Consider the following 123,583-nt stretch of genomic DNA (forward strand, 5'->3'; position numbering starts at 1 on the left):
AAACTGTGAAGTCTTCAACTGAAAAGAGACCCTGCTCTCATTACAATTAATGACCATCCACACAAAACTCAGGTCAGTTTGAAGCAGAGGTTGATGTTTTGGAGTGTGTAGGGAAATCACAGACCAAAGGTGCAAGGGGTCACAATGACTTCAGATCGGTTTTTTGTACTCTCCGCTCTGTATCTCATCAAAGAGAGAGGATATACTTATATGGGCATTTCAGGCAAGTCCCAACTGCTTTTCCATCCTTCGGTTAGGAAGGCCAGACAATCAGAAGGCTTAAAGCAAGAGAAGTCTTAAAGGATGATAAATGAATCAACAGTGCTTCAACAGTGCCCAGTATAAGATAAATAAGGATTATTTTGACCTGTGAGTTGTGCAAAGCTACTACTTTGCCCAAGAACAAAAAATATGAGCATAGTAGGTCCTCTTTCAGTCATTCTTATCCTAAGCTTTTGCCTCATGCAGTTGCATAAGCATCTAATTTCATATTTGTGGTTTCAGGATTCTGTTATATAAACATATTGCCATGTGTCATATTTCAAGAAGATAATATCCAGCTCTTTGTATGTGTGTGGGTGTGTAACACTCATCCATATACTGCATTATCTGAACATTAATAAGGATTTTTGATTGATTGTTTTAAGGATTTTTTAATGGCAGAACTCTGTATTTTATTCTAGCAGAAATTATGCTAGTTCCCAGTAAGTGTGTATCATTATCTGCTTTATGTATTTATTCATGAGATTTTGGCAGAAAATGTGAAGCTGATAAGTTTTTTCTTTGTTTGTTTGTTTTTTAAAAGACTGTTAGTAGAAGACATGTTTATAAGAGGGAGAAGGATTTGCACTGAAAGATAAAGTAAGTACAAAGGTTTTATGATCAACCTTTTTTGGATTTTTTTTTTGACTACTGTAGTAGCAGCAATCACCCCTCGACTTCCCCCAGTTGCTGCTGCAGAGCTGATTTGGTGGCCAGGTGTCTTTGTTAAATGTGAAAGTCTGCTGCCACTGCATGATTTACTTGTTCTAATGTGAAAGATGTACATAATGTAGTCCTCATTGACGTATGGATTTATCGGTTGCTATTTTCATGATATTTAACAGCATAATTTGTAAAGTTTTACTTTGCTGTAAAAATGTAAAATGATTGGAGCTTGTTCCTCTTTGTATAGTGATCTTCCAGAACAATATTTGTTGGAACATTTTCCATGATGTTTTTTTTTCCTCTAAGGCCTCAGCTACTTTCAACAACCTTTTTTTGCTGTGAACCTTCACTTCAAATTTAAGCCACACATGATTGAGCTGAACAGTCTGGGGTCACTGTCTGTTCCTGACCTCATAAAGGTAGCTTACACTTGCAGTCTTCATGGCAATATAGAGACTCAGTCATTAACTTTTCACACTAACATCAGAGTGCCTCATCATTCACTAAATTGTCTATTAAAGGATGTTCATGTTTGCAAAGTGGCTGAGGTTCTACTGCAAAAATGTGTTGTTGAACATGCCTCATGCTTTAGCAGATATACTGAGCATGCTTTATTGTATTGGATTTCTCCACCAGTTGAATTGTTTCTTGGGTTTATTGAATGCTATTTTAAGACCAGACTATTAAATATTTGATCTAAAAAACAAAGTGTTCTTGGAATGTTTTTTTCTACCATTACAGTTGAAGTGTTGTGAGAAGATGCACTGTTCAGGCACTGTGTGAGAGGAGGTAATTGCTGTTGTCAGCCTCGTCAAATCAAGCCCACTGAATCGTGCCTGTTCACAAAACTTTGCTGTTGCTGTAATCGCGTGCACAGCCGGGATAACGTGAGCTTTCGGGCACCGTACTGAAGGTGTGGGGGAGGAAAGTGGAGGAGCTGAGGGGCAGTCTGTCACAGGAGATTAGTGTGACTACGATGACCTTTCTGCTTCCTAAATAACAAAACATGTAGTAAACTGAATCAAGCCGTACATGAACTGTTAATTAAACACAACATATATTATGAAAATATTTGTAATTATGTTTTTCCTTAATATATGCAACATATTTGTCAGTAGAACTTTCCTCTTGTATGTTTTCATTTGCCCTGATTTCATTTCCTTTGTTCTTTATTCTTTTGTCAGTTTCACATGTGCAACTTTATTTAATTTTGTAACCTCTGATATAACCAAGATCCCAGTGACTAAACAACAAAACACCTGAAATATATAATTTTATTACCATGGAAACATTTTTATTTGTATTTACTTAAATGCCACAGTTATTTTATTTTATTTTTTTGCTCCCATGCATCAAAATTAGCCATCAAAAAGCAAACACTCACGCTGAGCATACAGCTAACCTACACAGAACCCTAATCAAACCATGATTCCAAATGGATGTCTCACATGAGCTATCATTTAACAACCTCATAAGATGATTTTCTGACAGATGTTTTCAGAATGAGTCTGCTGCCCTCTAGTGAGCAAGAACAATAACGCAGGTCAAATGATGATAAATGATAAAATGATCAAATTTAAACTCAGACCAGAATTCAAATCTTTTTTTTGTTGCTGTTTGTGTCTTTATATTTGTTGTTGCACTGAATTTTGTGAGATCTGTAATAAGACATTTATCACCAAATTTATCAGTTAACCAAATTTACAACTTTTGAAATGCCGAACACAAATATTTACAATAGTCCTTTAATTGGAGCAACAGGTGTATCCTAAAATCATCCTTAAAGTATTTAGGTTGAAATACTCAATATGCAGAATGGAACATTTGTGAACTGTATTTTATTATTGGATCATAATTGCTGAATTTTTTTAATCTCACAGTTCGATATGATTTTCTTATTTAGCTTAATTAAGCTTTGTCAGTAGTGATACAGTATAATATATGTCCATTTTATTGTGTACATCTTGCTAGTACTCTGTTGGACTCCATTTTTGCCTTAAGAACTGCCTGAATGTCGTAGATTAAAAAAGGGTTCTGGGAGCATACCTCAGATATTTTTAGTTCATGTTAACAGGATAGCATGACATACTTGCTGGAGATTTGTCAGCTGCACATTCATGATGAGACACTCCTGCTCTACCACATCCCAGACGTGCTCTATCATTGAAATCTGGTGACTGTGGAGGCCATCTGGCACAGTTAACTCATTGTCACATTCAAGAAAACAGTTTAAGATGATTTCAGCTTTGTGATATGACACATTTCCCTGTAGGAAGCAGCCATCAGAAGATGGGTACTCATAAAAAGTCATAAAAAGATGGACATGGTCAGCAACAGTAGTCAAGTCAGCTGCGAAGCTTACATGATGCTCAATTGATACTAAGGTGTCCAAAGAGTGCCAAGAAAATATCCCCACACCATGACACTACCGCCAGCCTGAACAATGTTGTTTATACCACACTGTGACTATCTCAATGTTGCATCAGAATCAATTTTACAATCTTGTCTTTTCCAGTTTTGATAAGCAGTAACTAGTATCCTCAGTTTGTATTCTTAGCTGACAAACATAGCACACCGTGTGATCTTCTGCTGATTCTTCTGCTTCAAGGTCCAACATGTTGTGCACTGAGTGGTGCTGTTCTACATAACTCGGTTGTGTTTATTTGGGTTACTGTTGCCTTCAGCTCCAAGCAGTCTGGCTATTCTGCGCTGGCATGAACAAGACCTTTTCATGCAGAGCTCGCTGGATATTTTCTCTTTTTGGACCACTCTCTATAAACCTGAGGTATTTGTGAAGGAAAATCCCAGTAGATCATCGGTCTCTAAACTAACACTATTCTGATTTTTACTTTGAAGGTCATCAGCAGGTTGTCGTCACAGTTTTTACATATACCACCAAGGTGCTGCCATTTGACTGGATAATTAGATATTTGAATTGATGAGCAGTTTTCCGATGAAGTGGCAGTATAAGAAGGTTTATGTTTTAAATTCCACAAAATAAAGAGTGAGTAAAGTTTTAAAATAAAACAGTATAGTACAAGCAGGGGCGATTTTAGCACATTTTTGAATCAAAGCACCCCCAAAGATTTCTTACTTTTTTTGACAATATTTGCTGTTTGTGTGACACACTACTAAAAATATAAAAAGCATACTGTACTTGGTTGAGACGTAACATTTCAACAACAAAAGTGTAGATATCCCCCCCCTCCAAAATGGTTTGTTCCAGCTCCCCTCTCCCCTACTCTGGCTCCAGCACCCTTGCTGCCAGAGCGATGGTGGCTGAGACGCAGCGGAGCGGAGGTGTCAGTGTTGAAAACTTGTTTTCCAATGATGTTTGCTACCCTACAATTCGTCCTGCTCTGTAGTAAAATCAGCGACATTTGACCGTCCTGTTGTTCCCATTGAAATGTATACAGCCTATTTAAAATCTAAAACTTAAAACTGTCCGTAGCCTGCTGTTGTTACCACTGTCCTGTTTGTAATGGATACTAACTAGCTAACTGACTGAATGCCCATTAACCTTATAACTCCTGTTGTATGTGTGTACAGAGAGACAGTTCATAATGGATATAAGGAAATTTTTTCAAAAAAAGGAGGTAAAAGTGTAAAATCAAATGATCCGTCAATAAAGGATTATGTTGGATCAGTGTTTCAATATTTATATCTTTTATTAGATGTTCATGTTGTTTGGTTATTTGCCTTTTGGTTGAAAGTACACTGAGAGAGGACTTTTTGTTAGTGATCTTAATAGTATTTTTTTTCATATTAATGTAATTTTTTCATCTAATTGAATACAATCTATTTGTGTATGATTGTCAGTCCAAAGAGGGAGAGAGGAAAGAGGGAACATGAGGAGAAAGATCAGGAAGAACCAGGTAAGAAAACAGACAGGGAACAGTGACAGGCAAAACAGAAACTGTTAAACTGACAAAGAGAAAAAACCTGATTTTACTCACACAATCTGGAAGTTGTGTCCTCCCTATATTAAAGCTGCTATACAGAATCTGCAAAACAAACTGGGTTGAAACATTTTTGACCCTCTTTAACAACATTCCAACATAACATTATCATTGCTTGGGGAGATTAAAATTAATGATATATTTTTATGTGGTTCAGCCACAACTCTACTAAAACCTCAGCCAGTAATAGGTAGGCCAACTCTTGGACCGTCCAGTTGTCTGTATGACTGCAATACGTGCACCACATTTGCACACTGAATCAGAAAGTGCCAAACGGTGCCCTGGTGGAGTGAGGAGCTGTAACAAGAAGCAGAGTGCTCTGTTTATATTCTAAAAATGTTTTAAGCTGGCTTGTTTCAAAGATTCTGTACTGCAGCTTTAAATGTTTTCCAAAAGCACACATACACTTATCAGTGTTTCTCAAACTTTTTACAGTGTGTACCACCTGAGAAAATGTCAAGCTCTCCCAAGTACCACTATGAATGTATGAAACTCATAAATCTTACAACACAAAATTAGTATTATTAAATTAGTAAAATTAGTATCTGCAGTAAAGATTTTTTCATACATGGTATACATTCTACCACAGGCAAAGGTGCCTCCATTTCTATATTTTTTTTTTTTTTTAAATATTTTGTAATAATTTATTTGTAATAACGTATTCTGTTTTGGGAGTATTTTTTTATGTATCTGTATTATATTATACATACTCATTAAAAGTGAATCTCTGTCCAAAAAATGCGCTCAGTTTACTTTTTACTCACTATGAGCATCATTCATTATTCTCCCCCAGTAATTAAGGTTAGGATATGTATTTTTTTTATTCCAATCCATTCTTCTTTTGCAGCATTTAAATAACCTTTATCAGATTTGATGGTTTTGTTACAGCCTTTTAAAAAAGTGTTTTGTTTTTCTTTCACAAATGTGGGGATTAAATTGTGTTAAAATGTACAAAACAGTGATGTCATGTTTTGTGACGAGGACCCAGGCACAGAGAGACTTGATGAATTTAAGAATCTTATGATTTAATAAAGAAATTTACAGACTTGCACAGAGATGGTAAAATTATGATGACTGATAACAGAGACAAAGACAACAGACGACGAGGACAGGGAGGAACAGGGGTTTAAATGCACCAAGGAGACAGTCATAGAGAACTCGGGACAACTGGAGACATTTAAGGATGCAGGGACTGACTGAGACAGGGAAGAAGTCTCATCGTGACGTGTAAAGTTTATTTTGCCTGGCTGGGCAGCTTTCTGGGTGCTCAGCACCCCCAAAGCTCTGATCCTAGAATCGCCCCTGAGTACAAGGTACAATGCTGGCATAAAGAAATAAGAGGTTAGAGGTAGATAAACACCTTCAGGAATTACTTGATTAACTCTAATAATTAAATTCCTCAACAGGTGCTATCCATGCTCATCAAAGGTGTTGGGCACTATTCGATTACTAAAGGTCAACCCACACTTCTCCTAACTTTTTAGTTTTTAGTTTTAAGTTTTGTTTCAACCTTGTACGAGTTAGTTGCACTTCCGCTTCCTTGCAGCAGATGGTGCCATTGACTCGCAACTAACGCTTCACTTTCGACGTCGAAGAAGAGCTGCCGCCTCTCAGCAACCAGCAGAGACATCTCTCTCCTCTCTCCTCTCCTCTGCTCAGCTCTCCTCCTCTCCATCCACTGCGGAACATCGGCCTGTTTTCCTCCCGTCCCTCCTCCAGCGGCAGACACCCAGCTCGTCATGGACAACTCCGGGAAAGAGAAGGAGGCCATGCAGCTGATGGCTGAAGCTGACAAGAAGGTCAAAGCGTCCGGATCCTTCCTCGGAGGGATGTTCGGGTAAAGGATGCTCTCATTTTCTGCCTCTGTTTACCAGCTCGTCGTGGTGGTGGTGGTGGTGGGGAGGGGGCTCTCTGCACACAGGGCCCATCTTCTCCACGGACAGACCGCTTTATTATGTCTATATTAGGCCTGTGATATACAAATAACGCGCCTGACGCCCAGGAGCGAGCGGCACATGAGCCTGCATTGCACGCTTTTGTATTTTATCATCACCCTTTAATTTATTCCTTATAAATCCCACCAGGTGCGCCTAACTTTCACTATGACATTGTGTTCTTTTTTAGCGTTTATACATGAATCATGGAGTCGGCTTCATGCCAGAAACACTGGCTAGCACCGCAGATTGTGCATCTTGGCAAATGTAAATGTGGCACATCTCTGGATGGTGCTGATGCTGATGATGCTGGAAGTGAGCGACTTTGGATGGAGCGTGAGGCCGAGGCAAAGATGCAGGGAGGCGGGGAGAGCAGCGCAGGCAGGCCGGTGGTGCTGCGGTGTTTGCGGGGGATGGTTTTCTTTTTGGTTTTTTATTTGCTTCGTGCGTGCGTGTGTGTGTGTGTGTGTGTGTGTGTGTGTGAGTTAGCTTTTTTCATGCGTGTGGGAGGGGCGGATGTTTAGCCATCATTTTTGATATGATGTAACCATTGATAACAAACAGCCTGTTTGCTTGAAGCAACTTATTAACTGAGGGCTCTTTGTGTAATAAAGACAAAAAGAAAAACATGTATTCTGTGCAAAGCAGGTCTCTCCAAATTCAAACTGACCCAATAGCCTCTAAGAGTAGTCTCTCTAAATCTGACTGTTTACTATCTGAATCTGATAAATTTGGGTCAGATGATTGCAGCCAGCGTCAACTCAAACAGACATGTAAAATGTTAGTATAAGGAAACACTGTGAACATTTGCATTTACCCTAATTATCTTTAAGGTTTAGATGCTAAAATCAACTAATCTGCATGTCCTAAGTGTCTGTTAGAGTCATGTTTTATAAAGTTATGCATAAAGTGTATTATAAAGTGATTTTTAGGAATATGTTGTTATTTAAGAAATAAGAAAAGAAAAATAAATGCAGGCTAATATAACTAACACAAACTGGTAACTTAAAAGAGAAATCATCTGAGTTGTTTTGAACAGGGTCCCTGAAAAACCTTTCTTACTACACAAAAGACAGATAATAATTTTTTTTTCAATTAATGGACTACTCTTAATAACATGGGTCTTTAGGAATTTATTATTTATGATCAGCCATTTTTTTAAGGAACATCTAATTAACTAAAACCAAACATAAGATTAAGCAAGGAATATAAACCTAGAAGCTATTAAAATAGTTCACACAGAACAATAAGTGAGCTGGCCAACAAAGCAGAACTGGTTATTATTAAATAACCATGAAAGAATAAGGAGGAGGAGCCACGATCAGACACTAAATCCCATATGGTCTTTTATGGTAAATTTTTATGGTTAATCCCAGAGTACCAAGTCTAGCATACAGTATCAGAAAATACAGTTATATTATAGGTCCTAGAGATAGATAGATAGATAGATAGATAGATAGATAGATAGATAGATAGATAGATAGATAGATAGATAGATAGATAGATAGATAGATAGGGATTGTGACACAGTTTTAATAATTTTCCTCTACAACAATTGTGTCCACACCTCTTTCGACTATTAACTGAGCCAAATCATCCTGATAATGCATAAAGGCAAATATTTTGAAGCATTATCCAAATTAACTTTAACTTTATTGACCACTACGACAATAAAACTGCATGTCAGAGATCAAATTTTTCTAACCTCTCCCAAAATAAGGTTTTAAAATGTGTGTTTTTTCTGGCACCATCTTTACTGTTAAAAAAGTTTCCCATAGTTTCTGCTTCAGGATACTTTGAGTGTCAGGTACCTTTCTCAATCAGTGTCTCTGATTGAGTTTGATTTGTCATGTTGTAACAGTTAAACCCATCAGTCCTTTTTGAACCTAATAGTTTTTGAGCCTTTACAATGAAGAAACCATATAAAAATATGAGCAATTTCTAGATAGTTAATGCACTAACACTTCAGACACATCCAGATTGCTTCATTTCAAATTCATTTTGGTAATGTACAGTGACAAAATGTCAAAAATTACATTGCTGACAAAAAACTGAGGACTTGCTAAGCTAAACTAACACAGAGCTACTTATTTGGTGTCCTAAAATTGAGAACTAGGTCACTTAATAAGCTATACCATGATTATTTGATGAGTTTCTGGCCTGCGTTGAAAGATGAGACGAGTTAAGCTGTGGCTGTTTTGTGACCGGAGGTAGGTTGTAGATTTGTGATGCCATATCATATCATACATCTAATTAGTGTTGATGTATAATTTAAAAGCTGCATTCATTTTCCTACAGAAAGGTGCAGATGTTGTTGCTGAACAAAACACCTGCATTCTTTCATGAATTAGAGCTACGTGCCTTTTATTTGAAATCTTTTATGAAAGATTTTCTTGTAGACTCTTGTATAAATATTGAGGGAAGTAGCAAAGCCATGAAATGTCAAATGCTGAACAAATCCACAGTTTTTATCTATCATTGAGCTTGAGAAGGATCCTTGTTGGGTTTTAGCTTTGTCTGTTTGTTGTGGTTTGCACGCCAAGAACACCGTGCAATATCGCTTTCATTTTTGCTCCCTAACACTGTTTTACACATTTGTTTTTGCATTTTTTTTACAGAAAATAAATCATTGAGTTGTTTTTTTAAGATAAAAATTTTGCAAAATATACGTCTTTTATCCATTTCTAATCAGCAAATCAGCAGCCTACCTCTCTCGTTTTTATGGCTGCTTGGTTTATTGTCCTCCTTTTTTTTCTAGATGCAAACCAGTTCTCTGTCCTGTGGAGTGTGACGTAAACACTTTGTGATCTAGTTCAGGCTTCATGTAGTAAACCAGAAAGAAATATGATGCACAGATGAGCATGGTTATCAAACAGGAAAGAAAAATATAATTTGAGTTGTGCAGCAAGTATCTGTGTGCACAGCAATAAAATATACAAGAGAAAATTGATTTGATTTGCGACTTGAGAGCGTGTCAGCTGGGGGGGTTTCTGTCCTCTCAACAGTTATGTCCTTAAACTGGAAGAGCTGAAGTAATAACTTGTAGTGTTGAAATAAATTTACATTAAAAAATAACATTTATTTCAGGTTCAAAAATGAGGTTGATGAAATTAGACAAAAAAAGAAAAAGAAATGATGAATTTTGTTTGGCTTTCTTTTTATGTACATCCTTGCTGTGTGTTTTAGGGGGAACCATAAGGTGGAGGACGCCTGCGAAATGTACGCCAGAGCAGCCAACATGTTTAAGATGGCAAAGAACTGGAGTGGTGGGTGACACACACACACTATCTACACACACACAAACACACTATCTACACACAAGTATATGCGTCATATTCATTAGACAGTAAGAAAAAATGCTTTACACAAAAAAACATAAACTCCCACACAAACACCCACATGCAGACACGCTCATGTCTCTGAATGCTTTTACCCTCTGCATTTTAGTAGCATATGAATGATTCAACAGCCTGTAGAAAACATCATGTTACCACATACAGCAATGGGATCTTTAAACATGGACTGATCAGTGAGATTTTTATGTCTGCAGGAGCCACCCTGTGCTCTTGATATGCCAGATGTGCCAATAATAGCTCACGTTGTGCAGAATTTAGCTGTTTGGATGTGTGTTTTGATGCAGCCTGATGTGTGTCCGTCCACACAGTCAGTTGTGAGCGTGGTCGTGCAATGCAGCAGGAGTAAAAAAAATGAAACCTGAGGAGCTTCGGGGTGACCGAACACTCACAGCATTCTTGTTGGTTGAAGTTTTTCTCACTCAAGATGTGACTGTGTTTGTGTGTGTGTGTGTGTGTGTGTAGCTGCTGGGAATGCGTTCTGTCAGGCCGCTCGGCTCCACATGCAGCTTCAGAACAAACTGGATTCTGCCACCAGCTTCGTCGATGCAGGAAACGCCTACAAGAAGGCCGACCCACAGGGTGAGCGCTGCTGTCACACAGACACACACATCTGGCTGAGTGACCACTACAAACTTACATTTAGGCCATGCATGATGTCTCTTTTGCACCACAGTGTAATGATTTACACATTTGCCTAATAACAGGAAGACGGTTGGTTGCTGAGACACAGGTCTGTTTGGGGCTGTGTGGGGAAGGTCCTCCGGTGTAAAAATCTGCTTAATCAAAACATGCATCTAAAGCTGTCTTGTATTAAAATAGTTTTAAAGAACATCCCATGTTGTTCTTCCTTTCGCTGACATAAAACATGACTTTTGTTATGTAAGAACAACATCGTGGTGCACCGATGTTTGGCTAGAAGCTACTTGGTTGATACGCAGATAATTGCCTTGATTTTAATCAGACCAAACTCACTCCTGTGAGATGAGTCGAGTGAGATCCAGTTTTAATAGGTGCTGTTGTTGTTCAGGAGATAAAACCATCCATTTATGTCAGCCTGGAGATAAAGTCAGTGTGTTGTTGTTTTTTTGTTCAAGGACTCTTATCATTTGCCTCCTGATGCTTACTCTGTTATCTGGCTTTATTCAGATTTCTGTACTTTAAACCTGTCGCTTTAACAAGTGGAGAAGGGAGGAGCAACAGAAAAGGCACTAGAATTAAACTGACCATCTAAACTGTCCCACTCTAGCCACAATTCTACCCAAATTTGCCAATTTTCTTGGATTTCGTCACCCTTTATTCACAAAGTGCAACGTAAAGTAAAATGTTTAATGAGAAGTATCCAAATGTGCCTCAAGGTGCTTTATGTTTGTGAGGTAAAGACCCTACAGTAATACAGAGAAAACCCTAACAATCAGATGAGCAAATGAGCAAACACTTGGTGACAGTGGGGAGGAAAAACTCACTTTTAGAGGGAAGAAAGTTCCAGTAGAACCAGGCTTAGGCAGAGGGGACTGAATACGGGTGTGTCAGAACTTTAATCTTCGTTCTTTATGCTGGTTTTCTTAAGCTGGTTGTAGGATATGTGGTAATCAGTCTTCATAGCATTTGTGCTGGAAACCAACATTTGATTAGATTATCAAAGCATTATATAAATGCTGGTGCTCTGTCGTTGTGGCCTGTGCAGAAGAAAACTTTCCACATCCCGTGGGTGAGTTTGGAGTTTTAAAGAGGGTTGTGCATCACTGTAATGGAAAGTAATTACAGTGACATTACAACAAGACATGCTTGTTTTTATAATCAGTGGAATCCATAATGGTAATTAGATTAAAACTGGATTAGCTGCATTGCCCTACCTGTTTACTGTCCTTCTTTATCCATTTTTTTCTTACTTGCTCTTGTTTGTGGGTTTACAAGTTTAAAGCTTGTCTAAATATTGGGTTTTTGTCCAAATTCTGCTGTTTAAACATAGCACAGGGTCCGTTCAAAACAGCCTGGTTCCATAAAGACAATCATTCAACACTTTTTAAAGTAGTAAAAAAAGATTTTAAAGAGTTTAAAGAAACAGGAAAAACAGGAGCTTCTGAACACTGTAGCAGACTGGGCTCAGCAATGGAACACAATGAGGCAGTATAATGTAATTTACCAACAGTGGATAAAATTTCTAGACAATTTAACCAAAAGAATAGTGTTTGCTGTGTTTAGGTAAAGAAAAATACATGTAAAAACTGGTTAAACAGTTATTATTTGACAGTGCTGTTTCATTTCTTTGCCTCTACGTAAGATCTTCAAAGCAGGAAAATCCTGTTCCTGGTGGTTGCTGCTTTCCATTCCCCCCAAAATACAGTAACAGTTTTAGCAAATTGCAACAGTTTTAACTGAGACATTAAAGACGTTAAAGCTGACCCCACACATGTGCTAAATGAATGTGCTGTGTTTACACTTCCTCGGTTTCCTCATAACAATTACAAAAAAGTGTAAAGCTACACGGTGAAAGGGGAAGCCTCTGCATCACTGCATTTCACCGACAGGTTCGGGCCCTGGGGTGGGATTGCTGGAAGATTAAAATGGGTCCCTGGTTTGCTCTAGGAAAATTAATATCTGGGTTGTGTTGTGACAGACTTCCTGCTTCCTGGTGATGAGCTTAATAAAATACAGCGGGTTATCAGGTTAGCAGTCACATAGGGAGGAAACTGAAATTGGAGATTATTAATTTGACTTCAGGGCTTCAGCACACTTTCCATTTTCTTTGTATTTATAAAAACCCTCCTTACCCTCTCGTCTGTCTCTTTCCAGAGGCTATCAACTGTTTAAATCAGGCCATTGACATCTACACTGACATGGTAAGACCTCTGCCAGCCATTAAATCTCACTCTCTGACAATGATCTCAGTCTTTCCTTTGATTAATGTCCTGTACTGCCTGTCTATCTATGTGTGTGTGTGTGTGTGTGTGTGTGTGTTGACTACAGGGTCGGTTTACCATTGCAGCCAAACATCACATCACTATAGCAGAGATTTATGAGTCAGAGCTGGTGGACATTGAGAAGGTAAAGTGGGGAGTAAAAGGACTTCCTTCCTTTCTTTGGGATGAAAAGATTTTGGATCTATGTGCGACGCTCTGAATGTCCTCGTCTGTGTGTGTGTTTTCAGGCCATTGCCCACTACGAGCAGGCAGCAGACTACTACAAGGGAGAAGAATCTAACAGGTAAATGAGCTGTTTGAAAATTATCAGTAAAGCTTAAAAGCTAAATAACTATATAGTACATACATAATGCTAAAACCGACATTTATTTATAGAGTCAGGTTTGTTTATTATTTTTGCAATCAAGCAGTGGGGCAATTTAAAAAACAGATATAAGAGCAAAACATTTACGATTATTGGATGTTGCTGAGCTGTGACTCTGATTGAAAATGGCCACTAGAGATTTGTCTCACATCTTTCAATCTTAGACACATTTTTCCTGAACTCAAGTCAATTTTAAACATATTTGAGAAACTAAACAATGCACAAAATATTTTTTTATTTTAAGTAAAATAAATTTGTGATTTAAAGCTGATGTGATCTACGGGATCACAGTAAATGATCGAGGGAGTACAGAGAAACAGCAGAAAGTCTCTGTGTGGGTATGATTACACAAACCTTCTGACTTGGTAGATCACAGTTACTGGAATTTTTGACATTATAATGGGTTAAAAACAACATATTACCATTTGCAGGTTGATAAATTAGAATATTAATAAAACCACCAGTTCTAATAAACAGTTATTTCTATTACTAAAAGTAGAAAGACCACTTTTTTCAGGTTACTCAAACGGACTCAGGCGCAGACCAGGAATCCTTTGCAAAGTAGTGATTTTATTTACAGTGAAACACCAACTGCAAATATGTACAACATGCAGGGGTTGGGAGGCAGGGGACCAGGGCTCCAGGGTCCGTGGGAAAGGGAAAGATCCACACACACGCCACACTCTTCGGAATTCCACTCCACTCTCTTCTGTAGGCACTCACGCTTCCAAGCACTTTGCCACTCAAACGCTCTCAGGTCCCTTGGGTTTACAGGGACGGGTCCAGGAAGATCTGTTCACACAGAGGACTCGGTTAGAGACTGACCAAGATAAATTCACAGATTCAGATCAGAAATTGCCGGGCAGACTAACGAAGATTACTCAACAATCCAGTGACAAGTAGCATAGAACCGCCATCTTAAATAGTGCTCAGGATTGCAGGAGATGAGCAGCAGGTGTTGTGATTGGAGACAGGTGCGTGGGCCAGAGGCAGGAGCCTGTGATGAGCTCTGCCCAGACAGAGGAGAGAGAGCAAAAGACAGAGATCATAAAACAACAAAAAAACATGTTGCCTAACACAGAGCAGGCCAGGGAGACACGGGGACCATGACAGTTTCTGTCTTCTCTACCCCTCTTTGTTGTCTCCTGGAGGTGCTCTCTCTTAAACTAACTGTGGATGTTAATGCTATCTTTATACATTTTTTTTTGCAAACCTATTGTGTTCAACTACTAAATTTACCCCATATTCATCAGCATACTTATGAAACTAGTATATCATTTTGTGAAAACTTGGAAGGAACCAACCAGACTATGATTACAGACAACTGAACAAAGGACAAAGGAAAACATAAGAGTTTACACAGAGGGTCAATCCGGAAGTGGGGTTGCTGATTTTATTGCTTATTTGGTATTTTTGTGTTATGGACTCTTATTTCTTTTGATTTGGGGAAAGTTGTGTTTCTTGGAGTTTGATGGATCACTCTTTAGTCTGATTAGTGAGAAAAAACTGAGAACCTGATCTGTAATTAAAATATAAGCAGTGGTTATAGCCCTTGTAGGGGAAAATGTATAACTATACATGTATAAATGTGACTGTGATATTGTTGACACTGGTGGAGTGTTTCATGCTAAAGGTGCCTCTCGTACAATATGATGAAGTGGTCATTGAGTGATGCTCACTCAGCCAAGCCTGATGGTCTTTACAGCTGGATAATATGCTTTGTATACAGCCTGTGGGTAAAAAACTGTCAGTCATCTGTAGGAAGATTCAGTATGAAAGAAACAGCAGATGTTAAAGTAAAATTTCTTGTTTGTGTCTTTTCAGCTCAGCTAACAAATGTCTTCTGAAGGTCGGACACTACAGCGCTCAGCTGGAACAGTACCAGAAAGCGATTGAAATCTATGAGCAGGTAACAACTGATTGTTTTACCCATTTTGCTTTTATAAATGCAATAATGTTCAGTTATTATTGTATTTGAAAAGAACCCTTTTTTATAATATTTCATCCCATTTCAAAATGTATTACTAATAGAAACAAAAGAGAGCATAAGTGACCAAAAATGTATCAAGTTAAAGAGAGTGTTTTTAAAAACTGGTCGTTTATGGCATTTGCCCACTTTGGTTAATGTTTGTGCCTCCATGTGTGTTTTAGGTTGCAATGAGCACCATGGACAATCCCCTACTCAAGTACAACGCAAAAGAGTATTTCTTTAAGGCATCGCTCTGTCATTTCATTGTGGATGAGCTCAATGCCAAGGTAACACAACAAACAACAACTATAGCCAGCCACTGAGTCCGCACAGACACATGCACACTGAATCTGATGTATTTGTGGGTCGGGTTTCATGCTTAATTGTTTATTTTAGCAGAAATCAGTTTACACGTACCCTTAACACTAACGCCTGTGTGTTTCAGTTGGCCATCGAGAAGTATGAAGAGATGTTTCCAGCCTTCTCAGACTCCAGAGAGCTCAAACTGTTAAAGGTAAATTACCTTTTCTTGTTTTTTTCAACGTAACTTTCTAAGTTTGCATAAATATTGTATTTATGCATTTATGCAAGGTTTTAATGGTTTATAAAATCTGTTACACTGAAACAATAATTTTATGAAAAATAAAGTAAAACTGTCTTTACAACAAGCAGACAATGATTTATGAAGGAAATTCCTGGAAAATGTAAATGTAATTTTTGTTTTTAACCTCTGCAAAGGTTTGGACTAAACTTTTCACCACCAGGGGGAGCTGTTTACTAGTGGATGCATTGAAATGTTTTCAAACGTTTGTTGATATTTAAGTTTGTATATTTTTGTAGCTCTCCATCTTTGACTTACGTGATTAAATAAAAATTGCACTGACTTAGTGCACCATCTTGTCGTTCAAACTGGCATTACACAAAGGTACAGCCCAGCCTTACCCCAACTTCAGTTGATATGTCTTCAGATATCGCACCTTTAGTTAAGTTTAGACACTGAAATCAAGCATGTAGATTTCTTACAATAGTATTTAATGTAAATAGTCATAATAACATTATGATGGGAAGCAAAGTCCACAGAATATGATCATTAAAAACACTGCTGCTACTAATCAGAGCTTAATTGTGCCATTTGTGTGTTTTTTCCCATGAACATTCGCCTATTCGCCACTCCTCTGTGCAACAGAAACTGCTAGAAGCCCACGAGGAGCAGAATAGCGAGGCGTTCACGGAGGCCGTGAAGGAGTTTGATTCTGTGTCTCGCCTGGACCAGTGGCTGACCACGATGTTGCTACGCATCAAGAAAACCATCCAGGGGGACGCTGGAGACCTGAAATAGACACAATTAGAAGAGGGGAGAGAGCAAAGGGGGGGAATAGGGGAAGGGGCCATTGAAGAGAGAAGGAAGATGAGAGTGGAGGGGATTAAATGATGGGACAAGAGACAGGCATGTATCTTAATGGATGTGTAAAAGTAGAATAAAGTAAAGGCAGAAAGATGAAAGAGGGTGGGAGGTGAAGGAGTTTACAGTTGTACATATCAGTCTGCATGTGACCTGCCCCCCCAATGAGCTAAGCATCACCTTTAAATCACCTTAAGATCACCCTGTGTCTCCCGGTCCTGCAGTATTGCTCTCGTAACACTGGACAGAATTGTACTTAAAAAGTAAGAGTGGAAAGAAAACGTGTGTGTGTGTGTGTGTGTGTGTGTGTGTGTGTGTGTGTGTGTGTGTGTGTGTGTGTGTGTGTGTGTGTGTGAAAGAGAAAGAGTGTGTGTCCACACCAGAAAGGTAAATGAAACTGTCTGATGGGAAAGTTTGCAGCTTAAATGAGATTTAAGGAAATATGTTATTAAAAAAAACAATATTGAGAAATATTATTTATGAGATTACTGATATTTATTGTCAATACTGAACATATGTATTGTTTATTATGGTGCTCAGTGTTATGATTTGTCTTACTATTTTAGGTATTAGCCCCTCAGCTCTCTCTCCTTCTCCTTTCTCCTTTACTTCTTCTCCTCCTCTGTCTCACTGTCCTCTCCGCATCCCCACACCCTGTCAAATCAGTGAAATCACCCATTGTGATTGGTTGGCTCTTTGTGTTCAGGCCAGTGGTGGTTCGGCACAGTAAGCCACCAGTGCTGACTCCTGTCACTGCCTTGTTTTGTGCATGTCTACTGTCATGTTGTTGTAAGTGTTCTCCGTGTTGTGCTAATGTGTGAAGAACATACATGTAGCCTCGTATCATTTGTGTGAAATCAGTAAATATGTACTTCAGAGACCGAGTTGAATAAAAACATCAGCGCTCCAAGTATCTGGGTGTTTATTTAGAATATGGAAACAGACCACAGGCCAGAAGACGAGAACACTGAGAAAGAAGAATATCTCATGAAAATAAATATAAATAAAGGAAAATAAATACACTACATTCACTTTAATAACATAACATAGGCACATTCCTAAATAGAACTTGTGTCTCCGTGGTAGGTATTGGTGCAGTTACAGATTTTGGAAGCTAGGATCTGAAATGGATTTTAGTCATAGGTGAGAGTGAGTCAATCAGGTTTCTCCCAAAGGTAGGTGGATACACCAAGATGAATTCTGCAACACAACACAGCTCAACAAGGAATGATGAGGAGATTCATATTTAGCTTTTGTGTTCAGAGAATATTTGTTTCATGTATATATGCAGAACAGGAAAAGGAACCGCCATAGAAGACCAAGCTTTTACACGTGATGTGCTGTTGACTGATAGAGGAAATGGCTGAAGCCAAGACATCCTACCAGTGGCTTGAAAAGGCCTGCTTAAAGGACAGCACAGAAATTCTGATCATGGCAGCAGAAGAAGAGGCCATAAGTACTGCATCCAAAGAGGCAGGAGTCTACCATACATGACAGGACCCAAGTTGCAGACTGTGCAAAGATGTCCTGCAGACTATCAAACACATATTGCCAGACTGTAAGATGCAAACTGAGACCGCATACACTGAGAGGCACAACCAAGTGGTGAGGAACATCTGTGCCACATACGGACTAAAAGTCCCCAAGTCCCTATGGGAGACACCACAAAGGTGACTGACAACAGCAGAGGTAAGGTCCTGTGGGACTTTGAGTTCCAGACAGCAAGCAGCTCTGTATTTATTCATCCACTCACCTAGTCAGCAGGACACTGCATCAGACCTTGTGTCTCAGCTGTACTCTGCTGACCATCCTGCACATTTCTTTTGATTGCCTGGTAACCTTTAATGACATAATGTCTCGACATATGCCTGTCTTGTCAGAATGACAGATGCCACCTGGTGTTGGTGTTTTAAAGTTAAAATGGTTAAATCCCTTCCTTAATAGTAGATCGTTATTTTTGGTTTAACATACCTGTCAAGTGTTCTCTGTCTGTGAGGTGCCCACACTTGAAAAAGACCAGACTTTGAATTTCACTCAATTTATTTTTTGACCAGTTTCTTAGGTAGCTGTTTTGCTGGATAGATAGGTAGGTAGGTAGGTAGGTAGGTGAAAAACCTTTAAACACAAAAATAAAGACCATTCCATTAATCATTCAGATAAATTAAATACATTGCAGAATGCATTTAAGTTTAAAAAATTATATTGATATTAAAATGAATGTTTAAGTTTGAATAAATTGTTGTTTGAGCAGCTTGTTTGTTTTTTTATTTCAAAATTTAGGAGGAATAGACTTTTTATTATGATTTGAATTCAGGAACTTACATATCAACGGTTCCTATGAGGGTCATGTTTTTTGACTTTTCCAGTGCTTTCAACACCATCAGGCCGACCCTCCTGAGTGATAAGTTAACAGCGATGCAGGTGGATGCTTCTCTGGTGTCCTGGATTGTTTATTACCTGACAGGAAGACCACAATATGTACGTCTCCCACAGTGTGTGTCTGACAAGGTAATCAGCAACACAGGGGCACCACAAAGGACTGTCCTCTCCCCCTTCCTCTTCACCCTCTACACCACAGACTTCAGCCACTGCACAGAGACCTGCCATCTTCAGAAGTTTTCTGATGACTCTGCGGTGGTTGGATGCATCAGCAGGGATGATGAGACAGAGTACCGGGCTGTGGTCGACTCCTTTGTCACGTGGTGTGAGCAGAATCATCTGCAGCTCAACGTGGCAAAGACCAAGGAATTGATAGTGGACTTCAGGAAGACCAGGAAACACTTGACCCCTGTTTCAATCCAGGTGGTCAATGTGGACATTGTGGAGGACTATAAAAACCTTGGAGTATACATTGACAATAAACTGGACTGGGCTACAAACACCACAGCACTTTACAGAAAGGCCCAGAGTCGTCTCTATTTTTTGAGGTGACTGAAGATTGTTGGGATTTAGAGATTCTTTTATTGCTGCCATATAATCTGCCTTATGATAAATGCATTAATAACATGTTCTACAGTATTATTTTATCAGTAATATTGTTTACAGGGTTCATATTGCATTGAATATGTTTGTCATCACATTCATTCTATTCACAGGTTGAGTTCATTCTATACACAATGCATAACTGTGCTTGTTTAGAGTTGATGTTCTATCCAAGAGGGTTTTAAGCTTCACTGGTGAGAGTGTCCAGGTGATACATGTTGAGGGAAGATGAGAACATAGCAGGTTAATTGCATGCATGCTTACAATACACATAAATCTAGTAGCAGGCCTGAGCGAAGGCCCAAGTGTCTTCTGCTTCTTATTTGAGACCTGCGCCAATTCTGTCTACTTAGTGATTGAGGACGAGGGTCCATTATTAGCCCTTAGAGGCCCTGAAGCTTGAAGTTATTACCTTAAAAGGAAGGTGTTATCAAAGAGAGAAGTTATATGTCTGTTTATAGTTATTAGAGATGTACAAGATGTACCCTTGTCTGTAAACAATGACTGGACATAATGTATTTTTGACCTGTATTGACGTGTATGTGGGGGTGTGATCCTCTATGCTATAAAACCAGAACTCAGTGTATTTTTGTCAGAGCAAATAAGCCATATGCTGATGGTTGTTCTCCGTTGTCAATAAACTCATCGTTTGATTGCACTTGTCTGGTGCCTCCGTCGTTTGTTGTCTGGTCTGCAGTTGAATGATCTCGCTTCAAGATCTTCAACATCTGCCAGAAAATGCTCAGGATTTTCTATGAGTCTATTGTGGCCAGTGTGATCCTCTATGCTGTTGCATGCTGGGGGAGCAGGCTGAGGGCCGCAGATGCCAACAGACTCGATAAACTGATCCGTAAGATAAAGACAATGTTGGATAACACCTCCCACCCACTCCATGACATGCTGGTCAGTCACAGGAGACTGACACTGGTCAGACTGAGATTACCGAAAAGCACCACTGAACGACACAGGAAATCATTCCTGCCTGTGGCCATCTCCCTGTACAACTCATCCACTTAACACACTGTTTACTGCAACAGCTACACCCTTCTTGCACATGTTCTTTTTCAGCTATTTATTAATAAGTGACTTTATGTATATATATGCTTGTATATATGGTGCTATTCTTAGTTGTGTATTGTCTGTCTTTTTTACTGTTTGTTTATAATGGAGCACTGTAACGAAAAATAATTTCCCCTAGGGATCAATAAAGTATTCTGATTATGATTATATCTATTCGAAACTGGTTGAGAAACATATTTTCACGCTACATGTAACACCAGTATGGAATAATAGATATGCTGTCATTAAATGAAAATGTGTATACACAGAGGATATGTTTTCCAACTTTTTTTATACAAGTTATTTATGTTTAAATGTTCAGATGTATATATGCATTTTTGTTACGATTTTTAATAAATTTTTTAATTAGTAAACTTATTTAATTATTTTTTTAACATGTATTGATGCTGTGGTGTGTGCTTTTCATAGACTTTTTTTTTTGTTTTTTTTTACTGTTCCAATTTGTTTTTTTTGTTTTTTTTGTTAAACTTTATTTAACAAACAATGAGTATACAACATATGAACAGATGAAGTATACAAAACAACAGAACATGAACACACAAAGCCAGGGGTAAAAAGTTACAAGAATACACGCAAAAATTCACAGATATATATTGTTTTGAGAGCCTTTTTGTTGGTAGAGTCTGATATTGATTGTATATACATTTCCACAGCCTTAAAAAAAATGACAGAAATATGGTGTTTTGTTAGTAAACTTACATTTATGGATAAAAAATTTAGCTAAAAGTATTAACAAATTTATCATAAAAAAAAACATTTATCATTCCTCTTGGGGAACTTAAAGAAACAGAATAAAACATTTTCCCATCGTAAAGAAAATTCACTTAAAATATGGACAATAACAAAACTGCTAAATTCCTTCCAGAATCTCTGTGTAAAAGAACAGTGCCAAAAAAGATGTGTCACAGTTTCTGGATGATCCCCACAGAAAGTACAGTTAGTATTTATGTCTCTTTTAAATTTTACCATGTAGTGACTGACTGGATAACATTTATGTAGAATTTTAAATGAGACTTCCTTCACCTTATTTACAATCAAATATTTATGGGGGATCATCCAGACTGTCTTCCACTTGATATCTGGAACATATCGGTTCCAGTAAGATATTACATATGGGAGAGAGACGACATCTTCTTGGAATAAACTACGTATTCTCTTATTGCTGTTACCAAGTTCCTGTGAAAAGCAGATTTTTCCTATTGGTGACTCAGCTGGATCAGGGAGAGTGACTGAGGTAGATATTGAGCTGTCAGTGTTTTTATATAACATTAGAGTCCCTGAGGGTATGGCACCAAGCACCATTGAGAATTCCTGAACACTGATTGGAAAATTATATAGTGCAATGAAGTCGTTGTAAGTAAGTACTTGTCCCTCTTTATTAACCAGCTGAGCCACCAATAGGATCCCATTTTGGACCCAAGTTTTCAGGAAAAGTGATTTATTTTTAAATAAAATGTCTCTGTTGTTCCAGATAAGGTATTTGTGAGGTGAGAAGTTGTGTTTATAAATGAGGGTCCACGCTAAGAGGACTTGCTTATGGAAGGATGAAAGTTTTACAGGGAGTTTCTCAACATTGTAATTACAATTTAAAATAAAATTAAAGCCACCAAAACGAGAGAAAACATGATATGGTATAAAGTTCCAGATAGAGGTAGGGTTTTTAAGAAAATGTTTAGCCCAATTAATTTTGAAAGTGTTATTTAAAGTAGAAAAGTCTAAAACGTTAGTTAAGCCCACCTGACTCGTTAAAGAGCATACGGTCAATATCTTTACTAATTTTCTTATCCAGATGTAAGGAGAGAGCAGCATATGTTAATCGGGATATCTCTTCAGCTTTAGTAATTAACACTCTACCTTTCAACGACAAGTCCCTTTGCAGCCACTGGTTGAACTTTTTTAGGGTTTTCTGTATAATTGGAGTGAAGTTTGAGGAGCATCTTGATTTTTGGTCTTTGGATATCAACAGTCCCAAGTATGTGACTTCTTGTTTAACAGAAATATTACAGATAGTATTTGCAGGGCAGTCTTTAATTGCTAGTAACTCACACTTTCTTAGATTTAGGCATAAACCAGAGGCCTCAGAGAAATCATTAATCACACTAAGGGCTGGAGGGATTTGGTTTGCATTCTTCAAGAAGAGTGTGGTGTCATCGGCTAACTGGCTGATGACGAGCTCCTTATCAGCTATGGTGATTGCTTTTCATGGACTTTGTCTGTTTAATCAAGTTCCTTCTACAGTCGATGGGTAGGAGGGGTAAAGGAAACTGTCATCAATTTTCGTCATTACTCGTCGACCAAATTACCCACAATTCATTTGGTGGACCCGTTGTGAGTTTCCGGTATGGTGCATGTCGCCTTTTCCCTCGCAGCGCTTGGTTTGTAGTTGGATTTTTGTTTTGTTTTAATCTAAAGCTACAAAACACCACAATTGGATAAGAATCACTTATAGCATTTCACTGAAGGAGGAGATACAACGAAGCCGCCAAGATGCCGCGAATTATGATTAAAGGAGGCGTCTGGCGCAACACTGAGGTACGTGTTTACATGGCTAGCTTGGTTAGCATGATGCTAACCTCCGAAAGCAAACCTATGGTCTCGAGTTAGCATGAAGCTAGCTACTCACTTAACGAATTTATCCCGTGTTGCATTTTAAGTTTATTTAAATTATCGCCAGCTGTGTTTAAGACTTTATTTCGTGCTTGTGTTGAGTTGCGTGCACGCAGCTAACATACATGTTTACATCTTGATGCATTCTCAATCATCCAGGAAGGTAAATCTCCAAAAGTTGAATCTGTTCATCTGGACGTAGCGTTTTGTGGGAGAAACGTTTCGTCACTCATCCAAGTGACTTCTTCAGTGTCAGCTGACTGCAGGTTTCCCCAAACCTTATAAACAGGACATTTGCATAATGACTGAAACCAGCCCACTGAAGGAACAATGGGCTGTGAGGTCAGTTCCTTAATCATAATTATGCAAATTCCCATGACCATTGATCAACAATCACTGACCAAAACCCACTGATCAAAGAACACTGATCAATGGTGTGGATGACACCTGGGTGAAAATCAAATCTCAGGACGTACTACATTTCACGCATCACATTAACTCGGTGGACCAACACATCAAATTCACCAGGGAGGATATGAAAAGTGGCAGGTTAGCCTTCTTAGACTGTGAGATTTCCATCAGTAATGGGGGACATCTAAAAGCTGACGTGTACCGTAAACCTACACATACGGACCAGTATCTAAGGTTTGACTCTCATCATCCACTGGAGCACAAACTGGGTGTCATCAGGACGCTACAACACAGAGCGAACACCATCCCCACAGACACAGCGGCCAGGGAGGCAGAAGAACAGCACATCAAGAAGGCCCTGAGTAAATGTGGTTATCCCAGCTGGACTTTTGTCAAAGCTGGAAGGCACCTAAAAGAAAGCTCCAGCCGATCCAGGAGAGAAGGACAACCACTGCCCAGGCGAAAACCTGTAGTGATCCCATATGTGTCAGGAGTATCGGAGCAGTTGAGACGCATTTTTTCTCAAACACCGGGTCTCTGTGGCTTTTAAACCCCAAAATACGCTGCGCCAAAAACTGGTCCACCCAAGGATCGGGTCCCCGACACAAACAGAGTAACATAGTGTACGCTGTTAAGTGCCAGGAGGATTGCCAGGATTTATACATTGGGAAAACCAAACAACCTCTGGCGGCGGATGGCACAACACAGAAGAGCTACCTCGTCAGGCCAGGACTCTGCAGTTTATTTACACCTACAGGCCAGTGGACACTCTTTCAACGATGAGGATGTACACATCCTGGACAGGGAAGAACGCTGGTTTGAGCGCGGAGTCAAGGAGGCCATTTACGTGAAAAGTGAAAGACCATCTCTGAATCGAGGAGGGGGCCTAAGGGTACATCTTTCGCCATCTTCTCTGTGAATGGTACTCATGGCCATTGATCAGTGTTCTTTGATCAGTGGGTTTTGGTCAGTGATTGTTGATCAATGGTCATGGGAATTTGCATAATTATGATTAAGGAACTGACCTCACAGCCCATTGTTCCTTCAGTGGGCTGGTTTCAGTCATTATGCAAATGTACTGTTTGTAAGGTTTGGGGAAACCTGCAGTCAGCTGAGACTGAAGAAGTCACTTGGATGAGTGACGAAACATTTCTCCCACAAAACGCTACGTCCAGATGAACAGATTCAACTTTTGGAGATACATGTTTACAGTTAGCGAATATTTGGCAATCTAGATGGCCAAAATAACAAACCACAAGACTTCATAAATGTTTATAAGTGAGCAAAAGATAGGGGATAATATAATTGTATTTCAGCACTGGGATGAAAATGAATCAGCCCACTGCGGATTGAGGATAAAAGATTTTGACATGTTTAGTCTTATTAAATCATTTGTTATTCAGCACATCCATTTAATTTATGGACATCTGTTCCTTTTTAAAAAAAAAAATTTATTCAGGATGAGATCCTCAAGGCAGCTGTAATGAAATATGGGAAAAACCAGTGGTCCCGTATCGCCTCCCTGCTGCACCGAAAGTCTGCAAAACAGTGTAAAGCCCGATGGTGAGTTTTGAGTCAGAGATGTGTGATGTGTCAAAAACATGAGATTAATTAAACTTCTACATACATTGTTTGTTTCTTCTGTCTGTGATTTTCTTTTTTAGCTTTCAAATCTCTCTTTAAAAAGAGCGAAATAAAGACCTTCTCCTCTCGCTTTGTTTCTGTCTGTAGGTACGAGTGGTTGGACCCCAGTATCAAGAAAACAGAATGGTCCAGAGAAGAGGAGGAGAAGCTGCTTCACTTGGCCAAGCTGATGCCCACCCAGTGGAGGACCATTGCTCCTATCATAGGAAGGACTGCTGCTCAGTGTCTGGAACACTACGAATACCTGCTGTATGTTTATCTCTAAAGACACATTTATTCACTATGTTTTGTAATTCTGTGGCTTTTCACCTTGTATGTCCAGGAGCATTCATTGTTGCTAATCATTGCTGATTTGTAATTGAGATGCATTTTGTGTTTTATTCAGGGACAAAGCAGCTCAAAGAGACAATGAGGAGGAAGTGGGAGATGACCCCAGAAAGTTGAAACCAGGAGAAATTGATCCCAATCCTGAAACAAAACCTGCCAGACCTGACCCTGTGGATATGGACGAAGGTACAAAAACACACTGTCAGATGCTGTCAGATTTATCGAGCCAACAAGAGAATGTATCCTGATGTTAAGAATGGATTTGCTTCCTAGTTATCTTGTACATTTTTATATTTAATTATTTTTAAAAAATTTCCTTTCTACAGTGTTGTACTTTCAGTCGAGTCATGTCAGCGTTTAAAAATAAGATTAATCATAACAGTCATATGTGGTATCTAACCAATCTGTTTTGTGTGTCTGTCTGTCTGTCTTCATCGGTCTGTAGATGAGTTGGAGATGCTTTCAGAGGCCAGGGCTCGTTTGGCCAACACCCAGGGCAAGAAAGCGAAGAGGAAGGCCAGAGAGAAACAGCTGGAGGAAGCCAGGTTCAGCTAATTTAATGTTTTTACAATTGCTCTAAGACAAGCTGTCTTAGAGGTCCATAACTGGACCTCTTACAGAGCAGTTGACATGTAATAATAAAATGATCATATTTGACTCTTTTTTTTTTTCCTGATGTCATACTGTAGGCGGCTGGCTGCTCTGCAGAAACGCAGAGAGCTGAGAGCAGCAGGAATCGATGTTCAGAAGAAGAGAACGAAGAAGAGAGGAGTAGACTATAATGCTGAAATCCCTTTTGAAAAGAAACCTGCACCGGTAACCACAGCTTTATGTGTTGTATCCTTAAAAATAACCCACAACATCAGCAGTGAGATTAACTTAATCTTACAGTAGTAATTGTTGTCTTTTGTTTACTTTAAGGGTTTCTATGACACCAGCATGGAGCAGTATGATGCTCAGGAGCCTAATTTCAAGAGGCTCAGACAGCAGCACTTGGATGGAGAATTACGCAAGTTAGTATCACTTTAAACTACTGGTGCTTTTCTGTATGCTAACAAGGTTCCTTGTTTATGTCACTTAAATATTTTCCTTGGTTCTTGGCTTCTCCCAGCGAAGGCATGAGATTGTCACGCTAATGTTATATAATATAAATAATAAGGATCAAAATGTGTTCCAAATTTTTTTGTCTTCATCCATTCATAAGCCCTGTTGTGTTTTTTTTATAGTGAGACTGAAAAGAGGGAGAGGAAGAAAGATAAACAGAAGATAAAGAAGAAGAAGGAGAGTGACTTGCCGTCTGCCATCCTGCAGACCAGCGGAGTGGCTGAGTTTACCAAAAAACGTTCCAAACTAGTGTTACCCGCACCACAGGTAACCACTTCTTTTTTTATATATATATATATATGTATGCCTCACAATGGCATAACAACCTTACATGGGATCTATATAAAGTGTGCTTAACAAAAGATCGTCATCAATACGACCGTGGAATAAAGGATGCCGCAAAGTTGGGGGATTAAGGGGCTTTTGGCTGCACAAATACACCCTGTAAAACATCCTTTTTAATTTGTAAATTATTATTAAGTATCTGGTGCATAAATGTTTGTTTTGTATGATGGATGTTGTCAGAGAAGTCACTAGCGTCACTGCAGGTATGATCCCAAACCAGTGGTTTTCATTTTAAATGAAACAGAGATTCAGTATAATTCTAGAGATCAAAACAGTTGTTAATAGTCCTGAATCAAAGCAAGAGTGTCTGGGTTAAATAGGTCTAAAGTTTGGACGCCAGGTACAACTAAAGTAGCCAGTAATTGTTGTGATTTATTGTACATTTATTTGCTTGATCATATTTTTAGAAGGACTTATGATGAATAATGAATAAATGCTCTGACAATAACAAACATTTTGCTGTATGAATCCCTTGATTGTACTAATTTTGAGTCAGACTTTAAGCAAATGTTTAGGAGAAAGTCTTCATGCAGATGTAGAGTATCTACTCTGTCAATTTTCTTAATATACATAATAACTGATGTTATTGCCAATTGCAAAATGTAAGGCTCTAAACACACAAGACAAAGGTGACCCTTTTCAGCTCATGGAAAACTTCACGTTACTAAAGGAAACATCCAAAACATTCCATTGTGTCCTTTGTTGTATTTGCATTAATACTTATTACTCATGATTGTGCTTCAGAGCTGTCCGGCTACAGTGGAGCCTCCCAGCGGAGCGATCCAGCCCTGTCACATCCGAGAGGCTATTAGAAGATACAACTACAGACACACAGTATGTACACAAAGAGAAACTCTTTTCCACAGCTGATTTTCTTCTTTTTTTTAAAAAAATAAAAAAATTCATAGGTTAAAAGTCGTATAACTACTGCATACTATACTCTTAATTTAAAGGGTTGGTTTAGATGTTTTACTTTTTCTGTACATGTCTTAACCTGTAAGATTAAAGTTATTGATTGCTGAATCAGTAACTTTAATTTGATCGGAGTCAAAACAAGCATCCTTGCTTTTTGTAAAACAGGATTCAAAGTTCAGTTGAATGCAAATGTGACATTTAAAAAAGTTAATTGTTTGAAATGTCAGCATACTTTGGTTTGCTCGTGAATTTGTTGTCAAAACAAAGGTGGGATTTTCCCACAGCCATCTTTTTTTTTTCTTTTTTTTTGTGCTCAAATGTGAGTTGTGGGAGGTATTTTTATATTATTTTAAACAAACCTTTGGGTCTTTTTTTGGTACTAACTAGTCATGTTTGTGATTTTGGTTGTCACAAGAAAGAGTCTGTGAACCGCTGAAAAGAACACTCTGCTAAACAAACCAGTTATTACCAGACCCCCCAAAAAAAAAAAAAAAAATCAAGTTATTTGAAGCAAATCTCTGTACCTTGTGTCAGAAATACACTCTGGACAGGAATTTAAATGTGTTTTTTCCTACTGAACAACATGCCGTCCATCTTCTCTCTCTGGCAGAGTGCCTATGCCAGGAGTGGGATGACCTACCTCACCTGCTGAGGACGTATCAATTATTTTAGGCATATTCTTGGATTTTATTCTATACTTTTTTTTTTTTTTCAATTTCTATTGTAATAAAAACTTTTCAGTAAGCCGGTGTCAGATTCATGGTTTATTGATTTTTACAGACCCAAGGTAGTTTTCTTATAATACATTAAACTTTCCTGTTTGTTGCACTTGACAAAAATCTACCCCAGGCAGCCTGTGCCTCAATTTTATTCTGCAACCTAGACATCCACATTACTCACACTCTCACATAACACACAGATATAGGGCCTTGGGGGTGGGCACATTTTACAGCATCCAGAGGATGGTCGGTGTATTCCAACCCACCTCTGGCGCTGGTGCCCTACCCTCAATTTTAAATGCATATAGACACTAAGGGTTTTCGGGAGGAGCCGTGCTGCTCTCTGGCAGGAAGCACGAACATGCCCTCCTGTGTTTTAAATGCACTTTAGAACAGCACACAGCAACACTACACATGCGCGGGCGTAGGGAGGTTTGGGGTCTTCACTCACCCCAGTTCTGTTAGCCACCAGGGCTGGGGGGCTGGGAGGAGGTGCTGGCCGTCAGATTGGGGTCTGGGATGCGGAGCCTCCCTGCTACTGCAGATAAGGAGGTGGTCCGCTTGCCTCCACCCCAGAGAGAAGGGTTACATCTCCTGGGTTTAGGTGCGGCTTGTCCCTCTCGGGGCGGGGGTACCTGGACCTGGGATATAGAGTATGTTTGGGGAGTGTGACTGTCTGTGCAGTGTCTATTTGTGTCTGTCTACACGTTGGGTGAGTGCCGAGTATTTGGTTGTGTATATGGGGTGGGAATGCACGTTTGTGTCTGCGGGCGCTTGTTCGTCCGTGTCTATATGTCAGGTTGAGTCTTAGACTCAATCTCTCTGGGAACATCTCAGGTCCTCCAAAGTACGGAGGCCTATCTCCCCCCACCACACTCCCTGCCAGTGGCTGATGCCCTCAGACGTTGGTGTGTTGGTGGTCCTTGTCAACTGGGGCTGGGCGCTCATGTATGTACCAGCTCACTCCTGGTGGCCGATGGGCGGGGCCTGGCGCCTGTGGCCCGGCTGGGCCCCTTCCAGGGGATGGAGTGCCCTCAGGCCTCTGGGCCTGAAGCTCTGTCCTCTCCGGCACAGCTGGCTGCCGGCAGAGCCCGCGGGCACGCCACTGCAACCCCCTTTGGCCTCTGCTCCGTAGCTGCTGGGTAACCTCCCGTTTGGGGCTCTACTCAGCTCTTCCCAGGAGGGTGGCACGGTTCCCCCCCTTTTGGTGGTCCTCCTCGGGTCCTCGTACCCTGGGTTCTCTGGATATCTGGGGCCTGGACCTCCTCCATACCTGCTTCATGCCCTGGGGGACGGGGCTATGGCTCCCCATACTCCCTAGCAGATTGTTACATGGAGAAACCTTTGGAATACAAGCATGCTGATCCACACAGGTATGCACACGGGTGTTCACAGACGCGGACTACACCTTTCTTGGCTGCTGCCTCAAAACACATTGGGCGTTTCTCAATATGCGTACTTGTGCATACTTGCGTTCTCGTGTACTCGTGATACGTCATCAGTCGGAGACCAAGTACTAGCGGTCATGGCCAATTAGGGGCTCTGTTGGCTCTTAGGTGACGGTTTCCTCGTGGCTGCGTGCAGCAGGGCTAGGGGAGGGTCTGTGCTGACGGACGTGGGTTACTGACCTGGTAGCCTGGCTGCCCCTGGGTGGGTCTGGGATGGGCATGAGGTTCTGGGGGCACTCCGTCTCTGGGCTGGGGCCCTGGCCAAGCCTCAGGGGCTTGGGTCCTGGTTGGTGTGTTGCCGGGGTTGTGGGCGGGTGGGTGTATGGGGGCCCAGTCCTGGCGCAGGGTGCCGCCTGTGCATCGAACCACCTGGGGGGCTCTTCAACTGGTGGGGGAGGTTGTCACATCCTGCAGGAGCCTTCCTCTCTTCAGGAACTCTCTCTGCAGGAGGGGGAGATACAGGAGAGGTGGAGGAAGATCTCAGCCTGGGCGTCTATTGTCTTGTGTAGTCTGGAAGATGAGTGGATGATGGGGTGGGTGCAGTTTTCTCTGTGGTGGGGTCAGGTGGACTGTCCCGGGCTCTGTGGGGCCGGGAGGCGCTGCTCCACTGGGCCCCGGTCTGGATGGGCCTGGGCCCCCCTTTCCCTGGCGGGTTGCAGAGTATGGGGGTGCCTACTGGGGTCAGCGGGGGAGCTGACCCCAGGGAGGGGTCACTTGCCCCTCCCTTCCTTCCCTCCCCATCTCCAGCTGCCTCCCTCTTCCCGCTCCACCACAATCACCCACACATGCAGGGCCTTGGGGTAGGGGTGTGTCACCAGGGGTGCAGAGGAGACATCCCCCTCTGTCCCCTTCTGGCTGCCTCTGCCTCAATTTTATCCCACAACTTAGACATTCACATTACTCACACTCTCATTACACATACATATAGGATCTTGGGGGTGGGCACGCTACACGGATTCCAATCACCATCAGGGTGTACACCTCACCCCTGGCGTCGCTGCCCACCTCTCAATTTTAAATACACGTAGACATTGAGGGCTAGCAGGAGGGCTATACGCTTACCTGCTGCTCTGGCAGTTAGCTCCATGCCCTCCTGGGTTTTAAATGCACCTTAGAACACACATACATCAACACTACATATGAGCGGGTGGAGGAGGTTTGAGTCTTCCTACACCCCGTTCTCTGCGGCCTGCTGGAGCGGGGGGCTAGGAGGAGGAGTTGGCCGTCCGACTGGGGTCTGGAATGTGGGGCCTCCTGCAGCTGCGGAGTCTGGGCGGTCTGCTTCTCCACCGCAGGGAAAAGGGTAACACCACCTGGGTCTGGGCGCAGTTTCCCCCTCCAGGGGCAAGGGTACCTAGACCCGGGGCTTAGAGTACGCTTGGGGAGTGTGATTGTGTGTACAGTGTCTCTCTATGTCTGTCTCCACGTTGGGTGAGTGTTGAGAGCATGAGGGTGGGAATAGATGTTTGTATCTGTGTGTGCCAGTTTGTCTGTGTCTATATGTCAGGTTGGGTGTCAGACCCCACCTCTCTGGGGACATCTCAGGCCCTCCAAGGTTTGAGGCCCATCTCCCCCACCTTCCCCTGCCGGTGGCAGACGCCCCTCAGACATCGGTGCATTGGTGGTTCTTTGTGTCCGGGTGGCGCCCAGGTACCCACCGGCTCACTCCTTGGTGGCTGCTTATCGGGCACGGAGCCTGGGGCTCGCTCGGGCCACTGGGATGGGGTGCCCTCGGCCTCTCGGCCCGGGCTCGGTCACTCAGGCACAGCTGGCTGCCGGCGGAGCTCACGGGCACGTCACTGCAACCCCCTGGCTTCTGCTCCGCGGCTGCTGAGTGACCCCTCATCTGGGACTCTCCTCAGCTCTTTCTGGGATAGTGGCTGCTGCCCCTCTGTTGGTCTTCCTTGGTCTCTTGTGTTCTGGGGGCCTCTGGATGTCTGGAGTTTTGATCTCCTCCATACCTGCTTCATGCCCTGGAGGTCGGGGCAGTGGCCCCCCACACCCTCTAGCAGATCATTACATGAAGGAACCTTTTAAAAACAAGCGCGTTCATGCTCACAGGTGTACACACGGGTGATCACACACACAAACTACACCCTTTTGGGCTCCTACCTCAAAGCACACTGTGCGCTGTCGATCTCACGTGCTGCACCATAATGTTTAATATTTAGTATTTACTGTCATATTCCCATATATCATTGTGATCTTGTTTATTACTCTTGTCTTCTTCTGCTTGCTTTCTTTTTTCTTTCTCAACAGGTGATCCAGGTGATCGATATGTATTTTTTTTTGTCTGCTTATTCTGTTGGTTTTTGTTTTTTGCCCTTTTTCCCCGTCCCTCTTCTCAGGTTTTTTTTTTTCTTTCCCTCTTTCTTTCTTTCTTTCTCCCCTTTCTTTCCACCAGTCAAGTCTGTCCCGTATTCAGCAAGTGAAAATAAAATAAACAATAAAAGGTGAATCAGATGGACCATTACGGCAAGGCTGGGATGGTCCATTTGGTAAAGTAAATCCGTTGGGCATCTTTCTTCGCCTTTAGACAATAATTCTGATGGCAAAAGAACCAAACGGGACAGGTTTAAAAAAAAAAAAAAAAAAGGAGACCAAGTACTGTTCCAATTCGAAGTACGCATCAAGCCGAGAACGCGAAAAAGTCCCTGATGTGTTCTCGCTCCGCCCGTTTTATCGAGCATGCATCGGTGTGGACTTGGTACAGCTAAATATCCCAGAATGCATTTCGTCCAAAACTCAACAGCGGACTCCCGGCACATCATTTTCAACCCCCCCCCCCGCCTCGCGGTCTTCTCACTACTCAGTACTCAGGTTAAAGAAACCCCAGCAGCTGTCTATAGTATTGAGTGTCCACTAAAATAGAAATAAAAGCGTTCTAACATCTCACCTGCTTGTTTTTATTAAGGTATGTACACGTATGTACATGTACACTATTTTTATTAATAGAGGTTTCACTACTGAGGTTAGAAATGATATATAAGTCACTTAGATCACTTCTAAATGTTAATGTTTGGTTTATTTCAGTGTTTTATTTGTTCCTGAGTAAACCGGTTTGGCTGTGATTAAAGTTAAGCTTCATAACATGTTACTCAGTTAAATTAAGAGGGGACGGCAGTAAAAACTCCGGTATGCAGGTGTTCCAATTGTACATATCGCGAGTCCGTGCTCGCGTTCTCGGCGGGTACGTACTCACCGAGAACGCGAGTACGTACTCGCGTACTTGAGAATTGAGAAACGGCCAGCGTGCGCTGTCCATCTTGCGTGCTGCACAATATCGTTTAATAATTAGTATCTACTGTTATCTACTGCTATCTAGTTTATTGTGATGGTGCTGTTTTTATTATGTTGCTCTTTTTTTTTTTTTTTTTTTGCTTTCTCTTCTGTTTTTTTTCTCCATACAGGTGATCCAGAAGTTTTGTTTTTCTTTCTTTCCCCCGCTGGTTCTCTTTCTCTCCCTCTTTCTTTTATTCTTTCTCCCTGTCCTATCCCCCAGTCATGTCTGTCCCGAAAATAAAATACATAATTATAATAAAGGTCAATCAAATGGAACAATATGGCAAGGCCATGATGATCCACTTGGTAAAATAAATCCGCTTGGCATCTTTCTTGGCCTTAAGACATCAATTCTGATGGCTAAAGATCCAAACGGGACAAAAAAAAAAAAAAAAAAAAACCTACCCCAGGCAAATACCCAGTGATACTGTTATGTTAAAAAGAAACTTTATTGGTCACTAATACAGAAACACAAAGGACCACTGAGCATGCTGAAAACTCAGCCTGTGACATCTTCACAACATGAGCACATGGAGGAGGGCTTATCTGTAGGATTTGCTGCGGAAAATTAAAAGGTTCAACACTCGCGGCGGCGGTCAGTTCAATATCGATGTCTGTGTTGAGTTTGCTCAGTATTTCTGAGCACTGTTGAGCAGCGACTCCCTCTCCAGCAGCAGCTCTCCATATCTCTGCTGAAGTTCTTTCTCTCTCTCCATCTGCCTCTCCACATCCTCCCGCAGAGCCTGAAACACAAGTTGAACACTTGTAAACACCAGCGAGATGTGTTAACTAGCTTTTTTTAATAACCTCAGTTACACTGCTGCTTTTAAACTGGATAATTTTAACCCCACTTTTTATTTGGGTGGTCGTGTAGTGCTGCAAGTGGTCTGTTATTTAATTTCTAACCTTCAAAGACTTAAAGTTACTAATTTTGTGTGACCAATAGAACAAAAGCAGAGGAGACACCTTGCACTGTGATACACAGGTTTGTGTGTGTGTAATGTCTTACCTCTTGGCGCCTGGGAATGGCTGTATCTTCTTGTTTCTTCAGTTGAGTGAAGGTCTGGAGCTCTGTGGCTGCCTGCTCCACCTGGTGGACACATTATGAATAACATGATTGTTATAGAAACTATGACACTGACTTGCACACCTTTTCAGGCGCCATAATAATTTACAGCCTGTGACAAAACAACCTGTCAGTCCAATGAAAATGTGTTCAGTACCTGTTCCCAGAGTTCGCTGTGCTGCTTCAGGAGCCCCAGTGCTCTGGACTGAAATCCTCCAAGCAGGATTTTCAGTTTCTTCTCCAGTTTAGCTGCTCTCCTGGCCTCCGCTGTCATGTGACCACGGTTCACCTATAGGGTCCACAGATACAGAGATGTCAGTGTTTAGACCAGAGCTCAAAAAGATGAAAGAGTCAAGTTTGAGAGCTTTTTCTGTGTGCATTCTCACATCTAGCGTTTTCTCCAGGCTTTCAATACGGTCTTTCTTGGATGCCAGGTTTGCTCTGGTGTACCTTTTCCGAGCAGGCAGATACAGCACCTGTGCAGATGCAGATAATATTAACAGTTTCAACAACAGGCAAAAAAAAATTTAATTGGTACCAATTTTGTGAGATCACAAGTACAACAGTTTCCCCACATGCCATAAAGAAGTGTTTGTAATGCATATTGTTAAAGGTGGCACACAGCAAGCCTACTCTGCTTTAGATGCATCCTCACTGCTGTATATTCTTCCTTTGGTTTAGGTTGTTACTTCAGTAGAGCTTGGACTGCTCAAGTATAGCATGAGAAAATTGGTATTACCCCAATTTGCTGAAACGCATATTATTCCAGTGGGGAGGTGGGGGGTGAAAAACAGAAGATACAGAATCACACAAGGCCCAGACTGTGTTTTAGATCACAGTGGACTTGCACACCTCAGGAAACTCACTTCAAAACACTTAAGCTTCGGGGAGAATGATCGAGAGTCAACACCTCAGCTGTGTGCCATCAAAGGCAGACTGGGTGCGTAATAACTAGTTGGGTTAGACTGCACTACACTCTACTCCATCCATGTGTATTTCTACACACTAGAAGCTTCTAATTTAGAAATATGACAAATATACTGACCAAAAGGTGGTAACAAATCTCTACACCTGTTTATGCTTCTCTGACTTCTCAGTTTTTGGTCCATGGGTGCTCACCTGTCCGTAGCATTCCTCCCACACCTGTGTTACGGCCGGTCTAGGAAACCCGATCGCAACACAGAAGAGTGATCCATCCCCTGCTCCACCCGAAGCAGCACATCACACCATAACTTAAGCATAAAACAGTTTTATTTACAAACACACCAAAGAAAAGAGATCATAGGAGTCACTCAGGCTTCGGGGTGGACCTAGGCCAAAATAACAAACAAAAAGGGAAACTAACTCACGGGAGCGTGTACTTACCTAGCCCCAAAATAACATAACAAAACAACAGTCACTTACCTCCCTAACTAACTAAACATGAGAAAACTGTGCCCAACAGAAAAGGCGGTCCACCCCTACTTCCTCCTGGACCAGCAAAACCACATAGGGCATGTCGCAGCCCCCGCCGGTTGGGGTAAAACCGAGGATGGATGGCTTCCGTCTTCAATCGTGCCACCTCGCCTCCAGGGCAGCATCCAATCCTGGCGGACCGTCCTCAGGATCCACCACTCCCGAAGGCGCACCTGCACAGTCACATTTGCATAGCATAATCTCAACCCACGGCGACAGCCGTAACACCCCCACACCCCAAGAATTAACATCCCACCACATGTTCAATTCAACGGGAAAACTCCAGGGCTCTAGACAAAGCATCGGCCAGCACATTATCCTGACCTTTCTTGTAGTGGAGCTGTAGGTTAAAGTCTTGCAGCAGCAGCGACCAGCGCATCAATTGGAATTACGCATCTGAGACAGAAACACCAGCGGATTATGATCCGTGAACACCTGTACTGGTAACACTGTCGATCCAACATACACCTCAAAGTGCTGTAAAGCCAATAACAGGGCAAGAGCCGCCTCCTCGATAGTGCTGTAATGGCGCTGATGTTTATGAAACTTCTTAGAGAAGTAGCAAACAGGATGATCGACCCCCTGCTCGCTCTCTTGCAGCAAGACAGCCCCCGCACCAGACGCGCTAGCGTCCACTTCCAACTTGAATGGGCGAGCGAAGTCAGGCGCTGCAAGTACCGGCGCACTACACAACAACGCCTTAACCGACCTGAACGCGGCTTGGCATGCAGCAGACCACACAAAGGGCTTTGAGGGGCTGACTAGATCAGTTAGAGGACTCACCACATCCGAAAAGTTTTTACAAAACCCCCGATAGAACCCGGCCATGCCTAGAAACCGACGCAACGCGCGCCGAGTTTGTGGTACCGGAAAGTCCACCACGGCCTGCACCTTTGCGGTCACAGGTCGCACCTGCTCTTGTCCCACTTGCTTGCCCAAATAGGTAATAGTAGCCTTCCCAAACTCACATTTAGAGAGGTTGAGCGTGAGGGAGGCGTCGTTGAATCGCCGAAACACCTCTGAAAGTGTCGCCAGATGTTCAGGCCACAAAGAAGAATAAACGAGAACATCATCCAAATATGCTTCGCACCGAGACACTCCACACAGCACCTGCTGCATAAGGCGTTGGAACGTTGCAGGCGCATTACGCAATCCGAAAGGCATCACTGTGTACTGGAGGAAGTGATCGGGCGTTACGAACGCAGAGATCTCTGAAGCTCTGGGTGTCAATGGAACCTGCCAGTACCCCTTCAACAGGTCCAACTTTGTAACAAACTGCGCAGAGCCAACACGATCGAGGCAATCCTCCATCCGCGGGAGCGGAAACGAATCCGGCTTCGTAACCGCATTCACTTTTCGAAAGTCTGTGCAAAAGCGGGGCGTGTTGTCTGCTTTCGGTACCAGAATACAAGGCGAACTCCATGCGCTATGACTGGGAATGGCAAGACCATGCTCAATAAGGTATTCAACCTCGCGCTGCATCAAGCCTCGCTTTGTGGGGTTTACACGATAAGCGTGCTGTTTTATCAGCCTGTCAGTTTCCACCGTGATGTCATGACACAGCACAGATGTTTGCCTAGGGTGGTCAGAAAACAGAGGTTGGTAAGCTGTCACCAACGCTAGGACATCCGTGCGAGCAGGGAGTGGCAAATGAGAGAGAGAGGACTCCAAAGCTGCCAACATTTCGGAATTCCTCAACTGAGCCCCTGGCATACAGCCACTCTTCTCCATCAAACCATCCTCTTGTGGGTGGTACTCAGCTGGCCCCACACACACCGAAAGGGGCGCCACAGAGCAGATTACAACACCAGTGGCAGGCTCTTCAGACACATAGCGCTTGAGCATATTAACATGACACACACGCAACTTTCGCTTCCGATTTGGCGTTTTAATGACGTACTTAGTGTCGCTGAGTTTCCGATCCACCTCATAAGGACCAGAAAATCAAGCTCGAAGGCTAGACCCAGTCACGGGGAGCAGAACCAGCACCGTCTTGAATCGTGCCGCCTTATACTTCGCCTCCAGGGCAGCATCCAATCCTGGTGGACCGTCCTCAGGATCCACCACTCCCGGAGGCGCACCTGCACAGTCACATTTGCATAGCATAATCTCAACCCACGGCGACAGCCGTAACACCTGGCTGTAAGCCTCCATGCTGAGGTCACCGTGGCCCATACCTCCCTTCACCACCTCCATTTCTGCTGCCAGGACTAACTTGCCTGTTTGTTGACACAGGTAAACAGAATTACTGAGAGTAAACGGTGTAAGGGACTTCTTTTTTTTATAGCAGAGACATCAGTGCTGCCGGGTTACCTGTTCCATCTCCTCTGTGCCAATTGGCTTGTAGGAGGTTTTTTCCAGGTAAGCAATATGTGACGCGTTGTTAGACGTAGACGTGGGGCCTCGGGTTTTGCCGCGCTGCAGCTGATTGGCAGCATTGGCTGAAGGGTGATGCAAGCAGTCAAAATGCAGCATGGTGATCATTTCCTGTTTGATGAGCTCTTGAGCCTGCTGGAGGTCAGAGAGTGGCTCCATGGAGGTGGGACGGAGAACAGACTCGTTTACCTGCAGACACGGAGGATCATAAGCACAACTGGATCCGTTTAATTCCAGCTAAAGTAGACGAAATTAGTTTTTTCTTTGCTCGATTTGATTTCTAAAAGATTTGGTGATTACATTCAAATACACATTTTCCTTCATTTTATATAAAATTATTTTATTGTAGTGATTTTACCTCAGTAGGTCTGGGGAGACTCCTCTGAACAGCAGTGTGCCGCAATTTCAGCTCCTTCTCTCTTTCAGCTCCTTCTCTCTTTCAGCTTCTCGTTGAGCCTGGAAAATGGCATAAAGTGAACCTGTTTGATATATCTTATTCAAACTACGTACGTGTGTGTGTGTGTGTGTGTGTGTGTGTGTGTGTGTGTGTGTGTGTGTGTGTGTGTGTGTGTGTGTGTGTGTATGGTTGTGGACGCACTTGCTTGCATGCTTCTACATCTGCAGAGTCTTCTATGAATCCCATCTCAGTTTCTTCGAGTTCTTTCTCAGCGTTTTCGGGAAGAACGATCTCAAAGTCATTTTTAGGGACAGGAAGTGACATCAGACCCTGTCTCAGGTGCTGCAAGCTTTCCCTTTGCTGTGAACGGAAGAACAGCAGGTAACTCATTCTGTGGTGTGTTGTTTTTTTCTTAACACACAAAATGTGCATCTGCTGCCAAAACTTTAAAGCTGTGATTTTTTTCATTGTAGTTAATTTCTATTCAAGACACAAGAACAGAAAACTTGGAACTTTTCTGCAACATTCAGGATTTGTGGCACATTACACAGATTCTGAACCGATCATTACAAATCTGTTTGTTGTGCATTCACATATATGTATTAGTGTGTTTTTATTTTACCATGTGTTTAGCATATGCAGGGTCAGCCAGTTGTTCCTCTGTGTTAATATTCAGTTTGTCTCTCAGTGGTGTACGGCCGGGAGTTAAACCTGGAGTCCCTCCCACACGTGGAGTCATCGCACCTCCGACTTGAGGTGTCATGCCATCTGACCCCTGACCTGGACCAGGAGTTCTGTTGTAGTTGAAATACACAAAATTATTGAAATCAGGAAACTGTATAGGAACAAGTATAGAAAATCCTTTCTCTTTGGTGAAAATGGTTGCGACATGGAATAGTGCACCACACATTCAACAAATGTAGCTCAACAAATCTGACACAACATTTGAGGCTGTTTACAAAATGTAAAAGGATAATAGCATCTGGTTTTTTGTTAGAGCCTTTACAAAGGACACTTGTGTTTATTACATCTTGATGCAGAGTAAATTTTTAAAAAATGAATTCAGTACTCTATTTACATGACAGAGTGTAAACCTTATTAAAGGTTTCTTACCTGAATGGTGTACTGAGAACAGTGTTGGGCGTCACTCCACTGAAGTCGCTCTCATGCAGCGGGGTGTTGAGGCCTCCCTTCAGAGGGGTGTCGATGTTAGTGATCCGTACAGCAGAACGCTGCTGCAGGATTGCTCTCCCCCCACTTCAGGACACCTACATCAGGAGATGCCGGACTAGAGCAACGCAGATACTGAAGGACCCGTCCCATCCTGGCAACAAACTGTTCCAACTTCTACAATCTGGTAGAAGGTTCCGCATCATCCGGGCAAGGACAGAAAGACTCAAGAAGAGCTTCTATCCTCAAGCCATCCGGACCCTAAACCAACACCCCCCCCACACACACACACACCGCCATCTCACATCATCTATAATTGACTGAGACTCTCCTCCAGACACTCAATTCCTTTAACTTCCTTTAACTTTAAATATGTTTATAGTGTCCATTCTGTAAAATAGTCAGATGTCTATTCATATTAATGTACAGAATTCACCTGCTGCTGCTTCTACTGCACATTCACCCAATGTATATACTATATATACATATATATATATTTATAATGTTATTCCTCTACTTGTATAACTATGCATGTGACAAATAAAGAACCTTGAACCTTGATGGCCCGCGTGAAGCTGACGCTCCGGAGCGTATGTCGAAAAAAACAACACACTGGTTCAAAAGCACTGTGTCGACGCTTGCTTCGTTTGGCAAAAGTCACGTGACCAGTGACGTCCGAAGCTTCATTACGCACGTAACTGATTCGGTACCTGATTCAAATGGAAGGAAGTGAATCATTCACGGGATTTGTGGAGTGTTTTGATGGTGACAGATAGCGATCCACTGATCATTCTACTGAGAGATTTGGTTTTGTTGTGTAGGAGTATTTTGAGTTGATTTTGGTCGGTGGGTTTTCCAGCTTTGTGTTCTGGGTGTTTGCTTTTGTTTTGTGCGTGTTTATTTTATCTGAAAACGGGAAAAACTTAAAATGTCAAAAATCTGCTTTTCATAATATAAATATCATTAAATAACTTTAGAAAAACTTCCATTTGACTCGTAACATTTAATGTTATAAAAAGATACATTATTTAAAAAAATAATCTTAAAATGTTAGTCTACAAAATGTGCAGCAATTTAATTTATTTATTCTCTTTAGCTGATAGTTTGTGGAGCCCAGGTAGACTGTATAACTGCATCTCTACCAGTTTTTCTGTACTCCAGCCTCTTCTGTGCCATGTGAAGGGATTTTCCTTAAGGCAGGACAAATTATCTCCACGAAAAGGAAGAGGTTCAGCCATCGCACAGTGGAACTAATTCTCTTCTTGAATAAAAATGAAAAAGGGTTACCTTAAATGTATCATGTTTTGAATTTGCAAGTTCATAAGCATTTTCCCTTTCCATTTCACAATCAATTCTACTCCCAGGTCAAAAATATGTATAGAAAAAAATCCCTAATATAATTTTATTTATAAATATACATCTAGCGATTAATTGCATAAGTACATGGAGGCAGGACCTCACAGCAGAAACATACAGCATAATGTGCATTATTATATGTATGTTATATGTAACGTGGTATTTTTCAATTATTGTATTTACCAACATCAAGAAGTCACAAGCAAAGAAAGACCACACCATGGTGCATGTTCAAACCAGGAAAGTTTACTGGTCAAAATTATTTAATAAACAAATAAACTACATTTTTTTAAACACCAAAAAATATGTGTTCAAAGCAACACAACAGCAGCCCAATATCAGACAGGATTCCACTCTGTAGAGTGAGCAATCATTATGAAGCAGTTGGTTTTATTTTGTGGATTCAAGCTGCTCTTCATATTTTTGAACACAAGATGTCACCAGAGAGGACTGTGTTGAAAAGCTTCGAGTAATGAACCGTTTTTCAATACAAGCTTCAGTGCTTCAGAAAGCTTCATTTGGCCATCACTATTAGTCAGAGCCATCAGGTTCTGAGCTTCCTGACAGACACACACACAGATGGTACAAATTAATTTACAGATAAATACTAAAAACACAAAGTAGCACCGAACCGCCATCTTAAATAGTGCTCAGGATTGCAGGAGATGAGCAGCAGGTGTTGTGATTGGAGACAGGTGCGTGGGCCAGAGGCAGGAGCCTGTGATGAGCTCACCGCAGACAGAGGAGAGAGAGCGAAAGACAGAGAGCATAAAACAACAAAAAAACATGTTGCCTAACACAGAGCAGGCCAGGGAGACACGGGGACCATGGCAGTTTCTGTCTTCTCTACCCCTCTTTGTTGTCTCCTGGAGGTGCTCTCTCTTAAACTAACTGTGGATGTTAATGCTATCTTTATACATTTTTTTGCAGACCTATTGTGTTCAACTACTAAATTTACCCCATATTCATCAGCATACTTATGAAACTAGTATATCATTTTGTGAAAACTTGGAAGGAACCAACCAGACTATGATTACAGACAACTGAACAAAGGACAAGGGAAAACATAAGAGTTTACACAGAGGGTTAATCTGGAAGTGGGGTTGCTGATTTTATTGCTTATTTGGTATTTTTGTGTTATGGACTCTTATTTCTTTTGATTTGGGGAAAGTTGTGTTTCTTGGAGTTTGATGGATCACTCTTTAGTCTGATTAGTGAGAAAAAACTGAGAACCTGATCTGTAATTAAAATATAAGCAGTGGTTATAGCCCTTGTAGGGGAAAATGTATAACTGTACATGTATAAATGTGACTGTGATATTGTTGACACTGATGAAGTGGTCATTGAGTGATGCTCACTCAGCCAAGCCTGATGGTCTTTACAGCTGGATAATATGCTTTGTATACAGCCTGTGGGTAAAAAACTGTCAGTCATCTGTAGGAAGATTCAGTATGAAAGAAACAGCAGATGTTAAAGTAAAATTTCTTGTTTGTGTCTTTTCAGCTCAGCTAACAAATGTCTTCTGAAGGTCGGACACTACAGCGCTCAGCTGGAACAGTACCAGAAAGCGATTGAAATCTATGAGCAGGTAACAACTGATTGTTTTACCCATTTTGCTTTTATAAATGCAATAATGTTAAGTTATTATTGTATTTGAAAAGAACCCTTTTTTATAATATTTCATCCCATTTCAAAATTTATTACTAATAGTAACAAAAGAGAGCATGAGTGACCAAAAATGTAAAAATGTATCAAGTTAAAGAGAAGGTTTTAAAAACTGGTCGTTTATGGCATTTGCCTACTTTGGTTAATGTTTGTGCCTCCATGTGTGTTTTAGGTTGCAATGAGCACCATGGACAATCCCCTACTCAAGTACAACGCAAAAGAGTATTTCTTTAAGGCATCGCTCTGTCATTTCATTGTAGATGAGCTCAATGCCAAGGTAACACAACAAACAACAACTATAGCCAGCCACTGAGTCCGCACAGACACATGCAGACTGAATCTGATGTATTTGTGGGTCGGGTTTCATGCTTAATTGTTCATTGCAGAAATCAGTTTACACGTACCCTTAACACTAACGCCTGTGTGTTTCAGTTGGCCATCGAGAAGTATGAAGAGATGTTTCCAGCCTTCTCAGACTCCAGAGAGCTCAAACTGTTAAAGGTAAATTACCTTTTCTTGTTTTTTTCAACGTAACTTTCTAAGTTTGCATAAATATTTTAGTAAATGTTTTAACGGTTTATAAAATCTGTTACACTGAAACAATAATTTTATGAAAAATAATATAAACACTCTTTACAACAAGCAGACAGTGATTTATGAAAGAAATTCCTGGAAAATTTAAATGTGATTTGTGTTTTTAACCTCTGCAAAGGTTTAGACTAAACTTTTCACCGAAAGTGAGGAGCTGTTTATTAGTGGATGCATTGAAATGTTTTCAAATGTTTGTTGATATTTAAGTTTGTATATTTTTGTAGCTCTCCATCTTTGACTTACGTGATTAAATAACAATTGCATTGACTTAGTGCACCATCTTGTGGTTCAAACTGGCATTACACAAAGGTACAGCCCAGCCTTACCCCAACTTCAGTTGATATGTCTTCAGATATCGCACCTTTAGTTAAGTTTAGACACTGAAATCAAACATGTAGATTTCTTTCAATAGTATTTAATGTAAATAGTCATAAGAACATTATGATGTGAAGCAAAGCCCACAGAATATGATCATTAAAACACTGCTGCTACTAATCAGAGCTTAATTTGCCATTTGTGTGTTTTTGCCCATGAACATTCGCCTATTCGCCACTCCTCTGTGCAACAGAAACTGCTAGAAGCCCACGAGGAGCAGAACAGCGAGGCGTTCACGGAGGCCGTGAAGGAGTTTGATTTTGTGTCTCGCCTGGACCAGTGGCTGACCACGATGTTACTACGCATCAAGAAAACCATCCAGGGGGACGCTGGAGACCTGAAATAGACACAATTAGAAGGGGGAGAGAACAAAGGGGGGGGAATAGGGGAAGGGGCCATTGAAGAGAGAAGGAAGATGAGAGTGGAGGGGATTAAATGATGGATCAAGAGACAGGCATGTATCTTAATGGATGTGTAAAAGTAGAATAAAGTAAAGGCAGAAAGATGAAAGAGGGTGGGAGGTGAAGGAGTTTACAGTTGTACATATCAGTCTGCATGTGACCTGCCCCCCCAATGAGCTAAGCATCACCTTTAAATCACCTTAAGATCACCCTGTGTCTCCCGGTCCTGCAGTATTGCTCTCATAACACTGGACAGAATTGTACTTAAAAGTAAGAGTGGAAAGAAAACGTGTGTGTGTGCGTGTGCGTGTGCGTGTGTGCGTGTGTGTGTGTGTGTGTGTGAAAGAGAAAGAGTGTGTGTCCACACCAGAAAGGTAAATGAAACTATCTGATGGGAAGGTTTGCAGCTTACATGAGATTTAAGAAAATATGTTATTAAAAAACAATATTGAGAAATATTATTTATGAGATTACTGATATTTATTGTCAATACTGAACATATTTATTGTTTATTATGGTGCTCAGTGTTATGATTTGTCTTACTATTTTAGGTATTAGCCCCTCAGCTCTCTCTCCTTCTCCTTTCTCCTTTACTTCTTCTCCTCCTCCTCCTCTGTCTCACTGTCCTCTCCGCATCCCCACACCCTGTCAAATCAGTGAAATCACCCATTGTGATTGGTTGGCTCTTTGTGTTCAGGCCAGTGGTGGTTCGGCACAGTAAGCCACCAGTGCTGACTCCTGTCACTGCCTTGTTTTGTGCATGTCTACTGTCATGTTGTTGTAAGTGTTCTCCGTGTTGTGCTAATGTGTGAAGAACATACATGTAGCCTCGTATCATTTGTGTGAAATCAGTAAATATGTACTTCAGAGACCGAGTTGAATAAAAACATCAGCGCTCCAAGTATCTGGGTGTTTATTTAGAATATGGAAACAGACCACAGGCCAGAAGACGAGAACACTGAAAAAGTAGAATATCTCATGAAAATAAATATAAATAAAGGAAAATAAATACACTACATTCACTTTAATAACATAACATAGGCACATTCCTAAATAGAACTTGTGTCTCCGTGGTAGGTATTGGTGCAGTTACAGATTTTGGAAGCTAGGATCTGAAATGGATTTTAGTCATAGGTGAGAGTGAGTCAATCAGGTTTCTCCCAAAGGTAGGTGGATACACCAAGATGAATTCTGCAACACAACACAGCTCAACAAGGAATGATGAGGAGATTCATATTTAGCTTTTGTGTTCAGAGAATATTTGTTTCATGTATATATGCAGAACAGGAAAAGGAACCGCAATAGAAGACCAAGCTTTTACACGTGATGTGCTGTTGACTGATAGAGGAAATGGCTGAAGCCAAGACATCCTACCAGTGGCTTGAAAAGGCCTGCTTAAAGGACAGCACAGAAATTCTGATCATGGCAGCAGAAGAAGAGGCCATAAGTACTGCATCCAAAGAGGCAGGAGTCTACCACACATGACAGGACCCAAGTTGCAGACTGTGCAAAGGTGCCCTGCAGACTATCAAACACATCTTGCCAGACTGTAAGATGCAAACTGAGACCGCATACACTGAGAGGCACAACCAAGTGGTGAGGAACATCTGTGCCACATACGGACTAAAAGTCCCCAAGTCCCTATGGGAGACACCACAAAGGTGACTGACAACAACAGAGGTAAGGTCCTGTGGGACTTTGAGTTCCAGACAGCAAGCAGCTGTGTATTTACTCATCCACTCAAATGGTCAGCAGGACACTGCATCAGACCTTGTGTCTCAGCTGTACTCTGCTGACCATCCTGCACATTTCTTTTGATTGCCTGATAACCTTTAATGACATAATGTCTCGACATATGCAAGTCTTGTCAGAATGACAGATGCCACCTGGTGTTGGTTGTTTTAAAGTTAAAATGGTTAAAACCTTTTCTTAATAGTAGATCGTTATTTTTGGTTTAACATACCTTATTTGCTTTTTTATTTCAAAATTTAGGAGGAATAGACTTTTTATTATGCTTTGAATCCAGGAACTTACATATCAACGGTTCCTATCTATTCGAAACTGGTTGAGAAACATATTTTCATGCTACATGTAACACCAATATGGAATAATAGATATGCTCTCATTAAATGAAAATGTGTATACACAGAGGATATGTTTTCCAAAGGTCTCCAAAAGTTGAATCTGTTCATCTGGACGTAGCGTTTTGTGGGAGAAACGTTTCGTCACTCATCCAAGTGACTTCTTCAGTCTCAGCTGACTGCAGGTTTCCCCAAACCTTATAAACAGGACATTTGCATAATGACTGAAACCAGCCCACTGAAGGAACAATGGGCTGTGAGGTCAGTTCCTTAATCATAATTATGCAAATTCCCATGACCATTGATCAACAATCACTGACCAAAACCCACTGATCAAAGAACACTGATCAATGGCCATGAGTCCCATTCACAGAGAGTTGGGGAATGGCTGCAATCACAGCATTGTAAGATGGCGAAAGATGTACCCTTAGGCCCCTCCTCGATTCAGAGATGGTCTTTCCCTTTTCACGTAAATGGCCTCCTTGACTCCAGCGCTCAAACCAGCGTTCTTCCCTGTCCAGGATGTGTACATCCTCATCCTTGAAAGAGTGTCCACTGGCCTGTAGGTGTAAATAGACTGCTGAGTCCTGGCCTGACGAGGTAGCTCTTCTGTGTTGTGCCATCCGCCGCCAGAGGTTGTTTGGTTTCCCGATGTATAAATCCTGGCAATCCTCCTGGCACTTAACAGCGTACACTATGTTACTCTGTTTGTGTCGGGGACCCGATCCTTGGGGTGGACCAGTTTTTTTGGCGCAGCGTGTTTTGGGGTTTAAAAGCCACAGAGACCCGGTGTTTCAAAAATGCGCTCAACTGCTCCGATACTCCTGACACATATGGGATCACCACAGGTTTTCGCCTGGGCAGCGGTTGTCCTTCTCTCCTGGATCGGCTGGAGCTTTCTTTGGGTGTCTTTCCAGCTTTGACAAAAGTCCAGCTGGGATAGCCACATTTACTCAGGGCCTTCTTGATGTGCTGTTCTTCTGCCTCCCTGGCCGCTGTGTCTGTGGGGATGGTGTTCGCTCTGTGTTGTAGCGTCCTGATGACACCCAGTTTGTGCTCCAGTGGATGATGAGAGTCAAACCTTAGATACTGATCCGTATGTGTAGGTTTACGGTACACGTCAGGTTTTAGATGTCCCCCATTACTGATGGAAATCTCACAGTCTAAGAAGGCTAACCTGCCACTTTTCATATCCTCCCTGGTGAATTTGATGTGTCGGTCCACCGAGTTAATGTGATCCATGAAGTGTAGTACGTCCTGAGATTTGATTTTCACCCAGGTGTCATCCACATATCTGAACCAATGGCTTGGTGGTGTTCCAGGGTAGGCTAGCAAAGCCCTCTTTTCCACTTCTTCCATGTACAAATTGGCCACGATGGGTGAAACTGGGGAGCCCATGGCACACCCATGATTCTGCCTGTAGAACTGACCCTTGTATGTGAAGTAGGTGGAATGAAGACACAGTTCCAAAAGCAAACACACTTGGTCGATGCTGAGAGTGGTCCTGTTGCTGAGGTTGGTGTCATCCTGTAATCTCTTCGGACTACCTCCAACGCTTCCGTGACTGGGATGCAAGTGAAGAGAGATGTAACATCGTTGCGAGACCATGGTTTCATCTGCCTCCATAATGACATCTCTCACCTTCTCAACAAAATCCAGGGTGTTCTGGATGTGGTGTTCAGAGCTGCCCACCAGCGGGTTGAGGATTGAAGCCAGAAACTTGGAGATGTTATAGGTGACCGAGTTGATCATGCAGACAATTGGTCTTAAAGGTGCACCCTGCTTATGTATTTTCGGTAAACCATACAGACTTGGTGTAGACTCCCCTGGGTACAGCCTGTGGTATGAGGTCCGGTCAAAAGCCTTGTCTTGTTCTAACTGCTTCAGACAGTCTATGACCCTCTTCCTGTAACCACTTCCTGGGTCTCGTTTCAGGGGCTCATAAGTATTTTCATCACTGAGTAGTGACAAAATCTTCTCATGATAGTCTTTCTGGTTAAGCAATACTGTGCACCTACCCTTGTCTGCCGGAAGGATGATAATGTTGCTGTCATCACTAAGTGATGTGAGTGCCTTCCTCTCCTCCATGGAGATGTTGGATGCTGGGGGCTTTGCATTGCTGAGACAGGCCGAAACTTTCGTCCGTAGTTGCTCTGCTTCCACTTCTGAAATATTGTTGTTACAAATTGCTGATTCTGTGGCTGTGATCAGCTCCACTAGCGGGATTTTTCTCGGTGTGACAGCAAAATTCAACCCTTTAGCAAGGATGTTTTTCTCTGTTTGGGTGAGCTGTCTGTCAGACAAATTCTTCACCCACTTGTCCACATCCTCCATGTCGCATCCTTGTCTCTTCTGACCACTGAGGACACTCTCCGTATTTTGCGGTGGTTTCCGACGTACAACAAGTAAGTCGAACTTCCTTTGTTGCCTGGTCTTAGACTTCTTGTGCTGTGCTAGACGAGCCTTCTCAGTGAAGTCAAAGACCTTTTGAAGAGTATTCTCATCTAAAAGCATAGTCAGTCTCCGTCGGATCCGCTCCTCTTGAGATTTTAGCATGTCGATGGTAAAATTTGTCTGCCTCACCCGTTCATTAAGCAACTGATGCTGTGCCTTCTGGAGGATTTTTGTTGCCCGGAAGCCTTTAACTGAAGAGCTCATTTGCAGACTTTTAGGAGTAATCCTGTTTTGTCGGCATCTGAGGCTGAATCTCAGGTGGTTCCTGTAGTCCGCCATCTTACGTGCTGTTTGCTCATACTGAAGTACAAGCTTTAGGCAGTCCTTGCCAAAGTGGGTTAAAAACGTCTTGATGCATTCTCAATCATCCAGGAAAGTAAATCTCAAAGTTGAATCTGTTCATCTGGACGTAGCGTTTTGTGGGAGAAAGCGTTTGCGTCACTCATCAAGTGACTTCTTCAGTCTCAGCTGACTGCAGGTTTCCCCAAACCTTATAAACAGTACATTTGCATGGGAATTTGCATAATTATGATTAAGGAACTGACCGCACAGCCCATTGTTCCTTCAGTGGGCTGGTTTCAGTCATTATGCAAATGTCCTGTTTATAAGGTTTGGGGAAACCTGCAGTCAGCTGAGACTGAAGAAGTCACTTGATGAGTGACAAACGCTTCTCCCACAAAACGCCACGTCCAGATGAACAGATTCAACTTTGAGATTTACTTTCCTGGATGATTGAGAATGCATCAAGACGTTTTTTTCCAAAGGTGTTTTTAAAAATTAATTCATTTTTTATTTTCTTATACGAGTTATTTATGTTTAAATGTTCAGATTTATATATACATTTTTATTACAATTTTTAATAATTTTATAAGTTAGTAAATGTATTTATTTATTTTTTAACATGTATTAATTCTATGGTGAGTGCTTTTCATAGATATTTGCCTTTGTCTGTTTTATCAAGTTGTGAAAGGGGAGGTGGTAAAGGAAACTGTCATCGAATTTCGTCATTACTCGTCGACCACATTACCCACAATTCATGTGGTGCACCCGTTGTGAGTTTCCGGTATGGTGCATGTCGCTTTTTCCCTCGCAGCGCTTGGTTTGTAGTTGGATTTTTGTTTTGTTTTAATCTAAAGCTACAAAACACCACAGCTGGATAAGAATCACTTATAGCATTTCACTGAAGGAGGAGATACAACGAAGCCGCCAAGATGCCGCGAATTATGATTAAAGGAGGCGTCTGGCGCAACACTGAGGTACGTGTTTACATGGCTAGCTTGGTTAGCATGATGCTAAACTCCGAAAGCAAACCTATGGTCTCGAGTTAGCATGAAGCTAGCTACTCACTTAACGAATTTATCCCGTGTGGCATTTAAAGTTTATTTAAATTATCGCCAGCTGTGTTTTAAGACTTTATTTCGTGCTTGTGTTGAGTTGTATGCACGAAGCTTTTTAATTTGCACTTAAACATACATGTTTACAGTTAGCGAATATTTGGCAATCTAGATGGCCAAAATAACAAACCACAAGACTTCATAAATTTTTATAAGTGAGCAAAAGATAGAGGATAATATAATTGTTTTTCAGCACTGGGATGAAAATGAATCAGCCCACTGCGGATTGAGGATAAAGGGTTTTGACATGTTTAGTCTGATTAAATCATTTGTCATTTAGTACATCCATTTAATTTATGGACGTCTGTTCCTTCTTTAAAAATTTATTTAGGATGAGATCCTCAAGGCAGCTGTAATGAAATATGGGAAAAACCAGTGGTCCCGTATCGCCTCCCTGCTGCACCGAAAGTCTGCAAAACAGTGTAAAGCCCGATGGTGAGTTTTGAGTCAGAGATGTGTGATGTGTCAAAAACATGAGATTAATTAAACTTCTACATACATTGATGTTTGTTTCTTCTGTCTGTGATTTTTTTTTTTAGCTTTCAAATCTCTCTTTAAGAAGAGCGAAATAAAGACCTTCTCCTCTCGCTTTGTTTCTGTCTGTAGGTACGAGTGGTTGGACCCCAGTATCAAGAAAACAGAATGGTCCAGAGAAGAGGAGGAGAAGCTGCTTCACTTGGCCAAGCTGATGCCCACCCAGTGGAGGACCATTGCTCCTATCATAGGAAGGACTGCTGCTCAGTGTCTGGAACACTACGAATACCTGCTGTATGTTTATCTCTAAAGACACATTTATTCACTATGTTTTGTAATTCTGTGGCTTTTCACCTTGTATGTCCAGGAGCATTCATTGTTGCTAATCATTGCTGATTTGTAATTGAGATGCATTTTGTGTTTTATTCAGGGACAAAGCAGCTCAAAGAGACAATGAGGAGGAAGTGGGAGATGACCCCAGAAAGTTGAAACCAGGAGAAATTGATCCCAATCCTGAAACAAAACCTGCCAGACCTGACCCTGTGGATATGGACGAAGGTACAAAAACACACTGTCAGATGCTGTCAGATTTATCGAGCCAACAAGAGAATGTATCCTTGTGTTAAGAATGGATTTGCTTCCTAGTTATCTTGTACATTTTTATATTTAATTATTTAAGATTAATCATAACAGTCATATGTGGTAACTAACCAATGTGTTTTGTGTGTCTGTCTGTCTGTCTTCATCGGTCTGTAGATGAGTTGGAGATGCTTTCAGAGGCCAGGGCTCGTTTGGCCAACACCCAGGGCAAGAAAGCCAAGAGGAAGGCCAGAGAGAAACAGCTGGAGGAAGCCAGGTTCAGCTAATTTAATGTTTTTACAATTGCTCTAAGACAAGCTGTCTTAGAGGTCCATAACTGGACCTCTTACAGAGCAGTTGACATGTAATAATAAAATGATCATATTTGACTCTTTTTTTCCTGATGTCATACTGTAGGCGGCTGGCTGCTCTGCAGAAACGCAGAGAGCTGAGAGCAGCAGGAATCGATGTTCAGAAGAAGAGAAAGAAGAAGAGAGGAGTAGACTATAATGCTGAAATCCCTTTTGAAAAGAAACCTGCACCGGTAACCACAGCTTTATGTGTTGTATCCTTAAAAATAACCCACAACATCAGCAGTGAGATTAACTTAATCTTACAGTAGTAATTGTTGTCTTTTGTTTACTTTAAGGGTTTCTATGACACCAGCATGGAGCAGTATGATGCTCAGGAGCCTAATTTCAAGAGGCTCAGACAGCAGCACTTGGATGGAGAATTACGCAAGTTAGTATCACTTTAAACTATTGGTGCTTTTCTGTATGCTAACATGGCTCCTTGTTTATGTCACTTGAATACTTTCCTTGGGTCTTGACTTCTCCCAGCAAAGGCGTGAGAATGTCACGCTGATGGTATATAATATAAATAATAAGGATCAAAATGTGTTCCACATTTTTTTGGTTTTCATCCATTCATAAGCCCTGTTGTGTTTTTTTTTTTTAAATTATTATTATTATTATAGTGAGACTGAAGAGAGGGAGAGGAAGAAAGATAAACAGAAGATAAAGAAGAAGAAGGAGAGTGACTTGCCATCTGCTATCCTGCAGACCAGTGGAGTGGCTGAGTTTACCAAAAAACGTTCCAAACTGGTGTTACCCGCACCACAGGTAACCACTTTTTTTTTTTAATTTTATTACTTCTGGATTTTATATATCAATATAATGTACTTGTTATATTGATAACAGGTAGTACATTAAGTTCTTTAATTGGCTTTCTTCACAGATCAGTGACGTCGAGTTGGAGGAAGTTGTCAAATTGGGTGTCGCCAGTGAGGTCGCCCGTCAAGCTGCCGAGGAGAGTGAAAGCGCTAACTCCGCCTCCTCCACCCTCCTCTCAGAATACAGTGTCACCAATACCATGGCAACAGGGCTACGAACCCCACGAACCCCTGCTGCTCAGGACAGAATCATGCAGGTAATAAAGACACTCAAAAGCAATGTGTCACATATGTCTTTTTTAATCTCACATAATCCCGTATGTGTGATTTCAGCATATATGTGATATCTCATATTAATTGATCCATGTAATTACAGAGATGCTAAGCTAAATTGTCCCACATGAATAAAGAGTAAAGTCAGTCAAAATTAGAGGGCCAATGTGAAATCACAGTCCTGTCTGCACATTTGAACATCATACAGGTTCCATCAGAAAAATACCTTATAGTCTGCTGTTTGAATTGTGAATCCAAATAATAATAATAAACGTAAGTTAGTAGAGACAGGATAGTGCTTAAAAATGTATGTACATATTATGTGTTGATCACTTGGCCACCAATCTGTTAGGGTCATTTATGCATTTGCCTTTATGTATGCATAAAGGCATACATATCGTTGTCAGTAAAAATGTAATATTACAAATTGATACTAATTTCCTGCTTCTAAATTCAGATGAAAGAGGTTATTGTACTCGGCCCTAAAAATCTTAGAAATACGGCATCTAACCAGATTCTTACTCTGGATGGCATTACCTTGGCCTCTAGCAACACTGTGAGGAACCTTGAATTCATTTTTGACCAGGACATGTCCTTCAATGCACATATTAAACAAATATGTAGGACTGCTTTCTTCCATTTGGCTAATGTCTCTAAATTTAGAAACATCCTGTCTCAGAGTGATGCTGAATAACTAGGTAATGCATTTATTACTTCCAGGCTGGACTGCTGTGATTCATTATTATCAGGATGTCCTAAAAACTCCCTGAAAAGCCTTCAGTTAATCCAAAATGCTGCAGCAAGAGTACTGACAGGGACTAGAAAGAGAGAGCATATTTCTCCTAAATTGACTTCTCTTCATTGGCTCCCTTTTAAATTTAAAATAAAATTGAATGGAAATGATACTAAATTCCTTTCTTTTTGTTTTTTAGTATTTATCTGTAAATTAATTTGTACCATCTGTGTGTGTGTCTTTATTTTCAGGAAGCTCAGAACCTGATGGCTCTGACTAACATCGACACCCCTCTGAAGGGAGGCCTCAACACCCCACTGCATGAGAGCGACTTCAGTGGAGTGACGCCTCAGCGTCAACAGATACAAACGCCCAATACTGTTCTCAGTACACCATTCAGGTAAGAAACCTTTAATCCGTTACATAGCATAAGGTCTACACTCTGTCAGTTAAATAGAGTACTGAATTCTTTTTTTAATTTACTCTCTGCATCAACTCAAGATGTAATAAGCACAAAAATGTCTTTGTCAAAGCTCTAACAAAAAACCAGATGCTATTGTCCGTTTACATTTTGTAAACAGTGTGAACAAAGACAGAATCTTAAAGAGACATGTGTTACCATTTGCTACCCAAGCCTCAAATGCTGTGTCAGGTTTGTTGAGCTGCATTTGTTGAATGTGTGGTGCACTATTCCATGTCACAACCATTTTCACCAAAGAGAAAGGATTTCTTAGACTTGTTTCTATACTTGTTCCTATACAGTTTCCTCATTTCAATAATTTTGTGTATTTCAACTACAACAGAACTCCTGGTCCAGGTCAGGGGTCAGATGGCATGACACCTCAAGTCGGAGGTGTGATGACTCCACGTGTGGGAGGGACTCCAGGTTTAACTCCCGGCCGTACACCACTGAGAGACAAACTGAATATTAACACAGAGGAACAACTGGCTGACCCTGCATATGCTAAACACATGGTAAAACAAAAACACACTAATACACATATAGAACTGTGAGTGCACAACAAACAGATTTGTAATGATCGGTTCAGAATCTGTGTAATGTGCCACAAATCCTGAATGTTGCAGAAAAGTTCCAAGTTTTCTGTTCTTGTGTCTTGAATAGAAATTAAATACAATGGAAAAAACCACAACTTTAAACAATTAGTTTTATGTTTTGGCAGCAGATGCACAGTTTGTGTGTTAAGAAAAAAACAACACACCACAGAATGAGTTACCTGCTGTTCTTCCGTTCACAGCAAAGGGAAAGCTTGCAGCACCTGAGACAGGGTCTGATGTCACTTCCTGTCCCTAAGAACGATTTTGAAATCGTTCTTCCCGAAAACGCTGAGAAAGAACTCGAAGAAACTGAGACTGAGACGGGATTCATAGAAGACTCTGCAGATGTAGAAGCACGCAAGCAGGTGCATACACAATTGTACACACACACACACACACACACACGTAGTTTGAATAAGATATATCCAACAGGTTCACTTTGTGCTACTTTCCAGACTCAACGAGACGCTGAAAGAGAAAAGGAGTTGAAATTGCGGCACACTGCTGTTCAGAGGAGTCTCCCCAGACCTACTGAGGTAAAATCACAACATTAAAATAATTTAAATAAAATGCAGGAAAATGTGTATTTGAACGTAATCATCAAATCTTTTAGAAATCAAATCGAGCAAAGAAAAAACTATTTTCGTCTACTTTAGCTGGAATTAAACGGATCCAGTTGTGCTTATGATCCTCCGTGTCTGCAGGTAAACGAGTCTGTTCTCCGTCCCACCTCCATGGAGCCACTCTCTGACCTCCAGCAGGCCGAAGAGCTCATCAAACAGGAAATGATCACCATGCTGCATTTTGACTGCTTGCATCACCCTTCAGCCAATGCTGCCAATCAGCTGCAGCGCGGCAAAACCCGAGGCCCCACGTCTACGTCTAACAACGCGTCACATATTGCTTACCTGGAAAAAACCTCCTACAAGCCAATTGGCACAGAGGAGATGGAACAGGTAACCCGGCAGCACTGATGTCTCTGCTATAAAAAAAAAAGTCCCTTAAGCTGTTGACTCTCAGTAATTCTGTTTACCTGTGTCAACAAACAGGCAAAGTTAGTCCTGGCAGCAGAAATGGAGGTGGTGAAGGCAGGTATGGGCCACGGTGACCTCAGCATGGAGGCATACAGCCAGGTGTGGGAGGAATGCTACGGACAGGTGAGCACCCATGGACCAAAAATGAGAAGTCAGAGAAGCATAAGTAGGTGTAGAGATTTGTTACCACCTTTTGGTCATTATATTTGTCACATTTCTAAATTAGAAGCTGCTGATGTGTAGAAATACATGAAATACACATGGATGGAGTAGAGTGTAGTGCACTGCAACCCAACTAGTTATTACGCACCCAGTCTGCCTTTGATGGCACACAGCTGAGGTGTTGACTCTCGATCATTCTCCCCGAAGCTTAAGTGTTTTGAAGTGAGTTTCCTGAGGTGTGCAAGTCCAGTGATCTAAAACACTAGTCTGGGCCTTTCCCTGCTGGAGGATTCTGTATCATCTGGTTTCTCACCCCCACCCCCCCACTGGAATAATATGCGTTTGAGCAAATTGGGGTAATAACATTTTTCTCATGCTGTACTTGAGCAGTCCATGCTCTACTAAAGTAACACCCTCACCTAAACCAGAGGGAGAATTTACAGCAGTGAGGATGCATCTAAAGCAGAGTAGGCTTGCTGTGTGCCACATTTAATAATATGAATTACAAACACTTCTTTATGGCATGTGGGGAAACTGTTGTACTCGTGATCTCACGAAATTGGTACCAATTTGATTTTTTTGCCTGTTGTTGTAACTGTTAATATTATCTGCATCTGCACAGGTGCTGTATCTGCCTGCTCAAAACAGGTACACCAGAGCAAACCTGGCATCCAAGAAAGACCGTATTGAAAGCCTGGAGAAAAAGCTAGATGTGAGAATGCACACAGAAAAAGCTCTCAAACTTGACTCTTTCATCTTTTTGAGCTCTGGTCTAAACACTGACATCTCTGTATTTGTGGACCCTATAGGTGAACCGTGGTCACATGACAGCGGAGGCCAGGAGAGCAGCTAAACTGGAGAAGAAACTGAAAATCCTGCTTGGAGGATTTCAGTCCAGAGCACTGGGGCTCCTGAAGCAGCACAGCGAACTCTGGGAACAGGTACTGAACACATTTTCATTGGACTGACAGGTTGTTTTGTCACAGGCTGTAAATTATTATGGCGCCTGAAAAGGTGTGCAAGTCAGTGTCATAGTTGCTATAACAATCATGTTATTCATAATGTGTCCACCAGGTGGAGCAGGCAGCCACAGAGCTCCAGACCTTCACTCAACTGAAGAAACAAGAAGATACAGCCATTCCCAGGCGCCAAGAGGTAAGACATTACACACACAAACCTGTGTATCACAGTGCAAGGTGTCTCCTCTGCTTTTGTTCTATTGGTCACACAAAATTAGTAACTTTAAGTCTTTGAAGGTTAGAAATTAAATCACAGACTACTTACAGCACTACACGTCCTCCCAAATAAAAAGTATCTCAGTGGGGTTAAAATTACCCAGTTTAAAAGCAGCAGTGTCACTGAGGTTATTAAAAAAAAAAAGCTAGTTAACACATCTCGCTGGTGCTTACAAGTCTTCAACTTGTGTTTCAGGCTCTGCGTGAGGATGTGGAGAGGCAGATGGAGAGAGAGAAAGAACTTCAGCAGAGATATGGAGAGCTGCTGATGGAGAGGGAGTCGCTGCTCAACAGTGCTCAGAAATACTGAGCAAACTCATCACAGAGAAATCGATATTGAACTGACCGCCGCCGTGTTGAACCTTTTAATTTTCCACAGCAAATTCTACAGATAAGCCCTCCTCCATGTGCTCATGTTGTTACGATGTCACAGGCTGAGTTTTCAGCATGCTCAGTGGTCCTTTGTGTTTCTGTATTAGTGACCAATAAAGTTTCTTTTCAACATAACTTAGTATCACTGGGTATTTGCCTGGGGTAGATTTTTATCAAGTGCAGCAAACAGTAAAGTTTAATGTATTTTAAGAAAACTACCTTGGGTCTGTAAAAATCAATAAACCATAAATCTGACACCAGCTTACTGAAAAGTTTTTATTACAATAGAAATTGAAAAAGAAAATTGTATACAACAAAATCCAAGAATGTGCCTAAAAAATTGATGCGTCCTCAGCAGGCGAGGAAGGTCATCCCACTCCTGGAATAGGCACTCTGCCAGAGAGAGAAGACGGACGGTATGTTGTTCAGTACGGATTCAAATGGTCAGCTATCGGGTTTTACATGATAACGTTCAGCCAGTTGGAAAACACATTTAAATTCCTGTCCAGAGTGAATTTCTGACACAAGGTACAGAGATTTGCTTCAAATAACACTTGTTTTTTTTTTTGGGTCTGGTTTGTTTAGCAGAGTAACTGTTCTTTTCCTGCAACAAAACAGTGGTTCACAGCCGCTTTCTTGTGACTATCAAAATCACAAACATGACTAGTTACTCAGTACCAAAAAAGACCTAACGGTTTGTTTAAAATAATATAATAATACCTCCCCACAACCCACATTTGTGCACAAAAAAAAAAAAAAGATGGCTGTGGGAAAATCCCACCTTTGTTTTGACAACAAATTCACGAGCAAACCAAAGTATGCTGACATTTCAAACAATTAACTTTTTAAAATGTCACATTTGCATTCAACTGAACTTTGAATCCTATTTTACAAAAAGCAAAGAATGCTCGTTTTGACCCCGATCTGGATCGGTGAGCATGGAGCACAAATTAAAGTTACTGATTCAGCAATCAATAACTTTAATCTTACAGGTTAAGACATGTACAGAAAAAGTAAAACATCTAAACCAACCCTTTAAATCAAGAGTATAGCATGCAGTAGTTATGACTTTTAACACATGAATTAAAAAGAAAAAAAAAAAAAAGATCAGCTGTGGAAAAGTTGTGCAAGTTTCTCTTTGTGTACATACTGTGTGTCTGTAGTTGTATCTTCTAATAGCCTCTCGGATGTGACAGGGCTGGATCGCTCCGCTGGGAGGCTCCACTGTAGCCGGACAGCTCTGAAACACAATTATGAGTAATAAGTATTAACACAAATGCAGCAAAGCACACAATGGAATGTTTTGGATGTTTCCTTTGGGAACGTGGAGTTTTTCATGAGCTGAAAATGGTCACCTTTGTCTTGTGTGTTCAGAGACTTACATTTTGCAATTAGCAATAAGATCAGTTATTATGTATATTAAGAAAATTAACAGAGGAGGAGTTCATACTCTACATCTGCACGAAGACTTAAACATTTGTTAAGACACATTAAAGTCTGACTTGTCAAAAATTAGTACAATCAAGGGATTAATACAGCAAAATGTTTGTTATTGTCAGAGCATTTATTCATTATTCATCATAAGTCCTTCTAAAAATATGATCAAGCAAATAAAAGTACAATAAATCACAACAATTATTGGCTACTTTAGTTGTACCTGGGGTCCAAACTTTAGACCCATTTAACCCAGACAGTCTTGCTTTGATTCAGGACTGTTAACATGTGTTTTGATCTCTAGAGTTATACTGAATCTTGACTTCTCTGACAACATCCATCATACAAAACAAGCATTTATGCACCAGATACTTAATAATAATTTACAAGTTGAAAAGGATGTTTTACAGGGTGTATTTGTGTAGCCAAAAGCCCCTTAATCCCCCTACTTTGCGGCATCCTTTATTCCACGGTCGTGTCGATGACGATCTTTTGTTAAGCACACTTTATATAGATCTCATGTAGGGTTGTGATTCCATTGTGTTGACAAAACCTGTCCAGAGGCAGACAAACACCTTTGCTGAAACCTGCCGCCATAATTAACTGCCTTTGTAATTTCTCCTCTGCCTTCATGATACACACGGACACCGACTACCAGTCTCAAAGCAGCACCAGTCACTCTCTATTAAACTCATAAGAAACTGCAGCTGGCACTCACCTTTTTACGTTTCCTCTGCCTCGCCCTCCCATCCACACTGCCGTTACCTTGTAGGACGGGCTTTGACGAGTGTGAGGACCCTGGGGTGGAGGGAGGGGTGGCTTCAGGTGAGTCTGGATCCTTCTTCACCTGCTGAGGAGGAAGACGAAAGACAGATATTTACTCAGTAATATTATGACAGTAGATTTAGCGATTGATACGTCTCAATGTGTGATGAAGTGTGTGAACCTCAGCATGTGTGTTGTAGTGGATGTAGCTGGCAGAGATCACATGACTGACTGGATTCGTCTTTGCTGTCATTTCCTGCTTCACCAAGAGCGACAAATCCACGATCTGAACGAAGGAAAAGCATTTTAAAACAGGAAAGCTTTTAAATTACACGCACATATGTGAAGTAATGACTTAACAAGTTACCTGGGCAACAGTCTCATAAGCCAGGTATGACAGGATCTCCATGGCCATGCTGTTGGGTTTCAGCTCCAGGCTGCTGCAATCGAGCCAGTCCCGAAACTTTGAAGCTTTCTTAGCTGTGAGCGAAGACGGGCAAAGTAAGGACACATGACAAGAGGTCAGACGGGCTTAAAATGCTGAAAATCATCCTGAATCAGGTTTTTAAAATGTGCAATAACATACGTTTTTATGTTTTGAACTGAAATAATGAGCTGATTATTCAATTAGTGAACTAACAGGATAAAAACACAGTCCACAGCTTTATTTGCTTATTTATAAGATGCCCATAAGCCATGACTTAGAGCGCATGTAGTCTTTGTGGAGTTCACATTAAAAATATATATAAACATCAAACCGACATGAAAACATACATTAGCAATAAAATTTAGTCCTTTACTCCTTTCGGACCTGTGACAGAATCAACTTCCTGACAGACAGATACTAAATGGGCCGTTTCAAATCTTACCAAAGCTGAGCTGTCGACTCTCACAGAACTCAGCATATTGAGCCGGATCCATATTCCGAGTCTGACGCTCCAAACGCTGAAGATTCAAATACACATAAAAACACTTAAATCTATAATCCCAAAAAGTTTCTCCCACTGAAAACACTATCTCCAGATGAGCAGAATCAACAATCAAGACATTTTAGATCTATAAGTTCATATATGTGTCATTTCCTTTCAAAACAGCCCTACTAATCAATCATTGTCATGCAGACATCGATGGGCTCTGACCTCCATCCTCTCCTGTTTGATGGGGTCTATCTCCTGACGTTCTGCTAATGACAGGAGTTCACCGGTCTGATCCATCCACACCAGGAAGTCCTGGGCCAGTCGCTGCCTCCGCTGGTTAGCACCAGCAGGACCTACAGCACCCGATTTGTTCACAAAAGACAAAAAAAAAGAAACACTTAAGATGAAAACCAGAGCTCAGTATTCATTTGGGTTTTGACTGTAGCATTTGAAGCTTTTTTTGTACAAAGTGGTTTCTGAAAAGGTTTGGATGCTGTAAAAATATCTATTTTTAAACATCTGCAAATTATTTAAAACCTATATTTAATTTAAGGTATTGCAAAAACAACATATCAAATGTGGGAACTAAGGGGAATTTTGTATTGTGCAATGTGTAATATGATAATGTTACATTTTAAGCCAACAAGACGGGACAGAACCATGTTTTCCAGTGTGTTGCATCACTTCTTTAAACATAAGCGTTTGGGAGTTCTTCAACTTAAAATTGGCTGTTTTTGTTCCATAATGTGACACAAGTGTTCAGTGGGCTATAGCCAGGCCAGCTTAACACCCGGACTTTTTAACTATAGTGCAATGCTGATACGATTTGACATCGCCTTGCAATGTTAGTAGAAGCAAATGTTAAGCATCAATGGTGCCATTACAGATGTGAAGCCAAACAATCACATATATCACTCAGCTTGTGTAAGAGGAGCGCAACCACATCCATAATGAGCTTTAAATTTTAACCGATCAGGCCACAGCACAATTCTGCATCAGTCCATCTGAAATAAGTGTAAGCCAAGGGAAAAAACCCCACAATAGTTTTTTCATATTTAAACTATTTAAATTGTCTTTTCAAGAGTTTTAAATTCTATTTGTGGATGCAGCAACAAGCTGAATGACTCAGAAGTGCTCTTGAGCCCACGCATTGATTTCCATTCCAAAACAGGGTCACAGGGTTGTAATAACATTTAAAAGGTCACTATATGTGTGTGAGGCTCCGTGTCTACCTGATTCTGCCTGTGTGTCTTCATCGTCAAGAGTCTTGAGTATTTTGGATTTATAATCTCTAAACTGCAGATATTTTAATAATCTTGCCAACTTCCTCTGGTCAGCAGATTTTGAGGTGTGAAAATAAAGAACAGAAAAAGGGGAAAGGAATTAGTTATTTCAAACCTTAAAAAACAATAAAGGAAGAAAAGATTCATGGACAAACAGTTTTGAATATTTATTTATTTTTTTTATTCATGTGTGCATTTTGTACCTTGTCTCTCCTCATCAGGAATAAGATGTCCTCAGGTGAAATAACCCTTGAGCCACGCAGAGTCGCTCCCTCGCAGGCATGATGCAGCTGAGAAATAAACCAATTGCATCAGTAAAGTCAGAACTGAATTACACTTATGCTTTAATATAATTACATTTAGTTTTTCTGCCATTCAGAGGCTCTGAAATGAGACAGAATCATGGATTTTTACAGCCACATCTGTTATACATGTAAGGATTTTAGTTGTCTTATGTGCTTTACTATTATTCAGCCTGTAATTAACTCTTCAGGTGGTTTAGGCTTTGATCTTGAAGTTTGAACAGATAATTTTTTCAACATTATGTTTGTTATGTTGTATGTTACCATAGTAATGAGTTGTGTGTGTACAATATCCTCCACCAGCGCTGCAGTCTCTTGCAAAGGCCTACGAGCGTCTCCCAGAGCAAACCTGAAAATCAAACACAGCTATAATCATAGTTATGCAGAGCCTTGCAGAGCTTCCAGTGCGTCAGTCGAATCTAATTACACTGCCATGTGTTAAAGAGCTGCTAATTGGTAAAGTCTAAAGTCATAACTCATTAACGTTTCTTAAACATTAGCGCCGGTTGTGCTAACAGCACTCGTCTTACACTGCTGCTCTGAAAGATCACTTCTAACTATCTAACTGGTTACTTCTATCATTTTCCATTAATGAAGCCTGCCTGTTACCACCTTCACAAAAATAAAACTACTGTATTTATACACTGTTATTTAAAAGGTAAATATATTACATAATTAATCATAATAAGTAACAAAAAAGCTAAATATTTGGCATGGATTTTTTTGAAGGGTGGATTTCCTGCAGAGAGGGTATTAAATATATTTTTTTAACATATCTATATATTCTAAGTATATATTTTGTACATTATAACACCTGTAAGAATAGTTTTACAGCAATTATATTTATTCTATCATCCATCCGTTTTAAAAACCATTTATTCCCCACAGGTTTCAGGGATGCTGAAGCCTCTTCCAGTTGGACAAGAAGCAACGTACTTTATTTAGAAAACAAAAAAAATGCCTTATAAAAACACAGAAATTTACCCAAAATAAATAAATTATAAATAACTATTAGCACACATCATTACAAACTATATAACAGCTAAAACCTGTGAATGGTGAGATATTTTATTAGTAATTTAAAGAGGCATACAAAGATGCTCACATTCAACACTGTCATTACCTTCATTTTTATTCTCACCATAAACCACTAACACTTGCAAATAATTAGAAACAGACTGGCCTGTTTGGAAGGGCTCCCAGGAGAAAGCCCCTTCTCAAAAAACAGAACATGGCAGTCAAACCACAAGACTGGAAAAATCCCGTTTGGACAGACAAGACCAAAGTGGAGATGTTTGGCAATGACGCACAGCACCACATTTGGAGAAAGCCAAACAAATCAAGTACAGGGGGACCTGGGCACCTTGAGCCACTGAGTTGACTGTGAACTATTTCAAAGTATTCTGGGGTTAGGAGTGATGTAATGTCAGATGGCTAAAACCCAGCTGAAACTGGGTCATGAAACAGGACAATGATTCCAAGCACAGCAGCAAAACTACAGCACAATGGCTGAAAGAGACAAGAACCAAGCTGTTGTAATGGATCAGACCTCAACTCAAGTGAGATGCTGTGACATAAGAATATGACAGACAGATGAAGTCATACAGAAATCAATTAAATCAAGTTATTGCTGCTAAAAGTGGGGCGTACTTACTTTTTTACAGGACTCTGTACTGTGAAAACGCGCTTTCTCAGATTACGTTAGTCCTTTAAACCAGCGGTCCCCAACCTTTTTTGCCTCACGGACCGGTTTATGCCCGACAATATTTTCACGGACCGGCCTTTAAGGTGTCGCGGATAAATACAACAAAATAAAACTAGTACCGGTACCGAAAAAAAGAAGATTTATTCATAACACACGTGAAAAGACCCAGGAAAACCGAGTTAACGATAAAAACAATAACAAAACAACGCTGAAAACTGATAAAAACCCTGAAAACCACACATTTCACACCTGAGCCTCAACTCTCGCGGCCCGGTATCAAACGACTCACGGACCGGTACCGGTCCGAGGCCCGGGGGTTGGGGACCGCTGCTTTAAAGGATGTGTCTCTCACATTACTTTAAATAGCTTTAATGTCATCCAAATTAAATGTAGATTGATATTAAAACTTGTTTTGGTACTAACTGAAACATAGTAGTAGAAAAATTAGATACTTTAAGTTGGTTGTGAGATTCAGTTCAGCTCAGATTTGTTAAACTGATTTAAAAATCTGGTGTGACTGCTTGTTTATAAACATTTTACATAAGTAAAGGAATCTTCATAAGATGAAAAGCAGTTCTTAATCTGTACGGTATTAAAGAAACTTCTTTTTTTTTAACTATTAACCGTTACTAAACTAAACAAAAACATGATTTATTGTCTAAAAACCAGACAGAGCTGAAGTTTTGGTCACTTTCCAAATAAACATGCAGCCAGTAAATGTGTCTGTGTGTGTCTCTGTTTCTCTCTCACACACACACACACACACACACACACACACACACACACACACACACACACACACACACACCAAGGTCAACAGGCCACACATACACCTTGACCACAATTTGGTCAAAACCTCAATTTGCATCCAGAAAGCCACTTCCATGATGGCAGACTAACGTAAACCCACATCCTGGAGCGCTTTCCTTCTCTCATTTCTTCTCTTTCCCACTCTCTCCTTTTATTTCTCTATCAAATACAAACACCTGATCGCCACCCCCACCATTCCCCTTGCCTAATCTCTGCCCCCCACCCCCAGAGCTTCTTAATCTGCTCCCTGATTGGCTGTCTGATGCTCTGTCATACAGGTGAGAGAGGTTTTGGTTTGGGGTTGTGGGCAGGTTGGCCTCAGGTTCGGAGGTTGGCTTCAGACTTTAGGTTGATTTTAGGTTTTGGGGTTTAGTCTGGTTTTAGCCTCTCTGACCACCAGCATCACCTCTCTGCAGCCCACACACAACACAAGGTGAGTACAGCAAAAGACACACAAAACAAAGGAGGCTTCAGCAGGCTTGTGGCTTCTTTAGAAAAAAAATCCTTCAGTAAGACTTTAAATATGACAGTTTTACGTTTTCTAAAAAACCTAAGCAGAAGAAGTGACTTCATATTAGAAACTCGATCAAAAAGTAATTTGTTATGGTACCAGAGTTGTCCAGTTGTTTTTAACTTACATAACTATATATACAAGTTAAATATATATACATATATATATGTATATATATTTATATATTTCTTTTTAAAGATCTTTTTCCACTTTCAGTGATTTATCCACTAATTATTTCCTCGACAGGATGATTTCAGAAAATGGTGAAAAATGCTGATTATTTAATAATGCTGAACCTTCCTGATTATTTCTTCTTTTCTAACATAAAGGTCCAAAATCTAAATATATTGAGTTTCTTGTCACTTAATACAACAGAATGGGATTATTTTAACCTAGAAATAAACTAATAATGATAGACTTGCTAATAAAAACAGACGAAACATTACATTCTGTATATACTGACTTTTTTTCCTTTTTTACTTTTTTCCATCAGTCCTATTCTTTGTTAACTAAGTTAACTAAATAGAGACTAGAGACTTCAAGTCTGCACTGATTATCACTCGTGGCTCATGTCACTGGATACGAGCTATTTAATTTCATACTTTTATGTTTTTGCTTTTTGTTTGTTTTGCTCAACATAAAACCAAATGTTAAAGTTATACTTTAGCAATTAAAAAATAATAATTTATTGAAATTCTTCTGAACTTTTTGTACAAATGTGTTATATAAAATATTGAAATGAAGGGCTGTGTGCTGTTTTCAGGCATCTGTTTGGATTTGCAAAGTGTCATTAACCACAATGCTAATATTGTGGCTCTCTCCTTTAAAAAACAGGTTTCCATGGCTTCAAACAGTCTGTTCAGCAGCCCCAGCCCAATGCTGTACTGGGGTGAGACTCCTTCTCTTTGTTTGTTTGTGTGTATGTGTGTGTGTCTCTTACATCATGCTCTGTAGCTCTGGGATAAAATTGATCCTGGAAGCTGGACGGTCTTTAGAGCTGGAGGGGGCGGAGCCAGCCATGGGACTGCTCATAACCACGCCCACCTGATGACAAAACCAAGACAGAACCACATTAAACTAGAGAGCAAAATTAACTTACGGAGGGTTGCAGCTCACCATTATACTCTTTTAATTCTTGTAATATGCATCTTTCAGTAAATTAATAATCTTAAAAAAAACAAACAATCATATAAAAAAAAGGATATTTGGTGTCTGGAGGTATTTTCCTGAGAAATCTAATTTAAGCAATGTTTTGAGTGAACAAAAGATCTAACAATATTTTAACTTTAACTCTCTCTTTAAATATACTTTATTGACTATACAAGAAGAGAATACCCCCAATATAAATGTCTGCGTAGGTTCTCAGTCATCAACGTCATCGTAGAAGGCAACTGGACCTCTTTAAGATTTTAAAGCACTTTCGCCTCTCAGCCTCCTGAATTAGCTGCATGAACTTTCTCTTTTAGCTGCTTTCTGATAGCAGTGTTGAATATTCTACTAAAATCAGAGCGTGTTATAGTCTTCTTCTTTTTTCCCCTCCTTAATAAGGAATGAAATAAGGAATCTCTCGGTTAATTTGAAAAGCCTGCTTTGGGTCATTACTACAGACTGAAAAGTCATTCTGTAAGCTAGCGTTCTGGTGTATCCACAGGCATGCTTAAATTCATGCAGCTCCAAACACTCTGTCTGTTAATGCCGGCCAAGTTAATGCCGATAAAGTCCAGAGCTGAACAAAGTAACATTCATCTCATCTGCCCAAACAATTAATGTTCTTCTGAAAAGTTTCATCTTCAAGTTTAGTGCCAACGAGCAGACGATAACTTCATTCACAGATGTCGATGTTATGTGCCGTCCTTTCCACTGTCTGAATAGACACAGAAACTCAGGTACCCTGTACATCAGTATAGAAGAACAGCTAAAGCAGCTCCAATTAGAAATACTGCAGCTTTTTCAGCTTCTTTTTTCATCCTGATCGCTGCTGCATCTGAGATTGATCCTCCTGCATCATGTTTTTATCTATGTGAAGGAACCTGCTGATCCAGGTTCATGTTATGGCTTTGCACGGCTTTGTTGCACTTAGTCTCTACTTTGACAGATGTGTATGTGTGTCTTCTTTATACAGTGTGTGTGTGTGTGTGTGTGTGTGTGTGTGTGTGGTTCAAATGAAATAAATCACAATGCTGCACTTGTAGTTCACTTTCATGTGGTTTTAGTATTTGGGGGTCACTTCATCTAAACAAATCGCGGGGCAGAGCAGAACAGAAGCCGAGCCAAGAGCCTAAAACAACAAAATAGCAGAACAGAGCTCGGGAGAATAAACACAACGTCCTAACACACGTTCACACACATACATAAATATAAAAACACACATACACACTCCTACAGTTGGACAGGTGGTGTGACCGCAGTAACTTCCTCTCCGGCAGTAAAATATGAATAATAATACAGCGCAGTTCCCTCATATTCAAACACTGCGGTGGCTGAAACACAATGCAAAAAAGAAAGAAAGGAGAGGCAAGAGGAGGGGAGGCGAAGAGGAGAACCAAAGACACGTAAAAAAGCATAAAACAAGTAAAAACTCTCACCAGAGTCTGTCAGATTGACGCTATTACTGTTAATGTTCTGGTTTTCTTCTGTTGTCGGCGCGATTTGATGACGCAAGGGAGCGCGAGGGTGTGGTAGTTGTAGTTTTCTACACGTCCTGGTCGAAAGGCGCTACACTCCAGCTATGAGCTGTTAAATACAGGGTTAGCAGCTGAGATTAGAGTTGAAGAAGATACACAGCTTTAAAGGGGAAGTGTTTATGGTCTAATCAGTACTCAGAATTTTAATATATCCACCATAGCGACACAGATTTAGCAAACTATGCGGTACAGCTTTGAGCGCTCCCCTGCGGCAATTTCACCTGTATGGAGGACCAAGCGGTCCAAAATTAAAAAGTAAATAAATTGATATAATTAGTAATGATTTTACAATACACATTTATGTATGCAAATATGACTGGTGTTAAAGTGCTTTAGACTGAGGCAGTAGCTACAATAGCTATTTGCTTTTTATTTATTTAAATTGCCATCTAATATAACTCTTAACACAGTCTGACTGACTTCAGGAAATACAAATATATTCAAGTCTAAAATGGATGTAACCTCAGAGAAAAGAACAAAAAATAAAAGACAAAATGGGATAAAAATTTACTTCTTTATTCCTATTGTTAAGATCCTGTGGTGAAGTGCCGTCTGTCACCATCAGCCAGCACTCGTCAACTGGATGAACAAGAGCTGAGGTGTCTCCACCAGTGCAGTACAGCTCCACCCAGAGGACTGGTCCCGACCGACAGCCCAAATTTCCTCTGCAGCAGCCTGCCTCAGCACTGGAGGTGTAATAAAACACTACCAAGAGCCTTTACTGTGAGTAATCTACATATACACTGGTGCTATTTTTAAACCAAAATACATACTTTTACTCTTTCAGTATGAATACTTTATTCATACTGAAAGAATAAAAATCCTCTGTTCACAAAGATAAAAGACCAGTCACAATGTTTTTTAATTTTTCAGGTTGTTGCCCTGGGGAACGATGTGCCTGATGGCGTGGTTGTGACAGTGATGGCTGGCAATGATGAAAACGTCAGCGCAGAGCTACGTAATGCCACAGCCACCATGAAACAAGGCTGTGCCCACTTCAACGACCTCCGCTTCATCGGCCGCAGCGGCAGAGGTATACAAACAGATACATGCAGCACTGTTACAAGTTATTCATACTTTGTCGATAAACAAGAGGAAAGACTGCAGCCTGCCATCTTTACCACCTCTGTCTACACTATTTGCAATTGCAGTACCCTGCAATCACACAGTTAGTTGTTTTTATATGTTTCTTTTAAATATTTGAATACCCATAAAGTTAGATCAATAATCAAGCTATGGAGCCAGAATTCATTAACTCTAGTTAATTAGTTTCTTAATCAATAACATCAGAGCAAAACTGAATAAAAGAAAACAACCATGTGTAATCGTGAGCACATTTAAATAAATTAAAAAAGGCATAAGATTTAAAAGAAATAAAGAACACACTAAATACAATTAAGAGTATTAAAAATAAATTAAAATACAATAGAAATAATCCTGGATAAAGTACAGCAGTCAAAGCAAAACAGTGAATGACACAAAGATTTTGATTCAGTTAAGTAAATAAAAACAAAGTAGGCAAATGTATATAAAGTATACTAACTAGTTTCATGTGTACATATGTTTTATTATTGTTTTAAAGGTAAGAGCTTCACCTTGACGATAAACGTGCTGACCTCACCTCCTCAGATCGCCACCCTACACAGGGCCATAAAGATTACCGTGGACGGACCACGGCTGCCCAGACGTTAGTAAATACGAGTGAAAACAGTATGATTGGATCAAATCTGAGGTGATCTGGGCAGGTTTTAACTTTATTTCTTCTGATCTCAGGTCAGAGGCAGAAGGAGATGAAGGCTGGAGTTTTTAGGCCCTCCAGCAGCATCAGTAGCAGCACGGCTTCATCAGGTAAGACATAAAATGTCACAAAATGTGACACAGCAAGGCCACTGAAAATTAAAAACTATGTAGTTAATTTTAGTTTTTAGAAAGAAAACCTTCTATTATGAAACAATAGTTGGTCGTGGTCATGCTCATGTCACATGACAGCTGAGCAAACAACCAAAGAAGACAACGAGTTCTGGAGAAACACTGATGTTGATGCTTCTTGTCTCGCTTCAGAATGCAGATCCTTTCCTTCCACCTCTCTGTGGATGAATGAGTCCTTTCTGGGCCCAGTGACCTCTTTGGCATCTTCATTCGCTCCTACTCCCAGAATGCACCATCTGCCTGCCCTCCCTTACTCTACCCAACCTCCTCCATACAGTTCCTACCTGTCTTCTCCTCCTCCTCCCCCTCCGCTCAGCCACAGTGGTCCATTCCAGGCCGGCAGCTTCCACTACGGGCCCCACCAACCATTCCAAACAACAGGGGAGGACCGCAATGTTGTCACAGCACTGACCAATTATATTGAAGGGGGGTGTCTTTCCATGAGAGGGGAGGAGCCTGTTTGGAGACCTTATTGATGATTGGATGTATTATTTTAGCATAATGTAAACATTTAACCAGTTTTAATGTTTTTCTCTCTTTTTTCTTTCTTTTTTTATCGAGATAAATCCTTAAACCTACGTTCTTGATATTTTGTAACCTGTTATTTATTAAAACAACATTTGTATATATTGTGTTAAACAATGAATAATAAAAAAAAAAAGAATTTGATAGTTGTTTCTCAGACCCATTTTTATTAGACAAACAATGGTATAAAAAGAGTAGCTTTCACTATCAAAATAGTTAAAGTAGCATCTCATTACAAACCCCAAGAAAACAAACAGCTGTTTGTTTGTTTCACTGATCATAAGAAATTAGATTTTATAATACTTGTACATTAATACGGAGGGAAATCAAAGTTTAGACAGTTATCACTCAAAAAATGAAAAAAACAAACAAACAAAAAAAAACGTGCACTGAGCTCTTCAAAAGCCAGAAAATATAATCCCATTCTTTAAAAGTATAAAGCAATCAATAACAAATTAAAAACAGTTTTTTTTTAACTAGTTGTGTGTTAGCAACATACTTGAGTGTATTAAAAACAGAAAGCAAAATAAGAGGTAGAATATTGTTTAGAAGTGATTTAACAGATCACATAAATAAAATGTGATGAATCATTTATAAGAATAATAACAACAGCTATTTAAACTAAACCTGTTCCTCATGTTTGGAGCGGAAGGCCACTCAGTTGCTGATTGGCTGTTGTGACTCAGGACCTCAGTTCTCCATGGTGACAGATGCCTGGAGAAACAGGTAAAAGGTAAGAGGTAAGAGGTTCATTGACCTGTAGGTAGTGTTTAAACTTACACCAATCATGTGTGCATCACATTACTACAGAAGATTTTTGTAGTTGTACATTTAAATGACTTATTTAAGTTAATAGTTTTAATATTAATATTAATAAAAAATATTCAATCAACAATTATTGAAAACCAGGCAGTAGAATTCTTTCTGGTTGTGCCTTTCTGTTAAACTCCCTTATTCTGCAGTTTAATGCATTTATTCATTCAGAAGAAATAAATGTATTTTTGCCACTCTGGTCTAAATTTGAATAACTTTTATGTTGAGATTAAACGTCTCTGTGAATAACGACTTAAAGGTTAATAATATTGTTTCAGGAGAGACTGTCGACCTGTAAAGCACTGAGTTCAGCCACCCTCCTGCTCCACTCTTCTTCTGTCATTTCTTCATCTTCTCCTCCTTCATCAGTATCTTCATCAACCTGATGCTCTCCTGAAATACATGTTGCAAAGATAAACACAGCAGCGGGCAGAAACAGAACAAATACAGCAGTCATACAATACGACTACAGTGTTTTTATGTGAACTCTCACCATTGCAGGTCAGAGCGGTGCACACCCAGTTTCCACAGGCGCACACACACTTGTTGCACTCCATCTGAGTTTCAGCTCCATCCTCAAAGACCTCGTCCTTCAGAGCGCACTCTACACACATAAAATACAATGTAATAAACATGATAACAGCTAAAATTCTTGTCCTTAAAAATATAAAAAGTTTCAGTTTTCAGTTTTTAATAAAAATTCTTGTAAAAGGAACAGATGCTGTAAAATGTGTGAAAATACATTAAAATAGTCCCAAATATATGCTCTTCTTCATATTTTGCTAAGTTTTGCTTGGCTGATTCTATCCCCTGGGTCTTGTGTTCGACACTCCTGATGTAGATCATACATTGAGTTAAACATACTTTGCCACTAAGTATGTGTTTGTGTAATTATATGTTCCTTTTTTAGAATCAAAAGGGTCTATACATACATCCCCAAGTAATAAACTCTTTGTTCTTGATTGTAAAGTCCAGTAAATAACAGTCTTTAAATGATAAACAGTGTTAGGATAAATCCAAAGCTGAATACAACGGAGAAAAGCAAATAGAAATCTGATAAAAATGTCAATCACACAAACACGAAAAGTGTTTGTCCACTGTCCCAGGTTCAGGTTTGCTGCTTGTGTGTATGCATGTTTACTTCTCTCAGGTGGGTGGTAGGTGGGCGTAAGACAGTTGATGAACTCAGTTAAACTCAGCTTCCAGTCAGCATTTTCATCCGACAGCTCTATCAAAGCATCGACACACAGAGATCTAAGAAAAAGAAAGAAGTAAGAGACAAGTGACTGGAGAAGTCTGGATATGGAGTTAACCAGCATTTAATTTCTAAAATGATATGCAAAATGTGTGCTGCAATATACAAACAAAACAACAAAACAAAACAAGAAACAAATAGAGGAACAAACTCTCAGCGATGAATAAACTAATACCTCAGCAGCAGGTTAGTCTGCAGAGTATCTGAGTATGTGATGTTGAGTGCCGTCTCATTGTGCTTCAGGAATCGCAGAAATTCATTCGAATCAAGCTGTGAATCCCCATCATCAAACGTCTGTGACACAAAAACATAATCAACAAAGGTATTCAAAATCTTATACCTCATTTAGTTATATATTATATAGATATATATATATATTACTTCTTCTCTAACTAGGAAGTGAATGAAAAACTATGCAAGCAGTCAATGTCAGAATCCATGTAAGTTAATAAATGGTTACAATAATGGTATATCATAAGGCTGAAGCTATGCAAGATAATAAGCTAAAATGTACCATTTCTTCCTACAAGTGACTAACAGATACGTTTGTAATTATTACACAGTGTGTGTGAAGTATTCACACCTGAAAATATGTCTGAAGGAGGTCACCGGCTGATGTGTTTGAGGCCAGATCTTCAGCTTCTTTCTGAATCCACTGGATCACTCTCTCTCTCATCCAATCACGATCAGATAGGAAACACACGACTGCAAGCATGAAAAGTGAAAAAGAGACCGGCTTTAGACAGCCACTCAAATTTGCTGATTTGTGTATAAATGTGAAATATTTCGTGACTTACTGGGGCTCACATCGGCCTTTGTTGGTTTTTCTGCAAATAGAAACGCACACAAAGCCTTCATGACTGCACAATCTTCACTCAAAGCTTATAGAGTTTGTGTTTGTGGATACTGACCCAGACAGTGTCCTCTGTGCTCCACGTGTATCTTGGTCTGAGTGATGCAGGCGTCTCTGTGCAGTTCACAGTGATTCCTGTAGGATTTTCCGTTGCTGCCACACACCCAGCGCTCTGACAAGTCACACTGCTGCAGAAAACAACAGAGGCTTGTCAATAGAAGATTACCAAAAAATGGTAGCTGCAGAAATATTACCTGCAGTCTTTCCCTAAACTAATACAGACGTACACATTTACAAGTACACATGTTTGCTAGTAGTCAGTACCTTTACCTGTAAACAGCGACAGACTGGTTCTCCTCGGTCAGTCGATACACACTCTCTACCTGCGCCGCAGAAAGTCCTGGCACACACCGACTCATCCTAACACAGAAGAACACACACAGGGACAAAGACATTGTCATCACAGTGAAGAGAATTGGGAAGAGTGGAGGAATAATTTGGGGTGGGTGTGCTCCACAGCCAGTTCCAGATGGTGACCTTTGACCTTCGTCTGAAAGGCCACATGGCATGCTGAATGACCATGACTTTCTCCCTCTCTCACACACACAAACACACACAGACAAAATGTATTGGAGCAGCTGCGCAGCGATGCATCTCATTTTAAATTCTGTCTTCTTCAGGACTTTTTCATTGTTTATAATTTAAAATTTAATTTCACCACCTCCATTTCTGAGTGAGAAAAAAAAGATTTATCAACAAATGTCCATTTAAACCCAGTTATATTAAAGGAACTGAAAGAAGTTGAATTAAATGTGAATGTACAGAAAATAATATATTAAACACCAAATTAAGATGTTAATAAGATACAGTTGATCAGTAAAATGTTACCAATATAAATATAGGCAAAGCATTGTTATAATATATTGTAATATTTTATAAATATTATTTTAGGCAATTTTAATAAACTTATTCAAAAGCCAGCATTTTGGAGGCAAATGAGAAATACTGAACAAAAATGATTATAGTGATAAAAAATAAAAATAATAATGGTAAATGGCCTGTATTGGTATAGCGCTTTTACTTAGTCCCTAAGGACCCCAAAGCGCTTAACAGTCATCCACCCATTCACACACACACTCACACACTGGTGATGGTAGCTACATTGTAGCCACAGCCACCCTGGGGCGCACTGACAGAGGCAAGGCTGCCGGACACTGGCGCCACCGGGCCCTCTGACCACCACCAGTAGGCAACGGGTGAAGTGTCTTGCCCAAGGACACAACGACCGAGACTGTCCAAGCCGGGGCCTGGACAGGGGCTTGGACAATAATGATTACCTGTGAAATATTTTGCTTTCTTTATTATATTCAGAGTGTTGTCTTGTATTTATTTCCATCCCTGTACCAATTACCTGCCTCTGCCACTGCAATCAAATTAAAAACATAAACTTACTAAAAGTTCATAAAGCTGAAAAACAGACCAGATTCAGATGATAATTCTCAGTAAGTTCATCATGTTTATGATATGACAATCTGAGATTTCCTTTTCAAAGTGTTCTTAAAGAGACAGTGAATTATATGAAGCAGCAATAAATACTCAATACACAGAAGAACAAAATTACACTCTGATTCCTGACATTCCTCTTTATTAACAGGATGGAAAACCTGAAAACTTCTGCATGAAAACACTTTTGAAATCATGTATTCCCAAAGCTCTACCATAAGGACATATCTTAACTCAGGCTCCAGCAGTAATCTTCACTTTGATCGTAAGACAATCTTTTAAATTAAAGAGGACTGCACAAACTCGTCACTTTAAAATGTTCTCACTTTAGTGAAATGTCTTCACTCCCAGATTGTTCTACACAAAGACACAGAAGGGTACACACACACACACACACACACACACACACACACACACACACACACACACACACACACACACACACACACACACACACACACACGCACAATAGGTACATCTGTTGCCTGTGGCTGTCCAGCTGACACCTGCTGCACTGAAAACCTGCTGTTAGCAACCAGCTGACGGTACGAGCACACACACATACACGAACACTGCAGTAATGTTTTCGGTGTAATTATGAGTACATGTCTTATTTACTTTGTTTGGCTGCAAAACAAGTTTCTGGATTTGTTCTCTTGTTCTCTCTTTTATATTTTCTCTTCTCTTTCTTTTTACTTTCACTTTAAATTTAGCTTTCCTTCCCTTAGTCAACCTCATTATTCTCTTCTCCAATAATTCTGTGCTTCTTCTGCATGAATATTGTGTAGATTTTCAATTCTGCAGTAATCCATTTTTCCCTTAAAAGTCCTTTTGGATTCTGTTCTGTCTTTTTTGTAACATTTTTGTATTAAAGTTCTGATTTATTGTATTTTTTCTTTTTTTTCCCTGATGTATTTTTATTAATTGGCTGTTGTGTACGACATATACATTTAAAAAGACTGAACAGAATGACATGTGGGAGTTACTCTATTCACATTTTTCAAAAAGTGTTTTTATCTCATGATTGTTGAAACCTTTGAAGTAAATTAAATTTTAATGTGTGTCACCATATTTTTTTAATCTTCTTTCAAAGGTAACTTAAAAAAAGTTGCCATGGAAACTTCTTTTGAAACAAGCTTACTCATAGCAGAGTGTGTTTTCACCAAAATTACAGGTGGAGGGAGTGCGATTAGAGATGAGCAGCTGACAGTTCTGTTCAGAGACATGCCTGAGGACCTGTTCTATATTTCTGTGGGTTTCTATGTTACCTTAAAAACATTTGCACAAAACACATGCAGACACTTTCCTAAATCATGATTACCTCAACATATGCAAGCACACACCTGCCCATAAACATCAGCTACTAACTAGTGAGTATTAGCAACAACAACAGTAACAACAAAAGCTTTTTTTTAGTGTAATATTAAACATATTCTCATTAGTCCTTAAACATAATAGAGCACTATAATTATCCCGTACACTCTCTCAATTTCCATTTTATCAAAATAAAAACAAAACGACATATTTTCAGCAGTGAGTTTACCTTGGAAAGGGGAGAGGAGGACACAGGATGAAAGAAGAGGAGGAACTGCAGCAGGAGCACAGAGATGGTCAACATCTGAAGTGGACAGGAGTAGAACAATCATGATGCTGTCCAACAATAACAGAAGTAAAGCTGCACTGTAATGCATGATACCATCAGTAATGCTACTGTGAAAAATAAAATAGCAGTGAAGACTGAGTCTAATCATACTTTGTTCAGAAATTGCTGCAATCAGCCTGTAAGAACCAACTTGCTTATATCCAAATTTCACTTTATAGCGAGTCTGTTCAAAGCTAAACACCCAAACTTCCAAAATATCCTCATGTACCTGCATAGATGATGAGTTTATATCCAGCAGTGATCGGTGAAGACTCCTGCTTTGTTCTGCTGAAAAATGACAGCATGGTATGAGGAGAGAGAGGGAGAGAGAGAGAGAGAAGAGGAGGAGGAGTGATGGAGGAACAGAAAGAAGACCAGCTGTCCAGAGTCACCCCCACCCCTCTACCCCCCGAGCCTCAGAAACACATAAAAACCCACTTGTGAGCTGAACTGTCTTCTGTGGTAGGAATGATGAGTTAAAGACCTGCAACATGTTCAGACAACTTTAAACAGGCAACGCTGTGACTGACAGGCGCAGGAAAAAAAGAGTCACTGCTGACAATTTACAGTAAAAAAAAAGTGCCACTGTTTTTTCACAAATTATATTTATATGTATTTATGAATATAGATTTATGTTTTATATAAATCTAGGTTTAAATGTTTATTTATATTTATTATATTTTTATGTATTTATATTCTTTATTATATTTTATGTAGTTATTTATTATTAGATAATTAAACAATTTGTCTGGACTTAAGATACAAGGTTTTTGTGTAAAATCTAATTATCCTAATTAATAAAAAAAATATTCTCCAGCTGTTACTTTTTATTACCACTGACTTTTCTGCCCTGTTTGGCCTCAGTATCCTTCAGTTTCTCAGTGCTGTAGCACTGAAACCACCGAGTGAAGTTAAGCGTTTGTTTTCTTTAGTGCTTCTATATTTAAATGCCATCAATAAAAACACAAGTACTGCATTCTGGCTTAGCTTTTAAAACCACTATCAGTAGCCCTCACTTTTACAACAGACAAAAATGTTTGTAACACAACAGGAACACATAAAATGTAGCTTGTGCGTGATGATGTAGTACCACGCTGTGACCAGCAGAGGGCAGGCTGTGTGTCTTTAACTTGTTAGACAAATGTGTGAAGCAGTACACTAGGCATCCACATATTACTTAAAAAACAGGATGGTGAATGAAACAAACAGTCCCACACAGACTATTTCTACCAACCTGCCCTCATAGATAAGTGTAAACCTTACGACTAAATATATACTCTTACCAGCACACTGAACAATAATGAATGGGATTCGGGAGGTAGATGTGCTAATATTTAACCTTAAACATAAACATAAACTGTCTGCATGCAGAAAAACTGTGCCCAGAAGGCCAGAACTGTAACTGGGGGAGAGTCATGAGACCATAGATGGATCCATTCTTCTTTATGTAGCAGGTGTCCTCATTAGTTCCAGATGTCACTCACAAAATATCAATCATGTCATAAACAATCTTCAAGATAAAGATAAGATATTTAGTGTATGATTTTAGCTAAGAACAGTATCATGTGAACAAAACTGGAACAAACTTGGATCATCTTGGTCTGATCACACCATAACAGCGGCAAGCAGCTTAACAGTCTCTAGACTAAGATAGGGTTAGACCAGGGGTGGGCAATCTCAGTCCACGAGGGCCGGTGTCCCTGCAGGTTTTAGATGTGTCCTCGAACCAACACAGCTGATTTAAATGGCTAAATTTCCCCCTTGTGGGACTAATAAAGGTATATCAATCAATCAATAAATTAGCTCCTCAACATGTCCTGAAGTTCTCCAGAGGCCTGGTAATGAACTAATCATGTGATTCAGGTGTGTTGACCCAGGGTGAGATCTAAAACCTGCAGGGACACCGGCCCTCGTGGACTGAGATTGCCCACCCCTGGGTTAGACAGTAAGGCAGCACCTGCTTTAGTGGATAAGCGTTTGAAATTAAATATTAATTCATCTGAAAAGTTTGGCCATATTTAAAAAAAGCATTTTTAGTTGAATTGCACTTAGTTTTTTTTAGATATTTGATTTTGGAAATGATTATTGCAGGCTTCTGTTCACAATGTGACCTTTCTGTGTAGCTCCAGAACTGTGTTAACATTTTGCTCGACTTTGTCATCCCTCTTGGAGCTTCCTCTCTCTCGGGTGTGACAGTCAGCTGTTTGTCAGAGGAGGTGCTGAGGTTCAGATAAACCCAACCTCCCGGTGTGCGCTGCGACACCACTGGAGTGCTTCCTAAAAATAGTCCGGAGCAGTCAGCCAGAGTGTTAACATCATTTTTCTGTGTGCGTGTGTTCTTTTAATGGAAGGTATGTTATCGTTCTTCCCATTAGCTAAGAGATAGCAGAGGTGTGATGCATCCAAAACACCCCAAAATGGATACACATCAATAAGCAGTTCACACACACACACACACACACACACACAGCCACACATACAGACACAATTTAAAGAGGCGGAGAGGAGATGATGATAGGAAGTAAATGTTTGCCTGTACTCCTTCTGCATTTCATCATTGAGTCTCTGAGAGTTTATTGGTTCATTCTACAGTTTTAAACAGGCCTGCATTCATTATATGGACCACTAATAACACCTATCTAGTTTTTATACCTTCTCAAATATTGACTATATATGGAAATTAAATTTAAATTTTCTGCATCAGTGTCTTGATTTTTTTCATTTTATTTATTTTCTCTTCTTCATATGCCTAAAAATAATTTGACACTTTAGAGATATTCTTCTTTTTCTTAAATATATACATCTCTTTTTTCAAGCTAAGAAGAAATCTTTGTTTCTCTAGAGGCTCGACTAATGTGAGGTCATCACTTTTACTTGGTAAACTGTGATGACCTCACATTAGTCGACTTTCTGTGTGAGAAAGTTTAGGAAAACAACTGCTTGTTGGTTTCAAGGTTCAAGGTTCAAGGTTCTTTATTAGTCACATGCATAGTTATACAAGTATAACACACAGTGAAATGTAACCTGACACGCTCCTCGACTTGTGCAAAGGGGTGGGGGGGTGGGGGACATTATATATAATATATACATTAGGTGAATGTGCAGCAGTAGCATGTATGCAGCAAGCAGGTGAATTCTGTACATTGTGAATTAAATAAGAATGACAAAGCACCAAAAGTGGAAAAGCGTCTTTTAAGTTAAATTCTTTTAATTTTCTTTTAATTCCTTTATGAATAAAGTGACACAAACATGCATCACATCTCACAACTCCACAGCAAGTTTCTTACCACCACCATGTTTTCGGCCACATTTGCATATATGTTATTTTGTCCCATGAACACAATAGCTAAAAAAGTTTTGAATTGATTCTGATAAAAGTTTATTGTGTAGAGTGGGGTCATGTTAATAATCCATTACAACTTGCCTTACATCCACTAAGGTCCTCAAGATCCGCTTGATGATTTATTAGTTGAAAATTGACAGAAAACCTTTTAGAAACTTAGGAACTATGATTCATCTTAGATTTAACCTCTGACCTCTCCTTCAAGGTCAATAAACTTACCTCAAGGTCAAAGGGATACAGAGCTATTTAAAATGAAAACAGGTTTTCAGACTGACGCGAACATGTTGGTATCGGATACTTTTTGTGTACATTACAGAAACAGGTTCCATCATCATTTAAATGCATAAAAAGTTGAAGAAGTGTACAAAGTATTAATTTCTTTTGGAAATCCAAATAAACTTATACTATTTACTTAGTAAATCCATTTCCCCCTGTATGTATCAATTGCTAAACATTTAAACAAATTTGACTACACACATAAAAAAATAATAATAATAAATATCTATGCTCAAATGTATTTGTTTCCCTCCTAAAGGTATTAAATTACATTTAAAAAAATGATGCAAAATGAATACATAGAAAATACAAAACTATTTGCATAAAAGCAAATACTGTGCAGAGAGTGAGCTGCCATGGTGGAGGTTTGTGTTCTCGGAGTGCTTCTTGATCTGATTGATAATGACACTTAAAGAAATTATTTATACTTTTAACTGATGCAAAAAATGTGTAAGTGATAAGTTAAGGTATAAGTTAGTGCATAAATAAATCACAAAGAACACTAACATCATGCAATTCGTCTAGTTTACCCAATGCACGGAAAATCCATAACAATACCAAAGTATCAATGTGATATGAAATCTCAGTCACATGTGCATGATTGTATTCTAGATTAGTTAGATATGGTAAAATCTGCCTATTCAATAAACATGTGAGCAAAAAACAAGGAAATTAACAATAAAACAAGTTCAAAAAGTTCAACAAGTAAATGTTTTATTTATTATTTTAAAAATCTGCAGAACTTTAATCTCCTGAAGCCATTTGGAACAAAATAAAGCCTTTTTGTGTATCAAAGGGTGTGCATGCTTTGTGAAGCATTAACTGTGGTTTAAAAGTTCATCTTTGATGAAAAGATCATGCGTTACAGGAAGTTTTTAGGGAATCTGTAGTTTTGTGCCATGAAGATTATCTTGTTGTTGTTTTTTTGTTTGTTTTTTTGGGTCAACCCAGAAGTAAATGATCACTTTGCTTCATGTGACAAAAAGCCAGCAACTAGGTTTTTGGATTCCAGCTGAAAATGTGTCACAAGTTATTTAGAATTTCTGAAGTGTAAATGCAATAAGGAATTAAAATATTCAATCGTTTAAGAATTAAAATGCCAGCAGTAGCCTTTAAGCAAACTACACTAAAGTTATATTACATGTAATAACTTCCTCAGTTTCCTGTTCTTAGCTGACAGGCGTGGCCGCCACCCATTGTGGTCTGTAGCCCAAGGTTCAAAATGTGATGTGTTGTGCTTTCAGAGATGTTCTTCTGCATACCTTGGTTGTAACAAGTGATTACTAGAGGTACTGTTGCCTTCCTATCGGTTCAAACAAGTCTGGCTATTCTCCTACGACCTCTAGAATCAACAAGAAATTCTAACCCAGATAACTGCCGCTTTCCTCTTTTTCTAACCATTCTCTGCAGACTGTAGAGATAGTTTTCCCAGGTCATCAGACCACCCTGTATGGCATCAACAAGCATTCTACATTGAAAGTTATTTAAATGACCTTTTTTCCTCATTCTGACGATCTGTTTGAACAGAGGATCATCTGGACCATGTTCACATGAATGATTGCTCTGAGTGGCTGTATAGGTATTTGCATTAACAAGCAGTTAAACAGGTGTACCTAATGAAGTGAGCAGTGAGCAGAGTTGCATGTTAGAACAATATCTGGCAGTTGTAAAGCAAGAGACCTTATTTTATCTGCCCACTCCATTCAAGAAAATCCCCTAACTGTGAAACAACATAATTAGTGGAGGATTTATGTGTTTGCATATCACAGACTGAATTTAAGATAACTGCAATGAATTCACTGAAATGAAGCCGAATGTCATCACTTTATTTTTTAATCGCAGTTCAGCTGGTTCAAAACAAGAAAATTAACTTGAAAATTTCTGACATTTGGTGTAACGTTTATATCCTCTGGCTGTGCAGTGTTGTTCACCACATTGTTTTAAGTGTCACATGGTATAACCGCTGCTTTAGATATATTGAGGAAAAGAGATGCTGATAAGAGCCTGGAGGAAGCCACGGTGCTTTTGATTCTATCACAAGTTCTCTGAAAAGAAGACACAGCTGCTAGAAAGGGTTTTCATGCTGATTAAAAAACCCCAAGAGAAATTCTTTCCAACATTTTAACCCTTCAGTCATTCTGGGGTCATGAACTGAAGTCGCATGTTGAATCTTAGCCTATTTTTTATTTTGAGCAAAGATGTTCACTTTTACTTTTTGTCTCAGTGCAGGAACTTAACCAGCAGTTTTCCAAAGAGATTCCATAATAAAATGTGTGGAATTATACTTTAAGCTTAAGTCACTTACCAGAGTTTAAGAGAAGCAGAGAGATACATGTCGAGAGAGTGACATGAAGGAATGCAGGACTGGGTCTTTTAGCTATTGTGTCTTAATACAATATGTGACTTCCTTCAGTGCCAGACACCACAAACAAACACATGCACCTATATTTGAGAGTTGAATAGCAGGCAGCGAGGCACCAGGCCCACTTCCTCTGGAGATGTAGAAGGAGGAGAGGGAGCGAGAGGGGGAGAGAGTGAGAGAGAGAGAGAGAGCGGGGGGTATAAACTACAGCTTCACACACATTTCATTTCAGTTCAGATCTCTCTGGACACAAATTGCTCCAAACTGCTGGATTGACTTCTTATTCGCTCCACTGAATCAGCTCGACTCTCTCCATCAATCCGTCTTTGTGTCAGTCTCAACCTGTCTATCCTGAAGTTTTGTCGGGTTCATCAAGTTCACGCTGACATTCAGTGACTGAGGCTGAGCAGGAACACTCACACTCAGAGCTGAGAGTGGCCGTCATTCATCACAGATCATCTGAATACGTGCATCTGTCAACTGTCAAATCTGCTGCTCCTACCTCCTGAGGATCAACTCTGAAGAGGAGGAGTGCCTCACCAACAGGAAGAAAGCATCCATCAGTTTAACTTCAGTGTGCAATCAACAGGCTATCACCGGATTAGAAGTTTCCTTTCTCTGTATCCTAAATCAGGTAAAGTATCTGTATGTGGCAGAGTTTTAGTGCAACATGTTTACAGTACGACTAATGCCTTCATTTTAAGATTAAGATGTTAAATATTCAATTAATATCAAAAGTTTAAGCATCGTTTTCAGTTTTTATGCATTCCAGTGTTAATAATGACCACATCAGTGCTAAAAATGACCACAAAACAGCATTTTCAGACTCCAAAACCTTAAAAAAGATCACAAAGAAGTGCCACAAATAAAAGGTGTGTGTGTGTGTAGAGACAGGGGGAAACCTTTGAGTAAACTGTAAAATAATTAACAAATTAAACTTCAAAATTTAGAGTTTACTTAAGTTTGGAATTTACTTTGTTTCTAAATGAACGCCCCTGATGTTGATGGATGTGGCAGAATTTTATCACGTTGACCTGTTAATACTTTCTATTCAGCTTATTATCGCATTGAAAACATCCTCATGTCTGACCGATGTCAATGATTCATCATTTATTATTGTAAACCAGCTCGAGAAAGAGGGGCCTTTGTATGTGTGTGTGTTTGTGTGTGTGTGTGTCTGTGTGCCCATTATCAAGACAGGATGCAGAACAATACTGACTCCGCATATACACACCCAGTCTCTCTCTCTCACACACACACAAAGAGAAACACACATGCATGCAAAGGTCAAGAGAAAGTCTATACAAGGAAGTAATATTGTTATTAATGATGCTGGGATCACTTGTGAAAGACATGAATGGGAGCACACAGACACACACAACACAGAGACACACACACATGGTTTGTTCGAAGCTTCTGGGCTTTACAAAAACAGGAAGGGATGGGCATTTAATAAATAAGTTGCCAAAAAAGTTGTAATCTGATTTCAAACTTCTTTTTTTTTGGGGCAGATTTTTAAGTTCATCTTTGTTTCTCACCTGAAATTAGTGCTTCTTGCATAACAACACGTCTGAAATAGACTTTTAATATAAGTTTCCAACAAGATCCAAGTCGGAGACATTTGCTCACTGGTTCGAGAAATGACATCAATCAAATGACAGGAGGGTGAGAAATTCGGCATGTAAAGCAGGCCCACTCCACCCATAAATGCTCTTTATTGTTCTCCCTGTTTTGGAAGTTTGTGCCTTAAAGAGGAATTTACAGTCTGTACAGAGTCTGGTACTCATCAGAATCACATTTCGTGTAACATCAGAATCAATAATCCTAATATCTAGGTATGTCGTCATCAGTTACCTTGTCTGTGTTTCATTTTTATTCTCTTGTCATGTATGTATCTACACATACATGTATTTAAATCATAAAGAGAACTGCAAAATCTCCTCAGACTTTTGGTGTTAACAAATCTCTTAAAATTGTGACACAAAATCTCATCCCAGGAAGTCAAACACTACCGCGTATGTTGCAAAAGTCATTTAACAAATAGTGAAATTAATTACTTTCTCAAGTAACTAAGTAATGTACTCTACGTTACATGTTACTTTTAAGAAAAGTAAAAGTAATTTGAAATATATAACCTTTTTTAACCCCAACACACCCACTTGAGCCCCACGTGGGATAAATGTAGGTTTGCTCTGCACCCACACAGCCCCACAGTTCACCCACACCTGCCCACTGGGAGCTCAAACAGGCATGTTTGCTGGGACATTGTTTATGATAAGGAATCACCATAAAGGAATAAATGGCTGTTGAGGAGAAGATTAAATGAGGCTGAGAGAAGGTCACTAATTCAAAACCTCAGTAAAATAGAAGTTAAACTGGTTCTTATTGATATACTGCAAAAGAACTCAAGAAGTGAAAGATATCAGGTCATATTCCAAGGATTTGAGGGTTTTGGTTTTTTGTCTTTAAGGGTAAGTGCCTCTATAACATAGAGACTTGAGTATTTAACAAGCAAAAGATTCTTGGTTCAAGCACAAGAGACATAAAACCTGATGGCTGTGTCAGGTCAGGTGTCTGGTGTGAAAATTTGCAGCATCCATGTGCACACACAGCCTTGCACATTGATGCACATTACGAATAGGGACTGCTTCTGGGCTCCATACCATCTAGTCCAGATGCCTAGCCCCCTACAGGGGCCCCATGCAGGTCTGCCCACACTGGCCCCAAGGGGGCATGTTTGCTGGGAAGGAAGATTTGTATTCATACTGGTACAGACACAACCAAACATAGGAACAGACTGTGTGTGTGTGTGTGTGTGTGTGTGTGTGTGTGTGTGTGTGTGTGTGTGTGTGTGTGTGTGTGTGTGTGTGTGTGTGCGTGTGTGGTAGCAGTGTTTACAGTAGATCTCTAGTTTTCCTTCCCCAGCGATAGGCGGAGGGGGAGTGTGGGAACAGAGAGTGAAGCTAAACTGAGCCATGGGCACAGACATTTTTATTAATGGGGTCATGACCGGGCTGGAGAGAGGCTCAGAGGGTCAAGATAATAGAAGAACACACATTCACACACACACACACACACACACACACACACACACACACACACACACACACACATACACAGCCGTGTTTTTATATCTTAGTGGGGACATATAATTGACATAATGATTTCCCTAGCTGCTTACCCTGACCATAACCATCAAAAATGAATGGCTAACCCTAACCCTTTGCCTAAACTCAACCATTACCTAATTGTAACCCTGACAACAAAACCACATTTTGAGTCTCAAAAATGCCTTCAAACTCCTGGGGACGGGCATTTTGTAGCCATAACAGCTGTTGGTCCCACAAGTACAGTGACATTCCAATTTTTGGTCCCGACAAAGATATGTAAACATGGTATACACACACACACACACACACACATGCACACACACACACAGCAACATGCAGTCTATTCCTCAATGGTTTATCCACTCATCAACTAAAGTTTTTTTGAGCAAGAGCATGGAAAAAAGATAATAATTGCACCAAATTTGGAATTTTAGAAGGTGCACTAATGCTCCATGAATAGAAAAGGGGAAGCACACACAGTGAGATATTTTACGTATCACAGTTTGCCCAATCCCCAAATGAAAGAAAATAAGAATAACACCAGCTTTTTCTCCCCAACCAACCATAAAACATTGTGCATTAAAGGCAGCGTGCATACAGCATAATCACTGTAGCTGGAGAATATCTCTAAATGTTTTGTGGTTAATCATCAATTCATGAGAAGTGCAAAATAATATCATACAAAGGTATAAAACTTTTTTTTAAAGATTGCTCCAAGTTATTCTTGACATTTGTGTTTAATTCAGCCCACTCTGATCATAACCTGCCGTACATACATGACACAATCTTCCACTGAAAAATTTCAAAAGTCTTTTGGCTCTCCAGATTAAAACACTACAAAGGGATGTTCTATTCTCAGTATTTCTCCTGGATGAATTATTTTAGTTGAAATATTTTGAAAAATATTTTAAATCTGCTGTATATACAGAATAAGGAAATGCATGGATATATTGAATATAACACTGTTATACTATAATATAAGCCATTATATGACATTCAATTATGTGTTTCACGTTTCTTCATATTCATAGCCCTAAAATCTATTTATCAACAAGTTGAAATGTTTTTTTAAAGGAAGATTAAAAAATTGTGCCAAACAAATGTTAACAGTTGATGTTTATTTAATAAATTTTCATGCTTTTTTCTAAGCTAAAGACATTTTCTCACTTGTACATTCCCTGCTTTTGTTGAAAACCATTCTAATAAAGTAATAAAAAAAAGAAGCTACATCTCCATAAAAGGAAGTTCTAAAATCTATTGAAAACATAAAATTCTGTCTGATTCAGGGAGGATTACTCTTGGTACCTCATAGATTTTTATTAAACTTTGTTATAAAATTAGTTTGTAAGATGTCCCTGAATGCATCATGTGACCCACCTGTTACTCATGCAAACCTTCCCATGCTCCTTGTTGGTCTGTTCAGGTGGATATTGCCCAGCTCAAAGTTTAGCAGTGAGTAAGGAATCTGAGTTGTAATCAGTCATGGCAGACTGGAGCCTACTGGGAAACTTCCTGGAGGAAGTACAGGAGCACTCTACCTCTGTCGGCAAGGTAACATGCAAACACAGACATGTATATGTACACACAAATTGCATACTAACACACAAGACTGGTCCGACATCCTCTGCTCATGACAGACAAACATATACACTCAAAATAGAACATTCATGTATTTCTAAATCATCCTGTTTATTTTGTGTATCCCGACTCGTGGTTTGTGGTTTATGTTTCAGAGTCTTGTAACACTAGAATGAAACATCATACAAACATCTGTTAGTTTAACCATTCGAAACTCAACTCAACAAGTCTTAAAAGAAACCAGAATCAAATAACTTCACTTTCAGAGATTTTATGGAACTAATGTTACTTACAACTGTAACGATAGTAGTAACCTCTGGTTTTCAATGCATGTCCATTGTTGTAAAATGTGTGCATGTACTCTGTGCATCTTCTTCCTTCAGAGAAGCTAAGTAGTAGTAGTCCTCAAAGTAAGTTGTTTACAGAACTGTTGGCAAAGCTTAGGAATCCAGGAGCACAATTTATAAACCAAGATAACAAATTTAGACATGGCACAAGGTCAAGAGGACTGGAATTCATGTTCTTTGTGGAACTGTTTCTTTTAAATCTTCCTTTCACTCGCTTGGTTAGGTTTAGGAAATGATGATGCTCTTGGTTTAAAACCCCCCCCAATAAACATTACATATCATTAAACTTGTGAGAAGGCTCAGTTTTCTAGTTTAGATTCTTTCTTATATAACTAATTGTAATGGTCAATTCAATCAGTCAGCAGTGTGTGTACTTTTTCTAAGGCATTTTTAAATCTGTTTAGAAGTACTACAAAGATAACCAGCTCCTAAAGTATGTAATAACTTTAGTTCAGGGTGGCCATGAAGTCAGTACTGGCAGACCAGCTATTCTCACTGCCAGCCAGCTGATGGCTCAGTTAAGGCATCCAATTGGCAAACCTCATACAGTGAAAACTATTTAAATGCCACTTTGCAATCCAGCTAAACCCCAAGTCCTCCTTTCATGGTGCGCCCGACCTAATCACTGACCTATTGTTCTCACTGCTCTGTGCAGGGTCTTGCTGTTGCTCTCCCTGCCTTTCCATGGATGGAGGTGGAAATGAGTTCCCATAACATAAATATACTGCCAAACACAAATAACTGTAGTTGAAAATAACAATTTTCATTCATTATAGTGGCCCTCCCCTCTGGGCTGGAGTAACCTTTAAGAGCTGTTTATACCTTTATTGTTTTAAAAAGGGTTAAAATGGGAATGTCCACAGTTTAGACTTTGATTAAAGGATATTTTATCGAAGCAATTAAGCAGAAACAAATAATTATAGTAACACTTAAATTACACTTATCCAGTTAACCTACTCTGAGCTAATGCTGATTTTGTTCTAATCTTTGGAAGAAGAAGAAGAAGACTGGAGGTCATAATTGCTTCATGTTTTTTCTCCACAGGTGTGGCTGACCATCCTGTTTATCTTCCGAATCCTTGTCCTCGGGACAGCAGCTGAGTCATCGTGGGGAGATGAACAGGAAGATTTTAACTGTGACACTGAACAGCCAGGCTGTGAGAACGTCTGTTATGATCGAGCCTTCCCCATAGCACACATACGATACTGGGTAATGCATTGACAGTCAAAGATTATCTTTTTGTTTTAACCAGCTGAAATCAAAGATCATAAAGAAGTCAGCCAATCCATCTTAAAGCTTAACATTATATTAGAAATATATTAGAGTTACTCTATCACATCAACCAAAAGAAGTTCTTTATACCTGTTGATGATTTTTAAACATTTTCTAAAACTGTGAACACAATGTGAACTCTAATTAGACAGTTGAAATGTATCTGTGTCTGTACATCCCTGTTCATTCATCAAACATTTCAGGCTACAGTATCTGCAGTCGTTGAAGAAAAAGAAGCGTTTTAATTTTAAAATCTATCATGCGTTAAGATTGGTTTGCCACCTTCCTTGCAGCTATTTACTTCCATTTATTTCAGTGCAGTGTGAAAAATAAATTGCAGTCACTTGATGTCCTCAAGGGATTAATTATAGTGAAATTTTTCCATTTTATACAGGCTATTCAATGAGATTATCTATGCTTGCAGCCGAGAGCAAGGGCTGCTTCAAAAATGCTTCCTTGCAAATGAATTCAAGGAAACTCCAACTCTTGCCAGTGGTAACCTGCAGCCCCCCCCCCCCAACAACAGTTCAGATCAAACAATGCAACTCTTATCAAAATCTCTGCTGGCAGGTCCAATGCTCCATTCAAAGAAGAACTTTCACAACAATTCCCACATGAGCCTTTTCAGTCTTAATTCATGATTATGCTTCTGTAATCTACGTCCTAACTTGTGCTGTAACCGGAAACTCATTTTACCCCCAGCCGTAATCTTGTACGTAACCTGACATGCACCTCGCAAGAAATGTGGCAACACTTTGGGTTGAGGCATACCATAAAGACTTGAATGGTAAGAAAGGTTGCGTTTCCAATTACAACGTAGGTTAGGACATAGATTTCCAGGTCTATCAAGCTTAAGTCTTTGCATTCTACTGTATTAGTCTGATCTAAATTTAACAGATTCCTAGAAAATGAATAATCTTCAATGGTGGAAGTCAAACTCTTGCAGATATCAGATTAGTGAGTTAATCTTTTAATTTTGAGTCACTAACCTTTATATAAACCAAACAAATAAATGTTCAAGTAATATATGTTCAAGCAGGCTGCAAAGTCTGCAGTGGCAGCTGCTCCAATTTGTCCCCCTGAGTACAAACTAATACTCAGGACTGAGCCATAGCTTCAGTTCAAAAGCCCTCTTTATAAAGGAGAGAGCCACCTGTTGCTGTTCAAGCGCTTGACTGCTAGTTGAGTCATTCTGTCAAAGACTGCAGGAAAATAGGATCCAAATGCGTTCTCCAAATGAGACGGGCTTGAAGTGAGCAAAAACCTTTACTGTGGCCGATAATAACACAGAATATAATATAACAAAGTCCAGAAACACAGCAGACAACAGAAGGGAACACACTAGAAACTATATAGACATGGGGGACATGGAAAATGGGTAAAAAGAGACAGCTGAAATGAATCAGGATGACGAGACACAAGGAAGTAAAATAAAAAAGCAAGGAACAAGCAACAAGAGATTATCAGTTAAAACCAGAAGTAACTTACTAAACACAGAGACAAGCACCTAAGCACAATGCTAAGGGGAAGAAAGAGAGAAACAAAGAACTAAGACACTAAGAAACATGGCAATCAATTATAATGCAGAACCAATTACAACATCAAATATGACTCTAAAGTCCATGAAAACATATAACTGGGCTAATGGCCCAGAACAATGACACATCTCCGTTTCATACTTTCAATCACTGATGCCTGATCTGCTCTGTATGAGAGTGTCGTTGTTTCTCTCCCACCTAAAGTGTTTAAAGTATAAACACAGAAAAGTGGTGAAGTCCTGGACAGAGCCATACTGAGAAATATCTCATACTGCTACAGATGAAAATAACTTTGTGTTACTTTTGATTATAAATCTTATTCATGTCCTTCCAGGTGCTCCAAATTGTGTTTGTATCCACTCCCAGTCTGATCTACATGGGTCACGCTATGCACACTGTCCGCAGAGAGGAGAAAAGAAGGAACAGGGAAGAGGAGGGAAGAGAGGAGGGAGGGGGCGAAGAAGACCCGGGAGGAGGTGAAGGAGGAGGTGGAGAGAAACAAGAGAGGAAAGGGGAAGAAGATGGAAATGAAAAAAACGAAAGTCACTCAGCAGGTCGAATTCGCCTGAGGGGAGCGCTGCTGCAGACATACGTTCTGAGTATACTGTTACGCAGCATCATGGAGGTAAATTTCCCCCATTTCTGCCTTTAACTTAAACATAACTTGATAGCAGGTCAAGATTTCAAATCTGTCTAGTTCAAGCTCACGTCTGTCCTCCAAAGGCTGTAGGTGGGTCTGAAATGCCAAGAGAAGTAAAGTAATGAAAAATTGTTTTGCAGAGTTTGGATCGAATTACTCATGGAAGTTTAAGATTTGTAAACATTAAAGGACTTGTATTGATATTGTGCCAAAAACTTGATGTCTACCTGTAAAAAAACAACCAAAAACCCCTGTCCCTCCATCCAGGTGGTGTTTCTGTGTCTTCAGTACTTCCTGTATGGAATCTTTCTCAATCCTCTGTACGTCTGCAAGGTAAAAATCAGACATTATTTTGATTTCACTCTATGCTATTAACCACAGTATTTGGGCCTATAACAGTAATTCTCTTGTTCCTTTGCTCTTTTAGGCATGGCCATGTCCACATCCAGTTAACTGCTATGTCTCCAGACCTACAGAAAAAAATGTCTTTATAGTGTTCATGTTGGTCGTGTCAGCTGTCTCTCTGGTCCTCAGTGTGCTTGAACTACATCACCTGGCATGGAAACATTGTTGCAGGTCAGAAATTCAATGCAGAATTTTTTCAGTTAAAAAATCCATGATAGTGGTTTGTGGTACTGTCAACAGATTGACAATATTCTTTTGAACTGTTTCAGTTTGTACTTTTTGATGATAACTTTTTAATTTGAAGTAAATAAGTCAGCATAATAAAAATTGTTGCTCTATTCTTAATTGTTTGAAGTTACTCAATGATTTTCATGTTCATTTCCTATTTAAGAATCTTAAACAACTTACATAGATGTTATGCATGACCTATATCTCTAACTCCCCTCAGGTTTTACACAGATTTCTAGTCATGTATTGTTTGGTTGATTTCAGCTCCCCACCAGGCAGCTATTTTTAGTGTAAAAGCTTTATAAAATGTTATAAATCTTATTCTATTTACTTTGAGATAGCAAGTAGATAAAGTTAAAGTTACTAAGACCTATCTTAGCATTTAGTTGTTAAAAAGTGAAAATTTGTTGCCAGTTTGTACAGACAATAATAGAGCTAAATGATGTAGCAGTTTATTTCATATCAGGTACAACTGTGTTAATCTATTGCTTTGTGACCCCCAAGTGGCCAGAAAAAAAAAGCAGGTTTAACTAGACCAGATTCAATGTGGTAATAATATCCCAATATGGTACTAGACACAGGTTATTCTCCTGTATTCTGTCTAAACTTGATTAAAGAAAGAGATAAAGATAATGATTGTTGATGATTCAGATGTTTGGTCAACAGTGAGACGTATTCATATGGATTTTAAAGTCTTGCAAAAGTAAACAATATGCCTTTCTCACGAAATTACATTTCCCTCGAGAGATTCCAATAACTATTTTAAGTCTTCAGTGATTCAGATTTACTTCCTGGAATTTACCATTAGAACAAATGGAATGAGGAAAACAGGGATTGCTTTCCACTTTGTAGTAGTGAATTCTTAAAGAAGTGTTCACAGCGGGCAGGAGGTATGTTGTGGTTGGCAGCAAAACTTGAAATCTTACATTTTCCCACCGGTTCACTCTGTTTATTGCAGGCGATTCTTGTGCTCCGCAAAAGTCAACAAAGCAGCCAACACCTCTCTGAGCCGACAGCTCTCTTTGTCTCCTCCACCACCATCAACGCCACCTCCAGATTTCAACCAGTGTGTAACTGGCTCCACGCACTTCCTACCCCTCCCCTTCCCCAACCACCGACTAGCAAACCAACAAAACTCTGAAAACATGGCTACCGAGCAGAACAAAATGGCAGCCGCTGTGGAAGAGGTAAACTTCCTCCAAATGAGCTGCTATTCTCATGGATGGCAAAAGACCAATGATGGTCAGATCCAAGATGGGAGATACCTGAGACCCGATGCTAACTGCTATACCCCCGAGAGCAGGGACGTTGGCTGTGTTCAGATCCAAAATGGTGGCCCAGACGTGCTGCTGCATAAGGACAAGCGAAGATACAGCAAAGCCAGCGGAACGAGCAGCCGAACTAGAGCAGATGACCTCGCAGTTTAGAAAAAAAATAAAATATGAAATAATAGATTTACAAACGTGCTGAAAAAAAACACACATGCATAAAAGGCAACCTAAAGCTGAATAAGTCCGTCCACCTTAGCTTTCATGACATGATTCATTTTACCTAAGGAATCGTGTAAATGATGACTAATTCCTTTCATCTTCTTCCTTCCAACATTATACGGCTCCTAATGACTTAAACGATGGTCATTACCAACATCTGAGTAAATGCATTGCACTAGGGATTGAACAACTGGGCAGCAATGTCTGGAGTTGCGGTGCTACACAGTTTGCTAAATCCATCAAGAATAACTGGATTGTGGCTTCTTCTTGAACTTAAACAAACATGCACCTGAAGCTTGCACTGTTTATATGCTGAGACTTAAGTCACCAAAAAGGCCATAAAAGGTGAACAAAACAGAGTTTGGGTGACACCATTGAGGGAGTCCGGACTGTATAGCATAGACGTCTCATTCTTTTCTTTATTTACTGGTGTGACTCAGTTGGGCACAAATTAATTCATGACTTTAGTCACAAGCATGCTGATAAAGCCTTTTTTGAGAACAGCAGCAGTGACTGTAACTGTAAACTTTAAAAACACGCTCTTTTTGATGTTTATCTCCTGACAGTCACAGCTGTCTTAATAGTACTAATGTGTTTCAGGACCTTAAAAGGCCCAAACTGAAAAGCTAAAAAATGCACTAAAATCCTGACTGTGACGTATTTGTTTTATTTCAAAGCCAAAATATAGAAAAAGGCATGAGGAAGAGGCATGAGGCACATTCACTTAAAGCTTTATCTTTAACATCATGTAAAGGCAAACACCTCTTAAATATATATTTTTCTGAGATTTTACTCCCCAAATTTGTAGCCAATCATTGATGATAAACCTAACATAGAGATGAAAATTTCCTCTAATCCTAGTGCACTGAGTCTTTACCTGCTTGCCAGGTATTTCACTTAAACTTATAACAAAATTACACTTTGTTGATTTCACTGTTACTTCTTCATATGTATTTTGCAGAAATGTTTGTTCTAGCTTACCTGCTCTATAATCAGTTGAATTTACTTCTTACTAGGTGTCATTTGAATTAAATGAGACATTAAAACAATACATTTACACTTCAGTATCAAAAAAATATTGCATGAACAGTGTTTATTCATAGTTCTTGCTGGTTTGCAGTCCTTGAGTCTTCACAGGAAATGAAAAATTGAGCCTTGTGTCTTTGGAAGTACCAGCACTGGACACACTGGGGACTTCTATGTTAGCTGTAGACTGACCTACACTCTGTGGTTTATTGGCTGGACTTATGACTGACTTGTTTAACATTTTGCACTGAAAATTTACAATGTGATTTTGTGAAACTGCTTAAAAAGGTTTTGCTAAATTTTATTCACGAGTCTGTCCTGTTTGTGGCCTGTTTGAACTGCACTGTCTGTCTTCAGCCACATTTGATACCGTGTAGATTATCTTTTCACACCAGCATGTCTTTTATCATTTCTTCTCAAAGATTTCTTGCATTTCCTAAAATGACAGTCTGGATGATACTGATGGGTTTCTAGTACATTATATTATGGTCATTTTAGCTATGAGCACACCTAGAATAAAGCATGGGACTACTACAATGTCTAGCATAATGTATATGATGTGTTTTGTTTCAAATTGTTCATAATGTCAATGGACACAACAAAAAAAAGGTTGGGTATTAAGCAGTGACCAATGCTGTTAATGACAATTTAAATTTGTTTTATATTTATTATTCCACTTGAATAATGTGAATGCTTTATACATTTTGAAAATAAACGTTAAATATGCAAACCATTAGAGTTTGTGCTTGGAACCACAATAGCCAGAAACTGTTCGTGTTCATGCAGCAACTATGTGGACTCTGTAGTTCTGCAGGATATTGTGTGGAAAGTTAAGATCTGTTTGCTACAAAGCATCATAGACTGTATATACAGGACACACATGAAGCTTTCAGTCAGGATTGCATTTTGCAGCCTCAGAGTCTTTGAAGACTCAGACTTGCTTGACATGTTGATTTTTTTTTTTTTTTTTACAGCCATAGTCGGCCATATTTGGAGCTGGGAACATACTGCATTCATAAACTGTACTAGGGCAACACGAAGACAGCGATATCTGCTGATTAGTGCTGAAATTAGAATTTCACAGAATCTGAAGCACACACTTTTATCCCTCACAGCAGGCCATATTATTTGTCAGGTAATTCCATTGCATCTGCAAACATGCTAACAAAAGCCACATTTAAAAATTTAAGCCTTAAAAAAAATCAATGTTGTGAGATGTAAAAGAAATCCAAGAAAGAAGGAGTTCTACATAGAGTGGCGGCAGTAAATATGTTGTTTTTTGTTAATGTAAATTTGGTTATTTTAACATTGGCGATTTATTCATTTTTGGAGTCAGTCTCAAATAGACATTTAAGGAACTGGAGTTATTGGTACTTCCAGACAAGAAGGTTGATGTTTGTTCAGTATCTCAAGTAACACATCGCCATACATTTGCTGAGCTTCTGTAATAAAATTTAAATCTGCAGACAAGCAGAAAGAACAGAGTCATCAGAGCACGAAGGATGCTTCTGTTGTGTTGTTACTATGCAGGAAAAGTTAAAAGTATAAATACACAAGAAAAAGTACTTTTATATAGGGCTGCTCAATTAATCGAATTTTAATCTCGATTACGATCTGGGTTTTCAACGATCATTAAAGATGACTGAGCCGATTATTAGCACCTCCCTCGTGCTTTACTCTCGCGCTGCTCCGTGTGGCAAATCGAGCGCACCTCTCTGCTTTTCGAACACGCGTCACAAGAGGACCCGAGGGAAGCTCGGAAAGCTAAGCAGAAGTTATTTGGAGAGGAGAGGATAATGGCTGCTGAAGAAAGAATGCCGCTGGTTGAAAAGAGAGGTAAAACGACTTCAGTGGTGTGGAAACCAATGTTCCCTCTAAGCCGCGCACGTGCGCAATTGCGCACTGCTGGCACGGTCTCTGCGCACAAAAAAAATCTAACCTGAATTGAAATTAAAATTAAAGCTTTAACAATTCTGTGTTTTGCAGTGTTAGTCAGTAAGTGACTGGCTGCTCCTGTATGGGATTAGAACGATGCCGCCTTATCCTATAGTCCAGCCAATAATGCGATTCACATTCGTATATACGCAGCCAATCAACGTCGCTGACAGGCTATGACAGCGTCCTTATGTGCCGACACCGGTGTTTTAGCTAGCAAAGCGGCGTGGCTGATGTGCAGTGAAGCCACATTAATGACAACGTGTCCAACCATTGGAGATGTGAGCAGGACAGACGGAACAATTGACGGAAAAAGTGTGGACTTTATACCAGTTTTTCATGTACTTACTTTGAGGACTAGCAGCCCTACTTTTATAGTATCTAATATTATACTCAGACTAGTCTATGTGTTTGAATGAATGGAAATGGTTTATAACTGTAACTGCACTTAATGCCGCTGAGTTCACACAAATTGATAATATGTGCACACAGTTTGCTTGGTAGAGAAATGGCCAGTCATTATGACAGTGTAATCTATCTGCCATCATTATGGCACATGTTTTCACTTTGGGCCAGCTGACAGAACAGTAACGATGGACAAAACAGGCATCAAGATACATGAGAAATGCTAGATAGTTTAAGGAAGGGGCACTTTTATAAATTTGTCCTGATTCCCATGGCCAACTTCCAGCATGGACAGGAGCTGATTGGAGAATTCCCATTAAGGTCATCTGGGGTCCAGGAATGTTTGGGAACTGCAAAAAAGAAGAGCTTCATGTTTTCTTTTCCCCTCTCTTCTTTTGTCCCATCTGTGGCAGCCATGTTTGCGCTGTGATAAGTTGTTTATCTTCAAGATATCAAGGCTCAACTTATTATTTAAATATTAGATAAATATATGTCTTTATTAACAGTATTAATAATAATCATATAAAAAATAAAGACCAATCAAATAAACATATAACCACACCAAAGGTAGAAGTGAAAGTAGATTCATCCATTAATTCTCTGTCCTCATCGTGGGGGCAGCAGTCAAAGCAGAGCTGCCCAGCCCCCCCCCCTCCCCAGCAACCTCTTCTAGTTCTAGAGGGGGCACTAATTCCATATTAAGTCCATCAAGAGATGTAATCTTTCCAGTGCGCCCTAGGTCTTCCTCAGAGTCTCCTTCCAGTAGAACGTGTCCAAAAGGTCTCACCCAGGAGACATCCTAGTCAGATGCCAAAATTACTTTAACTGGCTTGTTTTAAGGTTGTAGGAGCTTTTACCCATACCATTAAAAAAAATACATATGTCATATCTGTAATTGGGTGGAAGAAGTCAGAAGTCAGCTTAACTCAAACCTTGGGACTATTGCAACAGACTGAAAAATATACAAAATTTCACAAATTGTTGTCTCAGTAACCACAGTATTTTGGGCTGTTGTCAAAGGACATAAGACTTCCTTTATGGGAGTGTAGCTCAGAGAGGGAAGGACTGGAAACTCTAAAGGGACAGCATCCCCATGTGGTGAAACAGGGTATTTCTTATCAGTGGTAAAATAATAAGCAAATCTTGAATTTTGAAAAAAGAAAAGAATAGAGTTTAGGGGAGGAAAAGATCAGATAAATACTGGGGAGCAAGAGCCTGTAGAGATATTAAGGTGAGGAGAAGGATTTTATAGAGTTGCAGAACTTGACTGGGAGCCAGTAGAGGTACATAAGGATGGGGGTGATAGGACTGCAGGTAAGAACTGAGCATTTGAGTTCTGAACATACTTGAGCATGTTCAAACTGCCTAGCATATGCATATCACATTTATCATAACAATCTTAGGTCCTGAAGATGTTTTTCACAATGTCTGAAATTTGAGCCTGGAACACAAAGAATTGTATTTTTGACACTTGGAGTGGCGGCGGTTTTTAATAGAGTGTGATTCTTTTTTTGTTTGTTTGTTTTTTCTTCGTTATTTCAATGAATTTAGTAATGTTAAAAATGTTGCCTTTGTAAAATATTCTAAAATCCTTATGGAAAGAAATGAAGTGATTCTGAAAGGGTAAGGTGGGAGACTGGCTGATTTTTCATGGAATGACCCCCTCATGACAATAATGTACTTGTTAGACACAAAGTTTGGTACATGACAAAGTTTTCATAGAGTTCATGTAAAGTTGTCTGTGTGGTCACAGCATCTTAGTTTCCAAACACAGGATGTGGAACTGGAGAAGTGCTTGCGAAAATGAATCCCATAAAATGGGATGAAATCATGATGCTGTGTCATATGCCTTTGGCATCTCCAAATGTCCCCCAAGGTATCCTTAGGCATCTCATCCCAGATAAACAAGCAGAGAAAAATTGCAGCAAAGAAATATTATAGGTCAAGAGATAATATGCCTCATTTACTGACAGTACATTAGCACAAATCTGTGCATAAATGATGTGTACAATCATTTCACAGAAAAAATTCTGATTTATCAATATTTTGCAACTGAATTTGTTCATAGTTTAAGAACAAAAATCTCAAAAAAGTCCCTCAGATCCGGCGTATGGACATATCACAGCCTGGCTGCCTTTTTTAGAAGTCTATAAAATTATAATTTGGTCACTGATTAAGGTTAGACACCAAAAGCTACTTTGTTTTTGTTTAACGTTTGACCCATTTCAGTGTTAGCCTTGCAAATTTACCTGAGGTGTACACACAATTCTTCACACAAGTTATAAGGGACCAAGCAGCCAAGGACATACAGCCACAGGTATAATCTTCAAAAATGGGTTTTTTATACTCCAAAAAGGGCAAAAAAAATTTTAAAAAATCAAAATGACAAAAACAAGTCAAAAACAAACTATTTTAAGAAACAAGTGGGCTAATAAAGGAAGCCAAATTAACAAAGTTCTACTCAAAAACCACTTAACAAAACATAACTCAGAAAACTGACCTGCCCAAATGAAAGACAGCTCCAGTTATATAGCAAGCGAATGAACCATTGTATACACCAAAGTTGAAAACCACAGAGATAATAGCTAACCATCTGTTGTGACCACGCAGGTCACAACAGATGGTTAAGTCCATTTTATTGGCCTCTGCATTTAAACCAGCTACACCCTCAGCCTCCTCTTTCACCCAAATGAGCAAGGACTGGAGCAGCAGCCAGGTCAAAAAGAACAGAAAAAAATGAAGATAGCATATACCCATTGATAGGTTTGTAGCTTAAACCTATTCGCTGGAACGTTGAAGGCAATGTGATTACACAGCAAGCAAGACACGAGTAGGCAACATTCTTTATGTTTCACGTGCACGGGAGAGAACTGGACAGGCGCCGTTCCTTCGCTTGACCCCAGTTGCTCTCGTCCGTTCCCCCGAAACACTGCTCTTTTATTGTGGTTACATGAATATGCATAGGTTCATTAACATATGACCTCTTATATAGGTATGCATGTGAACAAAGAATACCCTGTGTGTGTGTGTGTGTGTGTGTATCTGTGTGTGTATGGGGTCAAGATGTAACCCCAGGAAGACTCCCCAAAGCTGGTGCCAGGAGTCTAGCGGTACATCTGAACAAAAGGCTCTTAGACTCAAACAGATATACGTGTGTTTGCTATACCATATATCAGCAAGAGAAGATACGACCTCTCCTAGGAGGTGTGTGATCTATGCCAGAACACTCTGAAGAGGAGTGAACGCACTCCCCTCTTCATGCTACACAGAGTTGTTACAGACCTCCTAGGATGAGACATTCTTTCAATCTACAAATGATTATATACTTCTAAGCATATATGAGTAAATATTTCTAAGCATAAATGACAATCACAATACAAATCTAACACCCATATTATCATAACAAACAATACAAAACAGATTCTTTACCATCATTTGGACTATAGCTTGCTGCTGTCATGTATTACAAACTAACTCAAAATTTTGAATTGGCTAACTTATAATCACTAAACCTTTACAGCACAATGTAAAAATAAGCCATAAAGGTAAACATTAATAATACCCGAGTATTTCAGTTGTGTGGTTGCATGGAGCCATCACACAGGTACTCAGACACACAGCATCTTGGGCTGCTGCCTCTAAAAATATCTTGCATTATTGGTACTGTGTGCTGTTCAGTAACATTGCCACTGTTATTTATGCATATGTTGGTTGTTGCTATGGTTTCTTTGCCATTTGTTTTTCCCAACAGATGTTGAAGCAGATTCTCACTGTTTTTCTCTCTCTCTCTCCCTTCATCTCTCTATCCCTCTTCTTCACCTCTATTTTTCTCTCCCTCTCCTTCTGTTAACTATTTCTTACCTCTATTTGGTAAATTCAGTCTATCAGTCCTGATGTTTAAATTTTTAATGAGTTAGGACCAGATGTTTGTTATCGTATTACATAAGCATTTCTTATATATCAGTCAGAGGCTGTACAGTACAAGGAGAGGGATGACACAGGAGAGGGATGACATGGAAACAGAAGGTGAGCCGAATTGTTGATTATCTTTGAATACATGTTCAATATTACACATAAGTATTTTTCTACATCTAACTGTGGGTATTCAACCTCCCTGAACAACACATTCAAGCTGCACAATGCAAATAAAATGACAAAATGCTCTTTTTTATGGTTTATTGTCTTCAAACCACCACAAACAAATGAATGCATTTAGGAAAAGTCAGGGAAAAAAATATTTGAGGCTGTGTAATGAAGAGGTATTTAGAGTGACAGTTACTACAACTCAGTTTTTGGTTGTGTTTAGCTTGCATCTATGAGGGCTACTGCTCATATTTGGTAAGAGCAACCAAATAACTGGCAGCTTACACAAACACAGATGGCTTGTTACTGAAAATTGTACAGTTCTGTTTTCTATTTTGATGATCAACTACATCCCAAGATACTGTTTTAAAAAGTTTTATTTTCCATTTCTTTTAAAATGTATATAGTGCCTATTCCTTTTTAAGTGAAATCTTTTATACGTGAATGTTACCTTTTCATTTATTATCTTTTAATGCTTATGCTTCACTGCACAAATCAACATTAGAGACATTTTAGTTAACTATTTATAAGACTGGGCTGCTTGCTTTGGAGTTTATGCAAAAAGCACGTGGAGCAGCGCTATAATTTTTGGTTTTTTGGCAATAGGATGGACTGAATACAGACGGTATCTGCTTCTGACTATGCAAATATTAAGCTTTGATCCAGATTCAACCTGTGTCTACCATTTCAAGATTTAACTGAAGTTTGCTAAACTATAATATCATGATACATGTTTATTCCAGGTGGCATAGGGCAAAAGAATAAAAAACTCTTATCAAACTGGGTGAATTTAGATACACAATGCGAAGCTCTGTAGTTGATTTTTTACAATCCCGAATGACTCCTTGCATATTCATACAACTCACTGATGTTTAGAATGCACTTTGCATTCAGTCTCCCCGGTTAGTGTTTGTTTTTTGTACCTTGCTACATTCAAATTTCATTGAAATTTCATGATTAAAGTTTGCCTGCTGCATGTTTGATGGACAAACATGTGGATGATACATTCAGAGACAGACATGAATATTCACAGCCATCTTTTAATTTTCATGCAAAAAATCCTAGTTTGCATTCATAATTTTGGACCATGATAAAGTGTACCCTGCCTTTCACCCAACGATCCCAGGACAGAGCCCAGCCCCACCAAAACATGGAACACAAGGAGAGGAACCTTGTGTTCCATCCTGTCTCTCCAGTTTGTCATGTGTCCACATCTCACTAAATTTCCTGTTTTATTTTTAAAGTTTCATATTCCATGTTCAGTGTGGGGTTTTTTTTTGCGTCCCCTGTGGCACCATGTTCATTTGTGTCAGATGTGTTTCTCTTGTGTTTCCACTTCCCTTGTTGCCCTTCTCTGTGTTTTTATGTTTGCGTCTTCCTTTGTCCTGCGTTGCGATCTCCCTCATGGCTGTGTTTTTCCCTGCATGTTTCTCAGTATGTTTTGTTTAGGTTCCTGTATTCCAGTTTAGTTTAGTTTAGTTTAGTATCTCCAGCACTCTGGCAATAAAGCTGTGAAATAAAGCTATCCTGCCTGCCGCACACAGCTAATCCATGACATACCGAATCAACAATTATTAAAGTGTGTTTTCTTAATTGCAGTTAAAACGCGCTGGATCTTGTTTACACAAACATTCCTAGTGCGTACAGAGCGAAGAATCGCCCCCACCTCGGGGGCCAGGTGAGAACCCGGCCTGCAGGAGCTCTCTGCTCTTCAGGACTGTTTTGAGCACACTGACTGGGACATGTTCAGGGAGGCAGCTACATCAGCAAGTGCATCGATGATGTCAGTGTCTCCAAGACTATCATAATATGCTCCAACCAGAAACTGTGGATGACTGCAGAAGTCCATGAGCTGCTAAAGACTCGAGACTCCGCCTTCAAAGCAGGCGACAAGCCGGCCTGGGAACAGAGAAGGCCAAACTTTCTCGAGCTATCAGAGCAATGGAGCGTGTGCATGGCAGAAAAATCCACAGCCACTTCGAGGGCAGGGGTGACACGCGTCAGGAAGACAACACCTGCCTGCGAGGGTGACGCCTCCCTACCAGATGCACTGAACAACTTCTATGCACGATTCGACGCTCAGAATGATATGTTGGTGAATGTCGGTGAGGAAGTCCACCCCCACCCCCCCTCACAACGACCAGGTTCTGTGTCTGACCTGATGTGAGGAAAACTCTTTGCAGAGTTTACCATTTACCCACAAAAAGCTGCTAGTCTAGATAACATGCCTGGGAGAGTGCTCAGAGACTGCGTAGACCAGCTGACAGATGTCCTCACTGACATCTTCAACCTCTCCCTGATCACTGCTGTCGTCCCAACATGCCTCAAGTCCACGACCATCATTCCCGTGCCAAATAAGTCCCCAGTGTCCTGCCTCAATGACTACTGTCCCATTGCACTCACACCCATCATGATGAAGTGCTTCCAGATGTTTCAGACCCAGCTGCCACCCACACTGGACCCACTGCAGTTCGACTATCACCCAAACCAGTCAACAGATGACATCATCACCTCCACCCTACATCTTGCCCTCACTCACCTGGACAATAAAGACACACATGTATGAATGCTGCTCATAGACTTAAGTTCAGCATTCAGCACAAGTGCACCCGCTGCATCTGCAAAGTGTGTATGTGTGTATGCATCACACACACACACACACACACACACACACACACACACCTTCATACACCAAGTGACTTTGACTTTTTGCACAATACTCAGTATTTTGAACATTTCTATGCACTGTCTTGTGTCTGTATCGTTATGCTCTGTCTGGTGTTGCACTGTCTTTGTTTTGGGTTTTTTTTTGCAATTTTTGCACATTGCACTTCATGTAGTCCTGTGCTGATTGTCTGTTATATGTCATATGTAGCACCATGGTGTTGGAGGAACGTTGTCTCGTTTCACTGTGTGCTGTACCACTGCACATGGTTGGAATGACAATAAAGCCACTTGACTTGACTGGACTTGACTCATGCCTCGACTGGACTTTTGATACCAATACGGAGGTGTAATGAAAACATAAAAATTGTTATACAACAATTCATGCCTCGACTGGATGTTGATATCAATACGGAAGTGCAATGAAAAAACAAAAACTGTTATACATATATGTATTTTTTAACTTGAAACTTTACAACTTTTATAGTTAGGAGATTTAAAATTCATAAAGAGATTGATTTCCAATAATTTCTTGGTTCCGTACCAATTGATCACAACAGAATTACTTTAGCCAAATTAGAAAAAGATTTTTTAAATGACAACCACTGTGCATGCCTTAATTTTTTTGGGATCACGAGTGATCAACCAGACTCATCACTCACCCCCAGTACAGATTCCAATGTACCAAATCCCTTCTTTGCTATCCAATCGAGCCCCACGTTGGTGCGCCAATTTGTTGGGTTAATTTTATAAGAGAGAGGACAAATATGCTCAAAGTGCATTGTCTTAAATTTATTAAACAGTTAAAGGTTCAAGTTAAAAATGGCTGCCATGTCTTTTTCCTCATTCAGGAGACCCAAACTAACAAAAGAGCATCACACCCAAGTAGTAAATACTTTGATTGCGGGTCATAGAAACAGAATGGAAAGAGAGCATTCCCTAACACCAGAATTTATAGCCCTGTTTTCCTGTAGGTATCACAACCCCCTACTACATTGCTGAGAGAGGCTCACAGTCTTGTGTCTGTTACAGGCTCTTATCAGAGTGTAACAGTCTACATCCAAAACTATTCTGCTGCACACAGCTGAGTATTGTGAAGAATAAAACAAATGTGTAATATACATTATAAGATATTTATCCTTAAAGATATAAATAAATTGTAAGAGTGGTTAGCTAACCACAAGCACTTGAGTACCTTTAGCTATACTGATATTGTCTAATTGTTACATCATCTAGTAAAGTCACATCAACTAACCCTTTTTCAGCATGGGCCCTAGCAAATTTTAGGCGTGCTTTTTTGTGCATGGGCTTTAGGAGAGGCTTCCTTCATGGATGATACCCGTGCATGCCATTCCTCTGCAGTGTGTGCCGTATGGTGTCACGGGAAACCATGCCTCAAGTTTGGCTTTCTACTGCTTTAGCTAACTGCAGTGAACTTGCATAGCAATTTTCTTCAACCCTTCACATCAGAAGACGTTTCTGTCGAGATGTTAACTTCCATGGACGGCCTGGACATCTCTGTAAGATAGTTACACTTCCATCTTTCTAAAATTTTTTGGATCACTTTTGCTACAGTATTTTGCCTGATATGTAAAGCTTTGATGATCTTTATATAGCCCTCACCTCTTGTGTAAAGAAATTATTTCCTTTCTCAGATTTTGTGACATTTTTCTTCCATGTGGAGCCATTGCTGACTGCATGAAATGGGAAGGGCTTTTCTTTGTTAAGTAATTCCCTTTTATTATCACCTGTCTGCTGGACACCTCTTAAATGAATCATTAGACTCACCTGTGGTTGAATGCCTGTTAATTCTAATTTTCTAGTTTTAAGTGTGGCTTTTCTCCTAAGACTATAATTGGGGTGTACTCATTTTTGTGACATGGGCTTGAATGAATTTGTTAGGAAAATCACTTTTTTGTGTGCAAAAAACAATTCTTGTTTGCAATAAATGGGCCGCATTTGTGGGAGTATTTTGTAGTGCAGTATCTCAGATAGAAAATGCTGATTCTGCAAGGAAACTAAAGGTTTCCTGACAAATGTAGTGGGCTGTACTCATTTATGCCGAGCACTGTACATATTTATATATACACAAGATGTAGCTAAACATGTTCTAAAAACTTTAAGCACTTATTGCTTAAATCCAGCTTCACAGACTTTGTTAAGTCTGTCAGTTTTTTTAGAGGAGGGCTACATACTTTTAATTAGCCTTTCATGCTCACTTTAACAATAAATAGAGAAAGTTTCTCAATGCTAAATAAATATAAAACTAGAAAGAAGCAAACTATAAACAGAGGAAAAGAGGCGTGTCCCATTATGGTTAAGATGAGAAACTGAAACTCAGTTTCAGTTGTTGTATACTTTGTCGGTGCTCACAGGGCAGAGCGTGTAAGAAGTAGTAGAGTATATTTGGAATGGATCAAATGTTTAGAGGTTGGTGGAGTTTATTTTATTATATATTTTATTTATAATACAGTTGGTACACCAAAGAATTTACAAAGCAGAAAAGTGTAATGTATATAATTTTATTCAGAAATCAAAATATAAATCAGAATTAGTAATATACAAAATTGTTGAAAAAGAAGCATTTGTAATATATTTAATATTAGGGTTAGGGTTTGTAAAATATTTTTTACAAAGCCCTATGTCTGTTTACTGCTCATGAACTGACATGAACTGAGAGTACAGAGTTCAGAAGTAATCAAGTGCAAATACTTCGTTACTGTACTTAAGCACAAGTTTTAGGTATCTGTACTTTGAGTACTTATTTTTCTGACAATTTTTTACTTTTCCTCCCGAAATTTTTAAACAAATATCTCATTTCTGCTCCTTACATTTTCAGAATGGGCATAGGAGTGTCATACTCAGGGTTTAAAATGGGTTGGTGTTTTTTGCGTTTGCTTTTTTAGATGTCCATAAGCTGCGGTTGTGCCGGTGTCGTGCCAAGGTAGTTATTCTCTACAGAACATATCAGGCTGACCCTGCCACAATCTGTTCCTATACGATACAGAAAATTCACAGTTCAATACTTTGGTGTCACGGTTCGATATTTTTTCGATACAAAAAAATGTTCATGGCTTTTTAATTTGTCATTTATTAAAATTATAAATATATATTTTAACTCAAAAGTACAGTTTTTAAATTTAATGTTGCTGAAACAACAAAATAATTAAAAAAATAAATCTATCTGATCGAGAAATCACTCATCTTTGGAAAAGAGAGTTTATTACAGAGAAATGGCTCTTTCCAAAATAAAAGCTATACTATACGCTTCTTCTGGGGTATATTCTCAGTAGCATCTTAAACATATCAGGTCCCCATAAGGAGAATCATGTGGGCTGTCTAAATGACTGGGTAAAGTTTGTAGCATGCGTGCTTGTTGTTTTTGTCTGCTTCCACTTGTCTTTGCACTAGGATGATGTTGGCGTAAATGTGCAGTCATATTCGTTGTGTTCCCACTAGTGCTGTCAGCGTTGATCTCGTTAAAATGACATTAACGCCATAACGCGGCAAATCTCCGTTAACGAGTTACCACGGATCGCCCCATGCATGAGGCTTTATAGCGCTGCTCCAACAATGGTGTCAACACGTTAACGAGCTAACTGCGCTAACGCACTAGTTCCCACCAATTGAGCATTGCGTGGCACATCCGACATACTGTTTTACTTTTGTCCATGACGCGCTTACCATCAGGGTCATGCTTCACATGAAAACCAAGATAGTTCCAAATGCCAGATCTGAATGAGGGTGGGGGAGGCTTAATTGCCATGTTGCAACAAGCTTAGCTTCTGTCTTCCTAGGTTGTGCTGCGCTCAATGGATCTGCACTCGACAGTGCAGCCTAGGCGGAGTAGTCGAACGCAGATCCACTGAGCACAGCATCGTCAGAAGAAAAGTTGATAAAATAAATTAAATGTTTTGTATTGTTCGATACATATGCGTACCGAACCGAAAGCACTGTATCGAAAGGTTCAATATCGATACGAGTATTGTTGCACCCCTATCTGTTCCCCCATCCAAATCACGGTCAAACAATATCCCACATTCTTGTCGTTCAGATACAGAAGTGTGTTTTACAAGAATTAAATAGACAATTGTTTTCAAAGATGTAGGCTACTCAGAAAGGTGTATTTTTGTTTCCAGCAGATATAACTTTTAGCGATGTGCAACAATCAGAGCAAGTGGTATTTTTATAGGACATCTGGAAACAAACACAGAGCCGTTTACATGTTGAGAAAGTGGTATATCGAGCGTTAAAGTTCGTCAAAACGTCCTCGGTGTGTTGAAATAATCCTGTCCGATACCACGTGAGAACAATAAATGTATCATTTTCTGTTGTAACCCACAAACTGCATGGTAATTTAACGATACTCATCTTTAACTTTTTCACAAAAGTAAATGATCACTATTTCCACGTCTAGTTGGTCGAAATCGAAGCGTAATCAACTGGATCGGCTCGCGAAAGCGAGTGGATCATAGAGGGAGTAATGTTCGTTTTTTCTTAAGTGTTTCAAATGAAAATTTTCTATCAGCTCAACAAACTTAAGCAAACACAAACTGTTTGTGCAGGTTTTTGCAGTGTTCTGCTAGCTTAAGGTCCAGCTGCTTTATTTCACAGGGAGAGAAAAAAAGAAAGCTAACTTCACTCAGAGATGGAGAAAGCTGTAGGAAAGACAGGAGAGGAGGAAGAGACTTAAAGGTAATGATTGCTCGGTCATGTTTGGTAAACTGGAAATGTAAAAGCTTACATGCAAGTCCTCAGGTTTTTAATTAGGATTTGGGGTCTGTAAATTTGACATTCCAAAAGAGTGATTCTGTTCATCTCGACGTAGCGTTTTCAGTGCGCCATTTGGATGAGTGACAAAATGTTTCTCGCACTGAAAACGCTACGTCTAGATGAACAGAATCAACCTTTTGGGATTTACTTACCTGGATGACTGAGCATGCATCAAAACATATGTGACTAAATGTGGCAACACGAGGTGGTGGGGAATAATAATTTATTTTTTTCTGCTCATGGTCTACTTTACTGATTCAAGTTGAGTACCTTTATTAGAATTAATATTTAGATTGAATGAAATTTTGTATCCCCATCTACTAATATTATTTTATTAATATCACAAGATTCAATTATCTTTGGGCAAAAATAGCTGTTAGAAACATCCCCCAAAGAGCTACTTTTTACTTTCTTACTTTGAGTACATTTCAGAGCCTGTACTTTTTCACTTTTACTTGAGTAGAGGTTGAATCAGTACTTCATCTTTTACTGGAGAATTTTTCAGGATTTCTGAGTAAATTTGAAAAAACTGGACATGTGGATGACAAAAGTAGTAGTAGGCCTAAAAGAAACCTCCTACAGCAGTATGTGAAAGTCATGGAACAAATCGAGCAACAACCTCACATGGGACCTGAAAGATGTATTGTGCCCTTCAGTTAAACCGTAATGTTGTCTGAAGCCTCATCAGTAATGGTCTCAGTAGAAGGGTGGCCATGAAGAAGCCATTCTTAAGAAAAGGAAGTAGATGGAAAGGCTCTATAATTTCATCTGAAAGAAAGAACATATTGTGATAAATTACAGAAGAACTGGATTGATTAGTGGCAACAGGTCTTATTTGAACGAAAAATGCCAGTTAGTTTGTTTCATGTCTAATCTTGTCAGTGCCAGTGAAATCCCAATATCTGCTCTCTGCACAATTAGTTCATGTCTATTTATGAAAAGCATATACAGTGGGGGCTTTGAGGATTTTGGTAAACAGAGAAATGAAATAGAAATATCTAAGTACAGTGTCATTTATTTAACACCCTCCCCAGTGTTTTTCATTTCTCTTCTCAAGCACCCCGCCTCTTCCTCCACAGTTTTTTTTTCAAAATTAAATTAACTGGATTTTACATGACTCCTGTAGTGGTTTTTTCCATCATCAGGTTAATATTGAGATTAACTTGTAATTCATGTCTAATGAGCATTACCGTCTGGGGATTATTATTTATGATTAGTATTAATATATCACAGAAAAAGTATCTTTAGAATGATCAAATTATTATCTCTCTGACTTTTAATCTTTGGTTTTGTCTATGTCTGCAGAAGCGAATAAACAAGGAAAACAAGAATGGCTGGAAAGAGTGAAAAGAGAATTTCAAAATGGCCCACTTGCATCAAATGTTGTGTTTGCCCTTATTTTGACGGTCTTGGAAAGGTTGGTGGAGACAGAGTTTGAGTGCCCCTGTAAAGGGACATACTTGAATGGTGGTTTTGTGGCTACATTTTTCATCATTCCTGGAATCTTGGCCTTTGTGCTGATGGCTTCAATGCAAGAACTGAAGTGCTCACGTGACACAGACAATGCAAAGCGATTCTTTCACTGCTGCGTCCCTGCATTTGTGTGGATGATCTTGATGCTCTTTGATGGCAGCTACTTTTCATGTGGAATGACTGACTGGTCAGGCAGGTATGTAACTGCTGACAAAGCTGCCCCACTGAAGTGGTGTGAACCAGAAAATGGTACCTCATATCACGATAGACTGAACAAATCTCAGGACTGGTACTTTCTCTCTCAGGTAAGTAAAACTTGTTTTGTTTTGTTTTTGGTTTGTTTTTTTAAGTGGTGTGGTGAGAATGTGATATGTGAAATGAGGTAATTTGTTTCCTGTGGTAATACAGCATTTATGACAGGTTTGATTCTAAATGTTTTGGGGGTTTTTTTCCATTGTTTATCTCTGTTCTTTGTTTTAGTGGGCTGGGCTTGCCTTGGTCTTGGCTTTGGTCTTCCTGATCATAAAATGCATCATAAATACATCTCTTGAACAAGAGCAATCCAGTCCTCCTTCAGAAAGTGACTCTGGTCCATGTGTTCCCCCAGGTACCTGTTCACTTTAACCTGTATGCAGTAGAAATATTAACAATGATTCATAAATTACAATTTACAACTTGTTTTTGTCTTTATATTTCAACTATACATGTTTTGTATTTCACACATAACAAGTATGACTGGCATTGATGCCTGTATTCTGGTTGTATATTACTTTAAGTTATAATGAGAAATGATTGATTGTGCTGATTGAGCCCCTGGAGTAACATTTAATTTATTATTATTATTATTATTATATTATTTATCATTATTATTATTATTATTATTATTATTAAATTAATCATGTATCACCATAAAGTAATGTTTGCTTCACAAGGTACTTATAAATGTGTTCATTTGCTAGCATTACTTTTGTTTTCTGTTTCGCAACAAAGGATAAAATCAGGTCAGCATCTGACCCTGCCTCCCCCCTCCTTATTTCATGATTTGGTTTGCTCCAGGTGTAAGCGCTCCTAGCTGACGGAGCTCTAGAGCTGTACCTCTGCAAGAGAAAGAGACACTAGCTTTGTTAAAAGTAAAGTATGTGTTTCAAAAAAGAAAAGTGAGACAGGTTAAAATTACATTCATAGAAAGTCTCCATGAAAGATTCTCCTAGTGTTAGTTAGCTTAATTTCTAACATAAAACAATGTTTTGTAGTTTTTTAGCCAACATGTAATTAGTGCAGGCAGACCCTCTGTACATATGTATGCTAAAACACTTTTTTCCATCTCCCGACCTGCTGCCAAACAGATCAAGCCTTTGGCTCAGGCTCAGCTGTCGCACTCCGACCTCTCCATACCAACACTCCTGACACCAACGTCACTGATATGTGAAGAAGCAAAGGTGAGTTATTTTATGTCAAACTTTATTTTTATTCTACAGACTACATATTTTTGTAATAATAATAATACATTATCTTTATAACCCACACAAACAGAGCATTTTATGGATAGGTGTGTATTGCTCTGCATATATTTTGCACAATGCTTGTGACAGTTGCAGTAAGAGCTTATAGTAAGCTCAATCATATTAAAACCTATCAGAGTTCCACCTATCAGAATTGGCCAGGTCTTTTTACAGAGACATATTTTAGTTGGCTAAAGCTTGTTTGAAAATTGATATCCAAAGAATTATTTAAGTAATATTTGCCAGTACTTTTTGTTATAAATAAAAGTGTTTATTAATTATTTAAAAGATTTCAGACAAATGTAGTGCTTACAATACATCAATATTTGTCTGTGAGATAGTGTAGTAGAAGTATAATGAAGTGCAGTATTTAAGTCATCATTTTTAACCACTTAAATACAAAATAGATTTAATTAAATATAAAATATGTTTCATATATTCATCCATCCAATTTCTTTCACTTATCCAGTGTGACTGAGGAGCTGCAGTCCATCCCAGCTGTCACAGAACGAGAGGCAGGATATAACCTGGATCGGTCGCCAATCTGAATTCTAGTAGTGTAACATATATCTTTATAATTGGCCACCTTCTCTGTGAATTTTTTTTTTCTTGTCAGGGTTTGTGGAATTTCTTGCCTTCTTGATGTGGTTGGGACCATCAGTTGTGTTGTGCAGAACTCAGGTTGGTACACAACTGACAGCCCTATTTGACAACTGTTCATATTATGGTAAGAACCAATCAGTTAGGGAAATTAGAGCAATCTTAACCCTATAACGCCCTTTGTATCATATTTGACACATGAGTTTATGAGACCTGTATCTCATCAGCATGATCAATACTTGCCATAATTTCAAAATGTTATGGACAAAGCTTTTTTTTGTCTAAAATTAACAATTTTATAAACAAAAAGTTACCAAAAACACCCAATGTATCAAATATGATACAAAACATATATAATAAATATATAATAAATATATATCATATGCAACACGATGCAGCAAAAAAAGGGGGGATTTTGTTATAAGGGTTAATAAACATCTCACTTGCAAAAAAATCTGAATTTTCTGGCTATTTTTTGATGGGTTGGTTCTTACAGGGTTAAGAACTGAAGGTCAGTCAGTCTGGAAAATTTCTAAAACTTTGAATGCATCCCCAAGTGCAGTCGCAAAAACCATCGAGCGCTACGATGAAACTGGCTCACATGAGGACCGCCCAGGAAAGGAAAACCAAGTCATCTCTGCTGCTGAGGATGAATTCATCTGAGTCACCAGCCTCAGAAATTGTAGAGAAATTCCACACAGAGTTCCAGTAGCTGACACGTCTCTACTAATAACATTAAATCTGTACTTTGGTCTGATGAGTCCAATTTGAGATCTTTGATCCACCTGCCGTGTCTTTGTGCAACGCAGAAAAGGTGAACGGGTGGTCTCTACATGCATGGTTCCCACTATGAAGCATAAAGGAGGAGGTGTGGGGGTGTTTTCCCACTGACACTGTTGGGTATTTATTCAAAATTGAAGGCACACTCAACTATCATGGCTACCACAGCATCCTGCACCGACATGCCATCCCACCCGGTTTGCGCTTAGTTCAACCATCATTTATTTTTCAGCAGGACAATGACCTCAAACACACCTCCAGGCTGTGTAAGGGCTATTTGACCAAGAAGGAGAGTGATGGAGTGCTGTGCCAGATGTCCCTGGCCTTCACAGTCACCTGACCTAAACCCACTCGAGATGGTTTAGGATGAGATGGACCGCAGAGTGAAGGCAAAACGGCCAGCAAGTGCTCAGCACTAAAATGGCAAGAACAGTCTGGGATTTTCTGTATAACCATGTATAAACCTTACTATTGATAACAATGTACCCCCTAAAAAATCCTCAAAACTACCATATGTAATTAACAATATTGATTCAGTATTAATTTTAAACTATTGTTTAACTATTATTATACAATACTTCAGTGATGAAAGTGATTACTTTGGAGAAGATTGGAAGACATTTGAATTTGTGAAACTGAAAAGTCTAAAATTCCATGAGTGTAAATCAGTTTTAGAAGTTTTGGTTGGAAAAACAGTGGTTGATCAGCAACATGTGCTGCGTGTGGTTAAACGGAAAAAAACACATATTTAACTGCAAAATATCAGCTATAATGTGAAGCTGGCTTATATTTTCCTTATGTAGGAAAGATTAAGCTAAATGAGGAAAATGAGAAGGGAAAAGCAAAAGCAGAAGAACGATATTTGAATACTGTAAAATAAAAAACATCAGTGATTTGAATGAAATAAAGAGGAGTCTAAAGCACTCATTTCCATGCTTCACTGTAGATGTAAAGTGCTAGGACAACGACGGACTGAGTGATTAACCTTTGGTCACTAAAGTCCCAATGTGAATCCTTGAGCTTAGTGGATTCCCGTCACCATCTTGGTGTTTTGAATCCAGACTTGAGAAGAATGCATCAGACTGTGAAATCAAATGCTGATTGATATGAAACTTCAAAAACAGGAAGAGGGTTGGAGTCTTAATATGGATTTGAAAATGAAACAAAACCAGTTGGTTATGTCAGGGTTTCCATTTGAGAGCACCTGAAACGAGTCTTGGAGCAAATTTGGGATGAGAACCTTGACAGGTTATTAAAACTGTCATGGTCCTGGATCAGCTGACCAAGCATTTTGTGTTTATGATCTTATGTTCTAGTTTATTCTGATTTTGTATTCTGGGCAAGAGTTGGGGTTTTGGTTCCCTGTGTGATGTATAGTTTCTGGTTCTAGTGAAACCAGTGGTTCTGGTTCTAGGTTCTAGTGTTTTAGTTGCTTTAGGTATTTGTAGATAAATAGTACAAAGCCTGGTTCAGCTCGAGAACGAGGTGACATACGACTTTGAAAAGGCTGCCAGGACTGGGCTAATAGCCAGCACTGCAAACTGGCTTCACTTTTTAGCTGTGCCCACATTCCAGATTCCAGTTTGTATTTAGGAGACAAAAACACTCTACTTTTATGATTAGGTTTCAAACTTTCTTTTTTTAAGATTAGGTCACTTGATCCAGCTCTATAGTTAGAGTTGGATCCAGTGACCCTGAACCACAGATTAGATCCCGTGGTTCTCCCTGCATGTGATGGTTTCAGGTTTGTTCACTAGTTTTCCCAGTTCAGGTTATTTCTTAGGTTCGTCCTCGCTTTTGTTTGTTTTCACCTCCTGTTAATAAAGCTCACTCACAGCCAGTGCCTGCATCTTTGGTCCTTCTTCATAACTCTGCACGGCTTGCTTTGCAAACCATGACAGAAACTGTATTTCATCTTTCTTAGAACTTTATTAGAACATGTATGATGGTCTTTTGATCCAATAATTTAAATACAGATGAGAATTCAGAGATTTCAAAAATTATATTTGTCAAATCTGATCTTCTTTTTAAAACAGCAGTTTATTTGTACTTTTAATCTTTTGCCAAACAGAGGAACTGAAATAAATCTAAGAAGACTTTTTGTACAGTGGGGTTTTCTCTTCCCGTTCACAGTAACCTCCCAGAATTGATTGATTTATTTAAATAATCCATGTGTTTATTATGGACTTTTAAGTGTTTCCTGCACTTGTTTTTAGTATGTGTGGATAAATAGTACAAAGCCTGATTCACAGTAGGCTGGTGTGAAACTGAACTTGTAATATACAGTATGTCTAATGAACTCTACAGTCACCAACAGGATTACTTATTTATGGCTGCTGTTGTGTATATTCTGTGTATTTATTATCTCATTCTTATTGCCTGTTTATGCCCTGTCCTTATCTTCTTAACTGCCCCTTGGGGATAAATAAAGTCTCTCTGACTCTGATTCTATTAATGTATCACAGAAGGTTATAGTGTAATAAATGACCACCTTGTTTCTGATGTTTTTGTTTTTGTTTTTTTGTCTTTTTGTGCAGAAGCGGTGCGGGCAATGCTGCTGTTTTTAGATGGCCAACACTTAACTTGTATAAAGACTGATTGGCCGGGTAGCTATGTAAGTGCTAATCACAATGTTCTTGAGAAATCGTCTGAACCATATAACAGAGCATTGTAACAGGAGCGACTGAGTCCAGAGTGCATAATTGACAAAAACACACACACACAAAACAAAACAAAAAAATGCATAAATATGTAAAATGGTAAAGCTGTAATTCAGACCAGCTATTTCCTACAGTTCCCACAACTCCTGTCTTGATGCAATCTTATACTCTTGCAGGTCATGACAGGCTTAAGATTACAGACTACGTATTAAAGATTCCTTTTGACTATAATAGGGGCCAGAATTCACAAAATTAACAAAATGATGAGATATGAACTGGCAACACAGCAAAATGTTTACTGAGGTCATAGAGCCAAGGAGACCATGGCTGTATAGACTTCAACACATTTTGCAATCATGAGTCTCCCCCTGCTGGTCATTAGAAGAATAAAGTGAACCTTTATTTTTGTCCCTCAGCCTTAAAACGCTATGGGGTATTGTCGGGCAGCATAGATATGCAAGTTTTGTGAATGTGATGACTCAAGAAGGAGGTGGCATTGAAAAGGCTGAGGGGCAGCATTGGTGACCGCCAGGATTGGTCTAATAGCCAGCACTGCAAACTGGCTTCACTTTTAAGCTGTGTCCACATTCCAGATTCCAGTTTGTACTTAGGAGACAAAAACACTCTCTACTTTTAAGATTAGGTTTCAAACTTTCTTCTCGTTAAAGTTTATAGTTAGAGCTGAATCAAGTGACTGCTGGAGGACTTGACATGATATACTGAGCACTTCTTCTCTACTCCCCATGTCTTGATGTGCGAGTACTGCATGTTATTCACTCTACCCCATAATTTGCATTTTGTTCTTGTCTCTCTGTGTCTCCTTTTTCCGATTTTCTTTTCCCTCAGCCCCCAACTAGTTGTGAAGATGGCTGCTCCCTCCCTGAGCCTGGTTCTGCCAGAGGTTTCTTCCCAGTAAAAAAGTCTTTTCCCTTCTCACCACTGCAAAGTGCTGCTCACAGAGCATTGTCTCATTATCTAACATTGCAGGATCTTTACATTACAACACAAAGAACCTTGAGGTGGCTGTTGTGGCATTATGTTGGTGCCATGGAAACAGAATTTAAGTGAGTTCTGGTGCTTCCCCTGGTGGGCACTGTAAAATATAATACAACCTCAAAGTATATTGAAGATGAATTCTATTTTATTTAGCTACATACTATTCTATTATTAAAGCTGTTTCTTTTACAGTCTGTTATGTGTTTTGTCTTTTGCTATTTTTAACTGCTGAACTCTTTTAGAAGCCCACTTATTTCTTAGACCAGGGGTTGGCAACCTGCGGCTCCGGAGCCCCATGCGGCTCTTTTGTCCTTATACTGCGGCTCCGGGTGGTTTGGGAAAATTAATTAGAAGTATTTAGCTGAAGTGTATTTTATTTGTGTTTAGTTCTTTTTTAACTTGTAGTTCTAAATTGGAAGATTATTGTGATATTGAAATATAAAAATAAAATTATATTTTATTATTTTTCATCGCTCAAAATAAGCGTCACACTCACAGAAGCCGGTATACCCGCCGAAACGCTGTGCATTTATCGAGACTTTCAACCCCAGGTAGGCCAATTATGGATCTTTGGATCGACATTATGTCAGCAGCTGTTCTCCACCGTGAACTATGTTAAAGACACAGATGACAGCTTACAGTCCTGCGTAAAGATGAAAGTGACTTCGTATAGCCCCGATTAGCAGACGCTGTGCGCAGAGGTTCAGCAGCAGAAGTCCCATTGTAAACACATCACGGCAAACCCGACGATGTTTGCATGAACACGCTTTTCAGCATCTCTTTATTGACCGCTTTTCACACACGGCTGCTGTACGCATACAGCCGGCTGTAGCTTTTCAGCTCACAGCCCAACAACACAAGAGCATAGATAGCACAGACTTTAAGGCGGCGAGACGTGATTGCGGGTGCCGCTCAGGTGCGTCCGACTACCATGCAGCGGCACTGCAGACCACGCCCCGCCACACACACCAGGTAAAAAACACATATTTAGGCAGAATTTTGCAAATATCTATTTTTTTTTTTTTAGCAGCGTAGAGCTTTTTTTCCAATTATTTTTTAAAAGTCAGGTCAAGGCTCCAAAAGCCCAAAGGCGATATAAGGGTGGCGGCTGACAACAGTTTTTGTTTGCTACATGGATCATTTTAGTTCAGCTGGGTGTCTTTCCTTTTGTTATATTTCTTTAAGAGTTCAAAATGTGTTCATTACATAAATAAAATGTAATTTTCTCTGTAGCACTTCATGGATTTCATAAGCAACACACTTTAATTGTTCACACAAAGCATAAAAGTAAAAAAAACAATATATACAGTGTTATCTTCATTTTAGATGTCAACGAGTATTTGCGGCTCCCAGTGTTTTCTTTTGCGTGGAAACTGGGTCCAAGTGGCTCTTTGGGTGTAAAAGGTTGCAGACCCCTGGCTTAGAACAACTTATTTTCTTTGCTGTGTTTTTGATATTTTTTTTCGTATTTGTGGATAAAAGAAAATCCACTTTTTGAACAGTACACGTGTCCCTGTTAGTCATTTCCCTACTCGGCCCCTCACACATCACTGCTCCCTTACAATGATACTGTTTTTTATCAGCATGGCTGTCCTGAATTGATGATGAATTAGTTTCTTTTTGTCACCGTTGTGCTTTTCCTTTAGTTGTTCTGTTTGTTGTTGTTCAAGATCTATTTGTATGTGTAGGTTTATTGTGACATTAAATTGACCCTATGAGCGTCTCTCAGGCTTGGTGAACCAGTTTACCAGACTCTTTGTTTCAAATAAAGCCTTACTTTATTTCCATCTGCGGTTCAGAACATTATGCCCCTCTATCTTTCAAGAGAAAAGTTCCATAAAAGGTATTTTACTGTGTATTATCTTCATGGGCCGGCAGGTGTCTTCAAATCCTCATCAATCTGTCCTGGGTGTCCCAGCTTCTCTTTCAAAACCAACGTAGTTTATGGAGAGGTGTAATGCGGGCAAAGAAAAGGGCTCTTCTAATTAGATTTTCCATAAACTAGTTTACACTAAATTTACTCAGTCTTCTGTCTCCAGGCAGCATACAGACACACTGTTTGAAGACAAATCCAGTCGCGTCTCAGCTGACATACTGCTTCACCACAAATACAGGATCTCTGTTAGTGTTAGCAGTCTGCGATGTCAAAACGGTCACACTGAGACAATATAGGAAACTTTAAAAATCAGTCCTTTTTTGTCCTTGAAAACACCCTTTACCTTTAAGAGTGCTTTTCTCAAACACTTACTGTTGCTAAGTTACAAGAACACATCTTTATCGCAGCTACAATTATCTTGACTAATATCATAAACCTGCCCCTTCTTGAGTTTGAAGTTGGGAAAAGAAAGTTACAGAAGGAAGGAAAAACACAGCACCGGGGCAGTTCCACAATGGACTTCATATAGAATACAAAATGCTGAGGGTGCTAAAATCCCAGGGATCTTTAGGCCTGTATTTATAGTGAAAGGGTGCCATGTGACCTTTTATGAAACCTAAAATTGCGTTGTCATTTGTGAAATGTAAAAGAAATGTTCAAGTAATCCAAGGCTATTACAGTCACTGTGCACTGCATAAAATAACAAAGTCAGCAGGCCATCCGACCGGTTCAAACATGTCAGACAAACCTAACCACAGTGAAACCCCTTTGATAATTTTTGAAATCAGTGGTGAGTGAACAGAATCAGCCTTTTGGGATAGAAAAGTGGTGATGTCCTGAACAGAGCCATACTGAGAAATATCTCATACCTTTTTTTTTTCCGCCTGTCCCGTTTTGGTTCTTTTGCCATCAGAATTATTGTCTAAAGGCAAAGAAAGATGCCCAATGGATTTACTTTGCCAAATGGACCATCCCGGCCTTGCCGTATTGGTCTATTTGATTCACTTTTGTTTTTATTGTTTATTTTATTTTATTTTCATTTGCTACACACGGGGCAGACATGACTGGGGAAAAGAAAAGGGAGAAAGAAAGAGAGGCAGGGAAAGAAAAACAGCGGGGAAGAGGAACGGTGATAAAGGGCAAAAAACAAAAAACAACAAAACAAACAGACAAAAAAATACATATATCAATCACCTGGATCACCTGTTGAGAAAGAAAAAAGAGAAAACAAGCAAAAAAGAGAGCAATACAATAAACAACATCATTGCGATGATCTATGTGAATATAACAGTAAATACTAAATATTGAATATTATTGTGCAGCAGAAATATATCATACTACTACGGATGAAAATAACTTTTACTTTTGATTATAAATCTTATTCATGTATTTCCAGGTGCTCCAAATTGTGTTTGTATCCACTCCCAGTCTGATCTACATGGGCGCTATGCACACTGTCCGCAGAGAGGAGAAACAGAGGAACAGGGAAGAGGAGGGGAGAGAGGAGGGAGGGGGAGAAGAAGACCTAGGACAGGGGTCAGCAACCTTTAAGACCCAAAGAGCCATTTGGACCCGGTTTCCACAGAAAAGAAAACACTGGGAGCCGCAAATGCTTTTTGACATCTATGAAGATAACACTGTATACACCGTTTTTGGTTTTTTTGGGGGGTTTTTTACCGTTATGCTTTATATAAACAACTATAGTGTGTTGCTTATGAAATTCATGAAGTGCTACAAAGAAAATTGAAAATTTTATTTATGTAATGAACACATTTTGAAATCTTAAAAAATTATAACAAAAAAGAAAAACATCCAGTTGAAGGTCTCTTTTAAATTAATTAAAAAGCTGAACTTAAATTATCCATGTAGCAAACAAAAACTGAGCCTAAAATAAATGTTTTGCTGACCACTCACTTTTCCTGCCATGGATGGAGCCCCATCCGTCACAAGTATACAGACACGCTTCATTTCCAGACCATTTTCCTCAAAAAAAGCTGACATCTTCTCAAACATTATTTTACCAGCTGTGTGTCCCTCTAACGGTAGTAAGCCGAGCAATTTGCCATCCAAAAAACGGACATATATGCACAACTGTGCATTATCAGTTCTGTCTGTGAACCCATCTTCTGCTATAGACATTACATCCGTTTTCTTCAGGTCATCTAACAGCATTTCAAACTCGTCTGAAGCCAGAACTTCAACTCTATGAATATTTGAAGTGTCTGACAGGGGTACGTTTTTAATAGCAGATGTCACACTTACTTTAATTTTTTCGTCGCATATCACTGCATCCACCTTGGCCAGCATGCAGTATTTCACTGTTTCAGAATCTGTGAAAGGCCTTTTCTTCTTCGCCAAGATCCAGCAAACAAGAAGGGAAGCTGCTGCAGCTCTCTTGGACTGTACAGGACCCTCACCATGGTAGTACAACTCCGGTTGAAAGATTATTATACTCGCAATTAAACTGTACTTTTGCAGCCCTCTCCTGAGATTGCTATGGAAAGTTTGTGCAGGAAGTCTGGTGTTTGTCGTTGTGGTGCCTTCGTAAGTACCGCAACACACTCACTGCAAATTAAACACGTAGGTTTGGCATTTGGATTTGGCAGTAAAATGAATAAGTATTTGTCAGTCCAGGGAGGGTTAAACTGATGGATTTCATTGTCAATTTTACGCTTTTGGACTGAGAAAGACATGCTGTTGTCGCATCATACATTACGATGATAGTTTAATATGTTTACATCACGGTGCATTGTGGGTTAAATATTGCTAGGCTACTAGGCTTGTTGCATTCACAGTCTACACCACGCTGTAGGAATTTTTAGTTTTCTAATTTTTTTTAATTAATTAATTTTTTCCATTTTCTCTGTGTTTCTGCCAGGAACACAGGCAGGGCCACTCGCAGGTTGCTTCTAGGCCGCATGTGGCCCGCGGGCCACCATTTGAATAGGCTTGCAGTAGGGAAACCATAGCAACAACCTAGGTAAGTATAAGTAACAGTAAATAATAAATATTTAATGTTACTGAGCAGCATACAACACCGATGACCGACAATGCACGATATGCTTTGAGGCACCAGCCAAGGAAGATAGTGTATATCTGTGAACACCCGTGTGCATACCTGTGTGCCACACTTCCTGCCATCAGCCACTGGCAGGCAGTGTGGTGGGAGGAAATAGGCCCCCACACCTGGGGGGTGTTAGAGTGAATTGCTAAATGTTGTTATTTTTGTGCTTACAATTGTGGATCTTGTTTCAAACTACATGATCAAAGACATTCTTTCATTTCTATTCCCCTCCCCGGCCTGTTGAATGGTGGGGGAGGCAATTGGTTATAGTATTTAACTGCAGGCACATCCTATGTGAAGGTTCTCTGTCCTTATTTAGTGAGGATGTTCACTTCTTGCCTCACCTGTGTTTGTGTATGGTGAACCATTACAGGAACTGAGCCATATACAGGGTGAGGGGAGAGGACCTTTTTTTTTATGACCAAGGATGTTGTTAAAACAGTTGTAACCAGGAAGTCACGCACACAGAAAGGCACTCACGTGCATACACACACACACAGTGCGTTTAACTTTTACGACACACCACGTGGGGTTTACAATGGCTGTTGTGTCATTTCAATAAAAAGGCTGCAAGCGGAGGCTGGGGTCGGAGTCATCTTAGGTAGAGGGCAGAGTGCTAGCGCTTGATGCAGCGTTTTCATTTTGCTGCCACTTGTACCTACAATGCAATGCGCGAAAGTCACATGACATCCTATGATATCCCCCTCCTCCAACCCCTCTGTCATTGTAATGTCTCTGTCAATACTTTTCCCCAATAAGTTATCAGTCCTGCTTGCACTTTGATCCTTTTTTAATCTCCAACACTTGTGTTACATTACTTTCTGGCATTACTGGCATTTCTGAGCACTATTCCAACACATTGTCTTCCATCATTTTTAATTGGGTCCCTTTGTCAGTTTTGTGGCCAAATTGAGTCCCAAAGTCTGCAAAACTGCAGTTAACAGTTAATCATCTTGACACCTTTGTCTTGTTTTGTTGCCAGAAGTAGGCTACTATATTTGATAAGGAAAGGTTTTGTCAACTTTGGGCAAGTGAGGTGAGAAAACAGAATCCCAGGTGCATCCTCAGCAGGGTCAGGGTTGTTCACCACAGGGCCGTGCAGAGATGTTTTAAGGGGTGGGTGCTCAAAGTTAAAAAGGGGCACATAGAACCCGGCTGAAGAACAACAACCTACATTCTTTAAGAATCTAATCTAATATGGAATCGCATCATACTATATAACTCTCTTATCACTGTGTTTTACCTGATGGGGTACAATGTAGCTGTTGCTGCTGCTCCTACTGCTGATAGTGCTGGATGGCAGGGCTGTGATGATCTGAGACTGCAGACTTAAAAGTCAAAAAGAGTGACAGTAGTCAAAGTAAACTTTGTCGTCTCTGCTATATACAGTACAGTATATAGAGAGATGAGACGACCAGTCACTAGTGAGTTCAGGAGTCTTGTGGGAAAGTAGCTCATTAAAGGTTATGAGATAATAATAAAATGCAAAGATTGGTGAACCATAAAGCAATAAAACTGTGAGAAATAAAGCAGGCTCTGCCTGTGAATCACTATTTGCCTCTCTTCCTCCTTCTATCTCCTCATCTTATCTATCACTGTCCAATTGTTGTCCATCTGAGAACAAGACTCAGATTATTATTGTTTATTATTGTTTTTATACCTGAATACCTCTGCAATGCAACAACTGGTACATGTATTATTGTTACCTGTGCTCTTTTTGTCACTGTTTCCTCCTTATTTCCTTACAAGGCATGTTTGGACAATCATATATCATGAGTAATAATTTTAAAAAAAATCTATACATAAAACACACACACACACATAGCTGCAAGCAGGGAAACCAGGGACAGCAGCAAAATACACATGCATGCATCACAAATACACAAGTCCACAGACTTCTCATGAATCCTGGGACCCTCAGACCCAGGTCCTTGACACTTTCTTATCTTAATGTCTGTAGTACCATATCACCCCATTAGAGCTCTTTGCTCTCACACTGCTGACTTATTTGTTGTTCTTAGACTATTTTAAAGTAGAATGGTATGGAGAGCCTTCAGTTTTATTTATTTAGTTATTAATCTTTGGCTCTCTTCCACAGCATGTCTTTTATCCTGTCTTTCTTCTCTCACCCCAACCAGTGATGGCAGATGGCCCCGCCCCTCCCTGAGCCTCATTCTGTCGGAGGTTTCTTCCTGTTAAAAGGGAGTTTTTCCTTCCCACTGTCAAAGTGCCAAAGTTCTTGCTCATAGGTGGTCATATGATTGTTGGGTTTTTCTCTGTCTGTATTAATGTAGGGTCTACCTTACAATATAAAGCACCTTGAGGTGGCTGTTGTTGTGATTTGGTGCTGTATAAATAAAACTGAATTGAATTGAATGATATTGAATGATGAACTCTGCAGCAGACATGGGCTCTGTGGACTATGGTTTTTCTCTTTCTCCACCAAGAAGAAAAATGCCATTCAGGCCCAGCTTAACTAGGTTGTGTCAACATTTTGTGTCAACACCCTTACAGCATCTGGATGATTCCTAATTACTGCAACTGCATACAGCTCCACCCAATATAAAGAGTTGTCTCAACATTGGAATAGGCAGCACCAGCTCTCTGGTCCTGTGTCCCTTGCACAGCTCCAGTAGGAGTCTGCATCTTCACCAACATCT

At 39.8% G+C, this 123,583-nt stretch overlaps 9 protein-coding genes and 2 pseudogenes across 13 annotated transcripts; 7 read left to right on the forward strand and 4 right to left on the reverse strand.

Moving 5' to 3' along the window:
- Nucleotides 1-6,625: 6,625 nt before the first annotated feature.
- napba (N-ethylmaleimide-sensitive factor attachment protein, beta a) lies at nucleotides 6,626-17,735 on the forward strand. Of its 2 annotated transcripts, XM_039621477.1 has the most exons (10): nucleotides 6,626-6,723; nucleotides 10,007-10,086; nucleotides 10,639-10,755; nucleotides 12,970-13,016; nucleotides 13,144-13,221; nucleotides 13,325-13,380; nucleotides 15,286-15,370; nucleotides 15,613-15,717; nucleotides 15,876-15,944; nucleotides 16,617-17,735. In XM_039621477.1, exons 1-10 carry the CDS (start codon nucleotides 6,626-6,628, stop codon nucleotides 16,767-16,769), a joined length of 888 nt encoding a protein of 295 aa, XP_039477411.1. In that variant the 3' UTR covers nucleotides 16,770-17,735. The 2 variants fall into 2 exon arrangements, with proteins under 2 accessions (XP_039477411.1, XP_039477412.1); XM_039621478.1 differs by lacking the exons at nucleotides 6,626-6,723; nucleotides 10,007-10,086; nucleotides 12,970-13,016 and having other exon boundaries at nucleotides 10,648-10,755.
- A 5,452-nt stretch (nucleotides 17,736-23,187) lies between these two features.
- On the forward strand, nucleotides 23,188-29,012 carry LOC120443234 (cell division cycle 5-like protein). The gene is made up of 10 exons (XM_039621439.1): nucleotides 23,188-23,426; nucleotides 25,372-25,475; nucleotides 25,644-25,805; nucleotides 25,942-26,069; nucleotides 26,329-26,428; nucleotides 26,573-26,699; nucleotides 26,805-26,896; nucleotides 27,110-27,254; nucleotides 28,077-28,166; nucleotides 28,858-29,012. The coding sequence occupies exons 1-10, from the start codon at nucleotides 23,382-23,384 to the stop codon at nucleotides 28,897-28,899; spliced, it is 1,035 nt and encodes a 344-aa protein (XP_039477373.1). The 5' UTR covers nucleotides 23,188-23,381; the 3' UTR covers nucleotides 28,900-29,012.
- Nucleotides 29,013-34,140: 5,128 nt separating this feature from the next.
- On the reverse strand, nucleotides 34,141-40,246 carry LOC116323543 (annotated as a pseudogene).
- Nucleotides 40,247-42,302: 2,056 nt separating this feature from the next.
- LOC116323544 (beta-soluble NSF attachment protein-like) lies at nucleotides 42,303-45,442 on the forward strand. The gene is made up of 5 exons (XM_031743897.2): nucleotides 42,303-42,388; nucleotides 43,020-43,104; nucleotides 43,354-43,458; nucleotides 43,614-43,682; nucleotides 44,341-45,442. Exons 1-5 carry the CDS (start codon nucleotides 42,303-42,305, stop codon nucleotides 44,491-44,493), a joined length of 498 nt encoding a protein of 165 aa, XP_031599757.1. The 3' UTR covers nucleotides 44,494-45,442.
- A 729-nt stretch (nucleotides 45,443-46,171) lies between these two features.
- On the reverse strand, nucleotides 46,172-50,157 carry LOC120443291 (annotated as a pseudogene).
- Nucleotides 50,116-57,826, forward strand: LOC116323549 (cell division cycle 5-like protein). Its single transcript, XM_039621794.1, has 19 exons — nucleotides 50,116-50,339; nucleotides 50,809-50,912; nucleotides 51,084-51,245; nucleotides 51,382-51,509; nucleotides 51,708-51,807; nucleotides 51,948-52,074; nucleotides 52,180-52,271; nucleotides 52,507-52,651; nucleotides 52,767-52,958; nucleotides 53,959-54,107; nucleotides 54,511-54,682; nucleotides 54,964-55,128; nucleotides 55,219-55,299; nucleotides 55,468-55,719; nucleotides 55,813-55,920; nucleotides 56,582-56,671; nucleotides 56,769-56,900; nucleotides 57,034-57,114; nucleotides 57,391-57,826. The coding sequence occupies exons 1-19, from the start codon at nucleotides 50,295-50,297 to the stop codon at nucleotides 57,502-57,504; spliced, it is 2,439 nt and encodes an 812-aa protein (XP_039477728.1). The 5' UTR covers nucleotides 50,116-50,294; the 3' UTR covers nucleotides 57,505-57,826.
- Nucleotides 57,827-57,828: 2 nt separating this feature from the next.
- Nucleotides 57,829-68,004, reverse strand: supt3h (SPT3 homolog, SAGA and STAGA complex component). 2 transcript variants are annotated; one of them, XM_031743906.2, is made up of 12 exons: nucleotides 67,879-68,004; nucleotides 66,234-66,337; nucleotides 62,532-62,616; nucleotides 62,169-62,255; nucleotides 61,915-62,011; nucleotides 60,905-61,035; nucleotides 60,635-60,710; nucleotides 60,133-60,245; nucleotides 59,947-60,051; nucleotides 59,719-59,847; nucleotides 58,717-58,806; nucleotides 57,829-57,959 (listed from the first exon to the last, which is right to left on the reverse strand). In XM_031743906.2, the coding sequence occupies exons 2-12, from the start codon at nucleotides 66,323-66,325 to the stop codon at nucleotides 57,918-57,920; spliced, it is 1,047 nt and encodes a 348-aa protein (XP_031599766.1). In that variant the 5' UTR covers nucleotides 66,326-66,337; nucleotides 67,879-68,004; the 3' UTR covers nucleotides 57,829-57,917. The 2 variants fall into 2 exon arrangements, with proteins under 2 accessions (XP_031599766.1, XP_031599765.1); XM_031743905.2 differs by having other exon boundaries at nucleotides 59,719-59,850.
- Nucleotides 65,850-70,382, forward strand: LOC116323551 (runt-related transcription factor 3-like). Its single transcript, XM_031743907.2, has 6 exons — nucleotides 65,850-66,182; nucleotides 68,510-68,700; nucleotides 68,851-69,010; nucleotides 69,560-69,664; nucleotides 69,751-69,825; nucleotides 70,039-70,382. The coding sequence occupies exons 1-6, from the start codon at nucleotides 66,032-66,034 to the stop codon at nucleotides 70,380-70,382; spliced, it is 1,026 nt and encodes a 341-aa protein (XP_031599767.2). The 5' UTR covers nucleotides 65,850-66,031.
- Nucleotides 70,383-70,586: 204 nt separating this feature from the next.
- LOC116323545 (follistatin-related protein 1-like) lies at nucleotides 70,587-76,804 on the reverse strand. The gene is made up of 11 exons (XM_039622000.1): nucleotides 76,727-76,804; nucleotides 76,399-76,473; nucleotides 73,683-73,772; nucleotides 73,411-73,540; nucleotides 73,297-73,326; nucleotides 73,083-73,204; nucleotides 72,675-72,793; nucleotides 72,386-72,498; nucleotides 71,738-71,848; nucleotides 71,537-71,637; nucleotides 70,587-71,145 (listed from the first exon to the last, which is right to left on the reverse strand). The coding sequence occupies exons 1-11, from the start codon at nucleotides 76,730-76,732 to the stop codon at nucleotides 71,122-71,124; spliced, it is 921 nt and encodes a 306-aa protein (XP_039477934.1). The 5' UTR covers nucleotides 76,733-76,804; the 3' UTR covers nucleotides 70,587-71,121.
- A 5,921-nt stretch (nucleotides 76,805-82,725) lies between these two features.
- Nucleotides 82,726-94,842, forward strand: LOC116323562 (gap junction alpha-5 protein-like). Its single transcript, XM_031743919.2, has 7 exons — nucleotides 82,726-83,112; nucleotides 87,012-87,139; nucleotides 88,558-88,722; nucleotides 90,658-90,948; nucleotides 91,231-91,296; nucleotides 91,391-91,539; nucleotides 92,555-94,842. The coding sequence occupies exons 2-7, from the start codon at nucleotides 87,071-87,073 to the stop codon at nucleotides 93,021-93,023; spliced, it is 1,209 nt and encodes a 402-aa protein (XP_031599779.1). The 5' UTR covers nucleotides 82,726-83,112; nucleotides 87,012-87,070; the 3' UTR covers nucleotides 93,024-94,842.
- A 5,580-nt stretch (nucleotides 94,843-100,422) lies between these two features.
- Nucleotides 100,423-114,786, forward strand: LOC120443244. Of its 3 annotated transcripts, none has more exons than XM_039621450.1 (5): nucleotides 100,423-100,478; nucleotides 109,278-109,750; nucleotides 109,926-110,052; nucleotides 110,792-110,884; nucleotides 111,417-114,786. In XM_039621450.1, exons 1-4 carry the CDS (start codon nucleotides 100,445-100,447, stop codon nucleotides 110,872-110,874), a joined length of 717 nt encoding a protein of 238 aa, XP_039477384.1. In that variant the 5' UTR covers nucleotides 100,423-100,444; the 3' UTR covers nucleotides 110,875-110,884; nucleotides 111,417-114,786. The 3 variants fall into 3 exon arrangements, 1 of the variants encoding a protein (XP_039477384.1); XR_005615270.1 differs by lacking the exon at nucleotides 100,423-100,478 and adding an exon at nucleotides 105,512-105,629; XR_005615271.1 differs by lacking the exon at nucleotides 100,423-100,478 and adding an exon at nucleotides 107,764-107,894.
- Nucleotides 114,787-123,583: the final 8,797 nt, after the last annotated feature.

Source organism: Oreochromis aureus, linkage group 13 (genome assembly GCF_013358895.1).
Source record: "Oreochromis aureus strain Israel breed Guangdong linkage group 13, ZZ_aureus, whole genome shotgun sequence".
Taxonomy (NCBI): Eukaryota; Metazoa; Chordata; class Actinopteri; order Cichliformes; family Cichlidae; genus Oreochromis; species Oreochromis aureus.

Excerpts from the sequence above, each read along its gene's own strand:
- napba (XM_039621477.1), top strand. The coding sequence starts at position 6,626 with ATGGACAACTCCGGGAAAGAGAAGGAGGCCATGCAGCTGATGGCTGAA. Across the intron at positions 13,017-13,143 it reads TTGACATCTACACTGACATG|GGTCGGTTTACCATTGCAGC; the intron begins GTAAGACCTCTG and ends TGTTGACTACAG. Across the intron at positions 13,222-13,324 it reads AGCTGGTGGACATTGAGAAG|GCCATTGCCCACTACGAGCA; the intron begins GTAAAGTGGGGA and ends GTGTGTTTTCAG.
- LOC120443234 (XM_039621439.1), top strand. The coding sequence starts at position 23,382 with ATGCCGCGAATTATGATTAAAGGAGGCGTCTGGCGCAACACTGAG. Across the intron at positions 26,700-26,804 it reads TTGAAAAGAAACCTGCACCG|GGTTTCTATGACACCAGCAT; the intron begins GTAACCACAGCT and ends GTTTACTTTAAG. Across the intron at positions 27,255-28,076 it reads TAGTGTTACCCGCACCACAG|AGCTGTCCGGCTACAGTGGA; the intron begins GTAACCACTTCT and ends ATTGTGCTTCAG.
- LOC116323544 (XM_031743897.2), top strand. The coding sequence starts at position 42,303 with ATGTTGCCTAACACAGAGCAGGCCAGGGAGACACGGGGACCATGGCAG. Across the intron at positions 43,105-43,353 it reads CGATTGAAATCTATGAGCAG|GTTGCAATGAGCACCATGGA; the intron begins GTAACAACTGAT and ends TGTGTGTTTTAG. Across the intron at positions 43,459-43,613 it reads TAGATGAGCTCAATGCCAAG|TTGGCCATCGAGAAGTATGA; the intron begins GTAACACAACAA and ends TGTGTGTTTCAG.
- LOC116323549 (XM_039621794.1), top strand. The coding sequence starts at position 50,295 with ATGCCGCGAATTATGATTAAAGGAGGCGTCTGGCGCAACACTGAG. Across the intron at positions 51,808-51,947 it reads AAACAGCTGGAGGAAGCCAG|GCGGCTGGCTGCTCTGCAGA; the intron begins GTTCAGCTAATT and ends GTCATACTGTAG. Across the intron at positions 57,115-57,390 it reads CCATTCCCAGGCGCCAAGAG|GCTCTGCGTGAGGATGTGGA; the intron begins GTAAGACATTAC and ends CTTGTGTTTCAG.
- LOC116323551 (XM_031743907.2), top strand. The coding sequence starts at position 66,032 with ATGAAGGGCTGTGTGCTGTTTTCAGGCATCTGTTTGGATTTGCAAAGT. Across the intron at positions 68,701-68,850 it reads CACTACCAAGAGCCTTTACT|GTTGTTGCCCTGGGGAACGA; the intron begins GTGAGTAATCTA and ends TTAATTTTTCAG. Across the intron at positions 69,826-70,038 it reads TAGCAGCACGGCTTCATCAG|AATGCAGATCCTTTCCTTCC; the intron begins GTAAGACATAAA and ends GTCTCGCTTCAG.
- supt3h (XM_031743905.2), bottom strand. The coding sequence starts at position 66,325 with ATGAGCAGTCCCATGGCTGGCTCCGCCCCCTCCAGCTCTAAAGACCGT. Across the intron at positions 62,256-62,531 it reads ACACACAACTCATTACTATG|CTGCATCATGCCTGCGAGGG; the intron begins GTAACATACAAC and ends TTTATTTCTCAG. Across the intron at positions 61,036-61,914 it reads AGACACACAGGCAGAATCAG|GTCCTGCTGGTGCTAACCAG; the intron begins GTAGACACGGAG and ends CGGGTGCTGTAG.
- LOC116323545 (XM_039622000.1), bottom strand. Across the intron at positions 73,205-73,296 it reads AAAGGCCGATGTGAGCCCCA|TCGTGTGTTTCCTATCTGAT; the intron begins GTAAGTCACGAA and ends TCATGCTTGCAG. Across the intron at positions 71,638-71,737 it reads CACCGCTCTGACCTGCAATG|GAGAGCATCAGGTTGATGAA; the intron begins GTGAGAGTTCAC and ends CATGTATTTCAG.
- LOC116323562 (XM_031743919.2), top strand. The coding sequence starts at position 87,071 with ATGGCAGACTGGAGCCTACTGGGAAACTTCCTGGAGGAAGTACAGGAG. Across the intron at positions 88,723-90,657 it reads TAGCACACATACGATACTGG|GTGCTCCAAATTGTGTTTGT; the intron begins GTAATGCATTGA and ends ATGTCCTTCCAG. Across the intron at positions 90,949-91,230 it reads TGTTACGCAGCATCATGGAG|GTGGTGTTTCTGTGTCTTCA; the intron begins GTAAATTTCCCC and ends CCCTCCATCCAG.
- LOC120443244 (XM_039621450.1), top strand. The coding sequence starts at position 100,445 with ATGACACAGGAGAGGGATGACATGGAAACAGAAG. Across the intron at positions 100,479-109,277 it reads GGATGACATGGAAACAGAAG|AAGCGAATAAACAAGGAAAA; the intron begins GTGAGCCGAATT and ends CTATGTCTGCAG. Across the intron at positions 110,053-110,791 it reads TGGTCCATGTGTTCCCCCAG|ATCAAGCCTTTGGCTCAGGC; the intron begins GTACCTGTTCAC and ends GCTGCCAAACAG.